This window comes from Echeneis naucrates, chromosome 13, assembly GCF_900963305.1.
Source record: "Echeneis naucrates chromosome 13, fEcheNa1.1, whole genome shotgun sequence".
Taxonomy (NCBI): Eukaryota; Metazoa; Chordata; class Actinopteri; order Carangiformes; family Echeneidae; genus Echeneis; species Echeneis naucrates.
In genome coordinates, this window is record NC_042523.1 from 2,308,421 (window position 1) to 2,452,599 (window position 144,179).

Below are 144,179 nucleotides of genomic sequence, written 5' to 3' on the forward strand. Positions count from 1 at the left end.
CTGCCAACACCTCTACCTCAGCCTCCTAAGGATATAAAAGTGTCAGTGGGCCATCTCCAAAGCTCCCCTCTGAGCTTTGTGCAGAGGTGAAGGTTGATTGCTAGCTGACTGCTGGGCTGAGTTTTTAACTCCTTCACTTCACACTGCAGGAATATCTCATGTTCAGCTCCAGGTCTTCTTTACCTTATTCAGCATGAGCCTTGGGTGCCTCCTCAAGCTCACACTGCAGCTTGTCAGCCTTCTGTTTGGCCATGAGGACCATCACCTTCGTACCTCTGGGTGGCCCCTTAGTATGAAGCCCTCATGCTCTTCTAGAGCTGAAGATCTTTGCCCAAACCTTTAGGCCAGGGTTAGGTCAGTTTTTATTAGTGCGAGAAAGATGCAAAAATGGATGCTGAGGGTTGTGCACATTTGAATAATGTCAGGTTATACACGGGTTTGGGTTTTTCAATCAAAGGCCTGTTTACAGCTCTATGTTCTTCAGCTCCTCTTGGAGAACATGGTTCTTCTCCCGCTGAGCTCTGGAACGGAGAAATTTTCCTTGCTGACAGTATGAACCTACAGCAGATCCTCAAAATCTTTTTTGCAGGAATTTCTTTTTCTTTCTCTTGATCTCTGTTTGCACTTGATTGCCTGCCAGCTGGAGCTTTTAGTTTTGTTCTTTTACACAGCTAGCCTTCTCTCTACCCAACAGGACATTGAGGCTGAACATTTCATGTTGGAGACCCTTCTTGGCTACACCATGTTTTGGACCTGGATCTTGTAAGTGACTTATCTTGTGGTTGCCCCATTTTGCGCTATCTAATGAGACCTTTCTGTTTATTTAGGTTGGTTAGATTTGTTGTGTTGTTTCTCTGGGAGCATCGGAATGGGCCACTGCTGAAAGTGGGAAAGACATGCTTCCTTTTGTGACTCTGTGGCAGTTTTTTTCTGCTGCTCTAGGCCACATTTTTGGCTAGCCTGTCACAGGCCATGAAGCGGCCTGTACCCTTGGTAGTCTCAGGCAGGGCAGGAACCATATTTTTGATCATGCGATCAGGTTCTGCATGCTATGTGCTGAAAGCAAGTAGAACAATGAGGCAGTCGCTGACACCTTTTTTTAAGTCTCTCAGAAGATATTAGACAGACTCGCCATGATGGATCTTTATACGAGTTCTGAAGCCTTCGTCGTTTTGAAGCCGTGCTCCTCTGGTTGGACTTTCCTCAACTCCTCATCCAACCAGCCCATGGGCCTGCAACTACATGTCCCCAGGAGGAGCCCATGCAGCTTGGTCAGACCCAGTTGAGCAATGAAGAACAGCAGTGCCACCAGCAGGGGGGACTCTGCATCTACTGTGGTGGTACAAATCACGTCCTTGCTCTGCGTCCAGTAAAAGGCCAGGCTCACCAGCCAACTGGAGGCTCGTCTGTCTCCACTCCTGTACTCTCCTTGAGGCCAGCCAGCTCCATCTTCAACTACAGACCTTTTCAATGTAAGGGTTCCACACCCAAGCAGTTCATTTACACTGTAAGGTTTCCTCTGCTTGCTCTCTTACTGAGACACTGTTAATAACTACCTCCCACACAAAAATTGAGAATAAAAAAAACAAAAAAAGACGGAACACATAGCAATTGCGCTCAGTCCCAGACTCTTATCTTTAATGTGCAGCACAACATTATTTATTCCTGTAATCTTCTCAAATAGACTGTGGAATATTGGTCCTGTCACAGCCAGGAACACAGGAAAGAACCCAAATGCAAATTTTTATTGGACACTCAGCAACAACTGGGGGTTGAACCCACATCTCCTATAGTAGAGTCCAAGACTTCACCATCAGGCCATGAGGTGATGATTTTTTTCAGCGCAGCAGAAGTCCTTGGTGTGCTCCAGAGTGTGTTCCAGACCAACATGAGCAAATGAGCAGGCAGTTGGATGGTCAGGGACGGGCGAGGGGTCAAGTAGCCATTACAGCGGGGACTTACGGGTTGTCTTGTTGTCAGGAACTGAAGGCAAGGTCTGTTGCCGGGGATCAGACAAGCAGGCAGGGTCAGAACAGAAACAGGTCGGGATTTGGTAATCAGTCCGAGGGCTAGGCAAGCAGGCAAAATAGAACGGGGACAAAATAGGTTGGCAACGGGTGATCAGTCGAAGGTAAATTGCTGGAAAGACATGAACATGAGAGCGAAGATGATCTGGAAAGTAGTGAGTGTGAAGCTGGGGTTTAAGTGTTGTAGGTCATGGATGATTAGCTGAGGCAGAGCAGGTGAGATGATTGTGAATGGGATTTAGGTGTGGTGGTGGAAATCTACCAGGTGGAGCAGGCTGGAGACTGTGGCAGGTCCTTGTACACAGAGATCTGAATTGCAAATGAAGCAATCTTCTGCTCCTTTATTTATTAGATGCACTGTCAAGTGCTTCACTAGCGTTGACGTGTTGCTGGTTTTGGCGCTAATTAGCTGAAATCAACTGTCTAAAGCTAAAACATGCTTACAGTGAAAACTATGTTTAAATCATTCTATAGTGTTGGATGAGTATGTAACTGGTCCTTGCCAACATGATTTGTCAGTCAGCCATCTTAGTTTTTAGAAACTACTTAAAACTATATTTTGGAGCAGAAGGTGGAGCTGAGGAGGGGTAAGGAGTCGATCTGAGCTTTTCATAGTTTTGGATTTTTTCATGTACAGCCAGCTCCCACTTAGCAACTCTGAACGTAGCTGCGGATCATTTCCTTTTCAGTCAATCATACAACAGGTGGCACCTGCTTTCTTACCCACATAAGATCCACTCTCCTGCTGTTCTGTGCCAAATTATTTCTCTGCAGCGTGCAAGACTTTGCCACACCCTTTGCTGGATTTATTTATTGTTGTCAACTTAGCTCAAGGGGCAGGCTAGAGGCAAGGGTCAGGAACAAGCTAAGTGTTAACCTGTATTTTTGTCTGTCTGTGATTAAGAAAAGAATTGTAGTCAAGACATCCATTGTCTCTGTTTCTGTATTAAAGAAGAGGAGTCCTAGTCCTGATCTTTCCCTGTTTTTGTTCAAGACCTGATCTGTGTTTTGTTCCTGATTGAAGTTGCTTTGCCTTACCTTTTTATTGACGGTCATTACTAACCTACCTTTTGTCTGTGCTGCTTTTGGGTCCACACACACCTCATTTCAGATCTACTCTCTACTCTATACTGATTATTTAGTATACCCTGCTTTTCACTCTATATAGCATCATGTTATATTGAAGAAGACTTGAACCTATAGGCTCATACTATGGCAACTCCTGGAGGTGGCTGAGGAGTATGAGCGGTAAACAATAATATCACAGTAAATGTGTTTTTACGGGTACTTTCCAGATAGCCTCTATTACATGTTCTATCAAGTGGGATATAAGTTTTATTTATTTTTATTTTTTTTATTGCTTGAAATTTGCACTCATGAGGAAATGGTGCATGTAAAATAACATCTGTAACAACCAAGGATGAGGCCACATTGCACATTTAGGAGCTACAGAAGTATAAAAAACTGTCCACTTGCAGTCAGTGCAACACAATGTGGCTCATTTCAATGTAATATCCAATGCAGCACATAATGCCTGCTGGTTTATCGTTTTCAGCAAAACTGTTTATACCTCTCAAACTGCTGAGTTTCTGACCGGTGTGGTGCAGCATTCAGGAAGGCCATGGTCTTTCAGACTAAATGAAAAAAGTCTTGTTGCAAAAACGTAACCTGGGGCTGGGTGGTGGGAACGCTTTTAAAGGGAAACAATGCACCACAATGATCATTTTATCTTGATCAACTTTGTTCAAAGCCAAAATTATAATAAAAAATGTGTTTGATACATTATCTAACCTGATGTCAAACATTATTTACCTTTTTTATGTCGCAGATATTATGAGAGAATATGATCCAAATGGCTTATAAATTACAGATCAGGTAGCAAATGGGAGAAATCACTGTAATCTCCCTCTCTAGTTCAGGTCTGCCTCTACCCTTGTACAGCATGGATCTTTAGGATTTTCCTTTTCATAATTGATCTATTTAAACCTTATTGTTAGTGTTGGTTTGATCGGGCTGTGACGTCCCAGTGTCATCATGGGCTGTAATGCAGTTTTGCAGTTAACTTGGGCCCTTTTACAAGGTCTCTGTGTGCATCAGGTTGTTGTTGGTCTCTGCTATAAATAGTCACATCATTGATATTTACACTCTAAGAATAACACACTCCTCTTTCTGGAGAATCACATTCACTGATAGATGTGAACCCGGGACAGGACCCCACGGACCTGAATGCTTGATGCTGATATGTGTCCATGCTGGTTCATGTTTGATGCTGGTCTGAGTCAATCAGCCTATCCTGAGTCCAGCATTGAGACTAGCATTGAGTCATTAAAGTTTAGAATCAGTCGCTCAGTCCTCATTAGAGTTTGAATGATGAGATTGGTTCTGAACCAGCTCATCATTCACTTTCAAGGTCGAAACCATGGAACAAAGTACAAATTATCCTATTAATATAACTCATCATGCATCTGGCAACACCATCAGTGACCCCTCACCCTGACCTGTTTCACCCTCCGCAGTAAAATCTTTGACATAATTAATGTAGAGCAGCAGTGGCAAGTTCATGACAGGAGCGCACTTCACCACAAGAGGGCTGCAGTTAACACCAGGAGCAGCTGAATCAGAGCCTGGATTTTATCTCAGTAGAGTCCCAGGACCTCAGACTGTGAAAACAGAGACTTCATTCTGACTGAGTCCAAAGCATTCAGATGTGCTAGTTCTAAATGTGAGAAAGGACAGAGATAAGTCCTCTCCTCACTACTGTTGGCTGTTTCTCTGGGAGTGCCAGTAACAGCAGCTGGGCGTTTCGTCACATGGGTGTGAGTTCTCAGAGGTATGTGCATGAGAAACAGAGACTGGACTGCCTCCTCTCAGTCTTTAATTTAACTCTCACTGAACTGTCGTCTGACTTATTGGCTTCTTCACTGACTGACTGAATAAGTGACTGGTGATCCTCCAATTTCTGGCCTCAGGCTTCAGTCCTGTTTCTGAGCTGAATCAGGTCTCTGTGCACGATGACCCGTTACTGCAGCCTGTTTCGTCGTCTGCTGCCCAGGGAGAATAAAGGAGAGGAGGCAGACCAAGAGGAGGGCAGCCCTCACAGAGAGAGCAAGCAGCAGGGTGAGTCTGCTCCACCACACAACGTTGGGTTGTGTTGGGTCTCACATCGGTGTTTCCGGTGGGGGAAATCCACCTACAGCAGAGTGTTGTGATCAGTGTAGTCTGAAAAACCTTTAGACATCATTTAAATTAGTGAGGACAGGTGAGAAAACAGCAGGCGGACTCAGGTACATGATGCAATACTGTACTTCCACTGGTTGTGTATTTGATTTTCTCAACTGTGAGAACAGATCCACGAACATCCAATTAAAATAAGACAAAATAATCAATATAACAACCACTTTGCTTCAAATACAGCACACTGCACATAACCTGTACAAAAAGCAAAAACAATTGATTAAAGGTCCATGCGGTCCAAAGGTAGAAGTTAAAGGTCCATACAGGCTAAAGGCAAACCTCCGTGTATGGGGGTTATAAATTACATCCAGGTTCTATTAATACAATGAAAGTATCAGTCAACAGAGAAATGCTCACAGCCTGTATTAGAAAACAGAGCCACACCTCCAAGTCCCATTTATCTGGACCCACCATCCAACCTTTACAGGATTTTTGATTTGGTTTCAAGTGTCTAACCTGAAAAAATATTATCAGGTTGAAATCATGAGAGGGGCTCAGATCTCTCCTGATCTGGTGACTGATTTCCTGTTACTACAGCTCTAGATAGAAGCTGGAAAGGAGAGATGTAAAACAGACATACAGGCCTGGATGATGGATAAATCTGCTACTTTACATCTTTATTGTGTTTATTCCTAATCTTTTGTGTGTGTGTTGTGTGATTACATGTTTGTGATTACAACTACTTTACAAAAAACATTTAAATAATGACAAGAACAAGCACACCTTTGAGAGTGGAGTGTGCCTCCGTTCTATTGTCAACTGTGAGTGTGGTTGTGTATACATGTAATTACTATTGTTGGGCAGAGTGAAGAGAAGCATAACAATGGACACAAAAACTGTGTGTTGGAGGTTGTGTGTCTTAATGGACCAATGAGGTGAAGTGTATAAAGACTCCTGCACAGATGGACATAGACAGCACGCGCAGCCTGTAGGTTGGTTTGTGAGGGGGGGGGGGGGGGGTCAGACTATTTTAGCTGCTTGGTTCTCCTCTTCCTTCTCATGATATCAGCAGATTATAAATATCAGTGTTAACATCTCTGGTCAGGTCTTGGTGTCTCACACCTTCTTCCACTCACACGCCTCCCTACTCAAATGTCCACAAAGGTGAAAAGTATGCCCATACCACACTCCTTTTTCTTTCTCCATTGGTATGTGCTATGAAGACACATGATAAGTTGTTGCTAGTAGGCTGAAAATGGTAACAACAGTCGCCGCTCTCTTCTGGGCACGACATGTGTGGAACTAGTCCAAGTTTTTGCTGCCACGGGATGTTTCGGCACAAAACACCAGATTAAGTTAGTCTAAAAAATTGGAGGAATGAGGAGCGATAATGAGTATCGGTATATTGATACCATGGAATTAATATGCCCATCTCTAGTTTGTAACCAGAAAATCTGTATAGATCAGACAGAGGTACCAATCCAGCAGGCAACAACTCAGGGAACCAAGAGTGCAAAACAGGATTACGCACAGAACACACTCTGAAGAGCAATAGTAGGCTAAACCACTTACAAGAACTTGATGAGACAACAGATAGAGGAAGGAGAGCACTTTAATACACAATGGAAGGGGATATTAAAATACAGATGAAACACATCAGGGCAGGGCCAATAATGTACAATGAAAAACTCACACATGTGGGTCTTTCTCATTGTCCCTTCTGTTTGCATTCATTTCATGGAGAAATGATCCCACTGAACAGCCGGAGGTGGCATACATCGATATTTACAACTGTCCCCAACTGGAGTTTGGAGAACACATGGAGAAGGACTTTCGGGAAGCACCAAGGTGTTTCTGGAAAATCGCTCAGCATCTCTGGAGGGGAAAGTTGGGGAACATCCAAGCCACCTATGGCAAGGATGGGTCACTGTTGACCTCGATTGAGGAAATAGTCGGAAGGTGGAAAGAGCACTTTGAGGAACTCCTGAATCCAACTTGCACGTCCTCTGGAGGCGGAGTTGGAGGATTATGGAGGATCTGCGGCAATCTCCCAGGTGAAGGTCACTGAGGTAGTTGAACAACTCCACAGTGGCAAAGCTCCGGGGATTGATGAAATCCGTCTGGAAATGTTGAAGGCTCTGGGTGTTGAGAGGCTGTCGTGGTTGACACGCCTTTTCAATATTGCGTGGAAGTCTGGAACAGATTGAAGAGGAACAATGTGGATTCCATCCTGGTCGTGGAACAACGGACCAGAACTTTACTCTAGTATGTATCCTGTAGGTGGCCTGGAAGTATGCCTATCCAGTCTACATGTGTTTTGTGGACTTGGAGAAGGCATATGACCCGGGATATGATGTGGGAGGTGCTGCAGGAGTAAAGGGTTGGGGGTCTCTGCTGAGGGCCATCCAATCTCTGTGTTCCCAAAGTGAGAGCTGTGTCCGAGTGCTCGGCAATAAATCGGACTTGTTTCAGGTGGGTATCCGCCAGGACTTAAATAGACCGTGCTAGACAAGACACAGGTGATCCACATTAGGACCAATCAGAAAAATAAAAAAAGTGAAATATCGGCCGATCAGATCAAGCCAATCTGATCAGACATTGTAATTTTTCGTACATATGTCTCAAACACAATAACCCTCATGGTTAATTTCTCTTGCACAGCCATTTGAAAAATGATATACAGATATTTAGCAAATTATAAATTGTAATAATTCGTCTCAGCGTCACCATAAGTTTTCCTTGTACCTTGTACGCTGACAATGGGAGCACATCATTTAACTCTGGCAACTTGACCACACACATAGTAGTGATATCATTACAGTGAAGTTGGTAAGATCTTAAATGTTCCATGTACCATGCTATCATCTTCTGGCAAACAAAGAGAATATCTGCATTAGCTGCAACAATTTTTTTGATCTGGACAAATTCAGGGAGACCTGAGCATCAGCCAGCAGAGAGTATCATGCCTGAATGATACTTGATTCCATCTACACAGACAGATGAAACATCAAGCACTAACCCTGGTGTTGTAATGTTTTGAGCAAGAACTGTCTGAACACTCAAAGGGAAAGAGACAAGAAAAATCGGGGTAATCTCAACTGATGGTCTGAAAAATGAACTACAGTCAAGATGGTAACTGACTGTTTGCTGGTGTTTGGTAGCAAGTGTCATGGCAACATTCTTGAAGTTTTGAGTAGTGTGAATTGCCCTTTTAAAGAACTTGTGCTTTCCTTCAAAACGCATTGTCCAAACCTCAGACAGGGGACAAATTTTCTTATAAGCTGAGGGTAGTGTTCAACATAGTGATGCTTTGGCCTGAGAAGAAACCCTGGAAATGCTGACTGTAGCTATCTTACACTTCAGGAAATGCAGTGTCTCTTCAGTATGCCTTGGTGCTACAGCAAGCTCAGTGATGTCTTTGAGGAGCATGAGAGTTTCCCAAGTGTTGTCACCCTCAGAGACACAGTGACCAATAAGAAATGGAAGGATTCTTATTAGACACCTATTCTCATGTGCATTTCCACCAATGGTCCCTTTGGCAGAAAATCCCTTTCCAATCATCTGAGGTCGGTCTGTTTTTTCAGTAAATGTGTAACTTAAAACGCCTGATGGTCTGGTTAAGCATATCTAGTGTGAAATAGCTCTTGCCTATCAGGTCTGTAAGACACAGGCACAACTCAGCTGGAACAATGCCTTCCAAGATATCATGTAAGATGTCAGGAGGGTACCCACCCAGTTAAAGGACATACACCTTTCACACCATAGGTCCTACTTAATCCTGGGTCCTTCCTCACCTCCTGCACCACCTTATCATGGGACACTTTGTCTCTGAGTTGAAAGAAACTGAAAGATACCTCCTGTTGTTGAGCATCACTACTGCTGGCTGAACAGAATCTGCAGAACTTGTTGACAGCGAAGCTCTCCGGGAACCCTGCAAGGGAGTGGGCACCAGGATTAGCAGCTGCAACAAACAAACTGTACCTTTCACACTTGCACCGAGTTGCTCAAGATAAACGCCATTTTGCTCCAACAACTTTAGGTCATAGATGAGAGTTTGCAGAACCTTTGCATAACCACACTCTTTGACTGTGAAGTTATTGCACAATAGGCCAAGCTGGATCGAGGAGAGGGTTGACCTATATTTTGAAGGTATGTTGGCAATGACTCAGTATACTGCACACATTTTGTGTTTCAGCTTTGATGTTCCAAGAGGATTGGCTACTTCGAAGTCATCAGTGTATAGGCCAAGAGCAATTGTGAACTCGTCCCTTGCAAGAAGTGAATTTTCAGTAAAGTACTGCCCATCTGTGCATGATCTGTATTCCTTTGGGATGTGGACTTTTTCTGACATAGCTTTGACTAAAACATCATTTTTATTAAGCAGCTTCTGTAACATGGGAATAATGGGAAGGTATGCAAGAGGTTTTCTGTCTTGTTTTACAACATATTCTATGGGATTTACCAATGGGAACTCTTTGTGCACATAGGTTGCTCTCTTTTTAGTAGTTCCTAAGGGTCCATCTTGACACAACATGTCATCATGCTACTTTCTGATACAGCACTGATCCGCATAATATTTCTTTAGTAAAGCCTTTACTTTGGTTTGAAGTGGCTGTGAAAACAGCACAGTTTGCATTTTGAGCAAAAGAGATGCTAAGTTGTGCTCAAGCTATTTCTGTGAATCATGAAGATCTTTCTCACTGGTCACCTCACTCACTTCTTCTAAGTCCTCTATATCACCTGCATCTGACATTTGTTCCTGTGCAGCCCTACTGTCATGGCTTGCAATGGGTTCATCACCAGTGATTTCTGCCTTAAACCTCTTCCAGTTCTGTTCCTTCTGTTCCTGAAAGTGGAGTAAATACTACTTTCAAAGTTAGTCTTTGTAAGGGCACTTGACTTTATGGTTTACTTTTAGATGTGCAGAATGGAGGTGAGTAAAGAAGTCATTGTCAGAACAAGATCAGCAAACCCACATGACAGACAGCTAAACTTAGCTGGTACACCTACACCTGGTGGCTGATCTGGAGTTTTGGTGTGAATGAGGGATAAGTGCACATTTAGTGCATTTAGTGATTTAATGAACATAGGCATCCCTGATGTAAACAGGGAAATGCTTCTGTTCTTGCATAACTTCCACGTTTAATATTTAAATAGTTGTGCTCTTTTTTCACAGCTAAAAGAACAGTTTTTGCACTTCAAAAGCATTGTAATCAAGGGTGTAACTTTGGTTGAAAAAGAAAAAAACTCCCCACAAACGTATGAGGAAAACTCACCAATCTATGATAAAAATCAAATTAATGAGAACAAATGAAACAGGAAAAAACTCACTAATTTACAAGATACATTAAAGAAAAATCTCTCAAATTCAGGAAAAAATCTTCACTGATAATGGTGATTATCTTACATTAGCTAACATTAAGTAAATTTACTTTATGTAAGCCAAAAGTCAAGTGACCTACACAGGTGATGTTAAAATGTCATAGGTTTGTCCCATTCATGAAGCAATTTCACTAGATTTCTGGTTGTTTGTTTCAAATAATTAATCTTAAGCTAGCCCTTTTTGAAACAATGGCAGTCTCGTTACTTACCTGATTCAATGAACCATAGAGCAACAATGGACCGCTGTATCTCTTTCTGTCTTCTCTCCTCTTCTCCTGCTGCCCATTGTGTTTGGCTGCAACCGCCGTGGACGACGTGGTGTTCGGTGGCGCTAACACAGCTAGCGAACAGTTAGCTAACAAGGGAAAAACGGCACATCAAACGTTGACTACGTAAACCACTAAATGATAAAAACGACGTTGAACTGGTGAAAGGTGAAATGCACTGTTAAAATAAACTTTTCCACCAACAGCTAGATATCAGACGTATCAAGCTGAGAGAATACATTTCAGCAGCGGCTCACTTTTTGATTTCTGATTAGGATTAGGTTAAGGGGGCCCCGTGTGGCCATGGTTAAAACTTAGTGGTTTAAGCCCATTCAACTTAAACTTATTCGCACTTTCAACTATGTCTAAAAATTAGAAGAATATACTTTATCGCACTTTCAACTATGTCTAAAAATTAGAAGAATATACTTAACATTTTATAGTAATGTAATAAAACTTAAATAATTTATGCACATTGTAATTAAAGCATTTGATTAAGTACAAAGTCCAGGCTAACAGTGCAGAAAGCCCTCTGCTGTTGCCGGAGGTTCCACTGCACCACTTGAAATTACTGGAAGCAAAAACCCCAATTAATACAGTAATGATGATTCATCAGCTATAAGGTATAAAACCTGAGAATGATCACAGCGTCTGCTGATGGAGAATCCTCACTTCAAGCTGGAGAGAAAAACACAAGTCATTATTATCCCGTGACAGAATCTGAATGTACAACTCAAATTACCTGCAATAGGCCTGTGTGTGTGTGTGTGTGTGTACGTGTGCGTCCGTGTGTGACATTGACAGTGATTTGTCAGTTTTATTTAAACTACCATGTATTTCTGTCTGGCCAGCTGTGAGTTTACTCAGGTCTTTCAGCAGCTCATATATTAAGAGTCCAGATCTGACATCATGTGTCAGGAGGAGTGATGCTCACATTGTTGTGAAGTGCCATTTGTAGTTATGTTAGTTGAGGTCTCAGTTTGAGGATGAAGGGCCATCACAGTCTCATCATTGTCTTCTGCTGGTCACAAAGGGAAATGCTTACGTTTCTCCTTCAGCCTTTGGAAGCCCGCACATCTAAATGTAAAGTCCAGGATGGATAACCGAACAGGCCTTCTAGTGGTGCAGGGTCAGAGCCAAATCACCACACAAAGAGACGAAGTCACACACAAGCAGACGCAAAAAGACCAGAAATATCTTGGCTGTCTGATTTATTCTTTTCTAGTCTTGAGGTCTTGGTCCTAGAGGGAGTCGGGGGCCTTTGTACATTTGTGCTCTGGGGCTCATCCTGTCATAATTGGTTGTGAGTGAATTCAGTTACTGTAAATGAGATTTTAATGTTTTCCAAAACTTAAACAACTGTAAACAACCAATGCTTGTTTGTTTTGTGTGTTAAATGTTTGATGTAGAACCAATATTTAAGGACATTCTGCTGCTGTAAAACTGATAAGTCTGCAAAACAAGCAGCCCCTTTAGAACACACACACAGCAGTATGTTAGCAGTTGCAATATAATAATATACCTATGACGCACTATTTATCATACTTGTAGTGCTGTTAGTATTAGCGGGCAATGGCTTTAATTCAGTACATTACAGCACTGTCCTCATCATCACTGAGCAGCAGTCGTCCTGTCCAGCAGATGGCAATGTGTCTCTAGTCTTCTGTCACTGAGTGCTGTGAACTGGCTGAAGCTGATTGGTCCAGCATCAAGTAAAACTTTATTTGTCACGCTGACAGAGGCAGTTGATGAAACCGAGCAGCAGACACATCTTTATAAGCTGTCAGTGACTGGGCAATGTGGTCACATGTTGAGGAAGACATTCAGCTTCTGACAGCCAGTGATGGACAAAAACATAAATACTGTCATTGAAGTGCCAGTGTGACCTTCACTGACAACATATACAGTAGGTTACCCTTTAAATCATTGTATAATCCTGTATTAAATTATCAAACGTTGCAAACTGCAGCAGTAGTGTCTGGCTGTATGTGTGTTTCTGCGTGTCACTATGACACAGTGTTTCGCTGTGTTTCTGGTCCTCTGAATTATAAATGAAAGTTTTTGTGAGTCAGTGATCTGAATGTCTTCTGGTTTTTAAAGACTGGTCACAAAATAGCTCAAAGCAAAAAAAAAAAAAAAACCTTTTCAACTTTTTTTCTGAAATAAGATAAATTGATTCATTGATTGGCAGATGATTCATTGATAGAAATGCTGATTTGTAGGATCTGTAGGAGAGTTTTAGCCTTGTTATTACCAGTGATTTGGAATCATTGAGCTCCATTGATCTGAACCTCATCCTAACATTGTACGTAATCTTCAACTTCAGTGTGTAAATGAAGGCAATTTTTCTGCTTCAGCCTTTATCATGCAAGGGCAAAGTTTTGCGCTCCTGTCTCTCTAGTGGAAGGGAAGATGTCATTTGACCCGTTGGAGGATGACTCTCCTGTAGGAAAATAAATTTCATATTTGTTAAGTAGGATGAGTCATCAGCAAGAAACGAGGCTGTAAAATGTTTTTTGCACCCGGAGTTGCATGGATATTTGGTGTTTAACAATAGAAGGTTGGCATACAGTGAGTGTGTTTGTTTGTTTTCCCTGCTGTCCTCTCCACCACCCACACTGCCATTTGTTCCTCTGGTTTTCTGCCTTTCTTTATGTTTAGTGTGTGTGTGTGTGTGTGTGCGCGCGTTCATGCATATGTATGTGTGTATAACCTGAATGAAAAGATGAAGGATCAATAACAGGATTTTTTCTGTAGCACAACATGGTGGATGCTGAAATTAATCTTGAATGAGTTTCCCTCAAAGTCTCTTGCCAACAAAGCTCAGGAGCAGAAGAAAACCAGCTATGATAAAACGGTTTTTTCATAATTTTCATAAAATAGATCACTTAATAAATATTCAGATTTATAGAAATGTGTAAACGTGGAAAACACCTAGAAGGAATTCAAGTGCCTTTTTAAGTTAGGTTCCTCAAGCAACTGCCTACTGTGATTTTCATCACAATTTGTTTTTGTTTTGTTTTTTTTTTTTGATTACAAAGACACATTTCTAAACACAAATGCATAACTGCACACACATCTTCATTAACTTCAAACTTTCATGTCAAAAGTCAATCAAACCCTTGTAATCCTTCATCTAAAGCAAACTTCAGACATCACACAAAAGCCATCTAATACACATACACTACAAAATAGCCATTACACACTGTGAGAACAGTTCAAAACACTATAATCATCGCCATTCATCTTCTACTGCTTTTCCGTTTCCTGGTCCGTTCCAAGAGCTGGGGCCAATCCCAGCCAACGTTCCGGGTGAGGGCGGGGTACACCCTGGACAGGTCGCTAGTGTCATAATATCCTGTTAATTCAATGAATGAGAGAACCTCTTTCTACATGAACACAATATATATAGCACATAGCACAATTTAGATTTTTTTCAACCTATCTATTATTCTTCAATATACTGTCCTAAACTAACTCACTGTCACTCATTTTCTATCGCTTATCTGTTTCTGGTGCACCCTGGATAGGTTGCCAGCCTATAGCAGGATCAACATATAGGGCTGTACAGAGATGAACTCCTGTCATAAAATAAACTGAAATTAAGTGAAAAAGTAAATGTACTCAAAAATAGGCAACGGATAAAGAATGTAGAGTACATTAAAACAATTTCCATGTATTTATGAATAAATGAATGAGCTTCAATTTGAACATGTGCAAACATGAAAGCTGAAACAAAACAAATAAAAATAGTCAAAACAACGATGTCTGCATATTCTTCCAGGTCAAAGTCATATCTGGCCAACAACTGAATCGAATGCAACTGGACCTAGGTTTGTCAAAGACATTTCGCCTCCTTATCCCAGGGGCTTCATCAGTTTGGAACGCATTGGTCTGACTAGACCTCACTAGTCTGACAAACAGTGTAGTTGGATCCAGGTAGTTAACCTCTGTGTTCACACAGCTCCTGGTGAACAATAGCTCGTTAGTGGAGTTTCACTGACCACTGTTAGCCATGTGAGGCCTCCACAGAACAACCATCACTAGGAATCTTGTGAGTCACCCACAAACATATTTACTCATATACATACTTGACCACTTCCACATTATTTATTACACCAGGAAACTTTTCATATAGGCTCTTAATGTCCACACCGTGTACCTGTATCAGTGCTTGTGTATACTTATTACAATTGCCAAATGACATGGTGGTAGTTTTAATGTTTTTTTTTTCATCAAGCCACAATATCATTCAAAAATATCTATCCAGATTAAAGTCCATTCCCTTATCCATGTTTCTGATATTGCAGTTATTTTGAGTGGTTTTGTACATTGACTTAAATATTCTTTTGTGTTATTGAAGTTTGGATGCAAGCTTCCATCCATCCATCCATCTTCATCCGCTAATCTGAGGTCAGGTCAGGTCAGGTAGCAGCTTCAACAGTGAGCGCCAGACTTCCTTTTCCCTAGCAGCATTGACCAGCTCTGACTCGGGGATTCCGAGGTGTTCCCAGGCCAGGGTGGAGATATAATCTCTCCACCTGGTCCTCGGTCCGCCCCGGGGCCTCCTCCCAGCTGGACGTGCCCGGAACACCTCCCAAGGGAGGCGCCCAGGAGGCAACCTAACCAGATGCTCGAACCACCTCAACTGGCTCTGTCTCTGTATCCCACAGTCAATGATGCAGGAAGAAGTCCCGACCTCATCGGTGTCCTACTGAAGCCACTCAGTAGCCCCCTCGTTGCCGTGATGACATTCGTTGAGGATAGACATGGCAGGTCTCCCTCGACCACCACAGCTCACCTGAGTTGGTCCGATCCCTCAGCGAACTGTCTTTGACTCTGCTTGAATGTCAGTCTGCCCATGAAGCACTAGCACAACATTAGCATTTGGGCTATTCCATAGCAGGAGAGTGGCATGTTAGCTCAGTAGATTACTTACCCTAGACCAGATCAGTGATCAGATCTAGGGGTCTTTATAGTCTACATACTCTACATTTAATTTTTAGCTCCTCTTCTGTTTACTTTTGGTTTAATAGAGCTACTTAAGTCCTCAGTTTTCTGTAGCAAAATAACTGAAATTGAATGAAAAAGTAAATGAATGAACATAGAATACACTAAAACAATTTCCACAACAAAGCAAAAAAAAAAAAGTTTATTTTCATGGTCACATTTATTCCCTAACATCCTCGCCCCAGTCGCCCTAGAGCGCAGTATGCAAATTACCTCTCTTGATTCCTCTTTGTGGAGACTTCTCTGAGGCCACTCTTATAGAGGCTATTGTGAAACAGCTCAGATTCGGCTGCACTCTTTGCCAAGCTTTGCTCATTGATATCCCAAGTAGAAAGATACCGTCAACTAGAGTTGCCTGAAGCTCATCAGAAACCATTTGTCTCCTTGCCTGTGTCATATTTCTCTCCCTTCAGGTCTTTTTGGATTCTGTGTTCCAAAACAAGTGAACTAACCCATGGTCATTTTATCCATCTATCCTGACATTGTGATTGGTGTGTTCTTGTGTTTCTGTCTGTGGAATTGTGTTTATTGGGTTCCTGCTGAGATGACGTGAGTTCATGATACTGAACACCAATGTGGCGCACACAAAGATATGTGAAGGGATTTGTGTGTAGGGTTTTTCACAAAAAGTTCAAATCTGATTCATTTGAGAAACAGGGTGACAGTGTTTGGGAAGTGAGTCCCCCTTTTGGTAGATGGCATCCTGGTTTGGGATGTTTAGTTTATAGGCCCACACTATAAAAAAATCCTGTTACAGTCAGAGTTCAACAGCATTATGCTGTTATTTTGAAATACAATAATGGGTTGTTAATATAAAACAGTCAGTTAAATTGCACCTCTTTGGCTGTTTTTTAATTAAAATGTAAAGTTTTTCCTGAGATATGGCACTTTTCTTTTCATTGCCCACTAGCCGTGTATTTTGGGAGGGGCAGTTTCACCTAACCTGCACATGCAGAGCCATGTCTGTTGTGTTCTTCGACCATCGTCACCTCATTGATTATTAGGTGAGTAGCAATTTGACTTATAAATTGGTGTAAAGTCTATCAATTATGTTACTTACGGTAGTTATCAAGAATTTCATAGATGATACTGTTTTGCTAACAGTAGTAAAGGCCATAGAGAAGACCTTGTGAGTGAGTGTTGACTCATTTAAATTTTCAAAGTTCTAGTTAGCTTGACAGTTAAAACATATTACAGTAAATCAAGGTCACTTTATCCGAAAAGTAGGCTAATGTGCATGCAATATATAAGGTGGTAGTTCCAGATAGGTTTTTTTCATGAAATTAAGTGCTGAAGAGATTAGCTTTGTTGTAATAATGTGAGCTATTTAGTACACTTCAGTACAGTCCAGTTATCGTCAGTGTATTAATTAACCTTTTACAGTCTATGAAAGTCACTCTTTCAGTAGAAGTACAGTAACTTGCATGCAGACTATTTAATAATTAACTGTGCAAATTCAGAATTTACAGTATGGTTATTTTCAAGATAACTGTTGGATCAGAAATAATGTGCTGAAGAAGATAGTATTTGCTGTAACTTACTTTCATGTTTTTGATTATAGTCCGGACCCTGGATAAGCCGAAGAAGATGGATGAATGATTATAGTAAGTACTTACCTGCTCATCGCGTGTAATGTGTTAGATACCTCTAACACAGGAAGGAAACAAGGTGAACTATCGAAATCAGAATTATTTTGTGTCTTTCTTCACAGTTGCGTCACAACAACTTCTTAAAACCAAAGTTTATTGCTTTGTAACCTTACCTATCACACCTGATCGGCCTGAAGTTTTCATGTCAGGTTTATTGGACACCAGTCTAGCTACTCTGGGCCTATGTGAGACACATGAAAACTCACTGCAATAAGGCCAATTAAGTACTTCAATATTGTATGCCTGATTGCAAAAGAACGTTTTGAAAATCTGTAGGTCTGAAGGCACATTTGTACAGAAATCATGAGTGATGTAGAGCTGAGTCTAGATCGAGTCTGTCAGTTGACCTAATGTGTCATCTTGACTTTTGCAATGTTACATATGATTCCCTGAGTGAGTTTACTCTCACCTCAAAGTGCACATAAGGAAAGGATGTGCAGTTTTGTCCTTCCAAGCATGATAAGCCATTCACTTCTCATTTTCCCAGAAAACAAAAATAAGAGTTCAGAGGCAGATTTAATGGCCTCAATCATTGGCTCTGTAGGTGTAGGTGGAATTAGTAGCAATCATGATGATACTGATTTGCTGTCTGACATGCAGGTTGATGCTGATGCTGATGATACTGAACATTTGTAGGTTCGTCCAGAAACCACAAGCAAAATTATTGCTTCCATCTTTGACAGTCATTGAAGATTTGCAGTAAATCCATGACATCAGCTAGTTACAATTACTTTTCAAACTGAGGGAAAGGTTGAATGTGTTTGTGATTCTAGATGATGCCATTGGGACTGTAATTAATGATCTAAAAGCAGGAAATCTTTTCTGGAGTCATAATACTGAAACACACACACTGAAAACAGATTTATGGGGAAAACTAGGTTTAAAGATCACTCAAATTATGTTGAACCAGTGTACTATGTACTAACCGAGAATGTCTTTCAACATGTGTGGGATGGAGTAAAATGTGACTGAGAAGTAAATCCAAACAGAGGGATCTTCTTTAGCCTTCATCCTTTAGATCAAGTTTTGAAGTTACAGACCGATTTGGGTTTGGAAAAAAGAAACTCAAAATACTTGCTGTGTATCTCAGACTGGCAGACCTCTTGCCACATCACAGGTCAAATATTGACCAGATGCAACTAGTTTTCCTCTCCAAAGAACCAGATTTAAGATTTTTGGTCAGGAGTACTGCATGTTATTGCTGGCGACAACTTGGGGTCTCACTGCATCAGAGGATTTCTTGAGAATTTTGTCCTGTGGGTACACTTCATATCTCTTACTTGTGCACCACCAATTTCAACAGGTCAAATAACATATCCGAGAGTGTTCATTGATAAATACTTGTATACTTCAGGAAGCAAGCATTCTCTGATCAGCTGCTGAAGCTAGAACATCATTACTTCGGACCACTCATTCATTTGTGTGCATTAAGATTTGAGAGCAAGTGTACTAACATTAAGCAACGTGCAAGGAAAATGCACAATTTTAAGGGCTTGTGCTTCACTCTTGCAGAAAGGCATCATCTCCTCCAGGTAGCCAATCCCAGCCAAATCTTCAGGCGAGGGCAGGGTCATTGTCCAATCTTCAGGTCATTGTCCATCTACACTATGACGCGCCATCCAATACGTTCTTAAGCATTTGGCTGAATATGAGGAGTCAGAATCCATCCTGCTGCTTTTGTAAGCAATTATAACATAAATAAATTTAAGAAAAGCAGTTACATTGGTATCCATACATGCCTGCACCATTACACTACCACCATCGTGTTTCACAGATGAGACAGTATGCTTTGGATCTTGGGCAGTTCCTTCTCTTCTCCATACTCTTCTCCTCCCGTCATTCTAGTACAAATTGATCTTAGTTTGTTTATCTTAGTTGATAAGATGTTGCTCCAAAACTGCATAGGCTCTTTTACATGTTTCTTGTCAGAGTTTAATCTGGCCTTCCTGTTTTTTTAGCTCAACAATGGTTTACACTTTGTAATGAACTCTGCTGTAAACTGTTAATACAGAGTAAACTGTATTTACGCTGGTGAAGTCTTCCTTTCATTGTCGACTTTATACAGATACATCCAGCTCCTGGAGAGTGTTCTTGATCTCACCAACTCTTGCGAAGGGGTTTTTCTTGACAAGGGAAAGAATTCTTTTGTCATCCACCTGTTTTCCATGGTTCTTTGGGTCTTTTGGTGTTATTAAGCTCACCAGTGTAGTATTTCATTTTAAAAATGTACCAATTAGTTGCTTTGGCCACACCAATCTCTCTGATGGATTTCTTTCTTCTTAGTGAGAGCTCTTTGGCCTTCATACTGAGAATTGACCTCACCAGATTCCAAAGTACCACACTTGAAAGACCTTTTATCTGCTCCTTGTAAATGACATGATGAGGGAATAACACATGCCTGGACACGAAAAAGCTGAGCAGCCAATTGTCCAATTACTTTTGGGCCCTCAAAAGGTGGAGCATACATATAAAATACATTTCTTACACTGTTCACCTGATTTGGATTTGGATTTAAGATAAAAGTCTGCACTTGAAGTGCCTCTTGATTGCTTCATTTCAAATCCACTGTGGTGGTGTACAGAGCTGCAATGCTGAATGCTTTATTTTGAAGAAGGTGATTGGAGTTTTTTCCCCCTGGACTACAAGGAGATCATCAGGGAATCTGGCCATATTCACGTTTTTGTCACTTCCAGAGACCCAGACTTGGTCCTGCCCTCTCCCATAAGTGAAATCAGCAATATCTATGTGCCAATTTCCAGTCCATCTTGCTCATCCTCGTCCTCGTATCTGATGGACTTGTAGACACCCAGGCCTGTTCTCATAGGAGCAAATCTTGGCCTGAACCCTTTCAGGTGTCCTGGGATCTTATGCCAGTCAACATTTAGACAGCCATCTCAAATGGTAAGACACCTTCACCTGCTGCACAATGGCGGATAATGAGCTTATTAGTAGAGAAAAGTATGAGGCAAATCCAACACACTCATGTTGAATATTGTTTGTCAGTATCCAAATTTTTTTCTTGATCAACTTGACAACAGTCAGGTTCTGGGAAGAGGATACACTTCACACATAATTCAAGTAAAGAATCGTATTGAACACCTGAACTGCAACAGGAGCATTCAACCATGGGCAGAAAACCCTATCCCTGGAGAGATCGGGGTACAGATAGGTGAAGGTGTCCAAATAGAGAAGCCGAGTCAAAGATGGGGTACATTGTGATGGAATGAAATCACAAAGCCCATTTTTGGCAGGATTCATCAATGTCATATCACGTGACCCGACCCGAGCTGGCAAGTGAAACCACACCTACATGAGCACTTCCCTGAATATGAGTGAGACCATCACAAGGGCCCAGAGTCGGGTCAGGGGCCCAGGCTCCCCAGGCCTGCCACCCTGTGTGTGGGGGCACAAGAGGCACCAAACCCAGAGAGCCACTGCAGCCAACCACAGAGGACTGGGCCTCCTGAGCCAAGCCATGACTAACTGCAAGCGAGAGGGTCCCCTTTTCTATGTTTCCTCAATCCCTGTCGAGAAAGCATCTTTTACAGCTTTAATCTCCAATACAAAGAAGAGTCAGCATGTACCCTCAAATTCATCCAAAGGTCAGCTATTTTTTTTTTTTTTTTTACTTTACTTACTTAGCTTACTTTTTAAAACTTTTTTTTTTTTTTTTTTTTCTCTCTCTTAGATAGCATGTTAATGCACAGCAATATGTGTGCTACCTTTATTGTGTTGTTAAGCTGGGGAAATAAAATTCCATTGATTTTTATGGTGAGTTAAAATATGATTTTTTTTTTTTTTATTTCAGCCATTTACTTGAAATAAACCCTGAAGAGGGACCAAGACTAACCATGGCAAATTTGTGTCAAAGAAAAACTGGAGAAGTCGCTAACAGGAAGGAAACAAACATCAACTTGATTTACATTATTTCACTTATTTACATTTATTCACTCTCTCATGGAAGAAGCTCATGAACTTGATCGTGGGACTTTATTTAAAATGGGAAATTAACTCAATCCCTTACTCCACAATTTCACCACCCATTTCTCTAAATTCCTGTTCCATTCTTTCACCCTGGCAGTCACAGCGCCAGAAATTGTTAATTGGGGGAGCTGGGGGGTCTGGATTTTTCATTGGGGAGGCTTACAAATTTTAACTGTTGGTCACACATAGACACATGCACACTAGCTCTCTAGTATGCGCACATGATCAATCATACGTGTACACAGCCCCTCTGCGCGCTTGTGGGACGGTTGGGATGTCTGCGGATGAGTTGTCAAAGCATTCTGGTTGCAGCTGCTTACAGTATTTTTATTTTTGCTTGGGGGGCTTAGGGGGGGCTTAAGCTACCGTCAGTGCACCCTTGTATTGCAGTATTTTTTTATTCTATTAATCTCTATTTTACTCGCGACACCTCTTACGCAATTCTCAGTGTTTTTTGTGCCCTTCCTCTAAAATGGCACAACAAATTTCTTTATGATAAAAAGAAGGGGTCCTGCTTTTGTAAATGCAATGAGCGATATTTCAAAACAAAGTCTTTCTCTCTCATTATTTCTCTTGCTCTTTCTTTCCCATGTAGGCAGAGAGCAAACAACACTGAATGGTAAGAGCTGATGTTTTTGAGCAGGCTGTCTTCCCTGTGATTCGCCGCTACCCGGACTTCTGCAAAGTAATTATTTTCCTTTATAGCCCAAATAAGTCTAGAGTTTATATTTGGACAGGGCTGGTGATGTTCACTGTATTTGAATTCCTTCAACAGAACATTGTATTGAAAATATGCATAACCACAAATTACATTGTCATTGCTTCAGTTGCGCTGTTCTTATAATTCCTTTGGAATTAATAAAGTATCTGTAAACCCATCTATCTGGTCACCCGAGTTATGCTTCTAAACACTCTTCCATATGTTTCTATCTTTAAGTTCATGGTGATTATGCCAGTATTTCTGAGCGTTGTGATTTTGTTCTTGTTCTGCATGTGCAGTTTCTATCAGTATAGTAAAATAAAAAAAGTGCAATAGACAGCTGTGGATTGTTTTCACTTAAGTTGTATTTACATGATTAAAATTAGGGATGTGTGTCTGTTTTCACTCACAAAGAATAGTATACAGTTAATAGCCTTTTCTTAACAAATCTTTATTCAATTGTATATAGTGTGACTATTCTTGTAATTCCTCAGTCTAAGGCTGCAGTTATCAAATACTTTAGTAATTGAGTATTCTCCTGAAATTTCCATCAGTTAGTTGAGTAATTGAATAAAATATACTTTTGTTTAGTTAAAGAGCTATTATAAATATACATGAGAAAATAAGACATTTGACTTCATAATGAACAATTGGTTTGCTTTTTTAGCCAATCAACATTCAGCTTCATCTTTGCTTCATCTTGTCGTCGTCACGTCTTTCCTCCATCTTCCCACTGCTAAAACCAAACACGTCTGCCTCCTCCGTCTTTTTTGTTTGCATGCATGACGTCAGCGTGTTGTGCCACATAGAGACAGAGCGCAATGTATCATACTCCAAAAGACACGCCCAGAGAGGGGAAAACAATCTCCAGAGCTCCATTGACTTTGTATTGTGTGAAGGTGTCTCTTGTCAGGGTAAAGAACCGCGATTTAAGTGTTTAGAAGCTGCCTAACATAAAAAATTTGCCTTTAAGACGAGAGAAGTGGATACAGACAGTAAAATGAGAGGCGCTGCCGTCGGCTACAGATCAGCCTTGAAGAGTCTGAGTCAGAGTCTGCTGGTTTATGGTTCATCATTTACCCTAATAGCAATAAACACCAAGTCTTACTTAAATTAGGCTACATCCTCACCGATACACAGTTAGCCTTGGTTAACTTCAGCTCTGACAGTTCAAATCAAATCAAATAAAATCAGATTTATTTGTATAGCGCCAAATCATAAGAGAGGGACTGGGAGGCACGGAGGGGGGGGGGGGGGGGTGTAGGCAGGAACATGTTGCTGCATGAAATTCATGGAGAATTCAAAACAGATTCATTAAATATGGGACCAGCAGGTGTTGCAGGAACATGGGATGGTGATGAGTCAGCACCTGCAGGATGAGGACAGGGAGAGAGAGGAGAGGAACTGGGAGAGACAGAGACTTTGGCAGAACATGGTTAGTAAATGCAGTATAAATGCTTAGAACTGGGTGAAACTATGTTTTTTAAGAAGGATGGTTCTTATCAGCGCAGTTAGCCTTGGTTAGCTTCAGCTCCTACAGTCAACCTTGCCAATTCAGCAACCTTAACTTAGAGTTACAGTAAAAAGAATGAATGTGCATAGCTTTATTATCTTCTGCTCTATCTTTTCAACAGCAATGAGGTGTGTCACAATCTTGATTTTAAATCGGATATCGATCAAAATTATATCATGTTGTTGACTGTCGAAATCAAAAGAAAGATGTGGCAATGCCTCCAGTGTCGTGCCCTGCAGTTTTGTCAAGAGGAGAAAACACGCGCACATACACGTCCTGAAGTGCAGTGAGTCAACATCGACCCCCCTCCTGAAATCACAGCTGTGGAAGCATTTAGTTTTGTCAACCATTTGAACATGGTTGACAAGAAAACTACAATTTGTAAGCTGTGTGTAGCAAAGTCCACAGGCAGCCCACCAAATATGGCAGGACATCTGCACAGGCATCAAAAAGTATTAGACCTAACCATGAAAGGAACAATGTTAATACAGTCAACTGCTCATCCTCATTTAGTGCCAAACTCACAAAAAATCAAGGATTCAATCAATGAAGGATTTGGAGAATCAACACCCCCAGTGAGATGTGAAGTCAGTGTCACACATGAAAAATCAATGCTTTAAGGTTGAAGTAGGAACCACAGCTCAGCTTGGAGTTGCTGATCAGAGTGAATGATTGACATGAAGCTGCTCCTCTTCATCCTTCTCTTCATCTCTTCTCTCGGTCCCATTGCTCAGGTACAAGGACGCAAATATACAATAGTAATTAAAGACACTGACCTAGTTTTTTCTGCTGGGAGGTTAGGCCTACATTCAGTGTGTTGGTGCGTTCACTGACATATTCCCCATGTATCAGTGAACGCACACACTCAAGGCCCAGTCACTGATGTTGATAGTGTTAATCCTCCTTGGTTTGCATTCAGTTCAGTTCATGGCAAGGATCCATGAAACATGTTGGAATAACAGCCTCAAATCCAGAAACAAACTGATTTGATGAGGAGGATTATTTTTTTGTAGCATCATTGTGTCACACATCACAAGACTGCAGAGCTGAAATACTCATTTTGCTGATACAGTTTCACCATTGCAGCATTTACCGAGGTGTTTTTGATCAAACTAGAACAGAAACTCGCAACTTTAAACACAACTGCATTTATATTGGGCCCTTAGCCGTAATATAATCTCTAACTGTTCACCCATTTTAGATATAACTGTCACCTTGGTTTGTTTTTTTTTTTTTCTAGAAAGCCATTGTCAGTATTTTCTGATTAATGTCAACAAAATTATGAGGACAGGGAGAGAGGAGAAAGGAACTGGGAGAGACAGAGACTTTAGGAAAACATGGTTAGTGATATGTCGGCATATGCAAGGGGGAGAGAGAAATAGCAGGGGAGGGAGGGAGAGAGATTCAGTCCTTCCCCCAGCAGTCTAGGCCTATAGCAGCATAAATTAAGAGTAGATGGACTTTAACTTTTTAACTATAAGCTCTGTCATACAGGAAAGTTTTAAGCCTGGTCGTGAAAATTACTAAAGAGTCCGCCCCCCGGAATGATACTGGAAGTTGGTTCCATAGAAGAGGAGCCTGATAACTGAAAGATCTGCCTCCAGATTTACTCTTGGAGACTCTAGGAACCACAAGTAAACCTCCATCTAGAGAGCGGAGTGGCCTGCTAGGACAGTAAGGAACTATGAGCTCTCTGAGATATGATGGAGCTTGGCCATTAAGAGCTTTTACATGTTAACAGAAGGATTTCTATTCTGAATTTTACCAGCAGCCAATAAAGAGCAGCTAACAGGAGAGATGTGATCTCTTTTCCTAGTTCCTGTTAATATTCATACAGCAGCGTTTTGAATCAACTGAAGGCCTTTCAGAGATTTGTTTGGGCATCCAGATAGTAATGAGTTACAGTAGTCCAGCCTACAAGTTACAAATGCATGGACTAGTTTTTCTGCATCAACTTGAGAAAGGATGTTTCTCAGGTGGATTTTTATGTCTTCAAGACATGTCTGCACTCTGACTATCTGACTAACTTCATTTGGCTTAATTGATAAATACAGCTGAGTGTCGTCTGCATAACAATGGACGTTGATGTTTCCTGATAATGTTGCCTAGAGGAAGCAGATAAAGCATAAAGAGGATTGGTCCAAGTACAGAGCCCTGTGGGACTCCATAATTGGCTATAGGTGGTGAGGAGGAGCTATTGTTAACATGAACAAACTGATGTCTATCTGATAAATAGGATTTGAACCACCTTAGTGCAGTTCCTTTAATCCCAATTTCATGTTCCAGTCTCTGTAGTCAAATATTATGATCTATGGTGTCGAATGCAGCATTGAGATCTAGAAGGAGAAGTATGGAGGCTGATCCATTGTCTGAAGCCGTTAGAGACTTTAACCAGTGCTTTTTCTGTGCTCTGATGGGCTCTAAATCTTGACTGGAGCTCTTCAAGCAAGCCGTTCCTATGCAGATGGTTGTTTAATTGGTTTGCACTTCTTTCTCTGTGATTTTAGGTTCAATGTGGGTCTATAAATGGCCAAAACATCTGGAACAAGTTGGGGTTTGATGACTGCAGTTAATTAACTGAGGTTAATTTACAGATAACATATTACCCTGATCTCAGAGCCAGAGAACTGTCAGATCTGAGGTGAACCCAAGGTCTGGTCTCATTGCGGCCTTTGGTATTGTGTGTGAATCTGATTGGCTGATAATTCTGTCCTGTAGCTGCAGTGAAATGCTGTCAGTTTACTGGAGGTCAAACATCTCTGAGCACACTTCCCTCTCTCTCAGTGAGGAAGATCATGATGATGGTGACTCCATGTTTTTCAGTGACTCACCCTTTCTGGAGCTGATAAATGGATTGTCGAACAAGTTCTTTGCAGCTTAGCTTAATGTCCACTTGTCAACTTGCCTCACCTTTTACTCCACCAGCAGCCAATTATGGTGAATGTTCAGCCCATTTATCTGAAAGGTTGTGGAGAGTGGAAACTGTAATTGTTCAGATTTTTCTGAAAGTTTCCTTTTCCCCACACTATAATTAGTAGCTGTTTAGTAGTTCTAAAGAGTCACAAGGCTGAAGGTTCACACCAAGCAGAAAAGCTATACTCTCATTCATATTAAATTCAAGACACAAGTAGATCTGTTGAGGACGTACTGGACGTCCCCTCTGAGCTTGGCATACGCCCACATTAGGCACATTACATCACTATGTAAAGTGAAGAATTTTTTTCAGTCTTGAAGTATTGTTGGGAGAAATGCCATTTCCCTGTTCCCAAATTCCCTTCACTGCCCCAAACATAAAATTATGAGCTCACCACTTCAAGGAGGACTGCGCAAAAAACCATTTATTTTCCATTCATGGCTACCGTACACACTTAAAATACAATTTATTTCTATGGTGTCAAATCATAACAGAGTTACATCAAGGCACTTTACACATAGAGCAGGTCAAACCCAACTATTTTTGCAGTTGTTAAAAAAACCCAGCATATCACTCCAGGAGTAAGCAGGTGAGGGAAATAATCCTGATGAGGTGGGATAGGCTGTGAGGTGTGTATAAACCAACAGGGACTATGGCAGTTATGGTCAATGGTGTGAAATGCAGCACTAAAAGTACCGAGGCCAATCTGTTGTCTGAAGCCATTAGAATATCTTTGGTTATTCTTACCAGCACTGTTTCTGTGCTGTGATGGACTCTAACACCCAACTGAAACTCTTCAAACAAACCATTCCTATGCAGATGTTCACATAATTGGCTTGCAACAGTTTTTTCAGTAATTTTAGAAATGAAATGGAGGCTAGATTTGAGATTAGCCAAAACATCTGGTTTAAGATTAGGTTTTTTCTGGAGACAATCTTGAAATTCTGTGGTACATAACCACAGAATGATCAGATCCAGAATGTGCGTGTTAATTAGTGGAAAAACATCTGGTGAATTTGGGTCTGATTGTTATAATTTTATTAGTAAAAAAGCCCATAAAATCATGCTGCTGAGAGCTAAAGGAATCAGTGGTTGAATTAGTGTTTTTTTCTTCTATGAGTGCTGAATAGTAGGAGCTTCTGGCATTGTGAAAAGCTTTATATATATTTTAAGCTTTCTTTATTTAAACTTTCTAAATTACTGGACTGCCACTTCTTTTCCAATTTCTGTAACATCTGTTTTTAGGCACATTGCTAAGCTATACCAAAGTGCCAGCCTCTTCTGCTTTGTTACTTTCTTTTTAAGAGGAGCCACAGTACCAAGATTTGAACACAATGAGTATTTAGATATGGCATTGCAGCAAATGATGACTAAATATTCTGCTTAAATTCAGCACCAGCATCTTCTGATAAACATCTGCTATAGTTGAATTTATCCCCAGATGCTGTCAGCCTGTTACTGGAAACTTAAATGTTATAAGGTAAGGGTCAGAGAGAAGATGGTTGTATGGTTGAAGATGGTTGAAGATGGTTGGATGGATATGTTCAGAAGGGTGCGATTGAAACAGTGAGTAGATTCCTTCATGTGCTGGGAAAAGCCATTTGAGTCTAGAAACTATTTGAATGGCGGTCATTAGGAAGATCTTCATAAATATTGAAATAACCAACTATAAAATATATATAATATATACATTTCAGAGAACTCTGGTAGAAAGTCATAGTATAGGGCTTTCACAAGATCTGTACCAGATTTTGGCCAGATTTTGGGTTGATTAATAAGCTTGATTGAAATATCGCAGCCACCCTCCCTCCTCAACCTGTGGTTCGAGCTTCATTAAGACTAACATACTCATCCTGTTGCAGCCACGTTTCTACAATATAAATTAATACAATGGTCAGTCATCAGATCATAAAATAGCAAAGCTTTGGCTGATAGTGATTTAATAGTCAATATTCCACATGTAATTCTTGTAATTTTTAGATCTGCATTGGTGGTAGTTTTAATTTCAAAGAAGTTTTTGATTTAATAGAGTGACTAAATTTAGGAGGTCGGGGGACAGACACAGTTTCTAAAGGCATTGCTTCTATTCCATTGTGGGCAGGTAACCACTCTGAGTGTTAAGCTACAGCTCCACCTCCTGGTCTGAACTTGGGAAAGTCAGGGTTTTAACTTAATATGACCTAATGGGAGACTCCATCTGCTTTATCATTGTGGATCTGTTTTTAATGTGGACAACAGTGACCTGATCACGACAGTGAGAGAGCACAGATATTTGCTGAAATGCTGAAACCTTTGTTAGTACCAACATGCTATGCCCCACTAGCTTAGATAAAATATCTCTTTACACAGCTTCAAGATAGCAATGCCCTAAACTGCACCTAATTTTAACACGCACGCTCCCACGGGTGCTCAGATATTGTTCCTTTTATAGAAAACAATGATGGATAGGTGAATGACAACAGTGAAATGATTGTGTTGCGCCTGGATCCATAGATGTAATTCTCTCCTGCAAAGATGGTCCATGATATTTTATTGGCAAAGTAAACATAGAACAGGACTCAGTAAAAGTATACCCCAGAATCAGGATAGAGCACAGAGTAGGTCAGATTCCCCCCTTACTCCTGCTTAGCTCCACCTTCCCCTCCAACTATAGTTTCTACTGGTTTAAGAAGGAAAGATGGCTGTGTGTCTTTTTTTGTTGTTGTTTTTACAAACCCTCACCTGTCAAATATCTTACATATCTGCACATTTCCACCACTTGGTAAAAAGTTCACTGTCCTCGTTACAGATAAGCAAGGACAATAGTCAACACAAATATGTTCACCATTTTGTGTGAATTACATTCTGTTCCTATCATCTCTTACAAATGTGTTTGTAAGAGCTTGATCATCTAAGACCTCGCTCCACCTGTCCACTTAACTAGGATCCATTTTCTCAGGACTTCTGAGGCTTTGGTTCAGCCTTTGTGAGACCAGATGTGCAGCAAAGAGTAAATCACTTCTTCTCTGAAACAGTAGCGGCAAAAGGATGCTGGCTGAGTCAGTGCAGATACCTGCAGGGATAGGCACCAGAGTCCTCTCTGGTGTTGTGAAGATCCAGCAGGCATTAAGAGGGTTTTATGTAACCCTGCAGTCGCAGCCTCGAGCAGGTTAGTGTGCAGCACAGCAGTGTGTTATCTAGAAACACAGAGATCATATATTTTCATCATTTATCATTTATCATAGATAGATTATCAATGTCAACTTCTCAGCTGATATTGAAGGATTCATCCTGGAACTAAGTTTGTAAGTATTTTGGTTTCATGGTCAATCTATTATACACAAAATTCAGAGTAATACCACTTTCAGTAAACAAACATGGCTGAACACAGACTGTCCAGTTTGCCGTCATTCGTGTAAACAACCTAATTCTGGAGTTGCTAGAAACACCTCCTTCTCAGCTCCACCAAAAAAATTATTACAAAATCAACATTTTCTGACATTTGTCAGACAGCGAAGAAAATAAGTCGTATTATTTGTCTTAATATATCTAAATATATATACAATGTGATTAAATTGAGTGGCTACCATGTGATTCACTTTACCAAAGAGCAGGTTCACCGTCACTCCTCCTCAGCTTCATCTTCTTTTTCAAATACGGTTTCTACTCGTTTTGAAAAACTAAGATGGCCAACGACAACCGGCAGTGTCAAGGCAAGGCTTGGCTCTTGTTCCTCTCTCAGAGGTTCAGTACATGTGATGGGTCAGGCCACACTCTGTAGGAGGAGGAGAATGTTAGAGTGGAAATGGGAATTTACTCATCTCATATTCTACATTGGATATCTGTCCATCGCCATCTCGTTCAGCAATAGAAGAGGACAGATGTTGACTTACATAGGAGAGTCTTAGGTTTCATGTGGATGTCATGACGCTTGCAACCAATTACTTTTTCAAAGTAAACCTGATCCAGAGTGAAAGCATATGTGAGAAGCAGCCTGCCATGCTGTGGTGTGTAAGTGTGAGTGAGGATGAGGATGATGAGTAAAGGTAGAGCGGTCTGATGTGAGAGCAACATGAAACATCAGGCAGAGTATTTTTAGGAGCTTCTTCCACACCTCCATCTCATGTCTTTCTACCCCCCCCATCTCTGGCTGCTCTCTTTTCCACCTCCCTTACGCTGTCCTCTTTTATCTCTTCTCTCTCAGCCTCTCATCACATTCAGTATTCACTCTCAGGATGCGAGGATGAGGAGGACGAGAATCAGGCAGGAGAAAACAGTAGAGTTAACTGGAGCAGTGTGTGTGTTTGTGTGTGTTGCCTCTTCTCTGCTAGATTTTCTCACATTCACTCTGGGATTATTCTGAATATGGCGTTGTTTGTTGAACGTCATCCACCTTCTTTTCTCTTTTCTGGAGATGTCTCTAAAGTTGCTGATGGACTGATGTAGAGGATGACTCAATGGGAATGCTGTTTCCAGGATGTGAAGACACAGCACAGGTTGTCCTTTGATTGATTGCTTCCCGAATGCATCATCCAGTGAATCTGGATGAATCTCTGTCCAGTGAGACACGTTTCTGTTGCTGTCTAAAAAGCTGCAGACTGGCTTCCTCGTTCCCACGTGTTGGGAAATCCTCAGCTTCAATCCACAAGCCATTTATCCAGCAATCAAAAATTACTGAGTGCAAAACATGGATTTATCAATCATTTATTCATTTCCAAATAATTGTTGTGCATGTCGATCCAATATTTTTTCTCTTTTTGCTTTTGGCCAAGTCACATGTGGAACTGTAGACGTGAGATTTTCCTTTTGTATTCTTAATCGTGATGAAACCAATTTAGTCAAAATATAAAATTTGCTGAGGTTTTTTTCATCCGAGGGAAATTTCAACGTTTCATGTGAATGACTGGTTTGATGGCCTCCTCAGGTGGAAAAGTGTTTTACTTTTGGAAATAATTTCCACAGTGAGAATAAAGCGCACAGGACATCTGATATGTCATTTATGTTAATAACCTGTGCAGAGAAGAAAGTATTTTTTTGAATGAAAATGGGAATATCAGGCATCAGTGCATCCCTTGGTGGATCTTAAGTGCTACAGAGCAATTTGTTATCACGGTGCAATGACAAGCCAGAAGACCTTTATTAGCAAAAACATTTCCACTATGACATGGTGGATTCCACCAATTGGTAACTGAAAGATCACATGTTTCAGGCTAACACGTGAACATCGTCAAACCCAGGACACAGAGCAGGAGCACATATTTTGTCCTCAGTGGCCCCATCCACCTCTTAGGGAGATGGCAGCAGCCATCGCCAGCTCCCTAATCCGACAGAAGCGTCAGGCCCGCGAGTCAAATAGTGACAAGGTCGCCACCAACAAGAGACGCTCGAGTCCCAGTAAAGACCCAAGGTCTTTGTGTGAGAGACACATCTTCAGTGTCTTCAGTAAAGTTCGGTTCTGCAGCGGAAAGAAAAGACCTGTGCGCCGGAAACCAGGTAGGTCATAGACTCAGACTTGGTTGAGGTCTTTCGTTCTCACCTGGCTCACCTGAGTACTCAGGACTATATGACTGTGTTTAGCTTTAAAGGTCCAAATATGGTGAAGGTATCAGACTAGGGTGTCTGCATTTGGTTCACTTCAGGTTCTCCAAAGACATACAGGTCTAGGTTGGACTGGCGCCCTTGGCGTACAGTGCCCTCTGGGATTGGCTCCAGCTCCTTTAAAGTTTAAACCATAAACTACTCTTTTGGTGAAGCAAAACTTCACATTAAACACCAGAGACATTCCCATGAGGGCCTGTAGATGGTGCAGGTGGGGATTGAATCGTTGTGTCTCCTTGGGCCTTACAGTAGCTACATATTGACTAGCACTGCAGAGCTGTGACACTTGAATCACTTTGACTTAAAGGATGTATCTTGCTGCATCGACTGGCTTCCTCTGTCACTTTCTGAATACAGTAAAATCCAGCTCATACAGTGAAGAAGAGAACAGGTCAATGGGGCTCTCTAGTTTCTCACATGTAGCTCACACACTTTGTTGAGCTCCACTTCAGTCTGAGTCTGCACCTGTGTGATTGCTGCTAAGAAATATGGAGAACATCTTTCAGCTACACTGTAATTCTAAGCCGTGACTACACTTAATACTCCCGTGACCTTGTCAGTCAACAAGAAACTGGATTGTCCAAGCATTTGTGATTTTTCCTTTCAATATCAACAGCACATCTGGGTTAGTTTGTTGCATGAATACTGACTATTCAGTTAGTCTTTAAATTGAGGAATCTGCATTGAAGTGAATAAAGTGGATGCAGCTTCTACAACGATGGTGCTGTTCCTGGACAGGAACGGCTTTGGTATCCTCCTGCTCCTCAGATCCAATTCTGCTGGATATTTTTCAACATTTACACATTTATGAGCTGCTTCTTTCAATCACTGGCATCCCACTGCTGTAACCGCAACTGTGTGCTTTCTTGGAAATCCAACAACTTTGTAGTAACTTTTTCTTCCTTGGATGTTTCATCATCACAAAGGCTTCTTATAATATTTGAAACTAGTGATGGAAGCTACTGAAGCATTGAGAATGAATAGATGTAAATATCAAACAATAAAATAATTGACCAGATGCCCTGATATTTAGAAAACACATTGGCACATATAATAAACCAATTTAAACTGTTTTTATGATTAAAAATATTTTGAAAATGATTTTAACCGTAAAAGAGATGAGTAATTATTTCATGGGCACATTTCTTTTGTTCATATACTATTATTCTCTAAAATGAACAAGAGGCACTGATTCTCTCTTTTTTATTTGTACTTCAAAGCAAGCAATAGTGGTCACTGTGATCTGTTGAAATCAGGCTCTGATTCATGAACTCAAGACTCTCATCTCATGGAGTGTTTTTTTCCCCCTACGGGCCCGCAGATGTTTTAAAACTCACAGTACAACAAACAGTGACACACACCCACATACAACCTCCTCCAGAAAACACCTCTGCAACTGGGTCAGTAATTCACCTGTGTTTCAATCCCTCATTGTAATTTACTCATCAGATTGCTTCTAAATCAAATCAGATTTATTTGTATAGCACCAAATCATAACAAAGTTACATCAAGGCACTTTACATATAGAGCAGGTCTAGACCAAACTGTTTATAAAATGATTTAGAGACCCAACAGATCCTCCCATCTTCAGTCTCTTGTCTTGCATTGGCTCTCCACATGTTCATATTCTCTCTCCACCCCCGTCTCCCTTTCACTCATTCTGTCTGTTTCAACCCAACCAGTCGAGGAAGATGGCTAAGCCCTCCCTCAGTTTGGTTCTGTCTGATGTTTTTTTCTGAATATGGTCACCAAGTGCTGATGGAGTGGGGGGTCTCTTTAATAACTCCATAAAGAGTTTTCAATGTGATTTAATTTTCAACTAGTGATGGAAGCGACTGAAGCATTGAGACGAGTAGTGAGGTGTGTGTTTCTGATGAGTTAACAGCTCGATCAGACAGCACGTTGCTCCATCGTTTCTGGCTAGTAACCTTTTAGCGAGCTTTCAGATCTGTGAAACAAGGTTTTGTTTAGATATGTGACGCATTATATATGGATCAAAATTGACATCGTAGTTTGTGTTTGTTTATGTTAAGCATCTCACCTGTGCCCACAGTTCAGCAGAGTGATAATGTCTGGAAACAGTACCAGTGCTGTTGTGCTATCAGCACTCATGTAATATCACTTGTCCAAATAAATTACTTGGTTGGAACTGTATAAAGTAATTTAAACAGGACACTTCGTACAATTGGAAGACACCCAACTGATGTGTGATATCAGTCAACAAGCTGAAATAATACAGCATGCTATTATTATTTTGTAGACGATATGTTCAGGAAAGGCGGAACATGATGACAGGGATGGGAAAAGTTGGACTGACGGGGTCAGGTCTTAAAAATATTCTTGAGTGTGGTGAGAGAGGGCAAGGTGGGAGAAATTTATTTGAATTTCTCTTAAGTACAAGGTCATAAATGTTAATTATTTCCAGTAGGTGGCAGTAAGGCAACTAACAGGACTCCAAGCTGCCTTAAAACCTCGAAGATTTATTTCTTATATTTATTTCAGGATTTATAAAATTGTTTCTGCATTTGTAAAAGTGTTTAAGATTTTGTAATGTTGGTTTGCACCTCACAGCCACCGTACGTTGGCCCTGTGGTGGACTGGCGACCTGGAAATGGATAAGCGCTTAAAGATGAATGAATGATTGAATGAATGATTTCATTTGATTTGATCCTTGAACCAAACAAACTAATGCCTTTAAAATGAACAAATTTTTTCATTTAAACATGGAAGGACCTTCATTTTTGAGAGGTGCATCTTGGGGAAATTAGAGAAGCAAAAAGAATTTAAATCAACTAGCTTAACATTACATCTCAACTTTTTTTAAGAGTTTTTACAGGGGCAAATATAACCAACTTTTACACCTGAATTTGTTGGTTATTTTATTCCAAATACATTGCATGGTTCACATTATTTATCATCACAAGAATTGCATCATACCTAAAATGGACTTTAAGGGAAAAGTAAGGGTTTGAGGTTCATATTGGACTGGTTGAAAATACTATGAATTATTAATGTTAACACTAGATCAATTCAATGTGTGTGTGATTACCCTGACATGACGCATTGTTCTGCAGGCATTTCTAATTTAGATGGCTATATCAGAGCCTGGACTTAGCTGTTTACATGAACTCTCACGTGACACAATGGGGCACACACAGAGAAATACTTGTTTTCATCATTGCCGATTGAAGATCCAGAGCATGGATCTTGATGTAAAATAAATCAGTGGTAAGAGATACATGATTTTATGATGTATCAGCCAGCTGGAGACAAAAGCTGAAAGGAGAAACGTAGATGTTGAGTCCATCAACTGTCTGTGTGAATGTTAAGAACAGCAGCCCCACAATAAGAAGGTTGTGGATTCAGTGGGTTCGGTTTCTGGCCTGGAAGTTTGCATGTTCTCCCCATACCTGTGTGGGTTTCCTACCACCATCCAAAGACATCATCTTTGGGTTTATTGATGACTCTAAATTGTCCGTAGGTCTGAGTGCGAGTGTGAGTGGTTGTTTGTCTCAGTTGTCTCTGTATGTTGACCCTGTGATGGACTGGCGACTTGTACAGGGTGACCCCGTCCTCACCCAGTGTGAGCTGGGATTGGCTCCAGCACCGCTGCGACCCAGAGACAGAAAAGTGATTGGAGATGGATGGATGAAAAGAAAGGGAACGATAAGGGGAGATTATATAAAACTAAATGAGATGATAATAATAGTAATAGTGCAGTCAATATGGCAAAGTAAGAAAACATGAAGGATGACAAGCGATAAAATGAGACTGCATCATAAAAGAGGACACCAAATCAAAGAGCAAAAGGAAAGCTGGGATAATATGAGACAAGAAAAGAGAAAATTAAGAGAGGTACGAGGAGACGAGATGAAAAATGAAAAGATGAGAGAAGTCCTGATATAAAATCAGTTAAAATTTTCAGCAAAAATGCACAAAAGAAAGAAAGATAGATTTAAAATACAAAACAGAAGACGTAAATATAGAAATATTCTGCCAAAGTGACCCAGGACTTGAGCTGACATCAGAATTCAGTAATGCACTGGAAGAAGAGTGCTTTGGAATGTAGAAGCAGAGCTTCCATGCGATGCAGCAGAAGATGAAGCTACCAGAGCAGAAACTAAAGCCCTGCACTTGAATAATACATATGAAAGTGTTCAGAGTGGACAGATAGGGATGATGGTTTTGTATCACTGATCCTAAACTACTTACAGGAAACATCTTGTAAAGGCAACTGTTTTTGCCCATGTCCTGTGTTAACCTGATGTTTTATTGCGTGTCTTCAGAGTAATCCTGACATGTGATGTTGTTGTTCTGTTTCAGAGCCGCAGCTGAAAGGCATCGTGACACGCCTCTTCAGTGAGCAAGGTTTCTACCTGCAGATGCAGCCTGATGGAACCATCGGTGGAAACAAGGATGAAAACAGCGACTACAGTGAGTCTGCTTTATATCCACCAGCACCACATACACTGGTCTGAAAAGAAGAGGAAGTGTGTGAGGAAGAAAAATAACAATTAAGGTGCAGGTTTGTGTGTGTATATATACAAAATATACTGTATGTATAATAAAATACATCTAGTCCCAGGATACCAACAGGAATTTATTAGGACTTGATTTATACAATAACATTTCTCTGTAAGTGTTAAATCATAAGAGTTATCTACAGCTACACAAAATGAAAATGTGTTTATTACATATTCCAAAGCGATCAGTAGAATAATGTACTTGCAACAAAGCAATTTCATTTCTAAGGCATTGCTGACTTTTAAAAGGAAATGTTTTTATGTAACATGTATCACATTGCTATGGTGGCTCTAAGCACTCAGTCAGTAGACAGACAGACTGGCTGTTTGATGATCTGCTACATCACATCAGTACATCAGAATTGTTCACTTTTATTACCTGAGATTGGCTCCAGCACAAAAACAAATATGAAAACCAGATGAACAATTATGGACCCAACTACAAAATGCAAAATAACAAATAGAAAATATCCTTTAAAAAAAAACAACAACAACACCAATTTATACTTCAACGACACAGATACGAAAATTTAGAACATAAAAACAATTTAACATAACAAAATTTCTTGCAAATTAGCTCCAACACAAGAGAGAAAAAAATCTCTTCTAAGTGCAAATCAGGACTCAAACAGCAAATATACTCACTCACCCCAGGAAACCATCCCTCTATCCATCTTCTACCACTTCCTTTTCCGGGTCGCAGGGAGTGCTGGAGCTAATCCCATCTCAGCTGCCTCTGGGCAGAGGCGGGGGAAAACAGGTCACCAGTCCATCGCAGAGAGACAGACAGAGACCAACAACCACTCACACTCACACTCAGAGCTACGGACAATTTAGAGTCACCAATTAACTTAGACATGCATGTCTTTGGACAGTGGGAGGAAACCAGAGTACCCGGAAGAAACCCATGCAGACACAGGGAGAACATGCAAACTACACAGAAAGGCCTAACGCAAGAAACCTTTTGCAGCTTTTACAGCTTTTGTCAAAATCTATACAAATCTATACAATCAAACAACAAAAAACCCAAACCTACAATACACTCAGGCTTTCTTCAAAAATCAAAATCTGCCTCAACTGATGGTAGAACAAAGAAACTTTTTGGATGCCCTACTGATGAACAATTAACTGCATTAGAAAATATGCCTGGAGCCAAGGCTCCTGGACTGGATGGCTTCCCTGCCAAATTTATGAACCATTTCTGGTCAGTGTTTGCGCCTTTATTCCTCAGGACAGTGATAGAGATAAAAAACACTGCTAATATAAGAGCCCAAATGCTGCCCAAACAGCTGATATTAAATTACATTGGAAACCAGTACTGTCTAGATTGAAGACAATAATTTTATCAATGGCCAACACTCTACAAGTAACCTTGGAAGGCTCCTTAATTTGATCAGCATGTCACAGTGCAGCAAAATAGAAGCTATTGTTGTATCAAAAGCCTTTGACAAAGTTAACTGGTCCTTCCTCTTTGCTACCCCTCAACAATTTGGCTTTGGAGAGTGATTTATCCACTGGGTGTCTGCACCGTATAATAATAATAATAATAATAATCACAAAGCTTCACTTGGCAGCAGGGAACCAGACAAGGATCCCCCTTCTCTACCCTGCTGTTTGCTATATTCATTGAACCACTGGCATCAGGAATACATCAGAACACCAATATCAAAGGTATCCATTCTACTGATTCTGAACAATTTTCTGACTACTCAATTAACTGGTCCAAATCAACAATATTACCAATAACGTAGAGAATGAATGGGATCCTGAAGACCAAAATCTCCAACTTTCCTTCTCCAAAGGCAACATTAAATACTAGGGTATACTTATCTCACCTAAACTATCAGAGCTAGTCCACCTGAACTTTGATTGAGTCTTGGAGAAAATCTGCAATGACCTGGGGCGCGAACAATCTTCCTATCTCTCTTATGGGGCGAATAGCTGCGGTAAAAATTCTAATTGTACCACAAATCATTCATACCCAATTCAAACAAATCAGCTGCAATATATCACTAAGCGGATAAATCCAAAAGCAGATGACAACTCCTGACCCAAACTTGAACAGGTCACAACATCAGTATCTCTAACCCTAACCCTAACCCTAACCCTTCATTACCATGACCCTTAAGCATCATAACTGTTTTAAAAACCCCATGAGTACCTCCACCGTCTCAGTCACCAGAAAACTCTAGACACTACAAGTTCCCAACTAGAACCCTGCATCTTCGCCTGAATACTGTACAGCTTCCAGAATGTGTCATTAACATTACAAAGCTTTCTCCAAAGAAGAAAAACCTCTAAAATATCTCACCCAATCTATGCATCTACTGATATCAAAATGTGAAACTGATTTCAACCTCTGGACCTGGATCTGACAAAATACGTTTAAATTTACAGCTTATCCAGTTCAAAGTGTTTCACAGATCACACACAACTCAATACAAGATGCATAGAATGGGTTTCTCTCACACTAATATATGTATGCAATGCACCCAGAACACATCAGACTCTCTGGCTCTGTTCTCCTGTACAGCACTTCTGGACAAGTGTAACAGAAACTCTCCTCCATTTTGGACTGCAGAATCCCACTAACCTCTAACTTCTACCTCATTGGTGACCTCACATTAACCAACTTACCGAACCATCTATCCCAATCGAACCACCAACTTACCGAACCATCTATCCCAATGTTTTCTTGTAGTTCTAACCATCTCCAAGAATCATTTAGCAACTGTCTGAACCCAACCCTAATTTGGGTCTCGAAATTGCCTGCTAGCAAATTCTATATCTGCTCATACATTTACCTTTCCTGTACTACAATATTACTCTCTCTGCCAAGGTTAGAGCTCTTGTTTATAACAATGTTTTTATTACCCTCCACAACCAGGATTCCCAGACCACAACACCTTGACCATGCATTAGGGTGCTCCTCTCCTTCTCACCCCTGGTTTGATTGCAGGGGTTCTTCCTTGGGTCGCTGTGGGCAGACACAGGCCTGGTGCTGTGGGGTAGAGGGGGCAATTCCTAATTTCTTGTGTCGCCCCATGCTGGGGCTGGGGGAGCTTGCAGTTGGTGGATTCTCCATGCATCCTTGGGGGGACCCGTTCCTCAGGGGGATGGACCAGGGCGGTTCAGGGGGCACTCCGTTGGGTCAGGCTGCAGCCCTCTGACCTCTCCCCACTCCTTCTCCTTTCTCCCAATCTGAATGCATCATAACATGTCCAGGGTTGCAGGGTCACCGTGCAGGGCAATGCTTCCTCAAAGGGGATTGAGGAAACACAGGAAAAGGGACACTTTCACTTGTTCATCATGGCACAGCTCGGTGGGCCTGGCCCTCCAGCAGATGGTCCAGTCGGGTACCGGGGGCCACCCCCCCCGAGCCTCTTAAAGAAGTGTTTCCAAGTGTCGCCAAGTGCTTGCTCATCAGGGGATCTGTTGGGTCTCTTTATATCATTTTATAAAGAGTTTGGTTTAGACCTGCTCTATACGTAAAGTACCTGGGTTCAGTGCCTGGGACCAGTGGTCCAGCAGCCTGCCCATGATCCTCTCCAACCTCCATCCTAGACTGGTTGCCAGGCGTGCTACGTCACTCATCTGTGGTCCAGTGATCATGTCACCTAAAGTTAAAACCTCTGTGCTGCTGAATGCTTTGTTGGCCACTGCTTCCGTCCAGCAGGGGAGAGCCAGGCATCCTCCGTGACCCAGCTCTTTCAGCAGCCAGAACAGAAAGCTGTGCTGGGCTCTCTGGTTCAGCAGAAGCCTGCAGACAGTGAACAGTCCTTGGTAAAAGGCAGGCAGGGTGTGACTCCTCACCATCTTAAAATCCAGTCCTTGAGTCCTGGGCTCCCAACATGCTGCAGGACCAGCTGAGCCAGAGGCCTCCACACCAAGTCCTTTGGGTCGTACAGCAGTCTCTGGACATACTGGAGCCTGAAGGCACCACACCTGCTGGCCAGGTGCACCAGCCCCTATCCCCCCTCTTAACTGGGGAGGAACAGGAGTGCTTGAGAGAGCCAGTGCAGCTTGTCCCAGAAGAAGTCCACTAGTACTGCTTGAATCCTGGAGAGCAGATTTGAGGAGTGTCAACACAGACCGGCTTGTGCCACAAAGAGGAGGACACCAGATTGTTTATCACTAGTGTCCGTTCTCTGTATGGCATGCTGGGCAAGAGCCATCCCCTCCGCCTCAGTCTGCCCTGTGTGGTTTCTAAGACTCTTCCAAGTTATTTTTTTAAAAGCAGTTTGTTGCTTAAAAACACCCCCAGGTACTTTAACTCTCCTTTCCTCCAACACAGCCCCCTGGTAAGACCAGCTCATTTAGAGAGTCTTTATCTACTGTCACAGCTTCTTTTTCCAGTTTACTCTGGCTGAAGACAGTTTGTTAAAAAGTGCCACATCCTCTTCTAAAACACAAATGTCACTCTGTGTGTTTAAAACCACTATTACATTGTCAGCATTCTCAGCCTGTGCAGCAGTGGCTCTATGGCCAGGGTACAGCATCCCTGACAGGGGACACCCCTGTCGCACCCTCCTTTGGACCGAAAAAGGTGCAGTCAGCTGTTGATTTTCAGTATACTTGCAATGTTATAGTACAGCACCTGGATCCTGGCTATGAAACCTGGGCTAAAGCCAAAAGCAAGCATCTGCCATAGGTACTGATGTTCAACCCGGTCAAAAGCCTTCTCCTGGTCTGGTCTGGTAGAAATAAGACCAGCATCCACATCCAATGAGCTGGAGACCTCCAAAACATGCTGAAGCAGTCTAGGCCTACAGCAGCATAGCAAAAGAGTAGATGGACTTTAACTTTTTAACTATAAGCTCTGTCATACAGGAAAGTTTTAAGCCTGGTTTTGAAAATTACTAAAGAGTCTGAGTTAGAGATAACTGAATGATCTGCCTCCAGATTTACTCTTGGAGACTGTAGGAACCACAAGTAAACCTCCATCTAGAGAGCGGAGTGGCCTGCTAGGACAGTAAGGAACTATGAGCTCTCTGAGGTATGATGGAACTTGGCCATTGAGAGCTTTATATGTTAAAAAAAGGATTCTTTTACTGTATTTTTCTGTTCTACTCTGTGTTTTACCTGCACCCAATGAAGAGCAGCTAACACAGGTGAGATGTGATCTCTTTTCCTAGTTCCTGTTAATATTCGTGCAGCAGCGTTCTGAATTAACTGAAGGCCTTTTAGAGATTTGTTTGGACATCCAGATAGTAATGAGTTACAGTAGTCCAGCCTAGAAGTTACAAATGCATGGACTAGTTTTTCTGCATCATCCTGTGAAAGGATGTTTCTGATTTTCCTAATGTTTCTCAGGTGGAAGAAAGCTGCTCTACTGACTTGTTTTATGTGACGGACAAAGGACATGTCCTGGTCAAAAATGACTCCAAGGTTTCTTACAGTGGAGCTGGAAGCCAACACAAGGGGGCTTTGCCGACAGATCCTTCTTCTTGTTGACTAGCAGTCATTTACTATACGTTACCCTGACACCTGCTGGTGATAGTTATTACATATACTAACAAAAGAACTAACTGAAATGTTTAATAAATGAAACTTGAATATAAGTAAGGCATATGATTAAAAAACAGATTTTTTTTTTCAGGTGCTATAGATCCTTCAGAGAGTCTGGATTGCATTCAGAATTGCAGATCCTGCTGCCTGCTTGAAATCCTCCCCTCTAGTTTGGAGAGGAGAAAAAGATGACAAGAAGAGGAGGAGGTGATGTTTTGGATTTCCTTCACACTCTTGCTCAGATCATTTATGTCTCTGAGTAAAATAAAGGAGGATTAACTGTAGCTATCGCCACAGGCCTCTTCCTCATCCTTACCCACACTGAAGCTCACTGTCTTGGAGGATTAAATCAACTCTCATCACTTCACCCCTCTCACTTTTATTTAGGGCCTTTATTCCTCGTGGTTTATCTGCTGGAAGCACAGTGTCACATCCACAAGGCTTTAACCGTCCTTAAACACCAACAGATTGAGTTTAAACTGCTGCAGTGTGATGTTACATTAGAATAGAAACTGTCAATGGAAAGGGTGTCTGTCCCCCCACCAGCTAAATAAACAGCAGAGGAACTAAAAACAAAAATCTAATTGAAATCAAAACAACCCCCACTCCAGATCTAAATATCATAACAATTGAATGTGGATTATTGAAAATTAAATCACTATCATGCAAATTACTAATAGTAAATGATTTCCTTCATTTTGAACTAGCCATCATCTTGAGTTATAATGACAACCTGGTGCAGAAGGATTAGTATTTAGTATAAATGAATTTACAACCCCCAATCTTGTTACCATACATATTTCTCATACCGTAGTTCGAGGAAGGGTGGCTGCAATATTTCACTCCTCAAAATATTTTTACCAAAATCTGGCTATACATCTTTTGAAAACCTTATTCTCAGTCTTTCAGGCTCAAACTGTAAAATTGAAAAAACAGTTCTGCTTGTTACAGTATATCTCCACCTGGTCCGTACTTAGTTTGATAGTAAAGTTAAAATCATCATAGTCTGTGATTGCCCTGGTTCTGCCAACAAAATCAAGTGGTTTTCCCAGCTTTTGAATGAACATACTGCTTCAATCATGCCGTTGGTTCTTGTCTTAACATATGGCATTGAAATTGGACAATTAATACTATTTCCTCAAAACCCTCTTCTCTTTTCTCCGACATCTGCTTAGATGAGACCTACTGAAGTTCTCATCTGATTGTCTTACCACATTGGATTGCGTTACTTTGGCCTCAGTTAGGAATCTTGATCAAGGCATGTCCTTTGTCCCTCACATAAAACAAGTCTCCAGAACAGCCTTCTTTCACTTCAATGGCAAATCATTAAAAAGTTAAAGTTTCTCTCTCACTTTCTTCCATGTGTGTATCTCACAAAATTATAGGTCACTCACTGTGTCTTTTCCTGTTGTTGTGATACAACTTACACAAGGCACCATTTTGTTGGTGCCTGGTAGTTCGTTGGTGATTTGAAATAAAAAATTTACCAAACTATTAATATTAAAAATATTGTTAAATGTTAAATGTTAAATGATAACTTGAATTAGTATCAATAAAATAAAACAGTGAGTGAATGGAGTGAAGACAGACAGAAGACACTTTAGAGAGGAGGGAAATAGTGGCAGCTAGTGAAGAAGAGGAAGACCATGTGGCTTATATTTTGGATACTCCCAAATCCAAAATGGGTTGGGTTAGGGTTAGGGTTTGGGTCGTCCATCACCTGACTTGCTATGATTGATGCAAGCTAGCTACCATCAGCATTTTCAAGCTAGTGGCTACAGTTGCTATCAGTGGTTAGCGGGCAGCAGCACAAAACAGAATTTGCAAGTGTACTGTTGGCCTAAACCTACCATTTGCTAACAGTTTTATAGCCATTAAGGCCAGTGAAAAATTGGCTGAGCATAACTTAGAAAGAGCTTTTTCCTTTTCCCATTTCACCTCAGGAGTTGTTTGTGTTATACTTGGCAGAAATATTAAATCGATATTGAAACTCAATTGCGTTGAGAACTCAGCTCTGGGTGGGGGGATGGCGGCATGGAACAAGATGGCAGCGTAGAGCAGAGCTCCTGAGTCGATTAAACAATAATCCCCCCAAAACCTATGAAAGGACTGAAAATACAATTTCTACATTGACATGTAAAGAGTGAGGGATGAAAATATAGAAGTTCAAGGACAAAAATGACATCTAAAGACCAAGAAGACGAGTTTGAAGAGGAGTTAGCTGACAACGAAAATGGCGACCTTGACCCTAAACAACTCTGCTTGGTACTAGAGGGCCTAGAGGTATCACGAAGGAAATACGAGACCTCAAGAGGGAAATGAAAGAGGACCTCTCAAAATTCAAAGATGAATTTAAAGAATTCACAGAGGAAACAAGATGCAAAATGGCAGAAAACATTGCGGAAATACAACAGCAGAGAAGCGATGTTACTGAGGCACAGGAACGGATTTCAGAGCTGGAAGAGTGGAACATGGATGTGAAAGAAGCCATTGTTACTCTACTAAAACAGCAAACGAAATTGCAAGAGAAGTTGTCCAAAGTGGAAAGACATGGACGACACTGCAATCAGAGGATTTATAAAGTGGCTGAACAAGACAACCAATCTGTGCCGGAGCTAGTGGACGGGCTCCTATGCCGGGAGCTCGGAAGAATTCTGTATACAGCAGGCACACAGCCTCAGGAAGAAACCGCCACCTGGAGCAACCCCGAGGTCCATAGTGGTAAACGTTTTGAAATACAAGACCAAAGAAAATATTCTGTCTAAAGCCTGGAAGGAGAAAATACAAATCAAGGGGAGACAGATATTTTTTGACCACAATTATCCAACGGAGGTGATGAAGAGACGTAAGTCCTATTCTGAGATTAAAAAGACTGAAAAGCAAAAAGATCCGCTGGCCAGATGGACCCAAGACCTGTTACAACGCTGAAGAAGCAGTGCGAGAGATGAGGAACAAAGGGCTGGAGGTACCAGCAGCCATTCTGGTACCATCCTGAGAAGCTCAACATGGCAACGCATTGGAGAGACGGGAATAAACAGGGAATAAACGGGAATAAACAGGATGACTACTGGCCAGGAGGAACGCTGAGAAGCAGGGAGTCGGGCGAGAGAAAGGCTACAAGAATTTAAAAGATGTAAAAGAAAAAAAACTTTTGAAAAATGAGATAGAAAGACACTTTTAAGAACTTTAGTGTTGTGATTTCTAATTTATTTCTGTGCTAGACCGTTTTTTGTTTTTTTTTTATATGTACCAAAAAGGGTTCCACTGAAACAGAATTAAAATGGGGAATTTTAAAATCATCCCTCTCTCCCAGAAGCACAAGACTTCTCTGATATTTACATGAGAGGGAGACAGGTTCATTCATTGTTCATATTTTGTTTGTAGGAAAATGTGGGTTGATAATATTACAGTGGAGTGATTAGGAGTCATTCGAGGGATTCCAGCAGTTTCTTAGTCAGTTTATCTTGTGTATCACCTTTGCTATCTCTCCCAGTTTTCCTGAGTTTTTGTACCGCTGCCTTGTTGGATTTTCTGTATTTTGACTTGGACTGAATAAAGGGATTTTGAACCGGTCAGCACCTAAGAGTCTGCATTTCTGGTTCCATTCTGAGTCTGATCCTGATGCCACTATTGTTATCCTATGTATTTCTTTCTCTTTTTCTTCTTCTCCTTGTTCCTATTATTTCTTTTCCATCAAAATTTTATATTTCACTTGTCCCAGGGTTTTGAGAAAAGCACAGTAAATCATATATCAAAAATTGTGCCGCGGTCTCAATCAGTTGGGCTATATATTTTCTCTACTGGATACACATTTTTGGCAGCGCAAAAACTGTGAAAAAGCGTCCATAAAAGTAATGGATGTGTATTGCGTTTGTGTATTTATGTTTAGTTCAACTCTCAAATTTACAGCCTTTTCAGGCCTGTTCTACTTCGTCATACTTAAAGTTACAGACTCTGTTCACATTTTAAATCGCTGACTAACGCTGACGCTGACTCTTTTCTATTCATCTTTTCTATTCATCACAGGCCCATGTTGGTGTCTTTGTTCAAGCATTACTGTGGGACAGAGACACATACAGACTTGCATACAAAAAAAGAGAAATAAATATATATATATATATATATATATATATATATTTTTTTTTTTGTATGTGTGTGTTTCATCATATATATATATAGTAGAGGATGAATGGATGGATGAAACACACACATACACGCACACTAGGCTGCAATCACTATATGTCTTTTGTATGCTGTGTTTGCTTTTTCTGTGTGCTCTTAATCTTTCTCCATCCCTCTAATGACCCCTCCATGTAATGTGCCTTGGTGTAACTCTGTTAGTATTTGGCACTTATTTTAAACCCATGATGATTTCACTCTTCTTATAGAATTTTACTTTTGTTTGATTCAAATTCTTTATGCTATAAATAAAGTTTGTGCATTTGACCTTTAACTGTGTTTGCAGTAACCAATACTCTGTTTCTGTATCTCTCACCCTCCAGCTCTGTTTAACCTGATCCCAGTAGGTTTGAGGGTTGTGGCCATCCAGGGAGTGAAGGCTGGTCTGTACATGGCGATGAATGCAGAGGGATTCCTTTACACATCAGTAAGAATCAGATTTTTTTTCTCCTAAAAAAATATGCCATCTGCACTACATGTGTAGAGATTTGGTCAGACGTTTGCATACATTCATCATGGGAATGAATTTATATTCATTTCTTGAGTGGAATTAATTAAACACAGTACATCTTCAATGATTTTTAAAAACAAGAATTGGGTGCACTAGTTTGAACTTATTTTGGATTTTCTCTAATACGCACAGGGTCAAAATTATGCACATATGCTAAAATATATATAAATATAAATATATAAATATATACATACATTCACCTAAATCCACAGCACTCATTGGATTGACAAATACTCAGAACAATGGGCAAGACTAGGGAACTCAGTGAAAATCTAAGTTGTAAGACAGTAATAGATTTGCACAAGTTTTGAAATGGTATTGGAGTCATTTCTAAACAACTGCACATTCCAAGGTCATCAGTTCAAACAATTATAGGTATGGAAGAACACCCTCAGGTGAAAGGAAATAGATGTTAGGATGTTTAGGAACAATCCAGGAACCACCAAGGTTCAATCCTGCCATGAACTGGAAACTGCTGGAAGACTAGTGTCCCTGTCCACAGAGAGGAAAGTTTTACATTGCCACAGACTGACAGGGTGCTGACCAAGAAAGAAGCCAAAGCTCCGAAATCAACACGTTCAAGTCCGCCTGAAAGTTGCAGCAGCCCACATGGACAAACCAAATACCTTCTGGAGATAAGTTTTATGGAGCCCCAGCCCGAATCAAGGGAATGACAAAGTGGAGAGGACAACACATGAATTCAAGCCAAATATTTATTTCCAAAGTTCTCAAATTAACTAAGGCAAGTGTAAGCGTGTGTCTGTGTAAGGTGTAAAAAACAAAACACCAAAGGCTAGCACCAGGAGAACCCAAACCAACCACTAACCATATGCCCAGGGTGAGAGAGAGAAAATGACTGAATCCTTCAGCTTATATAGCTGAGGAACAGCACAGGTGTGAATGGGTGCACTTTCTGTTGCCCCTCCTACACAGGAAGTGAGGCAGGGGAAAGAAAGTCAGCCCATACAGAAGACCAGGGGAAAAGCTGGGCTGGGCTGTCACATATGGTCAGAGACAAAGATTCAGCTATTTGGCCGAAATGACAAGAATATGTCAAGGTGAGGCCTTTAAACCTAAGAACACTGTACTAACTGTCAAGCATGGGGATGGTACCGTCATGCTCTGGGGTTGTTTTGTTGCCAGTGGTACTGGTGCACTGCACAAAGTAGATGGAATAATGAGGAAAGAGGACTACAACCAAATTCTTCAAATTCACCTCGAATCAAAAGCTAGACGACGGAATGTCTGTGGACAATGCTTAAAAGCTGGGTCCATTCCAGGAAACCGAACAATTTAACCCTCCTATTATCCTATTTTACCCTTGGGGTCAATCTGACCCCAGCGATAGTTGCCTCCAGAAAACGAAAATTGTTAACCAACTTGTTGTGTCAAGCACTTTGTTTATTCGTTGAATATATAAATACCCCTTGAAAATGAAACCTTGACCTGTCCTCTAGCACCACCATCAGGTCAAACTTTCAGTTTTAGAGTTAGTGTGTCTTGAAAATCTAATTTGGGGTGCACATTCATAACTCACAGAATAAACTATATTAATTGATGTTGGTGACCCTCTCTTTCCTCTAACATATCTTAACATATTTATTACTTTTATCTCCTTTTTTTGTAACGTATGTGGTCTTAGGGTCTGAGTAAGTCTTACTCAGTAAGTAAGTCTTACTCAGACCCTAACCCTAACCCGACAGTGGCAGACTTAGAGTTGTTTTTGTTGTTCTTTGTTTATTTCGGGGGTTTTTCGGTGTGTATGGGTTTACATGTTTGAAAATTCACCCATTTGTGAAACAGAAAATCATAATGAGAACACCAGTCAGATAGCCAGAACAAGGAACAGTTCTTTATGGTCGCAGTCAAGTTTCTAGTCTGCACTATTTTACACAGGATGTGCAGAGAGTGTGTGCATGCTCCTTGCAGACATATTTCTTGCATAGTGAACAGGTCATGCCGGTCTTTGAATCATTTCGGCTGGGACAAACCTGACACCTGCCACACTGTTTCAAAACATCACTGACAGTACATCTTTTTCCACGGAGTACATTTCCAAAAGAGAGAGAGAGAGTGTGTGTGCAAATTGCAGTATACACAGAGCGCAATGAGGAATGATTTGGATAGAAGGCTGCCACACAAGCTTGTATATGACACACTTTCCCATTCAAATGAATGGGAAAGTGTGTCCAAACACATTTGATGTGCCTTCCACCTTCTTAAAAAAACAAAAAATTATTGGACAAACTAATATAATCATAAATAACAATCATGCATATTATCATAAATCAAAGACCTCAAAGATCATTACAGAGATTATATATGATTACAACATAAATTTCTCCTGCAAACCAAACTTCCCAACCTTTCTTCTCCACAAGCAACACATGGGTGCTTGGGTATAAATATCTCACCAAATTAAGCTTATAAAATGTTTCCAAAATAGAAGTTACTAGAAGGCAGCACGGCAGTGTAGTGGTTAGCACTGTCGCCCCAGGGGTTTGCTTCCCGGCCTCGGTCCTTTCTGTGCAGAGTTTGCATGTTCTTCCTGTGTCTGCGTGGGTTTCCTCCCACCGTCCAAAGACATGCATGTCTAGGTTAACTGGAGACTCTAAATTGACCGCAGGTGTGAATGCGAGCGTGCGTGGTTGTGCGTTGGCCCTGTGATGGACTGGCGACCTGTCCAGGGTCCAGAGTGTGCCCCGCTGATGTGAGCTGGGATTGGCTCCAGCAGCCCCGCAAGCCGGATACAGATAAAGCAGATGAGAATGAGTGAGTGAGAAGTTACCTTCAAACATCCATGCTATGCATCTGCCAATATCGAAATGGGAAACAGATCTATGTTCTCTCTGAGATCTGTGACTTCTCTGCCCAGATTTGGCAAAATGCATTTAAAATGACAAAAATGTCAAATTTACAACTGATGCAGTTTAAGTCACTTAAGAGCATAAATCACTCAGTACAAGATGTATAAAATGGGCTTCTCTCACTCTGATGTATGCACTCAGAACAATGCACTGCGCCGCAGACCCTTATTTCCAGCTCTCTGGCCCTGCTCTCCTGTGCAGCACTTCTGGTCAACAGTAACAATAAAACTCTCCTCCATCATGGACTGCAGAATCCCATGAACTCCTAACCTTTGCTTAATTGGCGATGTGACAACAACAACCTCCCAAAGCATCTATCCCAATCTGTTCTGTAGCTCTAGATATTGCCAAGAAAGCAACCCCAGTTAACAGGAAAAATAAGAAATCTCTAAACATCTCCCACTGGTTGAACCTCCAAATTACTCACTTTACAAAAAGATAGGAAGCATTCATTTACTCATTAAACCTCAATCTGCATCTTGACCTCACCTGCTAGCACATGCCATCTATGCACATACATGTACCTTTCCTGCATGAAAATGTTATAATCCCTGTTTATGTAGATGTGGTTATCACCCTCCACATCCAGGATCACTACGTTGGATCCTTGGACCACAGAACCTTAAGCATGCATGAGGGGTGTTCTTCGTCTCACCCCAAGTTTGTTCTCTGGCTCTGAGGGGCCTGCCAACCTGCTCTCCTGCCCCCTCCTCACTCTCTACCCTGGAGGTCCTCTGGCTCTCTCCAGCTTGGGGGCCCTGCTTGGCTGCCAGCTGGCCTCTGCTGGTGGGTTCTGCCTTGGTGCCCAGCGGTTGACTTACTGACAGCACTCCCTGGCTGTCGGTTGTGGTGGTGACCTTTCCTCCTTACTGGTGATGCTGAGTCTGTCTACTGTGTCCCTATCCAAAGAGGCTTGCGGTGGGTCTCCATGAATACAGGGGCAGAGTTCTGGCCATCCTGGGCCTTGGCAGTGCATTTTGACTGCTGGCGTGGGTCGGTTTGTGGTGGATTGCATGCTCCTGTTGCTGCACTGCGCTGAGGGATAGGGTCCTGATGGAGGGCCAACTGGATCCTCCAACTGGCCCTCACTTGTCTGGTCTCTTGAAATGCCCTTATGTCACTCTTCACTCACTAGACACTTTGCTGCCCATAGTTTCTCACTGGCACAATTCGGCACATAGCAAACATCATGTATATGATTTTAATGCACCACACCTTGGGGGACAGACCAGGTGGGTTCAGGCAGCTCTCTGCCAGGGCAGGCTGCAGGACAGCAGTGTGCTGTAACCCTCTGACTTGTCCAACTTAGGCTCTCTATCAACCCAACTGGTCGAGGCAGATGGCCGCTCCCCCAAGCCTGGTTCTGCCCAAGGTTTCTGCCTCTTAAAGGGCCCTGCAGTGGATAGTTAGGGTGGGTCCATAGAGTTTTATGGGGCCCCATGCCTGGGCCTTGTCTCCTTGTGTTTTGTGGTGATTAGTCCATTGCAGCACTGTTCCCTGATCATTATGGGTCCCACACTGGTTAATGTGTAATGGTTTACCACTTCTCTCTCCCATCTAGAGATTGGGGACTGCTCCTGGGGCATGGACGATTTGCCTCTGCCAAAGTCTCCTCACTCTTTGTGCATTGGGAGCATGGAGCCAGGGCCTTGTGGCACCACAATCCCCTGCCCCTGCAGCCCTTTCCCCCCAGCAGACACTCTGCTGGTGTCTGCCTGCATGGACATTGTTTGGGTCAGGGGTGCGTCTGGCTTGTCCAGGGGTGGTGGAGTTCAGAGAGTGTGGTGGCAGTGATAGTCGCAGGTGGCTGGGCAGTGGAAGAGGGGGTTGCTGGGAGGCAAAGGGGCCCTTTGGGGCCCTTGTCTCACTCCCGCATGCGCTGTTTCGGTGGTTCAGTGGTGCTGGCTGCTGCCCTCTGGATCTCTCAGGACTGTGGTGTGCCCTGTGGCTGGCTCTCTGAGTATGTCTCTGTGCTCTCGCACTCTGAGTGGTGGGCTGACAAAGTTTCACTCATATTTAGGGAATGCCCACATTTTTTTCTTTTTTGTCTGCATTTGTCCTTATAGTTTAACATCGCAGGATGTGTCAACATTATCTGAGATTGATGCAGGTATACTCTTGAAGCTAAATAGTTTATTTCAGTGCGTGTACTGTATGTGACCATCACCAGCCCTCCCTGGAAGCTAGTTTGTTGATCTTTATTGAGTGGATTGACCTTTGTGTGGCTGGAAGGGCAGTGCTACACCTCAGTGAATATAGGGGGGAATGAAGGACACAGAAGATGTGGAAGGATGGACAGGAGAAGGGAAGGAGGTGGTGCCAGTAGAAACTGGTGGAGTGAAGGATGCTGTGCTTTTCCAGTTACCTCATTCTGGAATATGAGAGTCCAGAGGATTTCTGCATAGACCTCTGGAGAGATGGGAGTCCAGATATGTGAAGGTGTCCCAATAGAGGAGCTGAGTCAAAGATGGGGTAGTGATGTGGATGGTGGAATGATGGAATGAAAGAGCAGCTCAGCCCATTTTAGGCAAGATTCATTCATTCTTCATGATGTGGCCCAACACAATCTGGCAAGTGACACTGCACATGCATGTGGGCATTCACTAAATTTGAGTGAGACCATCACGAGGGTCCAGAATTGGGTCAGAGGCCCTGGCTCCCTATGCCCACCACCCTGTGTGCAGGAGCACATGAGGTACCAAGCCCAGAGAGCCACCACAGCCACATGGCATGCCACAGCCCCCAGTGTTCCAGACGGGTGACGCACCACCGGATCACCCAAGCCAGCGCATGCCAGTGCAGGACAGGAGGGCCCCATGCCCCCCAACACCCCCATCCAAACATCCACCAGGGAGATGTCATGGACCCATCACCACACAGCGCCAGGTGAGAAAGCCCAGACAAGAGGACACAGAAGAGCCCGGGTACCCAGAATGCCCACATTGATGTATGGCTTCACTTGCCTGCTCATGGCTCCCTGGTGATGCTCTACCAGGCCTGTACCAGGCCAGCAGCCTTCAGTTCCTGCTTGTTCTCTGGGTTTTTTCAGTTTTGTCCTTAGCAAGTAAAGTGCATGCTCAGTTTATTCAAGTCGGGTGATTGACTTGGCCATTACAGAGCATTTTTCTTCTGAGATCCTTGGGCAAATGTCAGGTCGGGGACTCTGGGACCCTATGGAATTCATGTTGGCATATCAAGCTGTGGTTTCATTAACCTCTTTGGTGCAAGTTGCACGCAGTGAAAATTATTTATTAAATACATGTCTTTGTGAATGATTCAGTATTTATTGGTTGGTATTATTTGAATTGAAGCCACCTCTAATACGCTTTATTATTGATTTATTTGATGGTAACATACCAATGGAACTAAGTGGTGGCTTGACTGGATGAAGGTCTGAAAGGACAAACTGAGGGACAGGAAAAGAGTACTTCCTCCTTTTGCCATGGAGGACACACACACACATCAATATATATACCTGTGATACCAAGAGGGAATCACAACATGGAACTGGGACTTCAAAAGTGTCACATCTCATTAGAATAGCGAGACAGTGAAAGTCACTATTTGGAGATCTATCCTGGTTCAGGTTTGCTCTTTAGGACTTGAACTTGTTCTCCCAGCTGGGTACTCACTGAAATTATGCTGTTTTCCAGCATCAAAATCAAACCACTACAATGCTGATTCACTGATTGAAAACATTTTGTTTTCTGTGTGTGTGTTGTGCCCGCCAGGATGTGTTCACAGCAGAGTGTAAGTTTAAGGAGTCTGTGTTTGAGAATTACTACGTCATCTACTCGTCTACGCTGTACCGGCAGCACGAGTCGGGCCGGGCCTGGTTCCTGGGCCTCAACAAGGATGGAGTCATCATGAAGGGAAACCGAGTGAAGAAAACCAAACCCTGCTCACACTTCGTTCCCAGACCCATTGAAGGTGACACAGACACATCTGTGGCATTGTAAGCATAGCATAGCGCAAGGACTGGAAGTAGGCATAAATCTGCTTTTGATGTTGGACATTGTTCATTGGATTGGTTTCTCCATCCAGTTTCTTTTGTTTTACATCTTGGGAAATAAAATATAAAATGTTTTTCTGAACCTAACTTTCAGATATATTTCTAAAAGCTACTTAAACACATACTTTAAGTCTAAAGACAGAGAAGAAGATTTTCTCTAAACAAAACCATCATATTTAGCTTTCTAAGTAAACCTGTGGACAAATATGATAATGATGACATTGAATTTGCCCTTATTTTCAAGAGTTTCTGTCTTGAACCAATCAGGAGTTCTGCTCATTCATTTGAGCGGTAATGATAAAAAATCAGCTCCAAAGCCTTTAATGATCAAAATACCTTATTGTCCATTTCTTTCTGTTCGTATTCTGTCATTACAACAAACTCAGACGAACCTTTCCTCACTCTGATAGCAGAAAAATACAGGATTGATCCTGTATTAGCTAAACAATCATCTGACAGCTGAGACACTTATCCAAGCTAATGTGTGCCGTTTGAGCATGCTTTAATGTAAACACTTTCTTTGTGTTACGAGAATATGCAGTGTGCTTGTGTATTTTTTTGTATAAATATATTTCTTGTACTTTTGTTTTTTTATGTGTTGTGCTAAGTTGTGTTGAGTCCTTGGGGCCGCCATTATAGTTAATGATCATTGATGATTTTTAGTCAGTTGTACATGTTTGACTATGTTGTGAGACCACAAAATCAAATCCTTCCTTCTCCCCCGTAGTCTGTATGTACAAGGAGCCATCGCTGCATGAGCTGGAGGAGAAGTTGCAGAAATCTTCGCGGAGCCCAACAATGAACAGCGAGGAGCGGGGAGAGAGCCTGGAGGGTCAGCAGCAGCAGCCGGAGGACTCCACAGAGCAGGATGGGTCATAGCCTGCTGCGCCACCCCAGGAAGAAGAGGAGGAGAAGAAGGAAGAAGAGGAGGAGAAGGAGGAGGAAGAGTAAGCGAACTCCCATTTTAACACTCCCTCTGTTCAGCAACTACAACCACACCAATTAAAACAACCGCCACGATGACGACGTTGACAATGAAAACAAAGAAAAAAAGAAGCTAAAAAAAAGGGAAAAAATCTTCTTGCTCGTAATGAAATATTTTAAATCAAAAGGGGAAGGCTTGTTGAAATTGAAAAAAATCAGGACATTGATGATGATGATTTACATTTTATGCAAAAAGCCCTGCTGAAATGGCACTGGGAGGCTATGACACCTACTTTTCATCACCACACTGTAATCATCATCATTTCCACCGTCATCATTTCTGTCACGATGATGACAAACCTTTTCTGAGTCGAGCAAGCGCTAAGAACTCCAAAGCTTTAAGCCATCTAGAAACTTCACTTCCTTTCATTTCTTAATGAATGCAAAAAACCTTCGCACTTTCCCCGCATCACACTTCTGTTTTGTCTTCTTCAGCTGCCACATCTTTTTTTTGACACTGTCAATTAAAAGGGTCAGAGGGGAATAGTTACTGAAAGACTTCTCGCTCTGTTTCTCGTGATAGAGGTCAGTCAGATGACCTCGTTCATGACAGCAGTTCTAGATACAATTTACTGCCAGTTTGTCACCCACTCGTTTCCTACAGGTCACATGACCTTCACATTCCTGCTGATCATTTTACAAGCACTCCTTCCATTTTTATGTACATTTATCTCCCTCTAATCAGCAGATTTTTTTCAGTTCCTCTCTGTGAATGTGAGACTTCACAAGTCTGAAGAGACATGGTTGTTCCATAGGAGTGGTTTTAAACACCAAGTTTGTTCAAATTCAGTGTTGTCTGTGCATTATCCTTCCAGTTAATACACAAACCTAACACAACCAGCACACCAACACAAAGATGGTGAGAGGTAAAACACAGGGCCATAAAGACTGAGATTTGGTACATCGTTTAACAAGCTGTTTGTATGTTCTGCTGTTCCTACAGAAGCTTTGTACCACCTCAAGACGTAGTCTAGGAAGGTGTTAGCTGTTGGGCTGAAATGAGACAGTCTGGCCTGCTCTTTGTTTTGCATCATCAGCTGTTCTTGCATGGACACTGTTGCCTAGCAACCTTGAAACAATGCACTTTTTAAGGCACTTGGTTTTAGCAATCACCCAGCAGTCACATTTAAAATTGTATTCCTGAGACTCGGTAACAGTATTTTGCTGCCATTGTTTTCATTATCCAGATGCAGTGAATACTGGGATAGGTTTGGCCGCAAAGGATCCACCCATTTGATCCATCATTTGAAATGGGACAGTTTAGTTACACCAATAGCAACATGGCCGGTCAGCCTCTGATCGGCCATGTTGTGGGGCCTGAGTTAATTACAAAAACATCTAGCATTAGCATTAAGAGCTCTTTTCTTATTAGTCTAGAAGAAAGGCTGTGAGTGAGAAATTGGCATCCCAAGCCGCTAGGTATCCCAGCCATGGAGTGTCCAAGCTGCTCTTAGGACATATTCCAACCTTCAGCACCGCCTGCTCCAGACAGGCAACCACACTCAGCAACAGGGAAAATTCACAACAGCCACCTTGTTGTTGCTGTGAACATAAGAACATAGCTGAGTCCAGTGCAAATGAGTCTATCAGTGTTTCTAAGCCACACACGCATTTACAGACTGCCCTCAAACACACAGTGTTCAGAGAAGTGTTCATGAGTGAAGCATCACTTGTTTGTGATTTTCATGTGGTTATGGAAGCTGAGAGATTAAACAGAGAAGAGACATATTAATCATCTTGTGCTGCTGCCAATTGATCTCAGATCTCTGAGAGGTTCCTTGAATCCACCAACAAGGCCAGTTTTTAGATCACTGGCAATTACTGTCTCCCCGTAGGTTGATCTTCATATCGTCATAGGTTTGAAGTGAAACTAAGTGAAAAGGGAGAAATCAACCTGTTATGTGATGATTTGGAAAATGATGAGCAGGACAGAGAAGCACACAGAACTGACTGAGAAGGTAAAGCTCACTCTCTGTGTTCAGGACCTGATAAGATGTAAAGTTTATTTTTTTCCAGTATTGAGATGTTACAGGCAACACCCCACAGCTGTTTGGGGATTTTTGAAACATTTACAGCAGTGTTGTGTAAGTCTGCTCCTGTCTGAACAGGACTGAGCCCAGTTGACTCTGTTACTCTACCTACCAGTCCAGAGCATGTTGAAACATCTGCGTGATGTGATGTGATGTGATGTGATGCAGCATCTTCTGAGGATGTCAGTGTGTTGACTATTAACACAGCATGTATTCAAGAGCCGGAATGACTCTGCTCTGAACACGTTGTGCATTTTTTTTGGGCTCAAAAGACTTTACCTGTTGTTGAAAACTACAGGCCCTCTGAAGTGCATATGAAAATTGTGTGGCTCATGGTTCATCCCAACCACATGATTACCAAGTGATATCAACCCTGAGCTAAGTGGTTCTTCTCAAGATTTCATAGGTCTTTAATTTGAAATTTAACCAGTGATTAAACCTAGCATTTGGCTATTGTGGCATGCCATGGATGGTGCAACTTATTATTATTACTAATCTATTAGACTAAGACGACACAAAAAATCCACTTGGGATTTAAAAGTGATTTTTAATTATTGAGCTTCACACCATGAACAGATTTTGATTGCTGATGGCCCAGATGTAATGACAGCATCTGTAGAAACACTATAGATGAATGTATCTTTCCTCACAGACTGACTTCCATGTCCTGCCTGGGCCACAGCTCCTGGTCTCCATGGCAACTCTTACCACAGTATTCACAGTTCAAGTGTCGGCTGATGGGAGGACGTAGTGACGTTTATAACACTGCCCTGCTCCGTAAAGATGAAATGCACTGCCCTGGAAACTTTAAGCTATATCAGTCTGACCTCATCTGGACCTTGTGAACTTGACCTCTGGACAAAAACTACAGAAACAACTTCCTGCTGTTGGGTAAAAAAACCTTCTGAAATAAATGTGATGTTTAAGGGCTCTGCTCTCAGAGGAAATGGTGAGACAGGTCTGAAGGCAAATGTCAAACTAGCATTAAATTTGGTCGGCTCATCCAAAAATAGTCGGGTCAGGATGAACAGTAGTAGCATAATTCATTTAACTGATTTTAATTCATTTTCTTCTGGCATACAGAAAGTATCAATGATTTGAGTATCTCTGCTCATCTTTCTCTCTTGTGTTGGATTCAGCCTGGGTTCAGTTCACTTGAAAATCAGCTATAGATAAATGTTTTCCCAGGCTGTGCAGGGGCAATTAAAAGGAGTTCAGATGGTCAGACTGATTCACTCACTGCCCTCCCAACCTTTAATACATTTCTCCTTCTTCTGGATCGCAAACCCTTTACTCTTCAGATGTTACCAACCAGGTTTCCCAAAAACATCTTTTACCATTTCCAAGTTTACAAGGATGAACCCCTTATTTTCATAGTTGGTCAAAATAATAGCTCTTGTTTTCTGGAAAGAAGAAAAAAGACCTTTTCTTCAGCTGTGAACAACTATTGAGAGTCAGAGATGTCCACAAATGAAAATGAAGAAAAGATTATTATTTTTATTTATTTATTTCTTGCTTGTTTTGTAAACATAATACAAATATTTAAGTGATTTGTCAACTAGGATATTTAAGATTGAAGCTGACCTGTTGATTCTCCAGCTTTCTTTAGAGATGAAAACAGGTTTTAGCTGCTAAATCAGGGAAAAATGTGTAAATGAACAAGACGACACAATGCATGAACCTACACTACAGATGTTAAGTAGTTTGTGTTTGAATGTAGCTCAAAGATTAAACCAATGCAAAGGTTATTTTTGGATAACCTTCCATCAGCCGACTTCAGCCACGACATGACACAAATTTGTCGTTTTCAGTTAAAGTAAATCTTATTTCACCCAACAGTTGAACTGTGATGCATGTTCTATTAGCAAACTTGGGCAGAGAGCCTGGGCGGACTTGGCCATGTTGGTCAGCTCTCACTGGCTGATACTGTCCACAGAGCCACAGTTTTCCTTTTTTGTTTTGAATTTTTGGAATTGGTTAAAAACTAGCAGAAAGATAAATGGAGGGAATGAAGGAAGGACAAAACTAACACACAATCCACCACACTGCCTCGAAGAAAGTCTTCCATATTGGGGTTTTGGAACGGACCACCAATGATTGTAGGTACCCACAAGAGTACTAGCTGTCTCTTACTGTCTTCTTTTTTGGCCCAAAAACGGTTGATGTCAATACACTCCTGTTCATGTTTGTGTAAACTTCAACCCAACCAAACCTCTTAAAACAAAGGATGCAACATGAGCGTATTCTCTCTCCCTCTGCTGCATTGCTGTAGCCAGGCTTTTAACTCAGTGTCAGTGTGTCACATCACTTCAACAGCCTCACTGCCTTCATTTCATATCACAGCATCTCCATCATGACATCACAAAAAAATCTTTGTAGGAAGGATTGATAGTGCCACAAAATGACTTTTTATTAGTTCTTTGGTTAAATCACTTAATGTTAAAGAATAGTGGTTCTGTATTCCAAACATCGATATATTATATAAACATCTTTTATTATTATCACTTTTCTTTTGTATCTGAATATTTTTGTGTGATTTTATTTAAGCTCTTTTTTATCACTACGGAGGCTAAGATACCACAAAAAACACAAAAAAGCCATTGCAGTGTAATTAAACAAATAACACTGTCAGTCAAAGGGTGAAACAAATATTCACATCTATAAAGCTGTAAAGCTGTTTTCATTTCTTGTAGAAAACGTTTGAGAATGTCTAAAGGTTTTAGCCCTGCTTTTGAAAAAGGGTGCACTGGTGATGGGGGGTGGTGGTGTTGTACTTGTCACTTAAGTCTGGTGTAACTAAAATGTGTCTGTATATGTGCAAGTTCTCACGATTAATCTCACTTACAATGTTTATGTTTTAATTTATTTTAACGTTTATATTCAGTGAAATCTGAGCACAATTTGTCCTTAGGCATTCTTCAATCTTTTCTACACACAAAGGCACAAACTATAACAACATATTGACGTCATCCATATGTCCAATTAACCACAAAGGCTTTAATGTCACAGCATACTGCTCTCGCATCCTATGGGAAAGGAGGAGGAAATGAAAGATTCCTGCTGCTATAACTAAATGAATGATGATTAATGTGTGATTCTTGTTTTATATTTATGGTAAACCCATAGGCACTCAAAGGCAGCGTGGGTTTCTGAGAAGAGAAAGCATAGAAAGAGTACTCTGCAGTTATAGTCTATAATGTTACAAAGGACAGCAGGTGTGAGCTTGTAAAATCCAGTTTTAATGCCATCCATTCCCCACCATTAATGGTTAAAAAGTATAGAATCTTTTGGCCCCTGAATCGACTTTCTGTCCTCTAGCTCACATCCAAAAAATGAAACAAAGCTCAGCCTTTACGGAATGCTGTTGTTGTTGCATGGGGAAAGTTTGCAGCACTGCTGACATCCACCAGTGAAACATGATGATGTCATTATACCAAGAAACAGAGGGTCACTGGCTGTTGGTTGGCCCCTCAGAGGTAAACAGCATGCGGCGGAGAGGACAAACTGTTGGCATGTTGAAATGTCTTCGTCAAAACCAGAAAAATCTTGATCTTTGTGTTTGCTGAGGTTTGCACCTTTTCTGAGACATCTTCATATAATGCATCATATACTAGAAAAATATCATTAAAAATATGCAGGAGGATGAAAAAGATTATTGAAAAATAAAAAAAGACAATATAAAGCTTTAGCCTCTGTGTTTTTTGTGCTTCTCATTAGATGTTTGTTTGTCTTATCCTCAAATCTGTCAAATCATACTCCTTTATGCCATTTTTAGGCTGTGAAGTGCAGATGCATTACATTTTCCTTATTGACTCAAACTCATTCCTATTCAGTCCAACATGGCTTTAAAGTCAGGCTTGACTCTTAAACCATCAAAAACCCTAACCCTAACAAATCTGAAATTCCACATGTGACAGGAAACACTGCCATTAAAGATTTCACCACCTGTCTGTGTCCCTGGTCAACATTTTGTAGGTTTACATTAACTGTACATCTTGATTTTTGAGCAGGATGGACATGAGATTTCGTCAGAATGATAATAATAAGAGGAGAGAGATATCTGAAAATCTATTTGATTCATTCAAACTCAGAAGAAACATTTTTATGTTTTGATTGCTTAACTTAAATGATGTGTTCATGTCACGTTAAATAATTTTGTCTTCCCAGTCAAAAACGACCATTTGAATAAGACTCATAGTAAAAACTGTAATACATATACTTTCACAACATGTTGTGTTGATTTTTTTAGAAACTTGTGACAAAGGAAATTATCCCAAAAACATTTTACAATTTCACAAGTTTTATTTGATAAACAAAACAACTAACAAAAACAATTAAATAACAATGTTCATCAGTGTATACAATGAATTTTTGCCTAACAACAGAAAAAATTGAAAACTGATAACAGTTACCAGTTATCAGGTGGTTTTCTCGGGGGCTGAGGTCTAAGCAGGGAAGCCCAGACTTCCCTTCCCAGTCAGAGAAACAGATGCGCAAGCCACCTCAGGTGGTTCCTTTTCCTCACCCTAGCATTAAGGGCAAGGGCGTAACTTTGGGTCTGCCTGTATTTATTTATTATTTAAATGGGAACAGCGCGGTTTAAATGACAAGTGATGTCAAAGCAGAATTTAATTTAACATTCAGCTATTCAGTCGCACTACACTTCTCTCCCCCTCCTCCGTCACTGTAAGCCGCCCAGCTCCAGCGGGACTGGTACGAAACGTCACGTGGAGCAGCGTTGTCATGGTTACCGCAGAAACTCTGCTGCATTTAAACATTTGAAACGCCTGGGGAAATGTAGCTTCTGTGTAGGCTATCGCGTTATTCGTCAGTGCAATAGCTTAACTACTGAAAAGATATTTGATGTGGAAAACAGCGACATTTCAACCACGCTACTGAGAAATGTAGTTAAACCAGTAACGCCACTACGCAACGCTGTGTATTCCAGCAAAGTCAGCAAAACCGGCATTCGGTCCTACACAGTACATCCCTGACACCTTCTGGCTTTACCTCACAGGACACTACAATGTATTAACTAGTCTGCCAACTCCAGCCACAAATCATCACCTAACTTATTACCTCTTTTTTTGTTCGGGGTTGGTGTCGACCTGTCCGCCTTTTCGTGCTCTTTTCATGCTTCAGCTGTCTCCCTCCATGCCAAACATACAGCGGGCAGAAAAGGCGGGTTGGGTAGTACCAAGTATTCGGGGGGAGGGGGGGTTACATTACCGGATGATTAAACATGCTACCGTTTTGCTGGCAAATTATATTAATAAAGAAAATCAACAAGATATTCATGCAAGATAATGTATATTTTTTATTAAATCAGAATGATGTGATTATATTGGGGGGTTATATTGGCTGGATCAAATTTTTGTGGGGGTCATGACCTCCATATCCAAATTAAGCCCTTGCTTCCAGATCTTGTCTCTGTGAGACCTTGACAGGAACTGTCTCAGCATTCATTAAGCCCATGTAATTCATCACCTAACATTAATTAAAACTTAAAGCTTTGCCAGCACAAACAAACAGTACCATTTTGGTCTATTCGGAGTAGATGGGGGGCTGGGTGAACTCTGGATGGCCTAAAAAAATAATCGTTAATAACTGAAAAACCGTAGCAGCACAACTGAAAGTTTTTACAACACAAAACAGCACAAACGAAGCACAAATGAAACAGACTATTTCCCCCGAAATTTTGTGTGGTGTGGGGGGCCAGCTTCATGCAGGTAAGTCAAGCAATCGAAAACAGTGGAGGATGGAGGAAAGAATGGAGGAAAGAAAGACAGAAGACGATTTAGAGAGCAGGGAATTGAGCAAGTGAATAAGAAGACCGTGTGGCTTATATTTTGGATACTCCCTTTTCAAGATTGCCTTTTCAGACAAAACTACATATTATCCAAAAAGGTCGACTATCACCTGACTTGCCATGATTGGTGCAAGCTAGCAGCTACAGTCACTATCAGTGGCTAACGGGCTGGGTCCACGGTTTGCCACTGCATCAGAGAGATGTTCATGAAGCATCCACTTTGCTACTGCTTCATAAATACACTCAACAGCTGGTTTCCACTTTCAACATAACTCTGTCTGATGTTCTGATGTCTTAAGAGCTTCATGCAATTTTAACAAGCAACAGCATAAGAAGACAACTCTACTGCTTCAAAGTGATTCTAAAACCATCAGTTGAAATGAAACCACAAAAGCACTAGGAGACTGTTTCTATAATATATCTTTCTGTTTGTCTATCTATCGATTTATCTGGATTAATTAAGTTTTATGGTGTTACAGAAATTCCCCAATTGTGTCCTTGAATCTCTTCACAGTTGAATACATACAATATAAGATCAGAAAGGGTAAAAAAATATAAGATTAGAGCGTTATATGATCACCTTCTCACCAAACTTGACAGGTCTGTTGGTCTTGTTGACCTTTGACCCTACTGACCAATGAGAGTGTTCCCCGCCCCTTAACCACTCCCCCTAGCAATGAGTTCATGGCCAATGAGAGCATTCCAGGGCAAGTAGTAGAAGAACACAAAAGTCATTTACATGCTGGCTGAGAAGAGGTGTCACACCGTGGTGAGGTTGTCTTGTCTGGGCTCACTGTGTCTCGTCATTTCCTGTTTTATTTTGAAACGCCTAACTCTCCTCTCATTTCAGAACACTTGCCCTTCCTCGTGTCTCCGGTGTGTCCTCCTGATTACCGATTGTCTCCACCTGTTCCCCATTTTCCCCCACAGTTCAAATAGCCTGTCTTTCCCTTGTCTTGTGCCAGTGTGTCGTCATTTCACGTCTCACACCAGCGTACGTCCAAGCCACAGTCCTCGTCTCCTTGCGCAAGCCTTTGATCCTCTACGGTGTGAATTTTTGTTTGTAAACTTCTATATCTGAGTTAGCTCGTTTCCAACAATAGCCTTTTGTTTATCCTCTATATATATATATATATATAATTTTTTTTTTTTGTGTACAATCTGTTATTTAGATTAATGTTCATAGCTTTTGTGTTTTTTCCTCCTTGAGAGTGATTTTGAGTTTTTATACATTTATATAGAGTTACCTTGATCCTCCGCTTAATAGCATGAGTGAGTTTTCTTTTGTTTAGTCAGGTTTTCCTCCCTACGGAGAGTTTTGTGTTGTTCCCCTTTTTCCCTCGTGACTCCTCGCTACAGTTAAGGTTTCATAGCCTCGTTTCCTTTATTCACTCGGTTCTGAGGTCATTGCTACCGAGAATAAAGTCTGTGACTGACAAAACCTCTGCTCCTGAGTCCTGTGTGAGTCCCAGCCTGACAAGAGGTAGGTCACATCTATGGTTCTGTCCTCTCCTGTAGTGAAAGGACCCCAAAGTGTTGACAGCAATTTGACTAGTTATTGTTGAAAAACAATGATATGCATGGTTTGACAGAGACCACCACAATAAAGGTTTAGTTTGAGAAAGTAATCTGAAAAGTTCTGTTTCTCTCCACCAAGGGGTAATCACTTGGTTCTTTGTACACAGTCAGGATGGAAAAAAAGGAAAATAACCTGTACGTGGGTCTGACCTCTAATTCCAAGACAGGACAAAACCCCTGATTCCAATGTTGACCACACAACATATAATTGACAGAGACCATTAAATAATATGAAATAATCTGAAAAAGTGTGTTTCTCTCCACTAAAGGGTAATCACTTGGTCCTCTCATTCCAAGAAAGGACAAGACCCCTGATTCCAATGAGTTGATTAGTTCACCGGTTGACCACTCAGGCCCTGGTGAAACATAACGTGTGGAGTTAGGATCCCTCCATTTTTTTTTTTTCCCTGTTTTTATTTAGTAGTACTTCCTGTCTTGTCTCTGTGTTTCCTCCTGTGTAATCGGCTCTTCGTTTTTGTCATGCCCTGCACCTGTCCCTTGTCTTCTCACCTCCCTCCTTGTGGCTAAAGAAGGACTTCCAGGAAAGACTTATTTTACAGTCAGGACCCTGAGGGCTCGTGCTGGCAGGAAGGCTGAGCTGAGGCTCGAGGAAAAGAAAAGTATCTCAACTGCAGAAAATCCAGGAAACCCAATCCAATCCCGATTATGGAGCCGTCATGGGGGCCTCTCGTGAGCTGTCTGAAAGTCTCTTCATGAGCACAGCTTTGTGACATTGTACAAATGGCGCAGAGAGGGGACTGACTAAGGGTGTGTTCTCCATAGAAAGAGCAGAGGTCTCTGATGGGGGTCTTTCCGCCTTTCAGAATCTCCAAGATGAACTGGTGCAGTCCATCATGACTGACGGTAGCCTCAAATTAGTGGTGCAGTTGATTCGTAATCCTTGGGGCAGAGGGAAAAGTGTGGCTAAAATTTTGGACGAAGAGGTTTTTAAAAATAGAAAATCCTGACTTAATGCTATTATTTTGTTGCACCTGTTGCATCCCCCATCTCTGCAATAGAGAGAGATTCAGATAGTTGTAGATTTCGATGATCAGACAGAGGTGACCGTTGTGTAAAAACTTCAAGGATTTTGATTGTAAAATTGTGGTCTATTACATAAACAAAGGGACTTGAGCCCTCTCCAATTTCAGCCCCTGAACTCAGAAGTGAAAAACTGTCTTTTACATAAAAATCACTAATGGCATAAAAAATCCTAAATACTTTCTAGGAGCCCATCATGTGTGCAAGTACTGTTACACAGAGTACAGCAGCGCCACCACTGTCAAGGGTGGTGCTCTGTGTCTGGACGGCTCCTGCTGTAAGGTCAGGTTGGAGCTTGTCTTTTTTGTTTAGATTATAACAGGACATTTCGGTCTGCTGACTGATTTGTTTTTCAGAAAGGGATTACTGTCAAATACATAGACTCCTTGAGTTTTCTGACCATGTTTTGCAGATAAAAGCAAAGGCTATTTTCCTCACGGTTTTAGCTCTGGGTAACGTTTGAACTACATCCTTACCCCCAGGCAGAGGCCTACTGCACGGAGCGCATGACTGCTGGAGGTAAGCGCGAGTTTGAAGCATGGTACGAAATGGTAAGGGGGGTAGTCTTTGGAAAAAGCTGTTTTACCATCAAAATGATACAGCAGAAGAATGAAAGGAGCACGAAAAGGCGGACAGGTCAACACCAACCCCGAACAAAAAAAGAAGTAATAAGTTAGGTGATGATTTGTGGCTGGAGTTGGCAGACTAGTTAATACATTGTAGTGTCCTGTGAGGTAAAGCCAGAAGGTGTCAGGGATGTACTGTGTAGGACCGAATGTTAGTTTTGCTGACTTTACTCCAATACACAGTGTTGCGTGTAGTGGCATTACTGGTTTAACTACATTTCTCAGTAGCGTGGTTGAAATGTCGCTGTTTTCCACATCAAATATCTTTTCAGTAGTTAAGCTATTGCACTGACGAATAACACGATAGCCTACACAGAAGCTACATTTCCCCAGGCGTTTCAAATGTTTAAATGCAGCAGAGTTTCTGCGGTAACCATGACAACGCTGCTCCACGTGACGTTTCGTACCAGTCCCGCTGGAGCTGGGCGGCTTACAGTGACGGAGGAGGGGGAGAGAAGTGTAGTGCGACTGAATATCTGAATGTTTTCTCTTAAATTCTGCTTTGACATCACTTGTCATTTAAACCGCGCTGTTCCCATTTAAATAATAAATAAATAAATAAATAAATAAACAGGCAGACCCAAAGATACACCCTTGGTGGAACTGTAAACACAACTCACTGCTTTACACTCAAGGATATGGACATCGAGATGAAGTTAGAGGAAAAGGACGAGGAGGACAAGGAGGGGGAAGCAGAATGGTAAGAGTAATAGAATTACTGATGACATCAGAGCTACAATAGTGGGCCATGTAATCAGCCATGGAATGACCCTGAAGGAAGCTACAGAACAAGAGACCCATATAGTGAATATGGGGATTGCAAATAATTCCATAAGGCTACGAGAAATACAGCAGCGCATAATTGAGGATGACAGCACCTTCCAAAACATACACAATGTGAGCATTTCTGTATTGTCTCTTGTACTTTCCTGCAATTGAATCTGAATAAAACAAATCTACAGAGTCCGTTTTGAAAGAAACAGTGAACGAGTAAAACTGCAATATGACTGCAGGTAAACTATAGTATCATTGGTACTGAATCTGGAAGTGCATACTGCAGCGCTGTGCTGCATTTGTTTTGTCTTTTCCAGAGAGAGATGGAGCGAGAGGCAGATTCTTTTGTGGATGAGGCAGGTTTTAATCTCACTAAAACAAAGGGATGTGGCAGGAACATTATTGGACACCTTCCCATAATCAATGTCCTAGGACAACGTGGTGGTAACATCACTATGTGTGCAGCTATAAATCCAAATGGCGGTGTTCACCATCATGCAACCCTCGTCCCATGTATCGCTGCACACATTATTACATTCCTGGACACCTTACATGACATGCTCACTAATGTTCAGAGACCAGAGCAGACCAGATACGTCATTATATGGGACAATGTTATTTTCCATAGGGCTGCTTTAGGCTGCAACTGGTTTACAGATCACACATCATCTCAGGTCTGGATACGATATTCCAGAAGAATTTTCCCTGGTGCCTTGGACTATAGGACATTGCATTTGATGTAGATGTAATTTTGTGGCCGGGCCCAGAGAGACAACATGATGTAGACATTTTTTTTTCTCAGTGAAATTACTATTTTGTCTTTTGACTTGGAAAAAAGCACTTGTGTTTGTTTTGATGAGTGTAAATAAACACCAATACTTGCAGTTGGGTTCCCTGTATGTTTACAGAACTTTGACAAAAGTATGACCTCAAACTGACATAGCCTACCCTGTGCACAGAGAAAGCAAAAGCCAGATGTGTTTTTTATTCATACCATCAGTGTGTAGTTGGCGCATTGTGTGCTTATTAATGTGATGGCTTGTGTTAACTGTTTGATACAAAAATACAAGTTTTATTAGCTTTTGCAAGAAAACTACAATGTTTTGCTGATTTGGTGAAAGCTTCTCTTATTTGTGTATGGAGTTTTGTAAAAATTGCCAATAGTTACAAAAAATGTGCTTACAGTTGTTCTACACACATTTTCTGAAAGCATGCCTAAAAGTCTCAAAACTCTACACACAAATAAAAAAAAAGAAACACACATGATAGGCAAAACCCCTCAATTCTCCTGCAAAATTAAACTTTATATTCAAGACCATGTTATTTCTTCTCAAAATTTTTTTTGTTTTTTGTTTTTTTTTTTCCGATGACACACACAAACCATAAAAAGAATAGACATTTATAAGACCCGGTTGAACACTGAAGTGCTCAATGTAAAACACTATGTTGAATGGAAAACACTTCTCCATTCATTAGTGACTTAGGCCTTTTTTGTTCAGTATTACACTTACAGACCGTACATACAAAAATGTTTTGTAAAATATTTTAGAATATTGCTTTTATACTCAGAACACACAAATACGATAACAAATATATTTCATTGTCCACACAACAACAATGTACACAGTTTACCTCCCAACCAACACAAAGTTGCACATACAGTGGTCTACATACAAAACAGCAGAATCATTTATTCACTGTACACAGTTACAGTAAAAAACAAACAAACAAACAAAAAGACTATGCTACATCCTCTGTTCTGTTCCTCTGTTTTCCCCTGGCAAGCAGAAGGGAATATTTGCTAGCGTGGCCGATCCAGCCATGAAAAGCATCAACTGCTATATCTACACATGCATCTTCCATAGCTTGGAGAAGGGGTGTACGGTTTGTGGATTTCGATCATACACTTTCCATCTCCAGGAAGAAAGAAATTCCTCGATAGGATTGAGGAATGGAGAACATGGAGGGAGATAAACTACTACAAAGCGTAGGCAGGCAGTGAACTTGTTACAAACCAGGTGCCTGGCTGAGCTGTTTCTTTAGGGCTAAATTTAGCATGCATTATTTTCGTTTGTTTGTAATCTGCCGCCCCCCCCACCCCCACCGGTCTTGCCACTGTCACCAAGTGCTTGCTTATGGGGGGATCTGTTACGTCTCTTTAAATAATTTTATAAAGAGTTTGGTCTAGACCTGCTCTATATGTAATTTGTTATGCTTTGGTGCTATACAAATAAATAGTCTGATTTTGATTTGATTATTATTCAACAAATACAAATATTTTTAATGAATTACTTCGCAGCCTGTGTCTGTTTCACAGAAAAACACCTCCTGCCCCACTCACCTTTCCCTATAACTGACCAATTATTGCAGCACAAAAGGCTTTATACCATCTCGTTAATGGATCTTCCCACAGGCCCCTCCCTTCTCCCTGCTTCTGGGAGGACCTGGACGATTCTGGTTTTGATGTTCAAGATTTAAATGCCTTGCCACATAATGTTAAGCTAAAGGTCACCTCTCTCTTACTGAAGCTAGAACATATGTATCGTGTTTCTAGTGTAGCTGTTGATGAACTTTCACAAGTTTGACTATTTAATAAGCACTGCTTCTGTCCCTCTTCTCCATGAAATCATAGCTCAGCACTTACAGAATGGCAGCTGTCAAGTAGATGAAACTATTGCGCAATCCGTCTTTTGGTGGTTGTGGGCCTTTTGCCACTGCCAGGAAGTGAAAGGCTTACGACAAAAAACATTTTAAAATTGTAGAATCCATAGAATTTGTGCTTGACTCCCAAAACAGAAAATCCTTTCAGTACATCTCTATACTACAATCTTTACTGCATGTGTTAAGTTGTCAAACTTTCTTGGCTAGAGCAATCAATTTGAAATCTCCCCATCAAATTAAATCTGATAAAAATTCAGTGTAACTCCTTTTATGATGATATGAAGTACAAAAAAAATTGCAGTTGTCAAACAAGTATGCTATTTCATTTATTTTGCATGTTGATTATTTTGAAATCTGTAATCCCCTCCGCACCTCCAGAAAAAAACATAAAATCTGTGGAGTATATTGGACTTTGGGGAACTTACCTGGTAGTTGTCACTTATCTTTTTTAAATTAATTATTATTATTATTATTATTTTTTATAGACTGTCAATACACACATTGATGGTCTGTCATATGTGTGTTTTGGGGTCTTGTCCTTTCTTGGAATGATAGGTCGGACTCACCGGTCAATTCATGCTGATTGTTTTACACAGAACACAGAATTACATCTTGATGGAGATAAAAACTACTTTTTATTGGTCTCTGTTTTTTACCACATATGGTAAACTCATTGGAATCAGGGGTCTTGTCCTTTCTTGGAATGATAGATCAGACTCGTGCAAAGAAAAAAGTGATTACCCCTTGATGGAGAGAAACACAACTTTTCAGATTATTTCATATTATTTAATGCTCTCTGTCAACCGTGTGTTGTGTATGCGAATATCATTGGTTTAAAACAATACCTAGTCAATTTGCTGTCAACACTTTGGGGATTCCTCTCCTTTCACTGTAGGAGAGGACAGCACCACAGATATGACCTACCTCTTCTCCAGCCTGTAAATGACTTTGACGCTCTTCTTCTACTATCTGCCCTGGAACATGCTATGCTAGGGGGAGTGGTTAAGGGGCAGGGAACACTCTCATTGGTTGGCTAGGGTTAGGATCAAAGGTCAACCAAGATCAAAGAACCTGTCAAGTTTGACGAGAAGGGTTGCATATTATTCTCTCACATTGTCAGTGTCTGTACAAGGTATCAGTACAAGTAAAAAAAATAAAATAAATAAAAACATCCTGGAAAAAACAATCATGATAAAACAGTAACAGTAACAGCCTCTTTTGCTTCTCAGTAATAACTATGGGAACATTAAGTAATAAACACGTTATTATAAAACTGGTGACATAATCACTCAACATAAACCAACAGATTCCTCCTTCTGTGACCTGTTGTTACCACCAGGAAGCAGCATCACATCAGAAATGTGTTGTCTCATATTTGTGACACTCGAAACAATTAGTCTATTTGCATTTTTTAAGTAAAAGTAGTCTTGACATTTTTCTGTATGGCTCTATGATCCATTGCCAAATCAGCTGAAAGGTGAAACTGTGAGGTAGTTTTACCCCAGAGATCAGTAAATGCACAGCAAAAGAATCTGTGGTTCAACTTTAATCTAGCATTTATTATGTGTTGTTACAGAAGAAGCTGAATAGGCAGGAACAGAAAACTGATTTTTGTTTCAGCTCCAAATCCTAAAATTGAAACGTTTTATCTGATTTTTAAAAACCTGGGGTCAGTCCTACATAATCATTAATGTTTCAGTACCATTATCAATAATACAGTGATGATAGAAAGCAAGCACCTCGTTATATAAATATACTGATGATATGGTGATATTTTAGCTGCTCTATGAGAGATCTTGTTGTATTTCTATACAATGACAATGAAGCTTCTTATCTTATCTTATATTTACACCAATTAACTTCAATATCAAGGTATTAGTATGTGACACAGAGTTAAGTTAAGTTAAGTTAAGGTTGCTTTATAATTCTACTGTGCAGTAGAATGTACAAAATATAATAATTTCCTACATGAATCAAATACAGACATGTTCATTTTGAACAGAACACCTGCTCCACTTGATCCGCAGCAACGCTTCATCCTTGAGCCCTGAACCGGAAATATGACGTTAACAGCAGCTGTCACGGAAGGGGGCGGGCAAAGGGAGGGACCTCAACCGGAGTGTGGAAGTACACGTTGATCAGACACACGCTGCTCACAGCTTACTCGAGTTCGACTTGGACAATCTTTGATGAAACAGAACTCCTTCTGTCTCTGTATCACACAATGAGGGGAGAAAAATCCAACTCATCAAATGCAAGTGACTTGTGACCGGATGTGAACGCCGTCTGGACCCGGCTCGGCGCAGATTTACAACCTTCATCGATCCCTGGCCGGTCCGTTAATCAACAGCCCGCTACCCCCGTCGCAGCAGACACACAAAGTTAACACATAAGGATCCGAAAGACGCCCAGCAGTGGAACCTGATCGGCTCACCCCGACTGGACCAAAACAGAGAGGCTGTCTCAGACTGGCACTCATGTAAGCCCGCCTTCCGCTGTGCGTTCGTGTCTAATGCTACAGTTGGGTCCGTGTTATGGCTCGGTAACAGTAACAGAACCGGAAAAGAACATCCACAGCACTGTTAGAGCCTCGCTTCTGTGAAATGCTTAGGTTTCCCCAAAGTGAGAGAAAAGCTTCACTGCTGTCTCCTTGTATCTATACCTCCACACGAATACGCAACACACTCCGTTCTCATTTGTACTCTCGCAGATACACGTTACTTCCAAGAATAATCGGAGCCACGGTGGTTGATTTGTGTTCATTGGAATTTACCCATCAGACCTGACATCTAAATTACGCCAGGTTTGTTCAAAAGTGCCAACTATGAGTTGACTCTAGACTTAAGTCCAAAGTCCTACCGTTTGACTTTCAAGTCCTTTCGAGTCCTTTTAACAACAGAGAAATAATATTTACACAGATCATGTATAATTTTAAGATCTGTATTTGTATGTAAAAAATACAAAAAACAAATGCAAAATTAATTATTTGCACAAAAAGTGTTGACATTGTATTTCCATAGCATATTGCATTATAACAAGTTCCACAGCAAATTCTTTCCTGTCTTGCGTTTACCTCATCTCATCTCATATTGTGTGTGCAAGTGTGTGAGAGAAAAGTGGGGGGAGAATAACAACTACATGAACATAACAGTGAGCAAGGTTGTGCTTTTTCTATGTCAGGCCTTATGTTGTGTTGCGTTTGCAAAAGATCAATTTGGCCAAAAGTCTGTCAGTCATTTGAGCACGATGTAGACGTATTATGACACCACTATGGCTGAAAACTCACTACACTGGAGCACTAGAGGCAGGCACTGCCAAGATGCCGATGGCTGCTCAGAGCAGTGAAGGAGAGAGATGCAGAGAAGTGAGTTTTCATATTCACTGCCCAAAACAAAAGGGCGTTCTGTCTTTGGCCATGTCAAGGTAGCGACTTAGCTGTAGTGGTCCCATCAGCCTTCTTCTGCCTCTTATGGTATGCAGCAAATAGCCCTGCACCTTCTCCAAGGTCCTCTTGCTCTTCTTCATCATCCAGAGGCTCAGGTTGCTCAGTCTCTGCAGCAGGATCAATTCTGGCAAAACATGTGACAACAACAGCAGAAACAAAAGAGCCCTTATTCCTGTTGGCGTTGGTGATACTGTGTTAGACTGCTAAATGTAATTATTGTTGCAGTCAATTAGATCTGATTTATGAGGAAAAATGTACATTAAAGTCAATGATATTCCTCCTGACCAGGCCACTCAGGAAATGGACTTGAGGCTTCAGCTTCTCAAGGTGGTGATGCAGGGATAAGACGGATGGAACAACTGCACTGATTGTGACTACCTTCTCCCCCTGTGTCAAATCAGTTGCTAAATGGCTTCAAGAAGTCCACCAACTCCTTCAACAGATTCCACTCCCGTGCTGTGAATGACAACTCTCTATGCCCAGCCTTTTCATGAACAGCACAGAGCTTTAGATGATCACACTGGAGAACTGCCTTCATTTGCTTCAGTGTTGAGTTCCATCTTGTGTTGACTGCAGAAGGCATGCTTTTCTTTTCCCAAAATTCACTATCAAACACATCTTTGAATGTTGTGCTTGTGTGCAGCAGTGAGCTAAGTTTTGATAACTTGGAAAGAGAAAGACATACCACTTTGGTTTCTTTCAAGCCATCTCCCACCACCAGCTGAAGAGTATGTGCAAAACCACTGCAAGTGCTGTTTCTTTGCCATAGCAGAATCTACTGTTTGCTGATCTTTCAGGGTTAAATCAAACCAGAGTTCAGGGTCATTAAGATGATCTCTACCATCATCATCCTCTTGTTTACCGGGGGAAGCACACAGAGAATGCCTTGTGCATGTTAGCAGTATTATCACTGCAATTGTAATGTAGTCCAATTTATCTTTGATGTTTTACTCATCAAATTTTGCCTCAAATTGGTCACAGATTCGTTCAGCGGTGTGTGAGCCTTTAAAGGGGTTGCTGGCCAAGAGATTAGTCTTTAGCTGTATCCTCTCTGACTCTTTCTCTGTGAGATTGAAAACTGTTGCTTTTGTTCATCTGGTATTCTTCAAATCTGTAAGAGGTAAGCAGATTACAGTGTTAGCAATGTAATGTTAACAGTGAATTTACAGTCTCATTGATTTAACTATGCAGCTAGCAAAGCTACATAGCTGATAAGCCAGCGCTTGCTTTAATTCAGAATTTACCGTTCTTTGTGCAACCTCAAATGTCAAACGAAGTTCGAAATTATTGCATCTCCATCTGAATTTTTGACCAGCATGTTTTGCATACAGCAATTTGTTTTTTGTTGACCACCTCATAGTTTTTATACCCGAACTCAATGTATTTGGGATCATTTTTGCAAAGTGCCGTGTTGTTTGACTGTTCCTCGAAATTGGTTGTCCTGCAATTTGATTGGACAGATGCTGTCGGATGAAAACAATGTGTATCTAATTTGATTGGATGTTGTGAGCGCACGCACACACACAGAAAGTTGCAAACATACACAAAGAGAGATAGAGCTATCTGTGTCAATGTAATTTTAAACCTTTGGGTTTTGGGGAAAGTAGCAAGTCTTTTCAAGTCAAAAGGTTCAAGCCCAAATGAAGTCACAATTAACTGATGTTAAAGTCAAATTGCAAGTCTCTTTACATTTTGTCAAGTCTGAAGTCATCAAATTCACAACTTGAGTCTGGCTCAAGTCCACACCTCTGGTGTATTCATGTCCAGTATGGACAGGAGGAGGGAATAATCACGCAGGTTCACACATTCTCAACTGACTCTTGCTTTGAGTCCAAGCAGCACAAAGCTATTACTAACCTCACTATCACGTCATCTGCCAGCTCAGTTTTGTATTCATTTGTTAAGTTTAGTTTTCCTGCTAATTGACTGATCGATCAGATGTGGTCATAAATCACCTGGTCAGCGTCCTGTCCAGATTTATCATCAGCTCAGTTATCTGTTCCATCATGTTCATTCTTCAGAACAAACACGCCAGTGCTCAAACATCTGCTGCAATGACGACACTAAGTGTACTGAGTGTACTGAGTGTGTGTGTTATCAGCTGTTGAAGCTGTGTGTGTGTGTGTGTGTGTGTGTGTGTGTGTATGTCAATGCAAACAGTTAAAATAACAGTAAATTGAACAGAATATTGCAATTTACAGTTATCACAGGTTTTGGTTGACACTCAGCAGAACCACTTTGGATTTTAAGGTCAAAGTTGTTGATATTCTTTGTAACTGGGAAATTAAACTTGTGTAAAACTGTATTAAACTCTCACACACACACACACACAACTATCTTATGCCTTTTGTCTCTTCTGTGGCATAATGCATTTCCAAACACTTAGCCTAACCTTAACTAAACCTTCACTCTGAACTCAGAAGATTTTATGACAGCCAAAATGTCCTCACAATACCAAAATGTTCTTCCAGTAATGTTTTATATTTAGCAAATTATATTTTATCCAATACAACAGTAAAATGACGTGCACACACACTCACACCATCACATCATCACACCCTCAAATGCACACACACATACGGACATACAGTAGGGATTTTCCACACTTAGTTTTATCATGCCCTAAGTGTGTGTGCATGCGTGTCTGTGTGAGGGAGACTGAAAGTGTTGTTCAGCAGCTTTGGATCTGTATGTGCCTCCTGGGATTAACTATCGATGCCTGATCATCCACCTTGACATGTTGTCTCTCCTGTTTCCAGTTTCAGCCTCCTCCTCCCCTCTCTTTGTCTCTTTAATCTGCACAGACTGGATTGAACAACTTCTGTCTCACCTGGAGTCAAACATAGTTGATATGATCTGTAATTTACAGTAAATCAGTTGACTTTGTAAAATTCACATTTTCACGTGGTTCAGGACTGAAATGAGATGTGGAGTTTTCATACAGGAGGAGGAGAAAATGTAACATGAACTTAAACCTTCGCCCTGTCCTTCCAACTCATCACATTTTTCACTTAAATTTCTTTCAGGAATAATAAAAAGTATTTATCTAGTTATGTCCTGATTTGAGAGGTCCTATAAACTGATAACACTGTTTCAAACCAGACAATGTTGTCAGTTTATGGAAATATAATTTAATAAAAATGGCTAAAACTATTTAAATGTGTTATTGTGTTGATGATCCTGACGGCAGTTGTCCTCTGTTCGATTCCTGTGTTAGTTGCACATAGCAGGGAGGTGCTATGAGGGACATAGAGGGGTGGGTTTGTGGTGGGAGGACACAGGCAGGCCCGCTTAAGCTTTTTTCTAAGGTGCAGAAGCTGAAGAGTGTGACAGCTGACTGTCAACCTTTCAGCCTGAACAGAGTTAGATAGTATTGACACAGTTCATGTTCACCCTTCACCTATAGCCAGGGACATAGCTGCAGATGACTGACACAACAACAGGCTGGAAATGCCATGGAAACTGCTTGGCTCCATCTGTCTTCTACCACTTTTTCCATTTCTGGGTCGCGTGGGGTGCTGGAGCCAATCCCAGTTCACTCTGGTGCTGTGCACTAGTAGTGGCGATTTGGTTATTGGCGAGTAATATAAATTATTGAGGGGAATATTTATTAAGTCAGAAATATCTACTACAAATAGTAAATCGTGGGGCACCACCCTGTCTTCATGGACCAATAACCTAATTTACAAAACGAGAATACAGTCTCAGGAGGTTGCTAAAGGGTGAACTCGAGCACTGACTGTTATGAATCCAGCAACTATCACAATTGTATAACCACAACAATCACAAATGACGGTTTAAATCATTTTATAATTTAATTTATTCACAATAATAACAATAATTATTTTAGTATATATTATTATATTATTATATTATAATATACTCAAAAGAAGAGCTTCTTTCATTAAAACTTGGCAAATCTGGAGGATACCACCCGATTCCAGCTGAGACAAAATGGTGTTTTCATGGTTGCCGTGCTGGTGCAAAGGTGAAGGCTAGAAAATGGAGATATAAGCCCTTTCTGCCATTGATTGTCATGGGAAATCTCAACTCTTTACCCAACAAACGTGATGAGATGTAGATATTGCTGAAGACTCGTGTTTTACTGAAAACTGGTTGAAACATCTCTGATTCCTGTGTGGAACTACCTGGTTTCACTCTCATACGGATGGACAGAGACACTAAAGCTAGTGGAGAGAAGAAGGGAGGAGGACTGTCTTTATTACTGTCAAGGAGAAGATGTGCTGTCCAGATATTGAATTATTGGCAGCTGGTATGAGACCATACTATGTACCAAGAGAATTCAGTCATATCATAACAATACTTGTGTACATTCCACCCAAGGCAACTGCTTAAGTTCCATGTGAAGTTCTCCATGGGTCCAGGATACAGACTAAACATCCTGAGGTACTCGTATTAATATTTGGGGATTTCAACCCCTGCTGACTGGATAGTGTTTTGTTTTTTATATTTTGAATGGATAATGTTTTGTTTTTTGTATTTTATATTTATATATATATATATATATATATATATTTATTTATTTATTTATTTTTTTACATTTTTATTTTGATGAGCTCCTGACAAGGTGAATTTCCCCTTGGGGATTAATAAAGTTATATCTATCCATCCAGCTAGCTATCTATCATCTATCTATCTATCCATCTATCCATCCATCTATCCATCCATCCATCCATCCATCTACATGTAATAGCATTAGCATCAGCAAAAGCAGCAGTCACAATGGTGTGTGTGTGTGTGTGTGCGTGCGTGTACAAGGGGGAGAGTTAGAGGAAAAGAGAGAGAGGGAAAATGGCAGCAGGGTTGTGTGAGTGACGTAGGCTACACACAAAATGGCGACTCACCGTGAAATATGGATGGCCCGAACAAAGGGAAAGGGGAGAGGCCCTTGAGGTTTGCATGTTACCACATGTAACAGATTCAAAATTATGTGACCACACCTGAAGGCAGCTTTAATGTCTGTGAGAGGCACGGGGAGAACATCCACGCTGAAAGGCCCCGGTCCAGGAACTGAACACACAATCTTCTTATTGTTGGGCGATAGCGCTAACCACTACGTCTGCTTGGCTGCATGACCCTGCTTGGGTCCATGAACATTGTAATTCATATGTGAAATAGAATGAGCTGATGGGTCATGTGTGATATTAGCTGTGAAATTGAATCAGAAATTAGATAATCTCAAATGGCAGGTAACACTTTTGTGTTATGTATATTGACACTGGGAATCGTCTGGGTTCTTTTATAGTGAGCATGAACATATACACACACACAAGAAGATATCATATATCAGATATAATATCAAAGAATAAAATGTCAAATGTTTTTCACACATGATTTTCACATTTAAAAGTGACTGAAGGAAATGAATCAGATATGGAGGGGTGAATAGTGGCAAAAAGAGATGAAGGTCATCAGCATCCATCTCACCACACACCACCACAACCACATCCTCTGAGTTAAGTCTGCTCTGTTGCAGGTTCATGCATACATGGAGATTGATGGTAGCAGGGGGGATGGAGGGTTGAGGAGGTTGGGAGGCTTTTTTCAGCAGTGTTTTCTGGAAACTGTTGAGACACTTCACTTCCGCACTAAATGCAACATTCACACCAATTTACAGAAGTTTGTTGTTTTTTCCCCTGTGAATCTGAATGTCTCAAATCATTTGAGGAGTTAATATGATAGATCATACTGAAAGCAGCAATTTATTCATAGAAATGCTCACAACCAGAAGTCAGTTAAGAGATATATCTCTTTGCAGTTCTGGTGCTATATCACATTTCTAATCAAATCAAATGTTATTATGTTGCACCAAATCATAAAAGAGTTGCATCAAGGCACTTTACTTGCATAGTAGTTCTAGGCCAAACCCTTCATGGAGTTGTTAAAGAAACTCAATGTATCCTCCTTGAGTAAGAATTTGGTGACAATGGAAAGGAAAGAAAGAAACCTCGGGCAGAACCAGGCTCAGGGAGTGCAGCCATCCGCCTCAACTGGTTGGTTGTGTTGAGTTTAGGGCCACAATTTGTCTGAGGGCAGGGTCAAAGAAGATGCGGTCCTGAGATCAGGAAAGTCAAATTTTGAAGGCTTTGTCTATGGAGAATTTAAACTTTGCACCACCAGAGTTCTGAACTACAAATAAGCAACTGTAGTTAATTAAGAGTGTTTCACTGATGTCCAGGGTATATCGCCTGACACTGACCTGGGGTGCAAAAGGTTGTCTGCTGCAGTTTGTTGCAGTCTAGTTGCGCCATAGTGACACAGGCAGTCTTCAAATGCAAGCTCTGAAACAGGTGGCTAATGAGCTGGGGCACAGCTCAACAGGAAGAGGGACCACTTCTGTTTTCTTTCCTGTACAAATGCATGATATGATTTGGAATAATGTCTTATTACCGGGGCTGTGAAACACTCCATATTTTTAATCAGATTAATTTCATGGCTACAGTGGATTAATTTAGATTAATCAAGATTAATATTCATTCATTATGAACTGTATTTCATTTTGTGGGGGCAAAAAAACTCATGAAACTCATGAAGGTAATATGTGTAAATACTTAACATATAAACTAAAGAGCAGATGTAGTATCCAGATTGCAATATATAAAAAAAAAAAATCTATAAACTGTTTTCTCTAGGATTTTTTTCAGCAGCGGTGGCAGGCTCTTGGAGGGCGTGGCGGGGTAAACAAACAGCACTTGACTGCAGATTTAGCCTATGCATCTCAGCCATATACCACAGCAGATAAAGGCTGAATGTAAAAAAAAAAAAAAAAAAAAAGTCAGTAAAAGGCTAATGATACATGACAAACGTCATCTTTTCTAGTTGTCTTTCTCTTCTTAGAGAAATATTTGAACAAGTTCATCTGAAAATGCAGTCAGCAGTTAATACATGATGACGTGTAGATATTAGCTTAATGCTATCAATTAGTTTACCCAAGTTAGCGTCACTGGAGCTGGCCAATAAGTCTATCTTACGACTACACTTCTCTGACTCTGACCTGGTGCCTGACGTGATGTCACTCTCAAGCCCGCGCTCTTGCGAGTAATTAACTCCAGTAGGATCCCCCAGTCACCCCACTTCCTCCCTCCCCTCTCCTCCCCTCCCCCCGCTGTTGCGCTCATCATCACACAGGCTGTGCTGTGAAGCTGGAGAGATGTGGTGGTGGTACATTTGCGGGCTGCCACTACTAAATGAATGTAGAGGAAACACTGATTAAAATACAAACCACATCATATTTAGAAACCACTTTTTGTTTCTTTCTTTATCTCCTTTAAAAAAACCAAAAACAAATGCCCACATTAAAGCAGCCCTTTTCATTCATCTTGTAGCCAGCCTCACTTGTTTACTTGTTCATTGGAGAGGAGAGCTGACTGACTCTTATGTACAGTGTTACCAGGAGTGGCGAGTTATTTGTGAGCCAGCAGGGTCAGCTTTTCATGGGCACCTGAATGAGCTGACCAATAGTGATGGAGGCAACAAGCAACTCATTTGAGTATCAGTTTGAGTATCTATACTAATTAATAAATGCAAAATAGTAGCGCATGTGGCAGCACAGCAGCATAGTGGCTAGCGCTGTTGCTCCAAAACAAGAAGGTCATGGGTTTGGTTCCCGGGCCTGGGACCTTTCTGTACAGGGTTTGCAGGTTTCCTTCCACTATCCAAAGACATCATGTTTGGGTTGATTGGTGACTCTAAATTGTCTGTAGGTCTGAGTGTGAGTGGTCATTCGTCTCAGTTTGTGTCTATGTGTTGACCCTGCGATAGACTGGTGACCTGTCCAGGGTGTACCACGCTCTCACCCTGAGTGAGCTGGGATTGGCTCCAGAACCCCCGTGACCCAGGTTTAAAATTTATTTATTGAAGAAATGAAAGGTCCATATAGTATAAAGCATTTATATGATGTAATGTTATTAACAGGTATTTTGTTGTAGTATTTAATTAAATATATTGAGGTGGATTCCATTTTTAACCTAATTTATAATCATGCATATTGTATCAACTGCTACCTTATTAACATAAAACAACAGTAGTATATAGTTAATGTGCAGTATTCATTCTGCACATTAACAGGCTCTCCATCTGTCTACAGGGCGGTCTTCATCTCCACCGTCCTCCTTATCATCATCATGGCAGTCAGGATCCTGCCAGCTACCTGCAAGTCCAGTCACCAGACAGGTACGTGATAGCAGAGAACAAGCATCAATCAAACCAGTCCGGATCAACAGCGAATGACACAATGGGAATCCCGCACGCTTATCATCATTCACACACTAATACAGACCACAGTGCAATGTATTGATAAATGTATTCATACAAAATTTCACTTGTAAATGCATAGATATCAGTATATAAGCAGCACAAATCCATAAGAGTAAGAGCTGAGTTTGTAGATCAAGGGGATTAAAAATTACGACTGTGACCAGACTGCTTAAATTTTATACAGTCCACTTTCCAAAAGCCTATCAGGCCTTTTCTTTACCCTCTCCTTCTCTTGATCATGTTGGTGCAACTCTGCAAAAGTGGGGTTCATTAAAGCAAAGCTCCCATCCCAAGGGAACTGAATGGATGGTTCCAGAGAGAGTAGGGTCATTTGTATTACTGTCTGAGTGTGCAGGCGTAGGAGATGAGGTGGGGGGTGGACAGGGGGAGCTTGGCATGAAGGAGGATAGATGACTGAAAATTGCTACTGCAGGGGTTAGATGGATGGAGCTGTTGGGATGTGACAAAATGAAATGAGTTGGAATTTCTGAAAAAATCCTTTGGTCAGTACACCAACAAACTGCAGGGCCAAAACATGTGTAACATTCTATCACTTCTCAGCTGTATGACAAATAGTCAAATCAACACACCCAAGATTGGCACACAACACACAATGATCTTAAGAGGATCACAGCTAGTCACTACTAAAACACAACATTAAACCATTAAACCATTAAAAAAGGTTGTTGGTGGATAATAGTTTCATTCTATCTCATGGAGAGGACACCTAAAAGAGGGAGAGAAAAAGAAAATCAGTTTTGACTCCTACAATCAGAACTGGGCCAAATATAACAAGACCAACAGGCTATGATTGCACATAGTTTAGTGTTGTTATTATGCAACATCTGCTGGTTGGAGTAATAATGACAGGAGCAAAACAAAAAGTGCAGTGATGCAGTTTATGGACTTTGTCCCACATTTAGTTTGTTGGGATCTGGTTACCCTAACCCCAACCTGCTTCTGTCATGGACTTGGACATGGAAGGGTATGTTTGTGTGGGATACATTACCAATGCTGAGAGGTAGTCTAAAGTTTTTGATGTCATTTCTGTCTAGTTTAGAAAATAAACATTTCTATTCTTCTCCTGAGTCCCACATATTGAGACATTGTCTCAATATGTGGAACGCAGAAAAAGGGGTAAAAATCCTGTGCAGTCCCACACAAAGCGGGAGACCTGGTCACCCTTGTTGAGGTGGATAGATGGTTCAACAAAACACAGTGTAACAAAAAGTTACTGGTGACTAATAGTGGTAGCCTTGCACTGCACCTTGAATAATTTCTGCAGGTTTGGCAAAACAACTGAGCATGTGATTTAATAATGGCACTTGCACTTCAAGACTGACATTTGCACTTTATTGCCATTTTTGCACAGTACAATTTACACATAGCATATTTGGTGAGTGCTTGGCTTTACCAGTAAGAGAAAAGGGTTTAGAGACCCTGACTGATGTTTGAACAGAGCATGTATGAGTTAAGTTCAATTTAGTTATGCAGCGACATAGGTGCAGAAATATCATTGACTAACAGTGTGCTACTGCATATGCATTAAATTGTTTGCCAAAACATGCAACAGTCCTATCTTGTCTCCTCCAGGGTGTCCGTGGTGTACGAACACCCACAGGATGAAACCTTTTTGTTTTTAGGAGGGACATTCAAGTCACCTCAAGTCGCTCTTTATTTATATAGCTCATTTAAAAAACATAGGTTGACCTAAGGCTAAAAAGCAATAACATCAAAAACAACAACATGGTTGACAATGGTTAAACAAAGTGTAAAAAAGATGCTACTAAAGTAGTACTAAAAACTGTTTATGACTCATCAATCATTACTAGAACAGCATATGAAGAAGTAGGATTCCACAGTGATGTTAAACTATTGCTTTAACCGTCTCTCTCCTTCTCTCAGAGTCCATGTGTTACGACTGGGGCGTGTCCAGTGAGGGGGCAGTCTCAGTCGTGGAGGGGCAGGCTGCTTGGCTGTCCTGTCCTTTATTTTCCCATCCCTCTGTCTACAACTACACATCCACCCAAAGAGCTGGACACAACCTTTTCTGGTACCACCTTCCAGATGGTCATGACCTGGAGCAGCCAATCACCCACAGGTAGAGCAGCAGGAAGTTCTACCTGATTCTCTTCCTTTTTTCTTTTTTAGCTGTCTTGCACTTTTTCTAATCCTTAACTCTTTTTCTCAAAATAATTTATTTTACTAATAACTGACAAGCTGATAATAAAAAATAAAGCAGCAAAAATAATTTCAGCCACAAAACTAAAACCAATGAAAGGTAAAAAAAAATACATTGAAAAATAGTTCATCATACAATAAATCAATCATACTTAATTTTAAAGCCAGCAGAGTTGCCCCGTGATGGTGCTTAACTTTTCAGACTCAGAGTCCAGGTCTTAGGCCCAGTCCCCACACACCCCCTACCCCTACTATTTCCTGTGAGGGTGTGATCGGTGTCCCAATTCCTTTTTTCATGTAGGGGTAGTGGGCATCTTGAGGGGTAGGGCTATGAATCTAGTTCTTCAGCTCGAGGGTTTTCCGATGCTGACTTCCTGAGGAAGGGCCAGTGAAAATTTCTCAGAATGCTTTACGTCATCATTTGCATATTGAATGAAACAACAATGGCAACCCCCAGAGAGCGAGAGGATGTAGAGGAGTCGGAGAAGAAAAACCACAAAATATTCCCAAGAGACAACAGACGTCGATGATGTATTCTTCTCCATGTACCTCATGGTGTATTTATCAACCGAAACATGATGAGTGCTAAAAAACTGATCATAACCGATTGCAACCGTAGCCTCCATGTTGCTGCTGGAACTACGCAGTCGCTTGCATGCAGTGACGTAGCAAGTGGGGTCCCAATTCCTAGGGAAAATTACAAACCCTTACTCCTTATGGTTTCCTTTCGAGGGTGAAGGGGTAGTGGGAGAGAGCTAGGGGTAGGGAGTAGGATGAACATTGGGATTGGGCCTTAATTATAGACTGGACTAAAGTCTATTGATTTAAGTATACATAGTCTATTGTCCTAACACAGTGCTCTTGTGGTTAGTGGCTATCACAATAAAGGTAACACTGCAACTTGGCGCTGACAACCCTTATTTATTTTAAATAAGGGTTTTCAGCTCGAGCGCTGACTGTTTTGAATCCAGCAGCTGTCACAATTGTATAATCACAATAATCACAAACAATGACCGATTATATTACAATAGGGTTTATCCACAGTAAAGATTATTTAAAATAACATTACTTAGTATAAACTCAATTATAATTTAATTATCAAAAGCAAAACACTGGTTACTAACTATGACAGGCAACAAAAGATCTAATCAAATCAGATTTAGTTGTATAGTGCCAAATCATAACAAAGTTACATCAAGGCACTTTACATATAGAGCCACCAAAACCAAACTCTTACCATACCATGCACAAATGTGGGGCTTGTGAGCTGCCAACTCAAGAGTACAAACAGATCCCCCGATGAGCAAGCACTTGGTGACAGTGGCAAGGAAAAACTTCCTTTAAGAGGCAGAAACCTCGAGCAGAACCAGGCCCAAGGGGAAGGCGGCCATCTGTCTCGACTGGTTAGGTTGAGAGGGGAGGAGAGAGAGAGCGAATGAGAGCGAGAAAAGCATGGGGGGGTGTAGTGTAGGATGAGAATGAGAGCAGGAGGGGGGGATATTCAAACAGGTGTCGGCAGGAGCATGATGCTGCAGGAAGTTCGTGGAGATGATGCTGTAGTATGGAATTTGTGAAGATATGACAGCAGCAGGTGTTGCAGGAACATGGGATGGTGATGAGTCACCACCTGCAGGATGAGGACAGGGAGAGAGAGGAGAGGAACTGGGAGAGGGACTTCAGGAAAACATGGTTGGTAAATGCAGTACACATGCTTAGAACTTAGAACTGGGAGAGACAGTCATTTTTAAGACACATGTAATGACGCTAGCATTAGCGACATCAATAGCATTAGCGGTTGCTGTAGCAGCAGCAGTAGCCACGGCACTAGTGATAGCAGTGGCAATTACAACAACAGCAGCAGCAACAGTAATCACAATTTTATTGTATATGTGGGTGTGTGTGTGAAAAGGGGAGTTAAAGGGAAAGAGAGAGAGAGGGAAAATGGCGTTGGGGTCATGTGCGAGGCAAAAGTGTTAACCACTATGCTGCTGTGCTGCCATCTTTAAGATTTATTATAAATAAAAAAGTATAAGTAAATATATCCACCTCTTGTCATTTATCTTTTTATTCGACCAATATACAGTCAAACTTCATTACTCTATACCTGGTTTAAAACGTAGCAATTTCCCAATTCAGCCCGATGCATGAACCCATTAACAGAGTTTGTTTACAGCGTACACTATTATAACATAAACATCAATATAAAGTACCAATTGTTCCACCAAATTAGCATTCTCAACACCATTATAACATAACGCAGACAAAGGATTGCTATGCACATGGTATCAGATGCGTCTCTCACTTCACTTTTGCTCAGGAGATTACTGCCTAAATATGGAACAGATCACAGAAACGCTTCTCAGAATCGGCAATGTATGCTTCCACACTTGCTGATCAGATCAGCAGATGGTAGTGATGGCGCCAAAACGAATAATTTCACTGTCTCACAAGACAGAAGTTGTTTACAAGTACTGGAGTGGTGTAAAGCAAACTAGTGAAGTAAACTAGCTGAAGATTATGGACTTGCCAAGACCACCATCAACTCGATTGTATTAAAAGGAGACCAGATCTTGGTCTAATGTGAAGGAAACAGGCTTAAAGAAAACCGAAAACATAAGTGTACAGCTGCCCACCCAGAACTGGAATTGTCACTTTTCCTGTCCTGTTACAGGCCTTGCTATATACGTGATGTGTATAGTACATCACAATTAGAATGACATTATTGCCAACGGGCTGACATGGTACGGCGGCATGAGACAGTGGTACTGATGGTGTAATTCTTTGCTGTACAATGTATGATGTAATTAGTCACTTTGACATACATGCTAATCTAATACAATCTATGTTGCACTATCATTTATGAAACTAATAATTTTTTGTTGGTTACAATGTACCATCGTTATAATGTACTCTTTTCCAGTGTCCCCAGAGGTAGGCTGTAACAAAATTTGACTGTTCAGAGAAAAGGTGACTATTTTGACCATATTTAGGAATGGTAATTAATGGTGATAAATCCACAGCTATCATGCGATTAATCAGATTAAACATTTTAATCGTCTGACAGCCCTAAAATAAATGAATAAATCATTTAAAAAAATATTATGTTGGCTGTAAGACAAAGTCAGAATAAAGATGTTTACCTTAAACCTCAGTAGTTTCACCTGCTCTCAGAATATTGTCAATAATATAATATTTATGTAGAAGCAGTTGATTGTGAGGTCGTTTCACAGCAACTTCACAGCTTAGGTTTTATTTTTGGATTTTAAATCCTGTTTTGGTGTACCGTTTGATTCAGAATGAGCAAAAGAAGTTTTAAGGAGTGACAAAAGCGTAGTGACTGGCATGTGAGTGTTTTTTTTTTTTTTTTTTTGTTTGTTTGTGTCCAGTGATTCAGACTAGATGAGACAGTTTGAGACTGACTGAAAGATGAAGTGCACTTAAATGATTTTCCTTCTGGGTACAATCTATAGTGTTTTGGAGGCAAGGAGGTTGAATAGCATCACTGAAGAGACCAGATTTTGTTCTAATGTTAATGTAATTGAAATGGAACTGATCTATGCTCAGTCGGGCTCTAATAAATGATGATGACTTTCCCCTGCAGTTTGCGGCTAAGTAAAGACAGAGAGAGACTCTGGTTGCAGCCAGCAGTGGCCGAAGACAGAGGACTATACATCTGCATGCTACGGTGAGAAACTGCAGTCCTTCCAATCACCACACTTTGAACTCTCACTGTATCATCAGTTTAATAGCTGAACTTCTTGTCCTCTCAATTAACAGATAACTAGTTTGATTAGTTGAACTGATTGTTTTATTGTGAGGCAAAGGCAAAATGCTCTGTTTCCCAGCAATATAGAACACACAACTTTTTCACAAAAACTTGGTTTAAACGGTGAAATTGAAAGGCTTTCCATCAGTGTTTTTGTAACTATGATCTTATCGAATTGTTCTTTACTCTGTCCAATAACTATTTTAGTGGAAACACTTAAGTTCAAGATTCAAATTTAATCTGTACAGTGTAAAAGTTAATGTCCATATCAATTGGGATCCTAAATCAAGCTTACAGTATGTTCTATTCAGTATGTTCTTCAGTATTTTATATTTTCTTACTGTGAAAACCACAAGCATATTAAACAACAATTTTTCTAACTTATGTGAATTCTAAATTTCAAAAATGTATTCAAAAATGTATGTGCCTCTGATGTTTTTTGAGCATATTCTTATAACTATTTGCAGCACAATCAAGTGTCACAATAAGATGCTTATTATTATCATCTCAACTCACTATTGATATTGCTGTCTCTCTTTAGCCACAATCTCACACGCACAACTTTCCCCTCTTTTTTGATTTGTTGATGTGGTTCATGATATGGTTCATTTTTCCACCAATAAGAAAGAGGTGTGTCAGTTGTTTTTTTTTTTTTTGTTTCTTTCTTTCTTTAGATTAGCCCGTTTTTACCATTCTCTGCTAACCAAACAGGCACCAAAGATGATGACAGGATAAAGCAAGGCATAAATTATTTATTATCAGTCGGGTTTTACTTGGCCTCTGAACGCAATTTAAAAACTGATATATAGTTTGAAGTCCATGCTTCAGACCAATGTTCAAACACAGACTCGGCGATCCTGCGTCCTGCTGCCATCATAATTTAGTGCCACGGGCTGAAGCTACGAGGCACTACTTAATATTCTCCATACTTATTGTTTATTTATATGTTCCACCAAATTTTGGCACGTAACTTGTCCCGCAGCGCTGAGAAAACCAAAATATACGTCAAAACGTGCGGTTCGATCGGGAAAGAGGCACTATCTGTTCTAGTGTCGCAATTCAAATTTTTCCCAAGGTGTTCCCCCCCCAAAAAAAAGCCAAAATTTCCAATTGGGAATGAATTGAGTCAAAAGCTCGACACAAATTGCAATGCACGCTACTCTGCTTCCTGTTGGACTTTAAATAGCCAAAATATCCCCAAACTACCAAATTCCTCGGACCTTTCTTCTCAACAATGTCCTCGTCTTTTGAACCTTGGGCTGTGTCCGTTGGGGTGTCTTCTTCGAGGACACTGTCGCTCATGTTATAACATATTTTGCTTCCACCCCTAATGTACTGGTGGCCAAAACGTAATTGTGTGTGCTTACATTTAAGCTGCATCACCTACTCTCTCTATGTGTGTCAGCCTAGCCTGACGTGGCTGTAACTCTATTCCAGCTGCGTGACTGGCACGGCACGGCACATTATCATTGGCTGTTTGTGTTGTCTGTCATGGATGGAATGAGTTCTATCTACCATGTCTTATATTTCTATTGAGGAAAAGTTATTTCATGATAATTATCGTTATCGTTTTATCACCCAGCCCTAATCACAAGACTTTGAACTCTGTTGGTGGAAAAAGGTTTTATGATAGCTACTACGGTTATTACACAGTTAATATTTTGTGAAAATGTCAACCCTAGATTTTATATATATAAACTAGTCAAAGTAAAATTTGTGGATGTCAAAACTTTCAAGATACATGATGAATCTTTATATGGTAGAACAAAGTGAGACCATATACACTGATAAGACATAACATTATGACCACCTGCCGATATTCTGTTGGTCCCCCTTTTGCAGCCAAAACAGCCCTGACCAGTTGAGGCATGGATTCCACTATGCCTCTGAAGGTGTGTTGTGGTATAGAACTCGTAAGGTGGACTTGTTTGTTCAGCAGATTTCTACAGATGCTGGATTGCATTGAGGTCTAGGGTATTTGGAGGCCAAGTCAATATCTCAAATTTCTTGTTGGGCTGACCACTGCTGACCAGGAACAACCCACAAGAGCTGCAATTCGGGAGATAATCTGACAAAGTTGTCTAACCATCACTCATAATGTTCACTTATATATCCCACCCACTACCAGATGCCATGATGTTGAGATTAGAGCTGTTTGACATTCATGGACATTGGCAGCACTGTGGCTTAGTGGTTAGAGCTGTCGCCCCCATATTAAGAAGTTTGGTTCGGTTCCTGGCCTGTGTCCTTTATGTGCAAACTTTGCATGTTCTCCCCTGGCCTGTGTGGGTTTCCTCCTACCATCCAAAGACATCATGTTTTGTTAACTGGTGACTCCAAATTCAGGTCTGAATGTGAGTATGAGTGGTTGTTCATCTCTGTCTTTGTGTGTTGGCCCTGTGATGGACTGGCGACCCAATGTGAGCTGGGATTGGCTCCAGCACCCCCCTCGACCTGGAAACGTAAGCGTAAGCAGTAGGGGATGGATGGATGGATCCATGGACCTCAAAGTTGAATCTTTAACACACACACACACACACACACACGGAAGTGCCTGTCTCCACCCTCAGTATCTGCTCCTCCGTTCTGTGGTTTCAGATTTTGATAATTCGACATCACATCACAGTTTCACTATATTCCTTAACAAGTGGCGGAAGATCTGCCCATTCTGAACTAGTTTCATCTTCCTGTTTAGTCATGTCCAGCTTCCTCTAATGTTGAAGAAAGACACACTCAGCCACATAAAAAGAAGAAGGAGCAGTTCTCAATTATCGGATTTGATTACCTAATAAACAGAGAAAACTGTGTTTGGATGTCCGCAATCAGCCATACCTGCGTTTAAGCATTGACCCATTGTTTCAAAGTAGTGTTCTGAACTCTGGGACCTGAAAAGAGGCCTTGGAAAACAGAATGAGCACTAGCCAGAACCCTTGTTCCCATCTTAAGATTAATAAATTAGGCGTCCATGGATCTCAAAGTTACAGTTTTCTCAGACATACACACACACGCATGCAGGCAGGCACAGAGACACACATATACACATAACACATGTTAGTAAGTGGTAGATAGAGATAGGTCTTTCTCTGCGTGTCTCCACTCTTGTTTTCTCTTCCTTCGTTCTGTGGTTTCAGATCTTGATAATAATCAAAATAAGATGCCACTCTACTAACCCAAAAACTTCACAGCTTGACTGTATGTTTTAAAAAGTGGAGAAAAATCTGCCCAGTCTAAAATAGTTTCATCTTCCTGTTTTGTCATGTTGTGCTTCCTGTGATGAAAGAGTCACACTCAGCTACACATAAAGAAGAAGGTACAGTTCTCAAAAGTGAAAGCTGTCTTGACCCCAAAGACATTACTGGCAGTATGTCCTAGTTTATTTGTATTTTGTCTGCACAGCTCCACTGAATCAAAGCCAACAGTTCAAGACTTCTTCAATGAACTGAGTCCCAGAAAGCATTGTTGAAGAAAACACCCAATTAAAGAGCATCAGATTCTGCTGTTGTGGAGATTCAGTGTGTTGACTTATCCTGTTTGTGTTTCACAGTAACAAGTCATCCTGTACTAAAATCGCCATGCATCTGAAGGTGTTGCGGCTTGACGAGGCTGTGGGATTGACTGATTGCCAGCCACCAGTTGCTGTGGCAGCCTATCATGTGGTGATACCATTTCAAGAGTGGAGGGCCCTGGACTGTCCAGACCTTCAAGATGTCTACAGGATGGCTGACAATCAGCCATCTGTCACCTGGTACCATGTGACAGAAAACCTGGTAATGCACCTGGTGCATTATATATGTATGGCTTTATATATGTATGTCTGGCCAACTGTCACATTTTCTGTTTCTTTCTTTCTATCAATCTATCTGTCCATCAGTCCATCTATCTGAATTTGAAAGTATCTGCATATCAGTACTCTTCATGGTAATATGAACGGGAGCTGCAGGAACAAAGCCTGACAACTGTTCTCTATGATCCACTAAGATCTCTCTCTGTCTTACCTGTTTACCTGTCCAACCTGTTAACTTGGTTAACATCTTTTGTCTCCCCTGTTAATCGGACATGGGGTTTGAGCAGTAGTTCACTCACAGTACACCGTAGTACAGCTTTGGTTGGCCATCAAAGAACAGGTAGCAAAGAAATTGATGCTCCAACGTGATTTTTCTGTAAAAGAGTTAGAGAATGCAATCAGACAACACATTTAAAGGTTTCCAGTGGCACTGTAGTATCTAATCAATTAGAAATCTGGAGACTACCCGTAGACTTCGACAGTAGCCTATTTAGAACCGATAGCTGTGAGGCTGATATCCTGGATGTCGCCTGCCCTGGCCCCCAGGATACACTTAACTATGGCCACCGGTGTTGCTAATTTCACGTTGCAAATGTGAACTGGTTGGTGGTGAAGCAGGGGTTCTCTGATGAGCTCTTTCTCTTTTGGAGTTACATTTATTGTATTAGTCTTCTCCTTTCTTTCTCGTGACATATAAGTGTAAAATTAGGAATTTCATTCTGTTTGAAACAAAAAACAGATTAAATCATCTAGGAGCTCTTGCAAAGCATACCTCTCTCCACGTGCTCTCTCCCCCTCATTTGATTTGTCTGAACTTCTCTCCTTCTTTCCCTGTCTGACCTCTCTCCTCTCCTTCTGCCCTTTCTCTCCTGTCTGACTGCGCCCTCCCTCTGTCACTCTCTCCCTGTCTGATTGCTTCCTCCCTCTCTCTGTCTTTCCCTCTCCCTGCCTCTCTCCGGCTGACCTCTCACTTGCTTTCTCTCTCTCTTCCTCTCTCCCTGACTGACAGCTCTCGCCCTCTCTCCCTGTCTGACCTCTTTCTGTCTCTAACCTGCCTCTCTCTATCCTCTCTTTCTCAGAATTGTTATCCGTATCCATTCTGGAACAATGACCGGGAGCAGAAAGGAGCCAGTCTTCAGGTTTACATCATGTTGGATGTATACCAAGGTTTATATATCTGTACAGTCACCTACCAGAAGCAAGGAAAAACACTCAACTTCACCAGGAGCATCAACGTCACTGCAGTCTGTAAGACATCCATCCTAGTACTGACGTCACCCCTCACCCACTGTGCAGATGGAAGACAATAAAGTGCTCTCTCATCTTCTTTCAGATTCATCCTCACTGCCCAAAGAACCCAGCATCCTCCACCCGACCAAAGACCAGGTCTTCACTGTCAAACAAGGTAAGTCAGCAGTAGAGCAGCTACTTCCAGATTTTATTTTGTTTCTGAGCTGGTTAATTTCAACATTTGGTTTTGCTGCCTGTTGTATCTCCCCTGGATATGTCGTGTTTTGGGGACCCTGTGCTGTATGTGTATTAGGCTGCAGGCACCATTCATCACTACAGATGACAGCCAAGGGTTGCTGATGAAAGATGCAGTTGTCACAGTGATGGAGTGTTACTGCAGCACTGATCACTGCAGGAATTTTCCACTAACTGGAATTGATCCCTAGTGAACTATGAAAGAAATCTGTGGTTGTAGTGTAATGCAACAAAGATGGCCGCCTGTGTGGACTGTTTATACTGCAGAAATCATAAAGTACCCACGTACATGATAAATGAATAAATTGTACACAGGATGATGTCTGGTGTCAGCTTCCCACAGATTACTTGGAGAGCTGCCTTTACCTGACTGATGTGATGTCTTACATGAGATGATACAGAGAAGCATTCTTTCTGACCACCTGGGAAATTCCCCTTTTTACCCATTACAATTATAAACTTATCCACAAGTTCTATTGATTCACTCAGGAAGCACACATTTTTTGTTTCAGGTCAAGATTGGATTCACTGTTCAGTTACAATATTTGATCAGTTTACCACTAATAGAATCTAATTCTGTGGCTAACAGTGCATCATAATAGTAGCAGCGTCGTAAACCCACTGGCTTTTTAAGGAAATGAGACAGGGTGCTCTGATTGGTTTATTATAGACTACATCCAAATCTCTCAGGGTTAGGGTTAGGGAAATAATTATGAGACAAAAGTACAACCCAAGTGTCACCCCATAATGACAACACCCATCAATTTGTGAAATGCAGTTTTATAGCTCCAGATTGTAATTTGCCATTATTGCTTTTTGAAATTGGAAGAAACCAAAACCAATGTTTTCTCAGTCAGGTTGCGCTTTGTGGCATAGGATGTTCATTGCAATGCAGCCACACTCTAAGATATACCTTACTTTATGGTCTGTTTTCTTCTAAATCAATCTAGTGATTGAGACCATAAACCCATTAGGAAAACATTTACTGAGATAATAAATCAAGGGAGAAGTAAGGGCATTTTTCCATAGATTTCATTACAACTTATTTTTACAACCAGTGCCGTCACCCCCTGATGGTCTTATGGATTAAAAGTCTTCAGATTTAGCTTCTCACTTCAGACACTGTCTGGTACTGCTGTTTGAGTAGCAGAAGTGATAGTGACACACAGAGGGCACCAGACCTCTGTTTTCAATACAGTAGATAAGTTTCACTTTCCACTCTCTGCCGTTAAACTCTGACCATCTGAAATGTTTCATGTTTTCTCCTTAGCTAAGGAATTATTAAAACATTATATGAAACACTCTTAATTAACTCCCTCCACTAAGAAGAAATTAAAACTTGTGTCATGCTTGAAGTGATCAATAATGACAGGGACTATTTCACATGGGTTATGTTTAATGGTCCTTCATAGTCAGAGTTTTATCTGTGTAATGTCTTCTCACTAAAAGAACCTCTCAGAGTTGTTCAGGCCTTTGGCAACAGCAGGTCTCTTACACATCTGTGTCCTGCACCCGGAGCTGGACCCTCAGGACATAAAGCTGCCATGGCAGTGATCAAGAGGCGGCAAATCCTAAAAAACTTCCTTTAAATTGGGTTTCCTGCAGCTTGAACATTTAAAAAGATAATCATCTGTACAGAATCAGCGGAGGCAACAGGAGCATGTCCCAAAAAAACCCATCAACAATGGATAGGGCCACACTCATCTGTGGCTGTTGCTCTGTGGAGCTCTACTTCAGGAGACACTCTCATGGGTCATCTCAGAAGATTTGTGACTGACAATCCTCATTCTAACATTAAAATATATTAAAATATAAATATTGAAAATATCTGACAATTTGAAAAATATACTATAGTGAGGAAATGTAGCTTGTTTGTCTGTTGCATAGCAACCATTGTGCAATATGCATCGGCAGCCAGGAAGACCAGATTTTTTTTATATTGATTAAAAAATGTATATTGATGAAATAAAAATATCATAGTTGTGTGTCTATTGGTTTAACTTTTTTCACAATACTTCATAAGGTTTTTTTTAAAAGCAATAGCTCACTTCAGTACGTGGAATGCACATATTATAAGCACATAAGGGCTAACATAATGCTAACCTGAACAACACCCCCTATCTGTGATTTAATAAGCCTATTCCACGGCCTGCCGCAACACAACAACAACATTAGTAACACCAACAAACACTAAGAGATTACATTCCATCTGAATTACATCTGAACTCACTCCAAGTTTATTTTATGCCCCTGAGCACATTAAAGCCCCAGTGAGCTTTGTGCTTTCTCCTCTGTCAGTGGCTCCAACCTCAGAGCTCACTGGTTCCTGCTGAAGATATGATTAACTTTGATTAACGAGGATTTTTCTTTTGATAATGACCTCAGTGAACTTACAGGAGGTGATGTTGTCTAAATGTGTATATTTGTGTCTCCCTCAGGCACAGAGGTGCGCCTGGTTTGCAGAGGCCTGTTCCCCTACCTGGACTCTCCTTGGGATATCTGGTGGACAGTTAATGGGAAGACACTGGATAAACTTGCCGACCAACGCTTCATGAAAAGCAACAGGTGGAAAGAAAAAAACCTCTGTACGAGTAATTTAAGTTATGGCTGCTGTTTGTTAGATCGGCGTAAACGTGGACGAAAGAATATGGAAGTGTCTTTAATAATGAATTAACAATTAATTTAACACAAAACAGGCTGCAGCAACTATAATAACTTAATTGGCCTCTTCGTCTTGGTATGGAGTGCCTCCAGGTGCTGTTTGTGGCACCTGGATGATGGACCTACAGCAGCTACAAGCTGTAACTACCTGTAGTTGCTGCAGTTCCATCATCCGTGCTGAATGTAGTAGGGTGCCCCTTGTGGAAAGTCCTTGGATGCTGTGGGTTCCCATGCACAACACGACACACCACAGTACCTTGGTTTTGCCAGGTCTTTATTTATTACACAAATGTGTAGACACTTGGCCCCAAACACACCCACCTCCACAAAGACCTTAAACTTGGCACTGGGGCCTATACGTACATCCCTTTCAGTGTCACCTCTTTTAAAGGATTATTCATCCCCTCTACAAATGCAGACCTCCAAGTCAAAGGGTTTGGTGTTTTTCATGAGCTCTCTTGCATGTCAGCTGCCTCAACTCAGTCCTAAATGACAGCTGATGACTGTAGTGTTCATCAAGAATCTGTTTCAGAAAGGGGGCTCAGTGAAAACTCTAACATTGAACTGACAGGCACTATGAGTTTTCTATTTCAGAAAGGGAGCTAACTCATTTACTATGGTAACTTAAGAATAAGGTATGCATATCAAATATGCAAAGACAGATACTTTTCTGTTATTATTAGATGCAGTGCTGTTGTTGACACAACCCAGAACCGAGCAATTCTTCAAAGAGTCAATCCCAAGTCAAATACTCATGATTTATTGGGCATAAATCTTCCTGTAGGTAGGTCAGTGTGTGTTTTATTTTGAACTATATTAGGACTGTTTGTGTTTGCAGACAGGTGAAATATGACTTTGGGGACCGAACAGAGGAGAGTGTACTGGTGATCCAAGACTTCAGATTGGAGGACATGAACAATGAGTATAACTGCTCTGTGAGAAACAACAAAGGCTTCGAGACCTGCAGAGCTCAGCTGGAGAAGGAGGGTAAGAAAAACAAACATCCACCTCTGACTTGTGAAGGTGGAGACAATAAATATTTTTTCACCCTTTCTGCTCATCAATAAGCATTTTAGGAAATCATCTTGTCTCAACTGGAGGGAGAAGTCTTTGCTGCAACTAATCCTTTACTTATTCAGGGAAGGTCAGTTGAGAGCAAACTCTCTTTCTCAATGATGCCCTGATTACAAAACACATGGAAGACAAACACAACACAATAATGAATTAATAATAATTCAGATTGTTGAACAACTACTGTATTTCAAAGGATGAATCTCTAATTTAAGGACAGGTTGTAAGTCATCCCACCTCTGGGGGGCATAGGCTTGAAAAGCAGTCCTCCCCAGTTGGATCCTTCAGTTATGGGTGTTTAAAATCAAAATGTCCTGTGAATGAGTTTGCAATTGCAAGTTTTGAATGAAATTAAACTGGTAAGATATGTAGGTAAAAGCTGAAGTAAAGCCTTGTAGATAATAATCATGCAGTGCTTTTCCCTCCTAACAGTTAGAGATTGCCATATTTCTGAACCCGTCCTTTATTATAAAAATGCGAATGATACACTGCATCAAGGGGGTTCAAAGCCAAAGTATACAGTATACAGAAGTCTTCTCATTCAAATGAATAGGAAAGTGTGTCCAAACCTTTGGCTGTGCTGTATATATACAACATCAACATAATCTAAATCAGGTAAAAATGTGGCCTGTACAAGTTGTTTTCTGCAGTTCAAGGTAAAACAGGCTTTGTTGTAATAAAAGAACAAAAGTTTTCTCCTAAGTCTAAGTCAGCATACAAATGGGTTGTGGTATTTACTAAACCAGTACTAAAATCATTACTATGAAGAGAAAATAAAATGGGGCCTAAAATAGATCCTTGCGGTACCCCTTTTGATAAATTTAAACAATTTGTAACCATCAGCCAGCACGGCTTGAGATCACTCTGATTTGAAATAGTTTTTAAACCAAGTGAGGGCTTTTACTGGTTTCCAGGCGGCTGATAAGTGTGGTTCACTGTATTGAATGCCTTAGGTAGATCTACAAAGAGAGCTGTGCACACCAGCTTATTATCTAAAGCATGGACAATATCATTGACCACTTTAGCTGCTGTGCAGCTAATAATAAGAGTTGTGGATCTAGCTGATCTGCCCCAGTTGAAGTTTCAGGAACAATGCCACGAAGGGCTTCAAATACTTCTTTACCTGAGAAGGGCCTCAACGAGAAACTATAGGGACTAGAGCTAGCAGAGATAGTAGTATCGTGGACTGAGACAGCAGCTAATAAGCCGGATTTCTCAAACAAATTGCCAGCAGCCACAAAGTGTTTGTAAGTAGCATTAGACTGATGTAGCTTATCTAATATTTTCAAAGAGTCACTAGTTACTTGATTTGGTAATGTTGAAGTGTGACTACTTGATAGTCTTTTGCTGGATTTCCACTACAATTGGATGGGGAAGAGAGATAAGAAGATGCCTTGGCGTTATGAATAAAGGTGAGAGCCTGATTGCACAGCTGGTGGAAATCCCAATCCGGTGGCATGCATTTTATTTTACTCCAGGCAGTATCTCTGACCCTTAAGCCTGGCTCACACTACAGGATTTTAAAAATCTTATAAGATTCTGAAATCGGGTTGTATCACACATACTGTAAAAGGAGAATCTTATAAGATTATCTTCTCTTCTCTTCATCTCTATGAGATGATGTGATCCTACATCATCTCATAAGGAAGCAAATGTAAACAAAAGCACAAAAAATTGAGCCTATTGCACTGCTGCTGGCTGTAGCCATTATTTGCAGTGGAAAAAAAGAAAAAGGCTAAAAGAATCTGGATGAAGAAGTGGTTGGGGAGACGCAGACAACATGGGTTGTCCATTCTACTTCCAATGATCATTTCTGGTCCCTCATAGGCGTCTCTCTCTGATTGGCTATTGACATCGTCAGCAAAAATGAGTGGCGTAATCATCCCAATAAAAATAAAACATGTTTGAATTTATCAGGGCGCCTCCAATTGTCGGGAGGGCCAATCGTGGGCCTTCAGATTGATCCATCACCCGCTCACACTAGAAATGAATCTGGCCTGATAATCGGGGTAAAATCAGCCCGAGAATCCTGTAGTGTGAGCCAGGCTTTAGCATATTTTGGATTTGTGAGGAGAACCAAGGAATACTTCAATTTTTTACTCTTATGTTTCTTAAAAGAGGCATGTTTAGCAACAACAGTATTTAAGACTCTAATGAAGTGATCTAGAGCAATATGAGGATCAAGAATAGAAGCAGTAGATGAAATGTCAGTCTTGCAAGAAGACCTGGTCCTCAAAATTTTTTTAATTCCTTTTCACAGTTATTTGAGGTTAATATTTTTGTAGGCTAGTGTCCCTGATTCAGGCAATGGGACAATGGTCACTGAAATCTAGAGGGAGAACACCACTTGCTTTAAACTTATTAGTCAAAATAAGGTCTAAAAGAGAACCACACTCAGGGTTATTTGTGTCAAGCCTTGTTGGGGCAGTGATTAACTGTGTCAAATTCAAATTGTTACATACATTTTTCAAAGTATTTGATACTTTAGTTAAAAAGTTTAGTTTCAGATCACCTAACTTCTCATGGGCGGATATTAACTTAAGTCATTTTTCAATAGTAACAGACGGTAAACCCCAACTAGGAATAGATTTTCTCAAGTTCCCTAAAGTTCCCTTCCCAGTGTTCCCTAAACAAATTCAGTGCTACATATTCAAAACATTTAGGCCTTGATATAGACTTGATAACAGAGACAGAAAAGCATTTTTTCACATAGATCAAAATCCCTCCTCCTCTTGTAAAATCCTCCGTGTCAGTCCTGAAGACATTATAGCCTTCAATTGCAATATCTTTATCCTCAATAACATTAGACAACCAGGTTTGAGAGAAAACAAAGATATCACCGTTAGTTTGTTGTGCCCAAACCTAAATAAAATCTAATTTACCAAATTACATTCATGTAGGTAACCTTTTTGCTTGATGAGGTCTGTTTCATTTGTGGCTCGTAGGCAGTCCGGACAGACCTGCAGTCTGAAACTGGTCTAATATTACAGTGAGCTTTTGAACAGCAAAGATTGGTTAATGAATAAGAATGTTATTTACACCCTTATCACAACTTTGGGAATAATCATGCTCATTTGGAGCTTAATACTGGGATATTGTGAGTTAATGAACCACTCCCAAAAGAAATAGGACTGGCAAGGGATTTAACATGAGTGGGAAGTTCAAATCAAATGAAATCAAATCATATTTATTTGTATAGTGCCAAATCATAACAAAGTTACATCAAGACACTTTACATATAGAGCAGGTCTAGACCAAACTCTTTATAAAATGATTTAAAGAGACCCAACAGATCCTCCGATGAGCAAGCACTTGGTGACAGTGGCAAGGAAAAACTTCAAGAAAAACTTAAGAGGCAGAAACCTCGAGCAGAACCAGGCTCAGGGGGGGCGGCCATCTGCCTCGACCGGTTGGGTTGAGAGTGAGAGGGGGGGGGGGCGGTAGGCAGGAACATGTTGCTGCATGAAGTTCATGGAGATGAGCTGTAGTACAGAATTCATGAAATATGGGACCAGCAGGTGTTGCAGGAACATGGGATGGCGATGAGTCACCACCTGCAGGATGATGCAGGATGAGGACAGGGAGAGAGAGGAGAGGAACTGGGAGAGACAGAGACTTTGGCAGAACATGGTTAGTAAATGCAGTATAAATGCTTAGAACTGGGTGAAACTGTGTTTTTTAAGAAGGATGGTTCTTATCAGCGCATGCAAGGGCGGAGGAAAGGACAGCGAGAGGGAGGGAGAGAGGAAGAGGAAGAGGGGGAGAGAGGGTGACAGGGAGAGAGAGACAGAGAGAGAGAGAGAGAGAGATGCTCAGTCGTTCACCCAGCAGTCTAGGCCTACAGCAGCATAGCTAAAGAGTAGAACTTTAACTTTTTAGCTATAAGCTCTGTTATACAGAAAAGTTTTAAGCCTGGTCTTGAAAATTACTAAAGAGTCCGCCCCCCGGACTGATACTGGAAGTTGGTTCCATAGAAGAGGAGCCTGAGTTTCAAGACCAGGCTTAAAACTTTCCTGTATGACAGAGCGTACAGTTAAAAAGTCCTCTACTCTTTAGGTATGCTGCTATAGGCCTAGGCTGCTGGGGGAAGGACTGAGCTTCTCTCTCTCTCTCTCTCTCTCTTTCTCTCTCTCGCTCTCTGTCTCTCCCTGTCACCCTCTCTCCCTCTTTCTCTCTAACTCCCTCCTTGCATGCGCTGATAAAAACCATCCTTCTTAAAAAAAAAACAACAAAAAAAAAAAAAAACAAAACAAAACAGTTTCACCCAGTTCTAAGCATTTATACTGCATTTACTAACCATGTTCTGCCAAAGTCTCTGTCTCTCCCAGTTCCTCTCCTCTCTCCCTGTCCTCATCCTGCAGGTGGTGACTCATCTCCATCCCATGTTCCTGCAACACCTGCTGGTCCCATATAGCATGAATTCTGTATTACAGCTCAACTCCATGAACTTCATGCAACAACATGTTCCTGCCTACACCCCCCCCCCCCCCCTCCAATGCCTGCCTGCCTGTCTCTCTCTCTCTCTCTCTCTCTCTCTCTCTCTCTCTCTCTCTCTCTCTCTCTCTCTCTCTCTCAACCCAACCGGTCGAGGCAGATGGCCGCCGAGGTTTCTGCCTCTTAAAGGAAGTTTTTCCTTGCCACTGTTGCCAAGTGCTTGCTCATCGGGGGATCTGTTGGGTCTCTTTAAATAAATTTATAAAGAGTTTGGTCTAGACCTGCTCTATATGTAAAGTGCCTTGATGTAACTTTGTTATGATTTGGCGCTATACAAATAAATCTGATTTGATTTGATTTGATTTGATTTGATAACTGAACGATCTGCCTCCAGATTTACTCTTGGAGACTCTAGGAACCACAAGTAAACCTCCATCTAGAGAGTGGAGTGGCCTGCTAGACATTGACCTAGAGCTAGACCTGCTACAGTAAGGAGGTAAGGAGTAAGGAAGTTAGTGGCAAGCACCAGCCTGACCTGCACCGTCAAAGACAGGGTTACCATACACATGACTATACACAGTGAAATTAACCAAATTGCTTATCAGCCTGTTGGTTCTCTTCCTATTTAAATGTAACCAATCCCTTTAAACAGGTCCTGATCAGTCCAAAAGTAGTCAAAATTGTTTATGAAGTTTAGTTTAGTGGTAGTAGTGTAGTTTGGCACCCATGTGTGCAGGCTAAAAAGCAAACAAGCTAAAGAGCTTTTGGTTGTAGCAGGAATTGGGCCAGACAAAACACATTTTCCAAGGCTCACAACTGTGTCAACCAAACACTCAAGTTCACAGTGAAGTTTACTGGATTGTCTGGACATAGCATCATTAGTTTCTCTGTGCAGAAATGCAGCGTGAACTTGGGGGGTGGAGCTCACCCCAGGTTCATTACAGTTTGACTGCTAGCTGGGTTTCCTGCTTGCTGACTGGTCTTGTGGAGGTGTTTTCACCTGTCTATGATACTGCTAACTCACTACCTTGATTTCATTTGTAACCAAATGTTTCTCGCTTTGTTGCTGCACCTGTAAGGTGGCGAACATGCTGGTCTGACTAGATTTGTAGCTCAGTGTTTCCCGCTCTGTGCCTGTTTGATACAATCTGTACACTGTACACTGCTGGTGTTTTACTGTGATTGTAGCTGGGGGTTTCTCACGCTGGCCTTACGGTGCCACTGTTGCCGATTTAATAGGATTCATAGTCAAGTGTTTTCGCGCTCTACTGCTACGTGGCTAACCTTTCCAGCCACAGGTGGGTTTCTCTTTCCTATTGTAAAGTAACTGAGTGTTCCCGCTCAGCTGCTCTGGCTATGCTGACTGTCTGTATCTTCAGACAGTCTTAATCAGCACCCTGGTGGTCCCTCTGCTGCTGCTTTCACGGTTACTCCAGAGCTACCACTCCAGAGCATTGATGAGAGTGACAGCCAAGCTTGTCTGCACCTTGTTGCTAGCCAGCATGACGAGGACACACTATTGAATCCTGCCTCCAGGAATCTCTTTACTGGGGATGGATCAAGGGGGCAGGAGGAAGTAGAGGGGGGTCCCCCATTGGGGTTGGACTCTCATGGGTCATGTGTAGACTCCTTGAGGGAGCTGAGACTGGTAAGCAGGCCATTCGATTGGTCATCTCACGGCTTGGGTTGGACGCTGCCCCTATAGAGGCTACTCCCTCTAATGCCTTTTTCAAGCATGCTCTACAGCCATCTGCCTTCAGGTTTCCACCCTCTGAGCCATACAGCAATGAACTACAGAGGTGTTGGCCAGACCCCAAGGCTTTCCTCCACCTGCGGAGTGACTGCAGTGCTTTGCCTGCTATGAAGGATGCTGCCCAATATGGCCTAGATCAGATGCCTGCCATTGATGCTTCCATTGCCTCTCTGATAGTGTCTCTGGATGAAGCCCTTAGACCTGATGCCCGTTGTCCACGTCCACAGCGTAGGATCACTGATGACCTCCTGACCAAGAGCTATGATACAGTGGCCTGGATGGGGCTTATTGGGAACTCCCTTTCCCACCTCATTCTGGCTCGATCAGAGACTCCAATTTACAGAAGCAGATGCCCAGATGCAGTGCCTGAGTGGCACTTCACTCCAGGCATTCATGTGCATGACCAGAAAGCTTGGAAGACCACATTGACATTGGCTTAGCACCAAGTGTGGCTCTCTCCCTTGTCAAAGGGATGCAGAAAGATACTCTGCACCCTACCTGTCATTCCAGGACAGATGTTTGGGCCTGCAGCCCAGTAAGTTTTGGAGCACAGTGTGCAGGTGAACAAAGTCAAGCAACAGTTCGCCCTCACCTAAGTCGAGACACGATAGCGCTCCTCTCTCTGCAGCCAACACTCAGGCTCTCTGCCCTCTGCAGCCTGCCTTTCAGGTGCTGAAGGGCAGGGCACCCAGATCCGGGTCTCCTGCCGAACAACCTCCCAAGCAGCCCAAAGCTCGTGGCAGTCAGACCTGACTTCCTAGCGCTGGGCCCCAGCTATTTCTTCCCTTCAACGCTGGGAGGTGTTGACCTCAGACCCTTGGGTGTTGTTTACGCTGTCCAAGGGATACAGTACTCAGTTCAGACGCCGACCCCCCATTGAGATTTCAGTATATTGGATATATTGGATTTCAGTATATTTTTTGTCCCGAAGGAGGACGGCAGCCTAATCCTTGATCTCAGACAGCTGAAGCAGTTCATAAAGGTTCTTTGTTTTCACATTTTTCGCACAACAGGTGTTCTTCAGGTTGTTTCAGAGAGAGATTGGTTTGTGATCATCGATTTTAAGGATGCATATTTTCATGTACCAGTAACAACCCACACAGCCCTTCGAAGGGCAGGCAGTTCTGCATGCTCCCCTTCAGGCTCTCACTCAGCCCTCGAATCTTTACAAGGAGTGTTGCAGCAGCACTTTCACCTCTGCAAAGCAAGAGCATGCAGATTCTCCCCTATTTGGATGATAGGCTCATATGTTCCTCACCCCAGGAGCAGGCCATTGATGACATTGAACATAGGCGAACATAGGCATTGTTTTCCAAATGTTTACTGGGTCTCTGTGAAGCAGGACGCACCCATTATGTAGAGCTCATCTGATGTTAAGTGTGACTTTCCTGTTGGAGCAGCTAACATTAGCAATTAACACAGATGGCTTGTTGACAACAAAGCCTCCATGCTGCACAGAACAAGAAAATACATACAGGTACATGCCAATTCTTTACCAGACTGACTGCTACGTGCTGTGTGATCTTACTTTTAAACGCACAACCAGCTGCAACTGCTAATTGTACCTGTGCAGAATCATATGCACTCTGGCTCAGCTGCCTTGTACATGGATGAGTTAAATCTCTCCACAGCTGTCAGGAGACTGGAAAGTGTCCGGTGTCCATCTGGTATTTTTCAGACGTGTGCACATCTGTCTGTGCAGGATGAAATGGTAATCCCATGTGATTTCTGCTATTGTCTTTGAGTAATGTCACCAGGGAAAATTATATCTTCACATGACCATTGCATATAAGCAACGTGAGACGCCTGATAGCGCAGAGCACTAAATCCTTGAAGCACTGGTTTAATTTGTTTCTTCCAGCATCAGTTAGCTGCACATGGGAGAAACCTGCTGATGCCATATTTCTGCACTGCATCTCTAGCTCTGAGTTTCCTCCACATCTCCAATGATGCTACTAATGTTACCTGATCCTGCACCAGGACTTCTTTGAGAATATCCATGCAGTGTGTTGTCATGATTTGCTTCTTTTGAAGCAAGAGAGAACTTGCTTTGAATTTCATACTGAGAGAGGTTCCCGGGTCTGCATCAATATGGAAGATGAATATGCTCTGTCCCTGAGCTTTTGATTAGTGTTCGAGCATGGTCAGCTTCATTATCCATCTCAGTGTTGGCATGGACAATCTCTGGGGTCCCTGCAGACACCCAAGCAGTCTTCTCTTTCGAAGTTATTCACAGCCTTGATCTCCTGAACTATGTGGCAGAGAATATTCATGTAAAGAATGTTAGTCTTCAGTACTAGCTATTAAACTGAAGTGGGCCTGGCATCTTCCCATCTGAGAATTCCATTTATACAATCAGCTGTTACCGAAATGAAATGAGTTTCAGTGAACAGTCCCCATTGTTCATGGTCTCATAAATTTTGTGCTTGGATTGGAAAAACCAGACAAATGTCTCCCTTATCATATAACCAAAGTAGATGTCAGTTGCAATTCCCAACATTCTCTCTTTCTCTCTTTCTGTATTTCTCTCTCTCTTCCTATCTAGAGAGAGAGTTTCAGTTAGAGTTCCTAACTTAAATGTGGCATCTGACTTGATCTGTTCTGTAGATTTTAAAAGCACTGCTTTCATCCTGCAGTATATATAACTCATTCACTACCTTAATTGTAATGTGGCAAGCAGCACTTACCTTGACATTCTGCTTGCCTCTGCCTGACACTGGTGCAGATTAAGTCCTGACAGAAGCCAAAGAAGAAGATTAGTCCTTTAAATTATTTTTAATATGGACTAATTATGTATGCATTTTTCTGCTGAATTCCTTGTATTTCCCCCTTTTTGCATTGTGAAAGACACAATTACAAGCTCACTAACTTCTAAATGGCAAAATCTGACCAACAAAGTCCACTAAAGTGACATAGCTGCAGGTGGGTGAACAAGGTTGTCTCTCACCAGAATAAATTACAGGTGGCTGAGATCGAGCCACTATGGCTATGAGCGACTATGTGCAAAGAAAATCAATTAGTCGAATACATTTTATGAAAAAATATTTCTTCTACTTTTTAACTTAAAAACCTGCCCAACTCATGGAAAAACAAGCCCAAGTTCTGTTGAAAATAATTTTTGTGTGTGATTTTGATCTATTTTCCTTAACTGCAGCCTTAGTTTGGGAGATGCACTTTTCTGTCTTTCAGCCACATGTGATGCAGCTTTAATCTAATAAGACATATTGCTTAACAACAAAGGAAGACCAAGAGAGCAGTTAAGGTGTGAATGTGAAACACTGACTGGTGAAAAGTGAGTCATCCAGTTTTCACAGGAGATGGGTTTGAGACAAACACAAGTGTGGCTGGATGGGTCATACACTACTGAGACTCGGAAGTTTCATTAAATGGTCATAACAACAATTATAAACCAGTTACAATGTCTTTCATCAATTTTTACTGGTTATTTAAATATTTGGCAAGGTCAAGTAGGTATTTCCTCTTCATTAATCTATCGCATATTCAAATCAAATGTATATAGCACCAAATCTTAGATCTCTCAGAGTTGCATCAAGATACTTTACAGAGAGCAGGTCTAGACCCAACTATTTATAGAATTACTTAAAGACCCCCAACAAACCCCTCCATGAGCAAGCACTTGGTGACAGTGGCAAGGAATAACGTCCTTCAAGTAGCAGAAAGAACTCCGAAAGAACCAGGCTCAGGTTGAGTGGCCGTCTGCCTCAACTGGTTGGATGAAAATTTTATAGAACAAAGCCAGTAACATTTCAGAGGCCTTAGCGGTTGAATCTGCTTATGTGATGTGATGACTTCATGACAAATTAAACTTTTGGGCCATTAGTATAGCCAGATGGTTAATTACTAGTAAAGAAATACATAACACAATACATAGTGACGCACATCCCATGTTATGCACAGTAACTAAAAAGATGCCTGGCGTAACACTACGAGTTAATGTGCGCTCACTATTTGGCATGGTCAGTGCTGTCCTTTTAATGTAATGTGAGCTTATCAATGATTACGGAAGCTAATTAATGAACTAGTTATAAAGCATTTGTAAATCCTCTTCAAGGGTGGTCTTATATCGTTAAGGTACACTCTGTATTGATTGATTAGTTTATTATGACTGATGTATTATACCAATGGTCTCAGTTTGTGAATCAATATTTTGCTAAACCCCAACTGTGCCTTGTCGTTCCAGTTTCATTGCCGTCAGTGGAGCTGGGTTGTGGTCTCGCCGTCACTCTGGTCCTCATGCTGATTCTGTTTGTAGTCTATCATGTCTTTTGGCTAGAGCTGCTGCTGCTCTATCGTTCCTGGTTTGGCACGGATGAGCGGCACACAGGTGAGCAACAAGTGACCCTTGAACTCTAAGGTCTGTAATGATGTAGGTTCTCAGATAAGGTCATTCATTCACTTAATCACAATGCAACAGTAGGTTTTAACACTCTGAGCCTCTGTTTTTATGATGTTGCTCAAAGGTTTCCAGGTCTTGCCAGTTTTGATTTATTAATTAATTTATTTTTTGTTTAATTGAAAAACATGGCAGGAGAGAGAAGAGGAAAATCACAAATCTTGTGTCTTCTTGACCATGTCACCTGGACCACTTTAGTTTTTATGTCCTGATACTAAACGTCTTCTCTTTAATGATGATTTTTTTTCTGGCTAGCTGCAGTAGTTAGTAGATCTATTCAATCAGCCCTAAATAACCATGAGGCACTGTAGGTGAGTCTGGGACCGTTGCCAGCTGAAGCATTTCTACTTAAGAATTTTACAGCAAAGATTTTAATTCACATCCCTCCACTGGCTTATAAAAAATTACCAATTGGTTGTAAAATTTTTACAGTCATTATTTATCTTTTTCTTAATGGGAACACAAAAAGTGCCAGCAGAGCTCTCACTTTTAAGGGCACGCCAGCATCTGATAGCTAAGATTTAGCTGCTCTGTTTTTATACAAAAAAACCCAAATAATCCATGATTTGATTCCTCTGCCGTCCTGTGGGGTTCAAAACATCGACATTCTTGTTGTGTGTCTGTGTGTGTGGAGTGATAGAAGAAGAGCAGGGCTGATGGGGTTGTGTTGTCTTTGTGAACACCAAAGTTTACAGACTTTCAGAACCCATTTAAAAAGCGTCTATATGCTGCGTCTGTTTAAGTCCTTAATAGAGCGTCATTGGCCAGTTTCCAGGAGGTAGTTTGGATTGTTCGTTCCAGGTTGCCCAGGGGCAGCTGAAGGTCTCCAGTGGAGGATTGTGAAAAGGGCTGTTGCTACCAACACATGGCACATATAGAACAGTGAGCAGAATTTCAGTGTGGTTTTTGTCAGGCTGTGGAAACATTAGAACATCTGTGGCTCAGTGGCCCAGACCAACTCCTCTTTTTATTTTAGTACAGTAGTGGGTTGTTGGTATAGGGTACATGTGTCAAACTCAAGGCCTGTGGGCCACATCCGGGCCTGGGATACAATAATATTATTGATATGGCGCCATACATTTTATTTGATTTCATTCACATCACATTCTCCTGTAAGGATGTGGAATTTGGAGTTGTGGAGTTGAAAACATAACATTTCTTCCCATAATCAGTTGTGTGTGTGTGTGTGTGTGTGTGCACGTGCGCTTCATTTAGACGATAAAGAGTATGATGTGTACATCTCATACGCGAGAAACAGCGAAGAGGAGCAGTTTGTTCTGTCGGAGCTGCGTGGGGTCCTGGAGAACGAGCTGGGATATTCAGTGTGTATCTTTGACAGAGACAGTCTGCCAGGAGGGAGTGAGTACACACACCTAACTGCAGCACACATGACATTGCAGAAAAGTACATAGTGAATTTCACACTACTACTACACACTCTGATACCACAGTCAGGAACACACACCTCAGTAAATACTCTTTAGATGTAGTACTGATACTGATACAACAGTAGATACCGATAGTAATGTACAAGTGTACAGTCTGCAGCATCTCACAAACCAGTGGGTGTCGTCAATTGGCTGCCACTTGGTCAAATCCTGTATTTGTATAAAGTTAGAAGACACGACGCATAGCAAGGGGCTACTGGTCAGACTCAAATCGGTACCACTATGGCAAGGACTAAGCTGCTGACATATCTTTCTTTTTCTTCTTCATATTTTCTTCAAGTTTGTTGAATCAGATCTCCACTTTACTTTGAGTTGGTTCTTAGCTCATGTTCCCTGCATCTCTATACATATACAAGTATTTCTAAAATAATTCAAGCTGATAATGGATCCATGTAAATGAGCTATACTACTCTACATTCATTATTTCTGCCACTCTTATCAGCTATGATTCCTCCTTATATAGTCATTCCTACTGTACAGCTGCTAAGCATCCTGATGCCATCACTATTACTGTCAATTCTTATATCAGTTTTGGTTCCGCTGATATCACTACTTATCCTGCTAACAAGGGCAGAAAAACATTACACCTCTCTGTCAATCCATTAACCCTCCTCTCTCTCTGCAGCCATCACCGATGAGACTCTGAGTTTCGTGGCTCGTAGCCGACGCCTCCTGGTGGTTGTTAGCCCAGGCTATGCCTCTAAGGGTTCCCAGGCACTACTTGAGCTGAAGGCTGGCATTGATGGCATGGCACTGGATGGACACCTGCGGGTGATCCTGGTCCAGTACAAGCCGATCCAGAGGCAGGGCTGGGTGAGGGAGCTGAGGAGAGCCCGGGTGGCCCTGGTACTGGTCCGATGGCAGGGGGACAAGTCCAAAGAGTTGACGTCCCACTTCTGGAAGAGGCTGAGGGTGGAGTTACCTGTCAGGAGGGTTAGCAGCAGGGAGGAGGAGGAGGAGAGCAGTAAGGAGGTCGCACTGCTGAGGCTGCACAGTCAGAACAGCACAAACTCCCAAACAGGCCTCATCAATACAATTGTCAAAGACCCAAAGAAAACATTCAGCTCTGGAGCATAGCCAGGACACAGGTTACATATATACATACGGAATTATGGTTTTCATATCTTTCTCTTAGTAGCTGCTTTCCAAACAAAAGGAACCTGTAGTTCCTGGTCATTGTCATGCAGTAACTAAAATGTAAAGACTTTCATATGTTTTCTTCTCCTTTTACAACTTAAAGCAAGAATTCTCGATAATGGAGTACAAATTAAGCTCAATGGAAAAGTAGTGAGTGTTAAACTGCAGATTTAAAATGGAGTATTAGGGTCAGAGTGAGAAACTGTGGAGGTCTTTGTTCAACTGTATGGATTGCACAAATAAGGAAATGCTTTATGTTTTGACTCATCAGCACCAAATTGTCATCAGTGTCAGAACTTAAGAAATATGCACACTTTAGTGTGTGACAGTTTGACACCAGAGATAATCTGGTGGAAGGTGGAGGTGGCGGGAGAGGAGAATGATGGCCAAGCTGTCTTCTCCGATGAACAATGACTCCTACCCCATGAAGGACACCCTGACTGCAATGGAGAGCTCCTTCTGCAACAGGCTCCTTCACCCCAAGTGTGTGAAGGAGCGATATCGCAGGTCCTTCCTCCCTGCAGCTGTGAGACTGTATAGCCAGCACTGCTCCCAGTAACAAGTACAAGTTTATTCTTGTAAGATTATCATTTTACTCATAAAATTATAACTTTATACTTGAAGTCTCAAAAATATTTTTTCAACAAAGTGGCTCTAAAAAGAAACCTCAGGAATACTTTGTACAGATGAACACAGCAGGTGTGGTTATTCGACAAATCAGAAATGTTCAGCATTGTCAATCTAACCATCACATGAAAAAAAAGTACACAAAGCACAAACACAATCAAATGAAATCAGATCTGATCGGCTTTACATACTCAATCCATTTGGTCCAAATCCTATAGAATTTATCTTTTTCAACTTAGAGAGAAAATGTTATCCTCGCCATAGCATAGACGTTTTTGTTTTGTTTTTTGTGTAGTAGAGTGGTGAGTGCAGCAGTAGAAATGGTAAGACCAAGGAGACCTAGAATTGGTGGATGCACCAGCAGCATTTCGTTCTCTGCTATGGGAACATTTTGGATTTGCTATTAGCTATGACAAAGGGAAAACTGTGGATGAGCATGTTTGATGTGTGGTCGCCACCATACCACCAACACATGTCCACCAGAGTCATCACCCCACTGGTGTCGGTTCACAGCTCCATGAGGAGAGGTTAATGTAGCCATAAAAATACCAAATCTAAATTCTGTTTGCACAGTCATTTTTACTGTAAAGAGCACAATGTTTGTAAGAGCCACAGCACAGTAGAGCTAAATGCTAGATGCACATTAATGGGTAACACTGCCACAGTGCCCATCAGCATGAATGTGGTCACGTTTCAGTTGTTTATTTTTTGTTGGGTTTTTTTTGTTGTTGTTGTTGTTGTTGTTTAAACGGAGCTGGGAAAATTTACTGAAGTAAGGTGCGTGTCTGCAACCAGGCTGTTAAACAGTAAGTGATATGGGAAATGACCATTGAATGTATTTATGTACTAGCTGCCTCTGTTGACATATAATCTCAAAGGAACCTACAGTTTAAAAGACACAAGGAAGTAAGGTTTGAAAGGAAGTCAGAACATTTGGAATCAAAAAGAAGAGCTATTTTGCTATTTTCTACATTAGAATCATTTGTTTTGTCAAAAAAAAACATGCCTAATATTTTAGATACATTTACACACAGTGGGCAGCACGGCGGCATAGTGGTCAGCGCTGCTTCGGTTTCCAGGGCCTGGGGCCTTTTTGTATGGAGTTTGCGTGTTTTCCCCATGCATGTGTTGGTATGTTGGCCCTGTGATAGACTGGTGACCTGTCCAGGGTGTACCTCACCCTCACCCAGTGTGAGCTGGGATTGGCTCCAGCATCCCCTGCAACCCAGAAACGGATAGGCAGTTGAAAATGAATTCATGAACAAATAGACACTGTGTAAACGAAACAGGGTTCATTAGCAAACTTGTGTCATTGTACCACTATACACCTAAAGCAATGTTGTCTGCGTACATTTGTTTGTTGGGTGTTTACAAATCTCATTAGCTGATCCAATGCACATCGAGCCTGCAGTGTCTATTAGAACCATAATATGAAATGACATTATGATTATTTAACTATTCATGGCATATTGAGAAGTAAATGAAAATAATGTAATGTTCGATCTGACGGTGAGTTAAATCTATCATTTATAAGTGGTTAGGGCGAGATCTGGTCCGACTGTTGGGGCAAAAAGTTGAAAGACAAAACAAAAGATAAAGGTAGAATAAGACAATCAAGTCAGAATAATGCTATTTACCTTTATGGATGTTTTCACCTCATTTTCCGAATCAATCATTCACTGCTCATTACCACATATATCTTGTGCTTTTATTGTTTTTTGTTTTTTTTTTGTTATGGCTGAAAGGATAATGGTTGTTTGGCTGTTAACATGTATCTTTGGATTTATAGCATTGTGAATGATAACAGGGCATTTTAGCTAGAGGTAGCAATTAAGAAGTCAGGGGATTACCAATACTGGTCAAGAAATTTCACTTAGGACCAAAGTGTTGCAACTTTCAAATACAGTATTATTTCATGTGAGAGAAATGTACATAGGGAATAAAAATTGTCTATTCAGATCTTTTAATGTTGAGATTATGGGGCACTTGCGTTTCCTGCGTTTTTTTTTGGCATCGCTTTCATTTTCATGCATTCAAAATATAAATCTACTGTATTAAGATTTTTTTTTTATGTACAACAGCTTTTCATCTTTAAAACTTAAAGTTATATTTTAATACAAAAAATAAAATAAACTGCATTTTTTGCCATATTTTTCTACTTTCATTTTAAATAAATACATTTTTGTTAAAATTGTATGTCATTGTCATTCATTTCATTAATTTTCAATCATTGCACTCGTGATTAGGGTCAGCCACAACCATTTGATTTTCATTTTAAAATAAATTTGTAAGATGTTGCACAGTTAAGATTAATCTGCCTTTCACATTCTATGTACGGTAATGTTAAAATAAATCAAGATTGATAAAAAATATCTTAACTCAAAGTACACTTCCTGGCCCTTTTCTGAAAGCTTCACACTGTCGACTGAATAAAAAGCTTTTGACTAATTGTTTGAATCTAGTGAGCACACTTTGAACCACAACAACCTAACCTTTGCATAGTAAGGATTTCCTGCTACAGGGTGTAGTAGAATAAAATAGTCTATATTTCTGTCTGTGTTGTGACTGATTAAGAGACATTGAACAGCAGATCCATATGTGAATCAGAAGGTTTGGGTTGATGACAAGGTAGAGAAGAATGAGGACTTGGTGGTTTATTTTACAAATATACATCTGTAATTTTCACATTTGCGCTAAAGCAGTCTGCAGCTGCTTCCTGGTGTTGTTCCTCACTCTGTGAGGACACTGCATTTCCTTGGAATCTGTCCAAACCTTGCTTAGATTCACAGCCTGGACCAAAGTGATGGGGCTGACACATCTGGACATAATGGTGTAGCTGAATTCTAGGTTTTTTAGTAGCCACCTTTTGTAAAATTTACACGTCTGTATTCTTTGGTCCACATGCTTAATTCAATTGTTGATGTTCATAAGTTGTGTCCTTTGCTCTTTGTCAGACCTATCAGAGGGCATCCTGCAGTCAATGCAGCGGAGCCGTCGTCTCCTCTTTGTACTCAGCCCTGACTTCCTGAGAGAGAAGAGTTTCAGCCTCCTGGAGTGCCGTTTGGGTCTGTACCTTCAGTATGGCTACCAGGCCTGCATCATTGCTGTTGTTTACCACTCGGTCAGCAAGCTGCCCTGTGCAGAAGTGGCCCAGCTCCACCTGGCTGCGGTCAGCACTGTGAGGTGGCGGGGGAGTCGATCTGAACCACGGCGGTCCCGATTCTGGCTGCAGTTAAGGCTGGCGCTGCCTCTCCGACCATTGGCCATGGGCAGGAGGTTAATTGACAGCACATCATCTCACTCAGACCTGGCTGTATTGCAAATCCATAGAACTCAATGGAACCAGAACCAGAAGCAGAGGGACAAAAACAATCAGATCAGAAGAAACAGACAGGCAGCACCTAGAGAGAGGGGCAGGGAGAAGAGGTCAGAGCACAGCAGAAGCTGCTCAGGGTGTGCTGGGTTTGTTGGCCAGGAAGATACAGGGGTGGAACTTACAATGGAAATGCAGCAGTTGACATATGATGGGACTGAGATTCGGTCAGATCTTGTTCCAGAAAAAGACTCCACCTTAATTGTAAACACCACTCATGACACACATTCAACTCCTAACCCTGGCCCCATACCTGCCCAGGCCTCAGGCACGGCCCCTGACTCGATCCTTCCTGTCTGTGAGCAGGATGATATCAGCAATCACAAGCAACATTAGCAGATGATGGTACCTGGACTTCTGGGCAAAAATTATATCAGTAGTTACTGTTTGTGCTGAAAACAGAACCAAGCAGCCAAACTTCAAATGTTGCTGCATTCATGTTAAGGAAAGTTTGAGACATCACCAATGTCATCAGGGCTCCTTTGAAGAATTATGACAAATGCAAGTTCTGTCACTTATCTTGGACAGAATTATTATGTGACTGCAAAATATCATGAATGTTGTTGACTGGACCTGTGAGTCCACAAACAGGTGGAGGGGAGCAACAACACAAAGAACAGGGCACTATGGAAATCCTCATTGAAGATTTGCAACAATGACAAAAACATTTCTATCCAAGACCGAAAACAGAATAATCTGTTTGAGATCATCTCCAGTCATGACATTAACACAGTGGAAAGAGTGAAAAATCCAACCTCCTGTAATGTAACTTTTTTATCCCTCTGAGCTGAGCTGAGTGTGATTTATAACTGATGAAGCACTTCAGTGTTCAGCATATCTTTATCTATTTAGTTATCTATTTAGTCCTGTGGTAAAATCTCTGAATTTTAACAGTCACATTCATGGATGTCATTGCAGAAGCTCCTGCTGTTTGATTTGTTCCAGGTTTTCAGGTAAGACTGGGAGCTCATCATTATGTCCATTGGTGCAGAATCCTGTGCGATTTTTTTTTTCAATAATTATGAAATTATGCATGTCATTCCCTGTATTTTGTGTTTTTCAAATTTGATCTTTTCTTGAAAGGTAACAATATGAAACATATTTGCTCTGCAGCATGAACGACAAATGCTAAAACACGCAAAAAGCCAAAATTCTCTGTCACTCTCTCACTCATTTTCTACCGCTTATCCGTCAGGGTTACAGGTGAGGCTAGAACTACAGTCTCCTAGTCAAAGCCAAAACTCCGGGCAAGGAAAGGGAACACCCTGGATAGATTGTCAGTCCATCTCAGGGCAAATATCTAGAGACAGAAAAACTACACACACTCACCAATCAACCTAGATTTGCATGTCTTTGGACTGTGGGAGGATTTCCCACTGGAATGCCCTTGAAGCCAAAACCTCCAAGTGTACATGTTTTATAGTCTGGTACAAAAAACAATTTGGTCTCTGTCAAAAATTGTTTCCTTCATGAGTGTACTGAGGTGATTTTCTGTTGGTCATATTTTTACACAGAAATATGCAATAGCAATAAAGAATTTATCTAACTATCTGTGTGGAGGTGAGATGTTTGTGTATGCCAATTCACCTTTAGAACAATCCAAACATTTTTCAAACGAAGTAGGTATGTGGGTCTAAAGCAGGGGTACTCAAATACAAATCTTAAAGGTCCCCAATGAAATTTTTCTGAGTCAAAGGTCCATTTATTCTTGTTGTGAATCAGGAAGCAAACTCCAGTTTAATAATAATAATAAACTTTATTATTGCACCTTTCATAACAAAATGACGGTGGTGCCTTTGGTCTGTTGATTGAACTGAACTTTTGCAGATCTCAAATAAAACAACATCCTTTTAAACTCATATAAAACAAAACACAATTAAAACTATAGTTCTGTTCTCCCACTCCCACTAAAGACGAATCAAGTATCTCAGGAATCCTTGGGAAACAAAGATATCAAGATCTCAGAGATCAAGTACAATGTTTTGCTTCATAATGAAGTTTTGCACTTTTCAGCAGGGCCACGGTCTGCTGACAGATAAGGCACATCAGTCTTTCGCTTGTTGGAGGGAGGATGAATGCGTGGCGTCCGGTTTTCATTGGCCACCTTTCCTTTTTTGGCAAACTTCGAACATTCCATGTTGATTCACATCATCCCAACTGCTAGCCTATAATCCACTTGAAACCGAAAAAAGATCCGCTCTCGTTGCAGCTGTGACCCCAAAAAGTAACAGCCTATCAGAGCACTGTTGACATGGAGATGACAGCCCATAATACACACAAAATTGAAACAGACACAGTGGAAGAGTCACACATTCAACGGATAATTGTGACTTGCGCAAATGCTTCGCATTTAACACAAAGAATACATTTATCTGTAAAAACAAAAAAGTATAATTTTCTACAATTTGTGGGCCGCCTATTGAGGATCACTGCTCTAAAGGGTTAAATGTTATGCCGAAGTCGACGAGAATAAACACAGTTTAATCATACATAGGTTTCCACCAGTTCTCACATCCTGATTTAATAAAATGTCCTCAGACATATAAAGAAAGGCATTGTGAAAGACAGCTGTAACTCACGTAACTTCTGTACCTATATGTAGAGAGAGGTTTCTGCTAGTTGGCACGACCTTAACTGGAAACCTGGAGATGTTCCTTCTGACTACCTTGTAAGGATGTAGTGAAAATGGGCTGGAACAGGAATGTGTTCAAAAGCCCAATATAACTGGTATAATTCAGTTTGTTCAAGAAGGAGGGAATGTTAATAAGATAGCAAGGAGGCAGGGCAGCTTAGAGGATGAGAGTGACTGGGAGATGCAGGTAGATTTAGGAGGAAAGCTTGTTGTTCCCCAGGAAATAGCCTGTACAAAGCTAAGGCCTGATATAATTTTGTGGTCTACGAGTAGAATGAGAGTATATTTCATAGAGCTGACTGTTCTGTGGGAGGATTCAGTTGAAGAAGCATATGAAAGGAAAAAGCTCAGGTATACAGATCTAGGTAAGGATGCTGAGCAGCGAGGATGGAAGGTTAGGATTTGTCCAGTGGAAGTAGGATGTAGAGGGTTTGTAGCAAGATGTGCTGTTGCTTTGCTGAAGGAGTTAGGAGGAAGGAAACAGAGGGTGAGGAAAATAGTGAAGGAAATGTCAGATGAGGCAGTAAGATCCAGTCAGTGGATTTGGGTTAGAAGAAGTAATAGTAGCTGGGGGCCCAGCAGGGGGAGCTCTTAAGATAGACAGACTCTAGGGAGAAGCAGAGGAAGAAATCCAGGAAGAGGAAGTGTATTTAATTTTAGGGTGTGGCCTGTTTAAGCCTCTTTGAGACCAGGCGGTTAGTCCAGGTGAGTTGGCCTGTATCAGTGTGATTATAGGACTGTTCAGGTGAGTTTGTTTGCTGAATCTGCTAGTGTAGCTTGCGTTACATGCCAGGAAGGAAAAGAGCCTGTTTGCCCTCCTGTTTGTGTGCTTTTCCTCTCCCCCTTCCCGCTTTTGTCTTCAGGTGATGAAGCTTCATGTGGAGACACCTGTGAGGACATGGATAGGCTCCTCATTGGTCCTTTTGTACGCGGAGCTGTCCAATCAGGAGTGAGAGCAGTCTATAAGAAGGCTGAGAACACAAGCCTCTGGGTCTGCTGCTCTGAGCCTGCCTGCTGCTGTCTGTGGCCTTGTGTGGCCTTTGTGGTGGGAGATTGGAGGACACTAGTTTGGGGTACCCTGTACATTTTATTTCACACACTTGGTTATTGTCTGTCTAGAATCACTAGGTTTATTGATTGGTGCCATCCCTGTATGTTTTGGTGAAGCTTTTTTGTTAGACTAGACAGTTAGGTCTTTTGGCTGTTTTCTTTTATGAGATAGAAAGTACTTATGCCTAGTTTTGTTCTATTTATTTCTTTTGTTTGGTACAACCACCTTGTCCCATCTCCCCCACATTGTTGAAAGCCTGTGTTTTGTAAATATAAAGAAGAAAATATGATGTAAATGAACTCTGTATATTTTGCCACCCCTACTCTGACTCCATTCAATTCTTGGTTGTCGTGTTACTGTCTTGGTTAACAAGGGAATGTAACAGCTTGTCTTCCACCTCCTGCACCCTCTACACTTTCATGCCCCTACCTGAAGCAGGGTCTGTATCCCCACCCCGCTTTCACTGGTGCAGTTGGTGAGAGGTCAGAGTAGTTGATAGTCGTGCTGTTTGAGATAGTTGTCTTTGTGAGAGGAGCAGTGATGGCTGGCATTAGTGGGTGACTCTGGGACTCATTGTCTACCCTCCTGGAGGTGTTGTGGTTCTAACTAGACGAAACACACCCACCTGATGACCCCAAAGACATGTTAGCTATCACTACTCACTGGACTAGTTAGATATTATCTGTAGGGACATAGATCAGGACGAAAGTTTGTTTTTTTGAGTGTTTTTTTTTTTTTTTTTTTTTTTAATTGTGTGGTGCAAGTCTCTTGTTTACTCTTAAAAAAAAAAAAAAAAAAAAGTTGACTCGCACCTTTGAAGGATGCAGGAGACTTCCAAATCAATTTCATATATTTTACTATCACATCTAACAGCAAAGTATACTATAGACAAGAGATGGTTTACACAGCTGTGGACCAGACTATGTTTACCTCACCAGCAGAAAACTCCAGCATCAGTTCACGAAGTCTGATGCTCTATCTTTCCCTGGTCCAACTTTTGTTATGGTTACACAAAGGGAATGAGGCATGCGCATGTAGTCTTCTCCGGGTTGCACACTTCCTCCTTATGGTGTTTGACTCCATTGCTGCGATCAGCCCCTGGTGGCTGTTGATGGTCCCTGTTTTCTGTGGAAGAGAGAGGAGAACAGACGCAAAGTCCACAATCCCAGTGTATCTCTTATGTAATATACTGTATATAGATATTTCATAAAGTGTTTTTCAATCATGCTATCCTTATTACATTGTGTGGTAGCTACATCATTCGTGTGGGTGTCACTCTTTACTCTATCATAAGTAGTTAGTTAAATCCAAACAGCAAATAAGTATAAAAACATGTCAGAGTTATCAACTCAGATATTAAAACAATATGTGATTCATGCAGCAGCACCCCTGTACAAGTGAGGTAGAGTAGAATTGTTACATTTAACAATCCAATAAAGCCAGACAAAGCCTCCCTGGGAATTTGGACCAGGATTTCACAGTACCAGCACAAGGCACTCGGGTCCATTTACTTTAGGTGAGAGATGTGCTTCTGGTTAAATACAAAAAAATAAAACAACTTTCTTACACAAATTGATAAAATTTCCTCATAAAAATATCATGCATACAGGGACGTGAAGGGAGAACACTAACAGGGCTGGAGCTTAGCTGGGGGGGGGGGGGGGAGACTGGGGCAACAATAAGGTGAGAGGGATCCCAGGAGAAGAAGCACACCAGTCACTTGTCACTCAAGCAATACATACAAAGGAAAACCAGGAGCTGGCAAAGCACGCAGAAGGGGACACCACCACCAAGACACCAGGACCACTACCTTAAGCTTCCAGTACTTGAAAGGAAAAGGGCAATCATTAGTGGGGGAAACTCCAATTAACCAAATCGTTAATAAACAAATCAACAAAATTTTCAGGAGTTGGCAGCAACTTTACAAAATAACCAGATTAACATGAACAAACTTAATTTAGCTGCCAAAAATAACTCAGGGTGATAATTCAACAGAAACAAAGAAAAATTGATTTAACAAAAACTCACGTACACAAAAGAATCAAAATTACTCCAACAAATCATAAAGTGCACTTGTCAAGCCAGGTGAAGTTCAACAAAACAAATCAAATCACAATCTAATTTACGAAACGAAAACAAACCCTACCTTAGTCAAAATAACATTAACATAAGCTAATGAGACCATTCAGAGAATACCCAAACAAAAATAGTAGATAAGACGAACTAAATTATTAACCCCTATTACTAACCCCTGTACCTATGAATGAAGCCAAATTAAGTCACTCAGATAGTCAGACTGCAGGCATGTCTTAAAGACATAAAAGTCTGGATGACTAGAAATTTTTTACTTTTCCACTCTGACAAAACAGTTATTGTACTCGGTCCTAAGCACCTCCGAAAAATACTATCTAATCATCTCATCAGTCTGGCATCACTTTGGCTTCCAGCTCCACTGTAAGAAACCTTGGAGTAATTTTTGACCAGGACATGTCCTTTGTCCCTCACGTAAAACAAGTTAGTCGGGCAGCTTTCTTCTACCTGCGAAACATTAGGAAAATCAGAAACATCCTTTCTCAGGGTGATGCAGAAAAACTAGTCCATGCATTTGTAACTTCTAGGCTGGACTAGGCTGATTCAGAACGCTGCTGCACGAATATTAACAGGAACTAGGAAAAGAGATCATATCTCTCCTGTGTTAGCTGCTCTTCATTGGCTGTCAGTAAAATATAGAGTAGAATTCAAAATCCTTCTTTTAACATATAAAGCTCTTAATGGCCAAGCTCCATCATATCTCAGAGAGCTCATAGTTCCTTACTGTCCTAGCAGGCCACTCCGCTCTCTAGATGGAGGTTTACTTGTGGTTCCTAGAGTCTCCAAGAGTAAATCTGGAGGCAGATCTTTCAGTTATGAGGCTCCTCTTCTATGGAACCAACTTCCAGTATCAGTCCGGGAGGCGGACTCTAGTAATTTTCAAGATCAGGCTTAAAACTTTCCTGTATGACAGAGCTTATAGTTAAAAAGTTAAAGTCCATCTACTCTTTAGCTATGCTGCTGTAGGCCAAGACTGCTGGGGGAAGGAATGAGCTTCTCTCTCTCTCTCTCTGTCTCTCCCTGTCTCTCTCTGTCACCCTCTCTCCACCTCTCCCCCTTTCTCTCTCCCTCCCTCTCGCTCTCCCTTCCTAACCCTAACCCCCTTGCATGCGCTGATAAGAACCATCCTTCTTAAAAAACACAGTTTCACCCAGTTCTAAGCATTTATACTGCATTTACTAACCATGTTCTGCCAAAGTCTCTGTCTCTCCCAGTTCCTCTCCTCTCTCTCCCTGTCCTCATCCTGCATCCTGTCACCAGGTGGTGACTCATCTCCATCCCCCCCCCCCCCCCCCCCCCCCGCCCCCCCTCCAATGCCTGTCTCACTCTCTCTATCTCTCCCTCTCTCAACCCAACTGGTCGAGGCAGATGGAAGGAAGTCTCTCCTTGCCACTGTCCCCAAGTGCTTGCTCATCGGGGGATCTGTTGGGTCTCTTTAAATAATTTTATAAATAGTTTGGTCTAGACCTGCTCTATAAGTGTCTTGATGTAACTTTGTTATGATTTGGCGCTATACAAATAAATCTGATTTGATTTCAGTCAATGTCTGCTATGAAAATATAAAAATAAACTAAATTAATGTAACAGGCAAACTAAATGTTAAGGCTGCGAGCAAAGAGACAGGTTGATATACATTGTACATAACAATCAGGCCGTGTCAGTCCACAGGTGGGAGAGGAGAGCTTCACGCTCAGCTGGCTGTGTTGACAAACCGCAGCCGCTAATAAGCCATGTACATCGGAACAGGGATTCCCAGAGAGTTGTTGCGTCAGCACGGTGTTCGACAATCCGAGCTCTGCACCAGCAAAGGTAAGAAGGGGGAAGTGATGCGATTGGCTAATAAGCTAAAGGGACAAGGCGGCACAATCACTTGCCATCAGAGTAGGAATGATGCATCTCATCCTGCTACATTCGTATTATATCTTTCAAGCTTAGCTGCGTTAAGCGCGTTCATTCCCTCTCCTTGGAAATAGAAAATTGCCACCACAAACTTGGGGATGAGAATGGGATTGAACGCGCGACCTGGACAGAAAAGTTGACGAATAGACGAAGGGTGAGAAGCTGGCTCACAGATAACTAAAGAAAGCGGTGAGAGAATTTTGATTTGTTCAGAACAAAGCAGAGTCGCATTTTGAAGTGCTGAACTTAACTTGCACCTGAAAGATGGTCGCTGACAGATGTGTCCTAGTTTTTCATTGTATTATTCTGTATTTATATACACCTTTTTTATTGTGGCAGGAGAGACATTCCTCGAGCTTCGGTGATTGGGGCTGTTTCATTGGTTCACCTGGCTCCATCAAATAGGAAGGCCAAACTATAAAAAGGAGAGGTGTCCATCTTGCTTGTTGTCACTCTTTGGTGGGCATGTTCACTTCTGGCTGCTGCGCCCCCATCTTATTGACGCTCATTGGTTGCAGGCTTTACTTTTTTTTGTTAGCCCCTGCCCTGGTCTGTCAGGCTTGGTGTTTGATACATCGTTAACAGATCATTTGTCAGATGGTATGTATGTCTCATGCTCTGCCTCCTCAAACATCCACTGTTCTTACCCTGCACTACCCTAAGCATATAAGGCTAAAGGACGAAGCTCCTTTTAAGGAGAGACCCCAACCTATACACCCAAGTGACAGGGAAGCTGTCAAACAACACCTGAGAGAGCTTCTTGATGCTGGGATAATCAAGGAATCTGAAAGACCTTTTGCATTGTTTTAGTCAGGAAGAAGAATGGGAAGACAAGACTGCGTGGATTACAGAAAACTAAATGCTAAACAAATGCTCCCTCTACCTTCCAACATTTAATGGAAAGGTGCATCGGAGATTAACACCTGAACAAAGTGCTTGTGTTCTTACATGATCTCATCATTTTCTCTGAGACTCTGGAGGAGCATGAGACCAGGCTTATGAGAGTGTTGCAGCATAACAAAGATTTTTTCAAGTCATCAGTGAAGTATTTCAGCCATGTTGTGGATGCTCAGTGCGTTCACACTGATCCAGATAAGATCTCTGTGTCAGGTTTAACCCACCTAGAACATTATTAAACACACAGGGAAGAAAGACAAAGGACAACAGCGCTCATTTTACTTGCAAGGAGAACAGACAGAGATGTGCTCAGTGACACTCTCTACCCGCTCTGGAGTATCTCTTCAGTTCTCCCCTCTTTTTATTTCCTGAGGGTGGTCCCTAGTTACAAATTCTTGCAGCGCTAAAGGTGAGAATACACAGCTGCAAGTAGTGAATGAATAGACGCTTGTTATATGATTTATATTCAAGTTATAAGTCACAAGAAACTCAAACACATTGAGGGTTAGTTTATGAACGAAGTAATCTCGCTTCGACATCCTCCCTTTCTTCATAAATCTTCTTCGAAGGTCGTTGCTTCTTCTTCGGAGGTATGACCTCTGCTCCTGCTAATAAAAACACAGGTTTCTGCATTCTTGCAGGGTCAGTAAAAGTTGAGCAGTACTGTGATAATCACTTTATATACATTTATTCTAACACTCTGCTTTGAAAAACTGGCCTTGTCCCACAAACAGAGAGGAGCTTGAACAGTAGCCAGCTTTGCTGGCTACTGTTGAAGGTTACTCCAAGATAGCCAAGCCCTTAAATGTTCTTAAAGCTGGATACAATCACCCACACAAAAAGGGAAAGGCATACAAGCGAAACATCTGCACCAGTCTTTGCAGACCCCAAGCTCCCTTATGTACTGCATACTGATGCTAGTGGAGGGTCTTGGTGCTGCGCTTTATCAGGAGCAGGGCGGGAGACTGAAAGTGATAGCTTACGCTAGCCGAGGACTATCCAGGAGTGAGAATAATTACCCAACCCATAAATTGGCGTTGAAATGGGCGGTCTGTGAAAAGTTCAATGATTACCTCTATGGGTCAGAGTTTATCGTTCTTACTGACAACCCACACTTCTCACACTGTCCTCGCTTCTGCCAAATTGGATGCAGCAAGGCACCGCTGGATAGTGACCTTGTCCACCCACAACTTCACCATTAAATATCGAGCAGGTCTTGCAAACAAGGATGTGGATGGGTTGTCCAGGTGACCCCATAATCAATCACAAGAGGATGATGCTTTCTTAAGGGAAAGAATTGAGGGCTTCAATAGACGAATCTTGCATGATGAGTCGGAAGTGATTCCCAGTGAGGTGATCTCTGCAGAATGTCAGCGTTAATGTAGAGGTTCAAGTCTTGATGAATCAGAGCATCCTGTTCTTGCTGAGTCTCTAGACCTGGATGCCTCGGCTATACCCGATTGTTTCGCTCACCCTGGACAAGACACCATACTCAGCATGAAAAAGGAAGACTGGTACAGATTTCAAAGGGAAGAGCCATCCCTTAATAATGTAATATCCTTTCTTAAAGCAGCACTAAAGCCACACTTGAAGCAGCTGAGCCGCGAACTGTCTGAGGTCGGGCTAATTCTTAAAGGCTGAAGGAAGCTTTTAAAGATGGAATGCTGTATACAGTCGGAAACATCTTGACCGTGGCAGAGAAATCTATCAGCTCGTCCTTCCTCAGCAATTCAGGGACTGTGCCTTAAGAGGCATACACGAAGAAGTTGGCCGTTTAGGGGCTGAACGTGCCCTCAGCCTTACTCAAGCCAGAATTTACTGGCCCAAAATGGCGAAGGCTATTGAAGAAAGATGTCAAACATATGAAAGGTGTTTCAGAAGGATATGAAGGCATGCGATAAGTATATGAATAAAGCAAGATCTCTCAAACAAATCCTTGACAGCCACAGCATTATTTTTTTATTGATTACATTTCCATTTCCTTACATTTCCAGTCTTAAAGTGACTGATGCAAAGAGGGGTTACATTTGCAATCCAAAAGATAATCTTAACAAATTGGACACTGATTTAAAAAAACATGCACACTCACTTTTATCCTGCAGTATGTGGACAGATAAAGAGTATGAGAAAGTGTGTAATGATAGGCAAATGGAAAGTGAAGAATTGGTTCTGAAATATGTGTATCAGACAGAACACACTGCAGCTGTGTCTGTATGTCTCTCTCCCACTCAGGAAAATGTTTTTACCCCTCATGTTCCACTAGCAAAACCACTGCACTGGCAGCTGCAGGATCTGAGCCTGTGGTTGCAGCATTGTCTTGGCCTAAGTGAATTTAGACCATTTGCAGGGGATCCCAAAAAATGCAGCGATAGAGATGTGCACTAAAAAGCATTCTACATGTGCACAGAACAGTAGAGCTGATATCAGAAAATGATGGATGTGCAGTCCCTTTGGTAGTGCACCCTAAGTCTGATTACAGGCTTCATTAAACAATACCCTCTAAAAACAAGAAGCCATAGAAGGAATAACAGGATTCAATAAGTTTGAATCCTTACTAAAATCAGGCATTATAGTCCCTTATGATGACTCCCCTGTACACACACCTTCTTTTCCAGCAAAAAGATTCAAGATGAAGACCAACCCACTGAATGAGAGAATTAAATTATTTGATGTGATGTATTATTCATTGTTTATTGTTCATTGTTTATTAAGGATCCCCATTAGTTGGTACCGTTGTAACCAACTAGCCTTCCTGGGGTCCACCGAAAACAAGGAAAAAATAAAAAACAATCAATCACATCATATATTTTACCTTTACAAATACAACTATAATATACTTGAAATTGTAGTTCATTTATTTATGGTTGAGCAGGTGTTTTATTTTATGTGGCAAGATGTATGTGTGCGACTGTATTTTAACTGTGAATTAGTGAACACAAATGACTTTTACTTTTCTGTTGCCAGAAGAGATAACACTTTCCTCAGGACCTATACAAGCAGTGGAGCCTATATAAGCAGTTGGGTTTAGCTGCCAGGGGAGTCATGGGTCACTGTGTGCACATGCTTTTTTTAGGGTTATTATGAGTTTAGTTTTGTTCAGTTAAATTGAGTTAATTGCTTATTTAGTTCATCTCCAGTTGTTTTTGTTTTGCTTTTTGTATTTTTGTGACTTGGATGTTCCTTTTCCTTTCTAATTAAAACTCCCTGTTGCTACCTCGACATTATTTCCAACTCAAAGTGGCGAGTCATCACACACCAGCCAGTGTCGGAACCACAGAAGCCGCCAGGGAGCCGCCATTGCCCCTCAACCACACAGCACCAGGTGACAAAGACCCCAGTCCAGGAGCCTTGCTTGCAGGTATATTTTCAAATGCAATCAATAGTTAATTAATGCTCAGTGCCGCATCTAAAAGGTTTCTTAGTTCAGTCAGTCAGTTGAGGCAGATTTAGATTTTTGAGAAAGGCCTGAGTGTCTTCAAGGTTTGGGTTGTTTGTTGTTGAATATAGATTTTGATAAAAGCTGTAAAAGATGTGATTGATTTCCTGGGTGATTGAGCATATTTGCCGTTTGAGTCCTGAATTGCACTTTGAAGAGATTTTTCTCTGTTGTGTTGGAGTTGATTTGCAAGAATTTTGTTATGTTCAAAAATTTGGTATCTGAGTTGTTGAAGTACATACTTTGTTTTTTTGGTAGGATATTTAGAAATCTTGCATTTTGTAGTTGTGTCCATAATTGTTCGCTTGGTTTTGTTGCATATTATTCTGTTCGTTCTTCAAGCCTTATCCTCAGTGTTTTTTTAAGCCAGATTATCTTGTTTTTTCTTGTAAGAACATATCATTTTGCCTCTTATCACAGCCTTCCCAGCTTCCCAAATCCAAGATTTGGAAAAAAATTATGTTTCCAGAAAGATTTTCCATTCCTTCCTTATTTATGACCAAATCCTGGATCCTAAGTAATGAGGTGCAAAGTGGGTGACAGTTTCAGGGTGGATTCTATTTGAAGATGGAGGGACATCGGTGCTGTTAGGGCAGGCTGTGAGGCCAAAGTCTCTAGGATCCATAAGGCAGACACTGAACCCAGGAGTGTTCAAAACCAAACCGAAATTTTAATACCAAAAATATCATCCAAAAGGTAAAATCAAAATCACTGCACAGGGCAGGGGCAGGAGAAAGTAACACACAAAAAACCACCGCAGAGCAGGGAAAACAGGGTCCAACTGTACAAAATTATGTATCAGCCTTCTGGGTCTGTTAGCATACTGTTTAAAGTAAATAGCAGACTCTTTGTCAACTACTGGAATGGGAGAGAAAGACTTTGTTGTTATTTTGGATCTATAAGAGATTTTCTTCTGAATCTTCTAAGTGGGCTTTCTGAGGTAATTTCACTTTTTTTTTTTTTTTTTTTTTTTTTTTTTTTTTTGCCTGTGAGGGGTAGGGTTCGGGTTATACAGTAGTAAAGTAAAACATGGAAAGAGAGACAGCGTTCAATCATTCTGTGTATGAATATTGAGAATGGCCTGCATGTGTCTCTAAGAAACCTACTGCTCAGTATGCAGGGCGTTACAATGGCCCCTCCATTGGGGTGGAGGAGTGAGTGAAGGGAGAAGAGACGGCGATATAGATAGAGGGAGAAAAGCAGGGGGAGAGCGACAAGGTTAAATTATAGGATAGTTGACTTTCAGTAGCATGTTTGTGATTTTTTTTTTTTCTTTAATGTTGGTTAGTATTTTTATATGTATGTATATACAGTGTATTACTTCCTTAAGCCAAGTTGATATTTTTACAATGCTTATCCCTTCAGAAGAGCCAGGGGTGATGCTGGAATCGCAGTACAGCTGACCATCAACATACAGTTTGTCCACAGTTAGTGCAGTCCTCTTTTCTTTCTCCTGGCGTTCCTTCGGGATGAGGTACAGCACTATTCGCCTCTCATTGATCTCTCTCAGGAATTGGTCCTTCATCCCAAAAGAAGTTCCTTTGCTCTTAACGGGCACCTTCTGTTGAAAATGCTCGAACTTGGCGATGATGGGACGGGGACTGTTTCCTCCTCAGGCTCAGAGTCGGTGGACACAGTGGAAGGTGACGTTGTTTTTAGTCTCCTCTGTAAGTTTGAGAGATAATGACAAAGATTTTAATCAGGGCCTCTGGATTGTCTGGGCAGCCCTCTGGGATTCCTGAGAATATCAGATTGTCCCACATACTCCTAGACTGTATGTCTAGGACAGATTCTTCTAGATGTTGCTTTTCCTTTTTGAGCTGGTCCACCTCTACTGAAACGGAGGAGACACCAGCTCGGAGCGTGGCATTATCTCTCTGCAGGTCATTGAGTCCGCCGATGTGAGGACTCCAGGCTTACTTTGAGATCTTTCACCTTTGCAGCAAACTGAACAGATCCAGATTTTTATTAATAGATTTGAGCACTGGGACTTCAGTGGTAACAAGATCCTGTGTGTCTGTGGAGGAATCAGCTTTCTGTGGAAGAGTGCACCAGGGAGCTCCCTCCATGACGCACAACTGGTAGTAACTATCAATGAAGTTTTCCAGGTCCTCCACTCTGGCGATATTTTTTCATTTTAAATTAAATTCTCTGAAGTAATTTCAGTGTGATCTGGAGAATCTGAGGATATAATCCAAATAAAGCACTTTGTTTAGCACTTTGTTGATCTGATCTAGACGCACAATGCATAGAAGTTGAGGGTTCCCCCTTTGCTCACCCATGCTCTGTTGGAAACGGCAACAGTGTCCTTTTATACTTCAGTGTCAGCTATATGTCACACTTTTTTTTCCCACCCAGGAATTGAAGCAAAGGTGATTGGGGACATCTTCTACTGTTTATCTGTTTCAGGATCACAGTGCTGTTAACCAGCTGGGGTTGGCTCCAGCACCCCCTGAAGGCAGGGTGAACCCTGGACAGGTCATCAGTCCAGCACAGGGCCAACACTTTGAGACAAACAAAGACGAACAACGACTTACAGTCACGCCTACGGGCAATTTAGAGTCACCAATCAAACAACTAAACATGCATGTTTTTGGACAGTGGGAGAAAACTGGAGTACCCGGAGGAAACCAACACAAGCATGGGGAGAAGATGCAAACCCCGCAGAGACAGGCCACAGGCTCTGGAACTGAACGCGCAATATTCTTGTTGTGGTGCAACAGTGCTAACCACTATGCTTTCTCCATGGCACTTGCTTCTGACATATACATATATATCTCAGTTCTTCAGGAAGACTACAAAGCACTAGGCCCAGTATGATGTTCCAGTTACTCAGTTTTATATACTTCCTGTTACAGTAAATGTTGTGGCTGACGTTGTGTGTTTACATTCAACCTGCCAACCGGAAAGAAGGGAGATATATTAATGACTGGGTTTGTAGAGTTTTATTTTTTACTTGCTGATAATCACAGGTCACAACAGCTGAGATTTAATCAGCAGGTGTCAGTGTTTCACCACCAAATTTGCTTCACTTCAAGTGTGTGTATGTGTACTTGTGTTTCATTCATCTTCTGCTTATCCATTTCTGGGTTCTGGGGGCTACTGGAGCTAATCCCAGCTCACGTTGGGCAAGGGCAGGGTATATCCTAGACATGTCATCAGTCCATTGCACGGCCAACCGGGTGGTCACGTGTTCTACGTGTGTGTAGAATGCAAGTTAGAGACAACAACCACACACAGCCATGCCCATGCACACACTCCTCAAATGTAATGTGATGCTGGCACAGAGCCTACTCCAGTTTGATTTAACTAACAGCTATAATTAATAACCAGTTCAACCAGTACACACAGAAGAGCACACAAGATTACACACCATCTTCTACCACTTATTGTTTTTGTTAAGGGTCACAGGGGGTGCAGGAGCCAATCCCAACTCAGGAGCGTGAGGCCAGGATACACCCTGGAGAGGTTGCCAGTCTATCGCAGGGCCAACACATAGAGACAGACAATGACGAACAAACACTCTCATTCATAACTACGGGCAATTTAGAGTCAGTAGTTAACATAAGCATTTGGACGGTGGAAGGAAACCGGAGTAACTGGAGTAAACCCACACAAGCACAAGGAGACTATTTAAACTCCGCACAGAATCACTCAATCCTCTTGTGGGGCAACAGTGCAAAAACTACTGCACCACCGTGCTACCATATGTCTTTCTGAGGACCAATATTAGCTGTGTATTTTGACTGAGCTCAGTCACTGACTGAGGTCTTTATAGACCTTCCTGTTTAATGAGGAATCATGCACAGTGGTTAGGACTCACCTCACAGCAAGGAGGTTGTGTGTTCAAACCCAAGTGTTTCTGTGTTGGGGTTAAATGTTATATATGTCTACAATGTCAGCCCTCTAATGGGTTGTTGTTCTGTCCAGGGCTCAGTTTAGTAATGCTTCACTTCAAATCTTCACTCATGCTGATGTCACTAAAACTTTATCCTGTACAGTGGTTTCAATGAAATGTCAGTAGACTGAATTTGTAATAAATAATGTTTAATGACCCACATATATTGAAAAGCACAGCTCAATCTCTTCATTTATCTGCCGCATCATGCCTCCATGTCTGTGGAGGAGCAGTCCTCACACAGATTTGTCCAAAAGTCACCGAATTTGTCACTATTTTCTGAAAAAGGTCCAAAATGTTGGAACTCTGGGGGAATGGGTGTTGTTTTTGCAACGTGTCTTTATCTTATTTGCTATTTTACTGCATTTCCATCCATCCACCCATTTTCCTCTGCATATCCAAGACAGGTGTACTGGTAGCTAAGTAAGTAGGGAATTCCTGACATCCCTCTCCATCTTATGTAGTCTTGAGCCACATAAAATCAGATCACATCATGACAGTTAACTAAAGAGTTTCCAAAAAAAAAGAGGGTGTCTCTAAAGCCTTGTTATTGCTGGTTAATAAAGCCACTAGGACAAGTGGCAATGGAAAAGCAGTAGACAAACACATGTAACTCGCTAAGTTACATAGAGAGGTACAATTTACCAAAACAGCTCTTGCTGAGTTCAGATTTTATCATCATAATTGTATTTGTACTGTAATTAACTTAATTTATTATACTTTTAAATTAATTCATGCATCTTCTGCGGGGAGTGTTGTATCCAATCGCAGTGGACATTGGGTGAGGGCAGGGAACATTCTGGATGGGTTGCTAGTCCACTGCAAAGCCTATACTATATTTTTCATTGGTGATTGATTATTTTTTTCATATTGGTGATGAGCTCCAATTGGAGAAGCCCTGGTAAATTTCTTCCAGGGCCACAATGAGAAGGACTGGGCTGCTGTACGTTTACAGAAGTACAGACAGTGTCTGAGGCTCTTGTTCTGAGGTTATTGTTCTTTCAACAGAAACCATTTAAACCAAAGCACCTCGCCTCTGCTGGATTAGGTTTCAGTCCTGAAGCTGAGCTGTAGTATGAGACTAATCCAGTCCTTCTTTCACCGATCGGCACACGCCTGAAAAATTCTTGATCAACCTCATCATCGTGGTGTCTAAAGAATGAGGCCATGAAGCTTAAACATTGCAATTGTGATTATTGAAAGGCTTTCTGCAAAACATTTGACTTGTTCTTTCAGTGATCTCACTAATAATAAGCAGTTTTCAAGCTGTGTTTATGTAATTCAATAAAAAGGGAACTATGGTGTTAGAATGAAAGAATGGCATAAAGAAAAATTATAAACAATCCACAACAGGAGAAACCACCTGATTTGCTTATATAAACTGCAATTAGTTAAAGCTCTGAGGATCATTGAACATTTCTTTCAATTGCTCTCTATGTGTGTGCGTGTGTATTGTGTATTGTAAGTAGAGTATGTCCATTTTGCTCATGATACTTGTGTGTTTGGATGCATGGGATTATTGCTTTTACCTGTATTACTGACTGAGTCTTTCAGCTTGTTCATCATGCAATAGAAAGAGTGACTGAGAAAGCCTCAGTCTCAGTGTCCTAATGATGATGCATCTCTCCTGTACAAATGTCACCACTTCGAACATTTTTTTAGAACTGAAGATTTTGGTTTTGCCTCTGTAACTGTTCCTCAGTTCCTCAATTTACAGACTGATAAAAAACGTTTTACAGCAGTTTGATTATTATGTTAATATTACCTGTCAGACAAGCATCATCATGTTGATTACCCTTCCCCCCCTTTTTTTTTTTACCACATTCTTATCATGAACCTGTTCTCCAGTTTGACAGTGATGTCAGATGGGATCTACACCATCATTTCATTCATTCATTCATCTTCTACCACCTATTCATTTCCAGGTCACGTGGGGTGCTGGAGCCAATCTCAGCTCACATTGGGTGAGGGCAGGATACAACCCAGACAGGTCACCAGTCTAGCACATAGAGACAGACAGAGACGAACAACCACTTACACTTTTTTGGAAATAGGACCCATCGTAACTTTAAAAAGTTAACGTCATGTTTAATGAAACTAATAAATGAGACCTCAAATTCATTAGGAACACGTTTACTCAGCTAATAAATCAAGGGAGAAGCAGGAATATTTTCCTTTATATTTGAGGACAGTTTCATTAGACCCTGGTGACCTGTCCACGGTGAACCCTGCCCTCACCAAAAATGAGTTGAGATTGGCTCCAGCAGCCCCCATGACCCGGAAACAGACAAGCGGTAGAAGATAAATGAATGATAGTGTGTAATCTGGTGTGTTGTTCTGTGTGTATTGGTTCTGCTAATTAAATCAAACTAGAGATGGCTTTGTGCCAGCACGCCATTACAGATTGTGACAGGTTGAGTTTCTCTCTCTCCTCTCCTAGCCTGCTTAATTGTCGGCAGGCTGTGTTCAATTAACCCTCGGCGCCCTGACTGCAGGGCGGCGCTGTTCACCTATATATCCAGGTGGATTACTCTGGCTCTGATGACTCCCTGATCTTCTTCAGAGCCTGGCGTCCCGGCATCGGAGCATTTTTGGCAGTTTGGTGAGACTTGTGTGTACTGATCTCCCTGAGTGGTGGGGCAGGTGGACCTCCTGGTGCTGGTGATCCCTCACTCATCCTTTTGTGTGCTGTGCTTTGGTGATATTTGATTTTTTTTTTTTTTTTTACTTCATGTGTGGTGTGTATTTGCTTTGTTTTGGACCCGTGCCCACTTATTTTTTGGTTTGATGTGTCCTCCCCGGTAAGCCCCCAGCGTCGCTCCTCATGCCTCAAAGTACATGGTGAACTTTAACTACAGTTGCTTGTCTTTTTATAATTGATTGCTATTTAAAAGGAAAGAAAAAGAATACAAAAATAATTATTTAATAAACTTTTGTACGTTTGGAATCAGTCCCTGTCATTGTTTAGCTGAACCTGTGTGATCCCTGCTTGTGTTTGTAGAGGGTTGAGTATAATTTCCTGGGGGTGAAATTCCCCAGGTGGCATTGTGGTATTATTAAACTCCTCCCTCCGGCAGTCCCACTTGCCACACTTGGAGTTGTTGGCAGGATAAAACATCATTACGACAGAGACTGAAGCATTTTTGTTGTGGTATTTTTTTTTTCTTTCTCTTTCTTTGTGTGTGTGTGTGTTTTTTGTGTGTTGAGCTATTGTGAGTTGTATGGGTAGGAGATTTTGTGTGTTTGTGCGAGCAGTAGTGGAGACAGAACAGCACGATTTACTCTAGGGGCTAGATTAGTCTACCGCGTCGGTACACTATTTCTTATTTTTAACGTATGGGAAGGTTGGATGCAGCCCTACCTCCGAAGCTGCAACAGCTCAGGGACCTAGTACAGCAGCTTCAGGCAGATAAGGAGTGATTACTGCAGGAAGGGGCTGGTTCACAGGTAGGCCCTAGTGCAGCTGCCTCAGTGCCTTCTGCTTCAGCTAGTGGTTCTGTGTCAGGTACCAGCACTATGGTACTATAGAACGGCTGGTGGTTGTGCCTAGGGACCATAGGTGTCCCATGTTCAATGGTAGAACAGGCATAGGTATGGCTGAGATAGAGGATGGATAGATGAGGTACAGATTTGTATGCATGCTACCTGTGCCACCTGTCAGCTGCTGACCAGGCCATCTTTGGATGGAGGAGAGGAGAGGGTGGAGATAAGATATCGGTCTAGTGCAGATTGAGGGGATCTAGCTCAGGTTTTTACCATTTTAAGAGAGCTTTATGGATGTACCCAGTCACATGTCATCCTGCACCAGGTCTTTTTTGCCAGGAAGCGGCAGGAAGGGGAGATGTTGCAGGAGTTCTCTTTAGCCCAGATGGCCCTGATGGAACAGGTGGCACAAAGTGTACCTCAGGGTCTGCTTGATGCTGAAATTTGACTTTGTGATCAATTTGTAGAGTATGTCCTTGACGATGCCCTTTGCAGGGTGTTGAAACAACTTGTCCACTGCCAGCCTACCGCTACCTTGTTGGAGTTGGAAGCCATTAGATGGGAAAGGGGCTGGGGAGCACAGCTATTCCTTTGCTTCAGCATATGGTCTACAGTTTGGTGTGTAGGGCAGTTCTCATCTGACCCATCTTGAAAACCATAGCACAGAGTTAGGTGAATTAACGGAATTCTTGCGGCGTCAACAAGAACAGCTGAACCAGCTCACTCAGACGATGGCCTCTTTGCAGATCCAGCCTCATCGCAAGGACCCTTTGATTTGTCTGTGGTGCCATCAGCCAGGACACTTTGCCAGGGACTGTGACAAGATTCAGGTGCCCTTTCGTGCTTTCACTAACTCTGCTTCTGGTCCACCCTCTTCAGTCGCTGGTCCTTCCCACCCATTTCGCTAGTCAGAAAATGAACACCCACTGCGCTGTTAAGCCACAGCTCAGGTGAGGAGTCCAAGGGCTCATAGGAAGGTATTATGCCCAGCTTGATGTCATCTTGCCCAAACACTGATATCTTGATGTGTGGGGTCACTGTTGCCTGCTTGGTGGACGCTGGGTCCATGGTGTAAAAAAGTCACAGAAAGCTTTTTCTTGGAACAGTTTGCAGCCTGGGGAAATGATCGACTCCAGTCCTGTCATTGGTTACGGCTTTGGGCACCGAATGGTCTCACAATTCCATACATTTGCTATCTGGAGCTTGATGTCGAGCTGTGTGGCAAGGTGATCCCCCATTGTGGGATTTTGGTGGTGAAGGATCCACCTGATTCCATATCGTCTGTCTCAGGAATCTTGGCAATGAATGTCATCTGCCGATGCTATCATGAGCTCTTTGGAGCATATGGCCCTTCTCTTTTCGATCTGCCTTATGTTGCGCAAGCTCTTGGACAACTCATCGAGGCCCTGCAGCAGTGTCACCAGGAGTCCACCCGGCATCTGGTTAACCTCACAGGTACCGTTATGGCCAACATCCCGGTGGTCAATGTGGGGACAACTGAAGTTCTCCTCTATTCCTGTACTAGTCTTGGGGTGTTGCACAGTGCCCAGGTTGTCAATCTTCCAATCCGGCAGAGATACAGGTGCATCCCCCCATCACAGTATGAAGAGGTGAAGGTTGACATTGATCAGCTTCTTGAGGCCCAAATTATTAGGGAGAGCAGAAGCCCCTATGCTTCCACCATTGTTTTAGTGAGGATGCGTTTTCCCCTTCCTCACGTTGAGGAGAGTCTTGATGCTTTTACTGGGGCCTGCTGGTTTTCCACCTTAGATTGGGCGAGCAGGTATAATCAGGTCCCTGTTTCAGAGCAGGACAAACCCAAAATGGCCTTTTGCACACCATTTGGTCGTTTTGAGTGGAATCGGAACATTAACATCGTTGTATTCCCCTCCTCAGTCTCCCAGCACTTGCAGCGACTGGAGGGCATTCTTAGCTGCCTCAAAACAGTGGGGCTTAAGGTCAAACTGGATAAATGTGCCTTTTTCCAGGCTAAGGTCATCTACTTGGGACACATCAGAGAGTAATATAAACACTTTTTCGTCAAAAGTTTTTGACTGGTCCTCTCGACCAATGAGATTGTTTTCCCTGGCCATTGATTCCGCCCTAGCGATTAGGCGAGATACCCAGTCAAACATGTATTCATTAATTGTGTTATATCTTTAACAAAACAAAATAACACCAAGAGGTATATTTTAACAAGTTTAATTATACGTTTATAGCATTGTAAATCGTAATTATTGCATTTTTCTCTATAGAATTCAACATAACGTAGAACACAAATACAAAAATTTTAAGTATTATATATGATAGTTAAACATTTTATTTTAGCATTTGTAACAAAACAGTCGTCCCTGACGTTCTTCAGCATGCCATCATGGAACACACATAAAAAGGCTCGGAGCGCATCCTCAATATTGCGCTTTGTGTGAGCTGTGGGGCTAGCTGCCTCCGGCCGAGAAGAGAGGGCAGACTGGACACAGTTGGCTCAGGGGTATGTACTGGTTCTGGAATCCCTATAACAACAACAACAATAATAAGAAGAAGAAGAACAAGAATCGGCTAATTATAATAATAATAGTAATAGTGAAAGGGTCGCGGAGAAAAAGGCAGCACAGGACATAACAGTGGAGCAGCAGGAGAAAAACACAGGACAGCGGTGCTCACCTGGCCCACGTAAGCCATGAAGAGAACATCTGGATCCACAGTATCTGATGAAAGTCGACCTATTTTTATGTAGGTCGCTGTCCAAGTTTTGAAGCATTTCCAAGGCCATGGCAGCTGTCATCTTTCTCTTCCTTCGCTCATTTATTTTAGACATTGTCTGGTCTTCCTTACTCTAAACTTTGATATATAGAATGGTACAAATACAGATCTCTGTATAATCCGAGACCAATCGTGACTTGACAGACAGTGATAGTTGCTGAGCAACTAAAACTGCGACATAAATCGCGGGAAATATGAACTTCAATACCGTGAAATTCTGTGCAGTCAATATGGTTGAGAGGAAGGCCAGAGAGATTCAGATGATTGTAGGTTTTGATGATCAAACAGAGGTGACGTTTGATGATGTTTCGAAATTTGAGAAGGCCCTGGATTGTAAAATTGTAGTGTTTTATAGAAACAAAGGCACACAAGCCCTCTCCAAATTCCTTACCCCTAACCCTAGAAAAGACAAAACTGTGTTTATGTTTTTACACCAGAATCACTATTATGGCATAAAATATGTGCAATCTTTTCTAGGAGCCCGTCACGTGTGTGAGTACTGTTACACGGGGTACGACAGCGTTTGCAGCCACCGCTGTCCAGGGCGGTGCTCTATGTGTCTGGACGGCTCGTGTTGTAAAGTCAGGTTCGAGCCCGTCCTTTGTGTAGATTGTAACAGAACGTGTCGGTCTGTTTACTGTCTGAGTAAACACAAGGAGCCCGTTGAGAGAATAGGGTCTAGGTAGTACGCAAGTCAATGCGAATTGTACAAACAGTGTGAAAAATGTCACAGACTGTGGTACGTTGCTATGAACGGTAAGAGCAAACCTCACAAGTTGAAATGCAGAATATGTGGGGAGGTCACCAGTGACGAGGAGGAGGAGTCAGGGAGCAAGAAGCATCTGTATTACATGCAGCCTTTACAGGCAGAGCAACTCTCATCCCGCGACCTTCCCCTGCAGACGGAGTCACGTAAGCTGTCACCTCGCTACATTGGTCCACTTCCCATCGTTAAAATCATTAATCCCTCTGCAGTCAAGCTCTAGCTCCCGGATTCCCTCCAGATTCACCCCACCTTCCATGTCTCCCTCCTGAAGCCTGTTTCCTCCTGTGACCTAAGCCCTCTGGCCATCCCCCCTCCTTCCCCCCTGACCATTGATAACCATCCGGCCTTATCGGTCTCCAGGATCCTGGATGTGCGGCCTCGGGGCCGCGGTTTCCAGTACCTGGTCGACTGGAAAGGCTATGGACCTGAGGAACGCTCATGGATTTCCCAGAAGCTTGTCTTAGACGACATACTGCTGAAGGATTTTTACGCTGCGCGCCAGCAACAACAAGCAACAAGCCTGGTAGGATGCCAGGAGGCATCCGTTGAGGGGGGGTACTGTGGTGGTTCTGGACTCATGGTTTTATTTTGAAAAAGAAACGCTGTTTTGCTGTCAAAACGACATGGACATTCTCTCTGAGGCTTGTACTGTTTTCAGAAATGGTTACATTCAGGAAACGGGCGTGGATCCTTCCAGCCGGTCGACCATAGCCTCGGCCTGCATGAAAGTATTTCTCACCAATTTTCTCAGGCCCAGAACCTTAGCCTTTCCTCATCCCGACCAGTACAGACATCAGTTTAAATCTCATTCGCACGACAGCATACACTGGTTAGAATGGGTTTCTAACACCCACGGCATCTTTATACAGCACGCTTGGAACACTGGTGAAAAAAAGCTGGGTAACTACTTTGTAGACAGTTACGCAGAAGCAGGAGGCGTTAAGTACGTCTGGGAGTATCTGGGTTGTTTTTATCATGGTTGCCCTGTGTGTTTTCAGCCTCTAGAACGCTCTCCTCTAACGGGGACAACATTTGAGGAGCTCCACTCTTTTACTCTTTTCCACTCTTCTTTTTAAGGCGTCTTCTGAAAAGTTGAGTAACGTTTCTATCATGGCCCTGTACGGGTGAGTGGCGCTGGATTGCGATATCAATCTGTCTCCCTGAATAGCATCGCATTGACTGAAAATTGTATTCACCCTTAGGTGCAGCAAGGTATCGTTCAGATCCAGATATTTGTCACCGTCTCCTGGTATAAAAAACTCTATGGGGTCACCATTTCTAATTGCAGATAAATGCAAGACCTCCATATAGAGTTTTTTCATCGATAGACATCTGGGTCATGGGCGCTGAAAATAAATCCAGCTCAAGGATCAAGGAGGGGAGGGTGATGTAAAAACCCTTGCTATCCGTTCCGTTCATAATGTACGTACGAGGATGAGGAAGAAATTAAGTGTGTACAGGCTCGCGGGATTGGTTTTATAAATTTTTTTTGTCGGCTTTGATCCAGCTGTTGAATTTTTCAGGCCAATTTTTCCATCGCACCAAGGCTTGCTTTTTACCTCCCACCACCATCCTGGCTAAAAATTTCTCCACTTTATAGAGCTTATCCGTAGTCGTCTTTAATTTTTGCAACTCAGCTTCATAAAAAGTACCCTTGATATGTTCACCGTCGTAGTCTTTGAGTTTATACACTGGCAGTAGACACGGTATGCATTCAGACACTGTAAATAGCTCTGTTCATATTTTTTATCAAACTTTCCCCTCAGTTGGGATATTCTCACCGTGTCCCCCTTTTTCAAATTCATCTTGAACCTGGCTTTGTATCTGAGAGGAAAAGAACCGTACAGGTTTTGAAAAACTTGAGAGGTATTTTCCTCGGTCACTTGCTAAGGGGTCATTTTTATACTTTTATGGTAGCTGTTGTTATAACTTTTCACCAAATCCTGTAAAACCTCCAAGTATCTGCGGGAGTTTTTAGTGGTAAAATACCTTCACATTCTAGTTTTCAGTGTACGGTTAAATCTTTCCACCACCGAGGCTTTCAGACCGAGGCACTTTTATTCTTTAAAACTCTCACGTAGGCCTTTTTGGAAAATACATCTATGACCGTCAGGAGATAACGATAACCGTCGGTGTGCTCGGCCAAAGCCTGCATATCGCAGAGATCGGCCTGAAATTGAACCATTGGTCGTGGCACAAACACTCTATTCCTAGGAAAATTTACTCTGACCAGCTTATGCAGAGTATAAGCATCCTGCTCCGATAGAAATTCTTTAACTTTTTCCACATTTACTTTTTTACCCGTTTCATCTTGCAAGGCCCTGCGGAGTCTCTCCGCTCCTCCAAAGCTGCCCAGGGTGAACCGGGTTATAATATGCTTTTTTCATGACACTTTTCTCAGACATGCTAACACCTGCGCCATGATAAATCAGTGAGACTCTACTTTTTTTAAATACAACTTTTGCTTTTTTACAAAGAATCAAAAAATACATTGAAAATATATTGAAAATATTTGATGGTTCAACACATTCAAAATACAGATACAAGATACAGTCGTATTTAAACGTCAAGGCTGTACAGGGCGGTCCTCATCACGGAGGTACCAATGGTAACTCTAATAACACAATGCAGCTTCGTCAGTTCACTCGAGACATGTGTAGACACATTGTTTGGTACACGTCGACATCTACAATCAAAGCATATATCATAAATGATCCACATTGTCATAATTCATCTCTCTGATAATTTCATCAAATGCTTCGGTAATTGACCATTCGTCTGTGAATTGCGAGTCAACCGTGATGAGTAAACCCCACAAGGGTCCTGTTTATCATTCGTTGTGTTTTTCATCACCCCTTGTAAAATTAAGACTAACCGGCTGGTTAGTCTTAATTCCAGTGTGTGAACAGAGTTTTGAGGCTTTAAAAACTAAGTTAGTCTCTGCCCCGGTGACTTTGCACGGCCGTTCATCTTAGAGACTGACGCTAGCCACAGTGGTCTCGGGGCTGTGCTTTCTCAGGAGACAGAGGAAGGCCTACCGAATGCAACAGAGCCAACTATGGCTCCGGGGCCCCATTGGCACAACCCAGAGGTAGCCAGGAGCCCTTGCATCATGCCGAGTGCTGTAGGGCTGATCAACACTCTAATGTCCACTACCTCCCTCGGCCCATAGGCCCTGGAAGTGATGAGGCTGGTGGTCCGTTAGGCCTGTGTCTAATGCTCAGTTTTCTCTTTTCAGGCCTTGGTGCTAAATTGCTGTAATGTCCCTGTTGTCCCAGTAGATCCTGTGAACAATGACTGTCGGGGCGACGATGAAAAAAGTGGGGTTTGGTGCAGGGTTGAGTTTCTCTCTCTCCTCTCCTAGCCTGCTTAATTGTCGGCAGGCTGTGTTCAATTAACCCTCGGCGCCCTGATTGCGGGGCGGCGCTGTTCACCTATATATCCAGGTGGATTACTCTGGCTCTGATGACTCTCCCTGATCTTCTTCAGAGCCTGGTGTCCTGGCATCAGAGTGTTTGTGGCAGTTTGCCGTGACTTGTGTGTACTGATCTCCCTGAGTGGTGGGGCAGGCGGACCTCCTGGTGCTGGTGATCCCTCACTCATCCTTTTGTGTGCTGTGCTTTGGTGATATTTGATTTTTTTTTTTTTTTTTACTTCATGCGTGGTGTGTATTTGCTTTGTTTTGGACCCGTGCCCACTTATTTTTTGGTTTGATGTGTCCTCCCCGGTAAGCCCCCAGCGTTGCTCCTCATGCCTCAAAGTACATGGTGAACTTTAACTACAGTTGCTTGTCTTTTTATAATTGATTGATATTTAAAAGGAAAGAAAAAGAATACAAAAATAATTATTTAATAAACTTTTTTACGTTTGGAATCAGTCTCTGTCATTGTTTAGCTGAACCTGTGTGACCCCTTCTTGTGTTTGTAGAGGGTTGAGTATAATTTCCTGGGGCTGAAATTCCCCAGGTGGCGTTTCGGCATTATTAAACTCCTCCCTCCGGCAGTCCCACTTGCCACACTCGGAGTTGTTGGCAGGATAAAACATTATTACGACAGAGACTGAAGCATTTTTGTTATGGTATTTTTTTTTTTCTTTCTTTCTTTGTGTGTGTTTCTTTTTTTGTGTTTAGTAATTTTCAAGACCAGGCTTAAAACTTTCCTGTATGACAGAGCTGATAGTTAAGAAGTCCTCTACTCTTTAGCTAGGCCTAGGCCTAGGCTGCTGGGGGAAGGACTGAGCTTCTCTCTCTCCCACTCTCAACCCAACCGGTCGAGGCAGATGGCCCCCCCTGAGCCTGGTTCTGCTCGAGGTTTCTGCCTCTTAAAGGAAGTTTTTCCTTGCCACTGTCGCCAAGTGCTTGCTCATCGGGGGATCTTTTGGGTCTCTTTAAATAAATGTATAAATAGTTTGATCTCGACCTGCTCTATATGTAAAGTGCCTTGATGTAACTTTATGATTTGGCGCTATACAAATAAATCTGATTTGATTTGATGCATGTTTGCATGCGCATGTGTATGCACGCGTATGTGGTTGTTCTCTCTAACTTGCATTTTACACATGTGACCGTCGTTCTTTGATCCCATCAAAGAACACACTGCCTGCTAGTCCCTGCTTTTGCGTTGTCATCTTATCATCTTATCATTTTAGCTCTATCGTTTTTTGGTTGAGGGAACTTTTTACTGAGCTTCACGTTGAGCTCCACAGAGTGATCATGGAAACACTAGATTGTGATCAGATCCACTTTGGGTGAAAAGTGGCAGGTATTAGTTACTTCACTGAGAGTCTTCATCATCATACCATACTTGGTAGTTATTGATCAGTGGCTGGAGCTTCGGCTTCAGGTTCACGTCTTTATCTGAGCATCAAGCTTCACATAATTTTGGAGAAGGTGAGGAAAAGGAAGGACAAGTGAGTGTGTTCGTGTGCAAGTGTGTGCCTGCCTGCATAATTCCATTGGGTTAATTGTTGAGCAGAGCACTGCACCAGTTAGTAATTTGGTATGTAGTTAGTCATCTTCGCAGACAATAGCATAGAAACCATGAACCATTAAACTAAGAGCGGCCACACACACACACACACACACACACACATTCAGTGTAATGACACTGCACAAATCACTATACTTGATAAGGGCAGATATTGCTAAAAACTTTTGTCAAGAACCTTAGAGCTCACAATAGGTTCCACTCAACCCTCACTCTACCTGCCAGCCCTCGTGTCTCACAAAGACTGCTCCCCTCACCTGCAGTACTGGCCTGCGCAAGCCAGCATTCAAACCTCTCCTGATCACTCACTCCTTGCCCGATTACTCATCACACTCTCCATACCAGACTCTCCTGCATTCTTTCCAGAATTGATTTCTTCTTGTCAACCATGGCAGTTTCTGACCAAACCACTTCATCATAATCCCAGTAAAAACCTCAGCTTTCTGTCCCCGATCACAAGTCCTGGTTCTGTTTCCCCTGTTATCTGTCTTAAGTGTATGCTTGGATTTGCCACCAAGATTTGCCTTGTCTGAAGTCATTCATTTATCTTCAACTGCTTATTCGTTTCTGGGTCACAGGGGGGGCTGGAGCCAATCCCAGCTCACACTGGGCAAAACATGCAAACACCACACAAAAAGGCGCCAGGCTCAGGAACTTGCAACCTTCTTGTTGTGGGGCAACAGAAATAACCACTATGCCATCGTGTTGCTTCGTATTCATATTCGTATATTCAAACCCACAGAAAAGTGGTTCCAGAGTGGAAAACTCCACTCAGAGAACAAAAAGACAAGAACTAGCATTGCTACCCTTCAAAAAATATGTCTGAAGGAGGATGGGATGCACCAAACTTCATTAATTTCTACTTGGCAAATCAGCTGCAATATATCACTAAATGGATAAATCCAAAAGCAGATGACAACTCCTGGCCCAAACTTGAACAGGTGAACTGTCCCAACATCAGTATCTCTGACCTCCCCTTCATTACCATGACGCTTAAGCATCATAACTGTTTCAAAAACCCCATGAGTACCTCCACCCTTTCTGCTTGGTGGAAAACTCTAGACACCACAAGTTCCCAATTGGAACCCTGCATCTTCTCCCCAATCTGGCACAACCCAGACTTTGTAATTAACAAAGTCTCCCCCTCCATCTTAGCACTTGGGAGCAGAAAGGAATCACCCATCTCCATCACCCAGAGGTTGAGGTATTCCGGCGATTGTCGTTGGACTGCGATTAAAATAACGATTAACATATTGAAAAAAACAACTTGTTGATGCGGGATAAAAAACTGGTTAAAAAACTTGGAAATTACTGCTTCTGGAATAAACATAAATGGCTGCTGCACATACATTAGCAGTCAGAAAACTGTGAAAATCTGCCGGACTTATTTGTTCTCCTCCGAGTTAACCTGTAGCATGAACGCTGTGATATCGAAAATCTGAAATTTCCGAGTTGTAACATAGAATTCTCGGTTCCAAGTTTCCATTAACGCAGCATCCAAGCCGGGGTGTTTTTCATCAAAGGCACAGTTTGAAATTACAGAGAGTAAATTTGTGAAGCCAGAGGAAGTGACAGACAAAGGACTTAGAAGATGTGAATAGACGAGAGGGTCAGAGATGACAATACCAAAAGAATAAAATAGTTTGCTGAAGCACTGTAACTGTTAACAAATAGTTTTTGTATAAATTGTCCTTTACTGAATGAAACGGTTGCTAATCGAATAATTAATCAAATTGATTATCTTGACTGAGTTTCACATTTAATATTTTCATCTTTAATTTTTAAATAGTCTCCTCCCTGGAAAAAATTCAGGCTCAGGAGTTTTTCTTACTTTAAGCCCTGATCACCTCTTCCATGACAGCTTACTTTTAAAACACACTGATTCATTTGAGACTTTTAAAATAAAAAATGGCAACTTTTTCCAATATCTATTGTCATGTCCAAGAAATCATGTTTCTATTTTGCCCTTTCACTTCATGTTTTTAATTTTGAAATCCAACTCTCCTCTTGTTTCAGGTAACTTGGCCCTTTCCCCGTGTGTTTCCTACTGGTCTGATTGTTTCCACCTGTTTCCCATTACCTTGTGTGCTTATATATACTCTGTGTTTCCCTTTGTCCTGTTCCAGTTCGGCTTGTCTTGTGAAGTCAGAGAACCTACTCCAGTTCCATGCTATGTTTCATGTCAAGTCATTTTGTGTACTCATTTGATACTTTGTATAGTTCTTGCAATAGTTTTGCCTTATGTTATTTTGATATTTTGTCTTTGTTGTTGAAGTTTTTCCTTGAAAGAGTGTTTTTTGTTTTAGTGGTTCCTCCCAGTAAGTGATTCTTCGTTATTTCAGTAGTTAGATATTTTCCTCTATAAGAGTGATTTTCCTTTGGTACTTTATCATTAAAAGGTTATTTATCTTGAGCTGAGTTCAAAAAACTGAAATTTACAGCTTATCCATTTCAAAGTGTGTCACAGATAACACGCAACTCAATACAAGATGCATAGAATGGGTTTCTCTCACACTAATATATGTATGCAATGCACCCAGAACACATCAGACTCTCTGGCTCTGTTCTCCTGTACAGCACTTCTGGACAAGTGTAACAGAAACTCTCCTCCATTTTTGGACTGCAGGATCCCACTAACCTCTAACTTCTACCTCATTGGTGACCTGACAACAAATTCAAATCTCTTCTTGCAGCTCTAGCCATCGCCAAGAAAACAATCCTAGTGATAAAATAAATAATGTCTTAACATATCCCACTTTTGAACCTCCTTGCAGAATATATGACTGATTCTTGAGAGTTGGGATGAAACATGTTCCACATAGGTAAGTCTTATTTCTATTAAAAATAAAGAAGTTAATAATGATTGGCATATGCATAAAATCAGATCTAAAGGAATTGTGAATATGCTTTAGCATAGATCATTACTTTTTTGGGGGATATTTGTTTAAATGTATGACCAGTGATTAGATGCTCCATGTTATTTCCCTTGTCATCAGCAAGGGGTCACAATATTCACCATCCCCAAAAAACTTTGAAAAGCTCTACAATTGTGAAAATATTGATATCAAATTAAAGATAAGGGTTATAAATGTAAAAATATAAAGATTCTATTCCATAGAAATCT

At 41.5% G+C, this 144,179-nt stretch overlaps 2 protein-coding genes across 3 annotated transcripts; both read left to right on the top strand.

The window, feature by feature from the left end:
• The first annotated feature begins 4,974 nt into the window (after nt 1-4,974).
• LOC115052747 (fibroblast growth factor 12-like) lies at nt 4,975-56,124 on the top strand. 2 transcript variants are annotated; one of them, XM_029517053.1, is made up of 5 exons: nt 4,975-5,144; nt 36,520-36,630; nt 46,730-46,833; nt 53,516-53,714; nt 54,524-56,124. In XM_029517053.1, exons 1-5 carry the CDS (start codon nt 5,039-5,041, stop codon nt 54,673-54,675), a joined length of 672 nt encoding a protein of 223 aa, XP_029372913.1. In that variant the 5' UTR covers nt 4,975-5,038; the 3' UTR covers nt 54,676-56,124. The 2 variants fall into 2 exon arrangements, with proteins under 2 accessions (XP_029372913.1, XP_029372912.1); XM_029517052.1 differs by lacking the exon at nt 4,975-5,144 and adding an exon at nt 31,893-32,091.
• A 15,303-nt stretch (nt 56,125-71,427) lies between these two features.
• On the top strand, nt 71,428-111,854 carry LOC115052736 (interleukin-1 receptor accessory protein). Its single transcript, XM_029517038.1, has 12 exons — nt 71,428-71,778; nt 80,852-80,937; nt 82,927-83,122; nt 86,804-86,887; nt 90,513-90,735; nt 91,832-92,000; nt 92,086-92,157; nt 94,676-94,802; nt 95,737-95,885; nt 106,358-106,501; nt 107,786-107,929; nt 108,643-111,854. Coding segments are annotated over exons 1-12 (1,848 nt in total). The 5' UTR covers nt 71,428-71,776; the 3' UTR covers nt 109,095-111,854.
• The last annotated feature ends 32,325 nt before the right edge of the window (nt 111,855-144,179 follow it).

Coding starts and splice junctions, on each gene's coding strand:
- LOC115052747 (XM_029517052.1), top strand. CDS start 31,893: ATGGCAGCAGCCATCGCCAGCTCCCTAATCCGACAGAAGCGTCAGGCC. Junction 36,631..46,729: donor GGATGAAAACAGCGACTACA/GTGAGTCTGCTT, acceptor CTCACCCTCCAG/CTCTGTTTAACCTGATCCCA. Junction 53,715..54,523: donor CGTTCCCAGACCCATTGAAG/GTGACACAGACA, acceptor TCTCCCCCGTAG/TCTGTATGTACAAGGAGCCA.
- LOC115052736 (XM_029517038.1), top strand. Junction 86,888..90,512: donor CTATACATCTGCATGCTACG/GTGAGAAACTGC, acceptor TGTGTTTCACAG/TAACAAGTCATCCTGTACTA. Junction 92,158..94,675: donor GGTCTTCACTGTCAAACAAG/GTAAGTCAGCAG, acceptor TGTCTCCCTCAG/GCACAGAGGTGCGCCTGGTT.